At 44.9% G+C, this 144,179-nt stretch overlaps 3 protein-coding genes, 2 long non-coding RNA genes and 2 pseudogenes across 8 annotated transcripts; 3 read left to right on the forward strand and 4 right to left on the reverse strand.

Annotated features, from left to right (window-relative positions):
* Positions 1–15,666: 15,666 nt before the first annotated feature.
* LOC117082254 lies at positions 15,667–17,736 on the reverse strand (annotated as a pseudogene).
* A 5,072-nt stretch (positions 17,737–22,808) lies between these two features.
* LOC117082412 (annexin A8) lies at positions 22,809–39,544 on the reverse strand. The gene is made up of 12 exons (XM_033209099.1): positions 39,228–39,544; positions 34,576–34,666; positions 33,372–33,466; positions 31,961–32,074; positions 31,111–31,201; positions 30,373–30,452; positions 29,827–29,886; positions 29,185–29,278; positions 28,848–28,943; positions 26,935–26,993; positions 26,074–26,196; positions 22,809–23,723 (listed from the first exon to the last, which is right to left on the reverse strand). Exons 1-12 carry the CDS (start codon positions 39,246–39,248, stop codon positions 23,664–23,666), a joined length of 984 nt encoding a protein of 327 aa, XP_033064990.1. The 5' UTR covers positions 39,249–39,544; the 3' UTR covers positions 22,809–23,663.
* On the forward strand, positions 24,341–26,067 carry LOC117082419. Its single transcript, XR_004436604.1, has 3 exons — positions 24,341–24,403; positions 24,494–24,544; positions 25,207–26,067. It is a non-coding gene; the product is annotated as an uncharacterized LOC117082419 (long non-coding RNA).
* Positions 39,545–42,857: 3,313 nt separating the features above from the next.
* On the reverse strand, positions 42,858–47,169 carry LOC117082416 (protein FAM25A). The gene is made up of 3 exons (XM_033209105.1): positions 47,015–47,169; positions 44,985–45,047; positions 42,858–43,115 (listed from the first exon to the last, which is right to left on the reverse strand). Exons 1-3 carry the CDS (start codon positions 47,085–47,087, stop codon positions 42,982–42,984), a joined length of 270 nt encoding a protein of 89 aa, XP_033064996.1. The 5' UTR covers positions 47,088–47,169; the 3' UTR covers positions 42,858–42,981.
* Positions 47,170–51,771: 4,602 nt separating this feature from the next.
* On the reverse strand, positions 51,772–73,436 carry AGAP9 (ArfGAP with GTPase domain, ankyrin repeat and PH domain 9). 4 transcript variants are annotated; one of them, XM_033209104.1, is made up of 9 exons: positions 73,318–73,436; positions 71,410–71,597; positions 70,966–71,034; positions 68,625–68,693; positions 66,020–66,054; positions 58,296–58,396; positions 55,598–55,633; positions 52,560–52,611; positions 51,772–52,324 (listed from the first exon to the last, which is right to left on the reverse strand). In XM_033209104.1, exons 2-9 carry the CDS (start codon positions 71,513–71,515, stop codon positions 52,196–52,198), a joined length of 597 nt encoding a protein of 198 aa, XP_033064995.1. In that variant the 5' UTR covers positions 71,516–71,597; positions 73,318–73,436; the 3' UTR covers positions 51,772–52,195. The 4 variants fall into 4 exon arrangements, with proteins under 4 accessions (XP_033064995.1, XP_033064994.1, XP_033064992.1 ...); XM_033209103.1 differs by lacking the exon at positions 73,318–73,436 and adding an exon at positions 72,094–73,233; XM_033209101.1 differs by lacking the exon at positions 73,318–73,436 and having other exon boundaries at positions 71,410–71,993.
* Positions 73,437–78,891: 5,455 nt separating this feature from the next.
* Positions 78,892–99,922, forward strand: LOC117082420. The gene is made up of 3 exons (XR_004436605.1): positions 78,892–80,102; positions 92,308–92,310; positions 99,880–99,922. It is a non-coding gene; the product is annotated as an uncharacterized LOC117082420 (long non-coding RNA).
* A 34,558-nt stretch (positions 99,923–134,480) lies between these two features.
* Positions 134,481–135,758, forward strand: LOC117082421 (annotated as a pseudogene).
* Positions 135,759–144,179: the final 8,421 nt, after the last annotated feature.

Raw genomic sequence — 144,179 nt, forward strand, 5'->3', positions numbered from 1 at the left:
ATTTGAAGAGTCACCGCCCCTACACTCTTTTATATTTTGGAGCCTCCACCCCCGCCACTTCAAACAACAAAACACACACATCTAAGTCAGTAAGTGCACTTCGTGTATATCTATATAAGTGATGTGCAATTACTATATAACGGTTCACTAGCTGACCTGACATTACTCACATATCGTAGACATGTGACTAACTGTAGGCGTGTAATCAAGTGTTCACATCTTATTACACATTTAATTCCTAAGGCATTTCTACAATTTTATTTGAGAATTTTAGAACTGCCAATTTTTTTTTCATGTTTCAAACCTTTTTATAGGTGCTGAAAAATCCCAAAGGCCCTATATTCTGGGACCATAACGGACAAAATAGCCCTGGGAAGTATGCTTGGGAGGATGGTGACGGCTGGGCTTGCTGAGGGAGGTGCCAGCTAAGGTGCTGGGCACACCAGAGGCAGGGGATCTGGACCACAACTGTTAGTTTGATGAATACACTAACAGTGGAATGACCCCACCGGGAGTGGCCAGCAAGCAGGGTCCAACAGGAAAGACATCTGGGAGGCCAGCAGGTGGAATCCTGGCTCTGCCACCTTCGTGCTGTGTGATATCAGCCAAGTTACTTGTCCTCTCTGATTCTCAAATGCTTGGAGGCCCTTTGACCTCTAGAGTCTATGGGACCAGAGTGACCACGAGGCTCTGGTTTGTTGGTGGCTGCCTCTTTATTTAACTCCTTTTCTCAAATATGGTCTATGGACTTTGCTTAAAGTAAAGTGTCCTGTGCACACTCTTCTCCCTGACCTTGAGGCCATGAAGAAGCCTGCCCTGCAGAAGGACTGAGGAAACTAGTGCTGGAATCTCCTTTCTTGTATCAGTGAAAGGAAGGGGAGAGGGGAGATAAAGTGCTCAGGTTACAGAATGTGAGAATCATGCCCCTTTTCTCCAACCGAAGACATTCCTAGGCGCTTTATCTCCCCTGTTGCAATTCCCAAATCACAAAAGCCTTATGCATCCAGTTTGGCTGACATCCACCCCAATGGGAGTGAGTGAGATTGAACCACTCCTCAGGTGAATGGAAAATTAAGGCCAACCGAGGCCTACCCAGTGCCCCACTGTGGGGCCTAAAAGGAGCAGCCACTGGCCAGAAAGCTCTTTGGGGACCCAGCAGAAATAGCAGAGGTGGGGATGCGAGCTTCCACCTGCATTTGTTCCAGGGTGGTCCAGTGAGGATTTGGGAGGAATGGTGTGGAAGGACCCTACCCAAGAAGGTTGGATGCTGGCTGGGAAATGCCCAGGCTGCCAGTTCCCTACCCTGGGGAAAGGCCAGGCTGGCACAAGCCAGAGCCAGAGTCCAAAGTCACAGAGAGGCCACACCTGGGCACCGCTCCCAGCAAGGGAGGGTCCAAGCTGGGAATTACTTCTCTTTGGAAAGCGAGGTCCCAGTATGGGGTCATGATGGGGGTGGTACAGAAATATTGCTATTGTTGCTGTTGTCCTGTCACTTCTGGCATTAGAAATGGTGTTAAGCTTCTATGTGATGGGCATTGGAGGTCAAACCTGAAACAGATGAGGTCCATCCCTTTACGAGGCTCACATTCTAGGTAGGGAGACAGGTACCTTCTCCACCTAAGAAACAACAAGAGATACAGAATGCAATAACTGTCCTGAAGAGAAAAACCAGGGGATGGAGAGAGAATAATGGTGGTCAGGACGGGTCAGACTTTATGATGGTAAATAAGGAGTGGTCTCTGAGAAGGGGCGAGGCAGAGGAATTGAGGTGCAGGGAAGTGAAGCACTTGCGCAAGGCTGCTTGCTGGTCATGGCAAAGCCAGCAAGTTCATTCCCTCTTCATTATGTCAACCTTTTGGGACGAGGGTCTGGGCAGGGCAGAAACTACTGCACCAGGGGTGTGTGGCTCCAGCAGAGAAAGCCAAGGTGCCCCATGCAATCCAGAACCTGAGCCTTCTGGGCTCAATCTTCAAAGCAATGACACTCAGAGTTGTGTCCCCTGCCTTTTCTCCACCTTCCTGAGTTTTTCCCACCTCCACTCTGGTGGGTTTGGGGACCCGACCTGCCCTCTGCAAAATGATGACCGAGAGTAAGTTGGATTTTCAAGGAGACCTTGGAGAACACCACCTGCTTACTGTGCAAAGCAGGAAACAGGTCTGGAGAGGGTGCACCATTTTTTCAGCATCATACACCTGACCTAGAGCAGAGTTTCCTAAACGCTCCCTCGGTGCTTTTTCCATTGCTGTGGCCAGATGCCTCCACAGGAACTCACAGGAACCCAAAGGAACGAGTCACTCATGGCAGACTCACTAATGTGATGGAGGATGGGAGTGAGAGACGGCATCATGTCAATTCTGGCACATGCCTGGCACGTGGGAAACTGTCCATGAGTGGTTGCTTCCCACCACTGCCACTACCTGGTTTGGGACATGTCTAAGCTCCACTGCTGAGCCCAGGGTCTAGCATGTCATGGGAGCTCAGAAGTTTGCTAACTGACTGCATGAATGCTGAGGTGTGGGATGTGTTCCTTCTTGCTTTCTCATTCTCAAAGAACACTCTTATACACCTGTTTGGGGGGATGGTATATAGGCAATCGACTTTTGCCTATCCACTTCCATTATATGAGCATGCATGCAGCGCGCGCACGCGCACACACACACACACACACACCCCTGCCTTCTCAAACTTGTGGAACCAGAAAGGATGCTGCAAGGCCTAAGATAATAATTGCTGGTCTCTTTTTTCTTATGCTTTAGCAGGAAAAACACATTCCTCCAAGCACACAGCTGCAGAGGTCTTTCAGAGCAGCATGCAGTCTTTAATCACGTTGTGGAGGACAGGATGATCTGTGCCTTAGGAATCTGCTTAGTTGATAACTCAATTCCACGGCTGGGCCCCATTTGTAAGCAGTCATGGCACATCCCACAGAAACCTATAATCTAATTATGGCTGCTGCATCAGTCCTCATCCTTCATGCTGTCATCCACAGCTCCTCACTACCCATTTTACTTGGATGAAGGCTCTCTGAGGTATGAAGGGCAAACATCTGATCTTCCCACTGGAGGCCTGGGCTGCTTTCCTTATTCCCACAGCAGGCACAAGTATTGGGATCATAGCTTGAAAGGCTCTTCTTGGTCCCTGGGACTGGGTCAGGACAATTTCAGGCCTTTATGAATGGAGGCATTTCATTACTTCAGATCTCACCTAGTCTTGGAGGTCCTGGGCATTTTTAGAACTCACCCAGCCAGATAGCCACTCAGGGTGAGGCCTGGATTGTTTATTGGCAGAGAATGTTGAATCAGAGACTGTTAGAAAACCAGAAATGAAGATTTTAACAATACACGTAGCGGAACCTAAAGAGGTTTAATCAGTAGGATTGGTACCAGTTCTTTGTACGTCTGATAGAATTTAGCTGTGAATCCATCTAGTCCAGGGCTTTTTTTTGTTGTCGTTGGTAGGTTTTTTATTATTGGTTTAATTTCAGAGCTTGATATTGGTCTATTCAGGGCATTAGTCTCTTCCTGATTCAATCTTGGGAGATTGTATGTTCCCAGGAATTTATCCATTTCCTCTAGATTTTCTAATTTGTGTGCATAGAATTACAATATTTTCTGAGGATCTTTTGTATTTCTGCATGTATCAGCATGCCATACTGTTTAAGCACATGGATTTTGCAGTTGGACATTCCTGAGTACAAACTCTGCTTCTGACAGAGCATTTAGGTGACTTAGTCTGCTGACTAAGCTGCGGTATCTTCATCTGCAAATGAAGATAATACCCACGTCACAGGGTAGCTGAGGTCATTAAATGATATCAGATTTCAAAGCATTAGATGCTCACCTTGTAGTAATGATTACTATTGTAATTACTATTAGTGTGGAAACACACACAGGCCTCTAAACTGTCCTGGGTACAGAGAAGGCTCTACAGACAGGTCCTGTTTTAAATTGCAAGAGATACTCAGGCAGTCTTCAGTAGACAAAGGCAGAGGCCATTCAGTGCAGAGGAGGACATTCTGTCCCCTGGTTAGGAAACCTGAACTATGAAGGAGAAAAAATATTGAGTTAATATTCAGAACAACTTTCCTGAAGTAAATAAATAAATAAAGACTTGAATTTTCAGACTGAAGGGTAAACTGATTTAGAGAAGTCAATGCTGAGATGACAGATCCTAAAAAAATGAATGTTTGACTTTAAGGAAAAGAATCATAGGTGTATCCAGTAGAAAACCATCTCTCCAAAAACCAATCAAGACAACAACAAAAATAAAAACAACTACCCCCACGCAATCACATGAAAACTCAAACCAAGAGAAACACTTGCAGAATGTCAGAATAAGGACTTCTGAAAATCCTTCCTTAACAACGAGTGCACTAGCAAAAATGTCAAAATCAACCTTTTCAGAGTTCTGGAAATTAACCAAATTGCTTTCAGCAATCCAAGTTAGATTCATTCAAGAAACATAGCTGAATCTCAGTAAGAATAGCAAATTTTGTGGTGTTTTAATTTGCCTTATTCATAGTCTTCTTTTCTAAGCTCTATGATAGACTTGAAAATAAATGTTCTCAGCTAGGCATGGTGGCTCACACCTGTAATCCTAGCACTTTGGGAGGCTGAGATGGGAGGGCTGCTTAAGTCCATGAGTTTGAGACCAGTCTGGACAACACAGAGACAACCTCTGTCTCTACACACACACACACACACACACACACGCAATTAACACTCTCACAACTATGGCAGCTGTGAAAACCAGCAGCCTGGTAGCCACTGGGGAGGACAGAATAGTTTTGGAGCCCTCCAAAAAATTCCATCCTCAGAAGGTTGTCACTATTTGATCCGTCTGACAGCTTCTTGGAAAAGGCACATTCTTAAGGATTGTCTTTTTTTTTTTTTTTTGAGACGGAGTCTCACTCTGTCGCTCAGGCTGGAGTGCAGTGATGGATCTTGGCTCACTGCAAGTTCCATCTCCCAGGTTCACCCCATTCTCCTGCCTCAGCCTCCCGAGTAGCTGGGACTACAGGCACCCACCACCACACACAGCTAAATTTGTTTTTGTATTTTTAGTAAAGATGGGGTTTCACTGTGTTAGCTAGGATGATCTCGATCCCCTGACCTTGTGATCCGCCTGCCTCGGCCTCCCAAAGTGCTGGGATTACAGGCATGAGCCACCGCACCTGGCCCTTGGGATTGTCTTTGCTTAACATGGTTCGGAGCTTAGTCTGTGTGAACAGCCCTATCCTGAGGGAATCTGTCAAAAACAATCAGCAAAAATTGTTTAACATTGCAACTGCCTGAAATGGCAGTACCAGTTGGGGCTAATGAGAGGCTGACCAAAACACTTAAAGGGGAAAACTGGGGAATGAGGTAATCATAGTGGCTTTGGAAAAGCTCTGACATATCCTTAAGAACCTAGAAGGCCATGTGCATGTGCAGGGTTGTACACATGTCCAAGACAGATCTAACTAGAGCTCAACTTTTGTTTAGCTTTGAGGCTCTGTGCAAGCAGGAAGTAAACTCTGAGGCAGAGTTGTCAGCTGCTTGCTGAAGCATTGAAGGCATGACCCAACATGCACAAAGCTTCTCAGGAAAGGTAGGGAGATTTAGTGGTGCATGGAATTTAAAGAAATCTCTGTCCAAAAATTAACGGACAACTAAACTGAGGAAAGACTTCAGTGGCTACACATGGCAAAGAGTATACATTAAAACTTAGTCCAGGTAATTCACTAAACAGAGAGAAACAGCAGCATCAGCAACAACAAACAGAAGCAACAACAAATTGTGAAGAGGGATGAGGTCTGATTTCTAGTGATGCCACGTTATTTATTTAAAACATTCAGTTTTTAAGAAAAAATTATGAGAAATGCAAATAAACAAAATGTGTGGCCTGTTCACAGGGAAAAAGCAGCCATTAGAAACTTTTTCTTGAGGAAGCCCAGACTTACGATCAAAGACTTTAGAACAAGTCTTAAAAACATGTTTAAACAACTAAACAAAAACATGTTTAAAGAATTTTAAAAAGCATGACAATGATGTCTTACCAAATACAGCATATCAATAAAGAGATAGAAAGTTATATAAAAAAGGGAACAAAATAAAATTCTGGGTTGAAAGTGCAACTGAAATAAAAAATTATTAACCAGAGGGGCTTAACAGCCAATTTGAGCAGGCAGAAAAAAGATTCAGTAAGTTGAATATGGGTCAATTGAGATTATACAATCCAGGGAACAGAAAGTCAAAAGAACGAAGAAAAATGAACACAGCCTCAGAGAGAATACCAATATGTATATAATGAGAATCCCAGAAGAAGAGGAGATAAAGGGACAGAAAGAATATTTGAAGAAATAATTGCCATAAACTTCCCAAATTTGATGAAGAACATTAATTTACATGCTCAAGAAGTTCAGTGAACTTCAGGTGGTATAAAAACAAAGAAATCTATACCTAGGTACATCAGAGTCAAACTATCAAAAGCCAATGACAAAAAGAGAATCTTGAAAGCTGCAAGAGAAAAATAACTCAGCATATACACTCTAGTTTCAAACACTTCAATAAGATTAACAGCTGACTTCTTATCAAAACCATTCAGGTAAGAAGGCAATGGGATAACATATTAAAAGTATTGTAAGAAAATGACTGTCAACCAAGAATTCTACATTTAGCAAGGGTATCTTTGAAAAAAGAATGAAGAAATGCCTAGATAAATGAAAAATGAGAGAATCCACCATGAGTAGATCTTACCTACAAGAAATACTAAAAGGAGTACCTCAGGCTGAAATGAAAGGACACTAGATGGTAACTTCATCCACACAAAGAAATAAAGAGCACTGCAAGGTAATTACATAATTAAAAAGACAGTGTAATGTATTTTTATTTGTAATTCTTATCTGATTTAAAAATAGCTACATAGATGAGTAATTATAAAACTGCATTGTTGGGCTTATAATGTATAAAGATGTAATTTGTATGATAATATTTACACAAAGGAAGGGGGCATTGAAGCAATCTTTTAATATATTGTTGAATCTTTAATATATTGAAGCAATCTTTTAATATATTGTTGAAATTAAGTTGGATTGATACGGATTAGATTGTTTTAAGGTAAAATGTTATAATCCCCAGGGCAAGAATAAGAAAATAACTAAAAATATATGGGAAAACAAATAAAAGAATTAAGATGATATGCTAGAAAATATCAATTGAATTCAAAAGACGGCAGTAATAAAGGAATAGAAGAACAAAAAAGATGTAGGACATATAAAAATAGCAAAATGGAAGGTGTAGAGTCTATCTTTTCAGTAAATCATATTAAATGTAAATAGAGTAAACATACTAATCAAAATGCAGAGGTTGTCAAAATTGATTTTTAAAAACTGAATCAACTATGTGTTATCTATAAGAGACATATTTTACACTCAAAGATACAAATAGGTTGAAAGTAATAGGATGGAAAAAGATAAACCATGAAAGTAGTAACCAAAGGGGAGCTAGAGTGTCTGGTTATACTAACAGTAGACCAAATAGACTCTAAGGCAAAAATTATTACAAAAGACAAGGAAAAACATTTTATAATTGTAAAGGTTTCAATCTATTAAGAATACATGGCAATTAAGAATATATATGCACTTAATAGCAGAGATCCAAATACATGAGGCAAAAACTGAAGTGAGAAACAGAAAATTCGACAACTGTAGTTGGAGACATTATTACTGCACTTTCAACAATGGATAGAACAACTAGGCAGAAGATCAACAAGGACATAGAAGATATGAAAAAAACAGTAAACCAACTAGAGCTAGTAGTTACCCATAGAACACTCCACCACCACCAACAGAATAGACATTCTTTATATGTGTATATGGAATGTTCTCAAGAATAAATCTTGTCATGAGAAGAATAGTGGCCCCCAAAGATATCCATGCCCTAATCCCTGGAATCACATTATATTACAGGACAAAAGGGGCTTTGCAGATATGATTAAGGGTATAAACCTTGAGATGCAGAGATTACTCTGGATTGTCTGGGTGGGCCCAATCAAAATACATGATTTCTTAAAGGTGGAGACACTTTCCTGGTCATGGTAGGGAGATGAAATGGAAGAAGGAGGAGACAATTGAGGTGTGAGAAAGGTTTAAGTGACTACTAAACTGATGGACTTGATCCACCATTGCTGCCTTTGAAGATGGAGGAAGGGGACTATTAATAAGGGAATGTGGGTAGCTTCAAGAAGCTGGGAACAGTTCAGCTGACAACCAGCAAGGAAGTGGGAATCTCAGTCCTACAACTTGCAGGAACTGAATTCTACCAACAACTTGAAAGAACAAGAGAACTCTCCAAGAATTTCCACAAGGGAATATAACCACACAGATTCCTATTTTTAGCCCAGTAAGACATGTCAGACTTCTGATCTTCAAAACCACAATATAATAAATTTGTGTTAGGTACAAATTTGTGGTAATTTGTTATGGCAGCAATAGAAAACACGTGTATATTCAGTCATCAAACAAAACTCAGTAAATTTAAAATAATTGAAATCATATAGAATATGTTCTCTAACAACAGTGGACTGAAATTCAAAACCAAAAACAGAAAGAAATTTCGGACATCCACAAATATGTAGACATTAAATGACACACTCCAGAATAATCAATGGGTCAAAGAAGAAATCACAATGAAAATTAGAAAATTATTTGAAATGAATGAAAATAAAATAACAACATATCAAAGTATATGGGATGCAGCCAAAGCAATACTTAGGGAGACTTTTATAGTTGTAAATGCCTACATTAAAAAGAAGAAAGATCTCGATAACCCAAACTTCCACATTAAGAAAGTAGAAAAGGAAGCTCAAACTAAGCCCAAAGCAAGCAGAAAGAAGAAAATAATAAAGGTTGTAGTGGAAATAAATAAAATAGGGAATAGAAAAAACACTAAGGGAAAAAACAAGAGTAATTGCTTCACTGAAAAGAACAATAAAAGTAGTAAATCTTTAGCTTGACTGACAGGAAAAAAGTTATGTGTCCTATTTCATTCCCTATACATTAAATCATTAAATTATTAATGTATAGGGAATTAAATTATTAAATTATTAATGTTTAGAGAATGAAATATGGCACACCACTACCACCTCACAGAAATAAAAGGATTATAAAGGAATACTATAAACAATTGTAAGACATCAAAATTTTAACTTAGGTGAAATGGAAAAATTCCTAGAAAGACAGGAACTACCAAAACTGACTCAAGAACAAATAGAAAATTTGAATAATAAGTAAGTCCCTTAGTAAGTAAAGGGATTAAATTAGTAATTAAGAATCTCACCATGCACAAAAAACTCAGTACCAAATGGTTTCGCTGATTAGCTTTCCCAAACATTTAAAAAAGATTATTGTCAATTCTTCACAATCTTTTCCAAAAATAGAAGAAACAAACTTCAACTGATTCTATGATGTCCTTATTATTATCATGATACCAAAACAAAAGACATTCTAAGAGAACAGAGCAATATCTTTCACGAATATTAATACAAAAATTATCAACAAAATACTAGCACGCTAAACCCAGAAACATATAAAATGATTACGTATCACAATCAAGCGAAATTTATTTCAGGAATGCAAAGTTGGTTTAACATAATAAAACAAATCTAATTAATATACCACATTAATAAAATGAAGGACAAAATTCACCTAATCTCAATAGATGCAGAAAAAGCATTTGACAAAATCAATATCCTTTCATGATAAAACACTCATAAAACTAGAAATAGAGAATTTATGAAATCTAATAAAGAGCATCTATGAAAAACCACAACTGACATCGTCCCAAAGGGTGAAAGAGTGGATACTTTCCTTCTAAGACCAGGAAGAAGGAAAGGAAGTCCATGCTCACCACTTCTATTCACCATTTTATTAGAGCTCTGAGCTAGGGCAATTATGCAAATAAGTAAGTACATAAATTTTAAAAATAGCATCCAAATTGAAAAGAAAGATGTAAACTATATTTACAGATGATATAATCTAAGAAATTAGGCCGGGCGCGGTGGCTCAAGCCTGTAATCCCAGCACTTTGGGAGGCCGAGACGGGCGGATCACGAGGTCAGGAGATCGAGACCATCCTGGCTAACACGGTGAAACCCCGTCTCTACTAAAAATACAAAAACTAGCCGGGCGAGGTGGCGGGCGCCTGTAGTCCCAGCTACTCGGGAGGCTGAGACAGGAGAATGGCGTAAACCCAGGAGGCGGAGCTTGCAGTGAGCTGAGATCCGGCCACTGCACTCCAGTCCGGGCGACAGAGCGAGACTCCGCCTCAAAAAAAAAAAAAAAAAGAAATTCACAAAATAACTATTACAACTAATAAATGAGTTCAACAAGATTGCAGATACAAGAGCAATATGAAAAACAATTATATTTCTACACACTAGCAACGAATAATCTGAATATAAGATTAAGAACACAATTCCATTTACAATGGCATCAGACAAAATAAAAGACTTCTGAATAAATTTAAGAAATAAGCCTAAGACTTGTACGTACTGAAAACAATAAAACACCACTGAAGGAAATTAAGGAAGATCTAAATAAATGAAAAAACATCCTATGTTCACGGATTGGGAAGACTTAATATTGTTAAGATGTCAATGTTTCCCAAATTGGTCTACAGATTCAATGCAATCTTTTTTTTTTTTTTTTTTTTTTTTTGAGACGGAGTCTTGCTCTGCCACCCAGGCTGGAGTGCAGTGGCCGGCTCTCAGCTCACTGCAAGCTCCGCCTCCCGGGTTCACGCCATTCTCCTGTCTCAGCCTCCCGAGTAGCTGGGACTACAGGCGCCCGCCTCGTCGCCCGGCTAGTTTTTTGTATTTTTTAGTAGAGACGGGGTTTCACCGTATTAGCCAGGATGGTCTCAATCTCCTGACCTCGTGATCCGCCCGTCTCGGCCTCCCAAAGTGCTGGGATTACAGGCTTGAGCCACCGCGCCCGGCCTCAATGCAATCTTGATTGAAAGATTGTGTGCCTTTTTCTCAGAAATTCATATGGAGATGCAAGAGACCCAGAATAGCCAACATGATCTTAAAAGAGAGAGGACTACACTTCCTGATTTAAAAACTTACGACAGGTTGGGTGCAGTGGCTCACACCTGTAATCCCAGCACTTTGGGAGGCTGAGTTGGGAGGACTGCTTGAACCCGGGAGTTTGAGATCAACCTGGGCAACATAATGAGGCCCATCTCTAAAAAAAATAAAAAAAGATTAGCTGGGTATGGTGGTGTGTGCCTGCAGTCCCAGCAACTTGGGAGGCCAAGGTGGGAGAATCACTTAAGCCCAAGAGGTCCATGATGCAGTGACCTGTGATCAAGCCACTGCACTCCAGCCTGGGCAACAGAACAAGACCCTATCTCAAAAACAAAATGAAACAAAACAAACCCCCCAAACCCCAAAGAAAACCAAACTCACTACCAATGTCTAGTAATCAAGATAGCCCAATACTAGAAATGTAATAGAATAGAAAATCCAATATTAAACCTTCACATTTATGGTTAACTGATTTTTGACAAAGGTGCCAAGACAATTCAAGAGGATTAAAAAAAAGGCATTAACAAATGATGCTAGGACAACTGGATTTCCACATGTAAAGGAATGAAACTGGACACTTACCTTACATCATGTACAAAACTTGACTCAAAATGGATCAAAGTTCTAAATGTAAGAGCTAACAATATAAAACCATAGAGGTAAATGTTTATGACCTTGGATTGGTGAAAGGATTCTTAGATATAACACCAAAAGCAGAAGTGACCAAACAAAAAAAAATAAGCGGACATTATCAAAATTGACAGCTTTTGTGCCTCAAAGGACACCATCAAGAAAGTCAAAAAGCAATCCACAAAATGGGAGGGAATATTTGCAAATCATATATATATGATAATCACATATATGATGTGATATATATGATGTGATATATGTGATATATATGATGTGATATATGTGATATATATGATGTGATATAATTTGATAAGCGACTTGTATCCAGAATATATGAAGAACTCTAACAACTCAGCAATAAAAGACAATAAACTAATTAAAACATGGGCAAATAATTTGAATAAATATTTCTCCAAAGAAGATATACTCATGATCAAAAAGCACATGCAACGATGCTTGACATTATTAGTCATTAGGAAAGTGCAAATAGAACCACAATAAGATACAACTACACACCCATTAGTATGGCTTTCATAGAAAAAGACAGGAAATAAGAAGTGTTGGTGAAGACGCAGGGAAATTGAAAACCCCATTCATTGCTGGTGTGAACATAAAATGGTGCTGTCACTTTGGAAAACAGTGTGGTAGTTTCTCAAAAAGTTGGGTGTAGTATTATCATATGACCAAGGAATTCCACTCCTAGATACATACCCAAGAGAACTGAAAACATATATCCACAAAATATCTTGTACAAGTATATTCAAAGCAGCATTATTCATAATACCCTAAAAGCAGAAACAATCCAAATGTCTGTCAACTAATGAATGGATAAACAATTGTGGTATTCCTTTCCAGTGGTAGGAGAGAGAATTGATTAGGGAAACGTGGCAGATTCACTAAACTCCACTAAATGACGGACGCGAGCCAACAGTTCACAGGAAAACAACACAAAAGGCCTTTAAATATATAAAAAGCATCATTTTAAAAACTTGACTTGTCATCACAGGAAGTCAAACTGAAACACTGAATTACTATACTTTGTCCACCAGATGAGTGAGGATCAAATTTTGAAGATGTACTGTCTTAGTAAGAGGTTTAGGAAATTGGTATTTTCCTTCCGTACTGATGAGAATGCTATTTTTGGGACATCTTGACAAAAATCTATCTTAAGTACAATTCCACATACTCTTTGATCTAAACACAATATTTTAGGAGTCTATCGTATGGTGATACAAAGTAATATAAGAATGTTTATTGTAATAATTTCCAATAACAAGTTACTAAAACCAGCCTAAACAACCAAAAACAGACTAAATGAGTAGAGATTGGTTAAATAAATTATGGTACATTCACAGTGAAATTTTACACTGCTATTAAAAAGTATTAATTTTTCCCAAAGATATATTAAATACATATAATTTCAAATCGAAAGAAGACCAGCATTAGACAAAAGCTAGAGAAGGAGGGAAAGTACATATATTTTTGCATATATCTAGAGAATTTCTAGAAGCATATACAGGAAACTTAATAACTGTGAGAGAGTTTGGAGAGGACTTTGGCTGGGGGTTCTGGAGTGGTGCAGAGATTTATTTTCACCATTTACTCTTTTGTACTTACTGATTTTCTAGAAGCACGTGCAAGAGGAATTTCTAGAAGCATATACAAGAAACTTAATAACTGTGAGAGCGTTTGGAGAGGACTTTGGCTGGGGTCTCTAGAGTGGTGCAGAGATTTATTTTCACCATTTACTCTTTTGTAGTACTTGATTTTTATCAAGTGCATGCATTACTTTTTTGCCTTTTAGGTTTTTATTTTAGGTATGTTTAGACTTTTAAATTTTCAAATAATTGTAGATTGACAAGAATTTGTGAAGGGGTCCCAATATCCTTCACCCAGTTTCCCCAATGTTTTACGTTCTATAGAACAATATTAAAACAAGGAAACTGACATTAGCACCATGTGCATTCTTCTATTACATTGTATCACATGTGTAGATTCCCGTAACCACGAAGACACAAAACCATCCCATCACCCCAAGATCTCTCCTGCTACCTCTTTGTAGTCACACTTCCCCACCACCCCCTCTAATGCCTGCCAACCACTTATCTATTTTCCATGTTTATAATTTTGCCCCTGGAAGAATGTTATACAAGTGAAATCGTATAGTATGTGACTTTTTGAGATTGCTTTTTTTTTCACTTGGCCTAATGCTCTTGAGATTCATCCATTTAGTTATTTGCATCAATAATTTGTTTCTTTTTATTGCTGAATATTGGCATAGATGTGTCACTTAGTCTAAGCATTCACTTAGTGAGGGACATTTTGGTTCTTTTCTAGTTTCTGGCTATGATAGGAAGACACAGGAGAAAATCATCCGGACCTAGGAGATGAGGATACACAGGCATGGCACCCAAGTACGATTCATTAAAGAAAGAATTGATAAATTGGACTTCATCAAAGTTAAAAACTTTGCCTCTGCAAAATATTCTGTTAAGATGATGAAAGGACAAGCTACAGAGGGGAGAAAATATTTGCAAATCGCGTATCTGACAAAGGACTCACATTTACAATGCATAATGAGCTCTCAAAACTCAACAGTAAAAAAATAATCTAATAAGAAATTGGGCAATAGACATGAAGAGACATTTCATCGCTGAGGAAAGTAAGCATGTGGAAATATATTTAACATCATTAGCTTTTGGGGAAATGCAAATTGAGATCATGAGAAATCACTACACACTTATTTGAGCGGCTGAAATAAAAACATAGTGATAAAACCAAATGCTATCAAGGATGCAGAGAAACCAAATTTCTCACCCCTTGCTTGTGGGAATATAACATGATACACACAGCCACTCCCAAAAATAGATTGGCAGTTTCTCAAAAAACATGTACTTATCATATTAGTCAACAATCACATTCCTGGGCATTTATCAGAGAAATTATAATTTAAGTTTGCACAAAAATCTACACACAAATGTTCATAACTGCTCTATTCATAGTGTTTTTATTGGCAGGTAATTTACATACAATGAAATGTAAAAATCTTAAATTTTACAATTCAATGTGTGTTGTCAAATGCCTGCATTCCTGTCCCTCCCCCACTGTAAGATTTAAAACATTCTAGCACCCCCAAAAAGTTCTTTCATGCCCCCTTCAGCTAACCTCTGCCATGCCACTCCATCCACAAACCCCAACGCAACTATTTTTATTTAAAAAAAAAATGGCAAAAATCGCAATTACTTTTGCATCAACTTAATAGTAGTCTGATTTTTAAACCACAGATTTGTTTTCATATAAATGGAATCATACAATGTATATTCTTTCATACCTGACATCTTTCATTCAGGAACCTGATTCAGCTTCTGCCGTGTAGTAGGTGGCATCAATAGTTCATTTTCTTTTTATTGTCTGCTAACATTCCATTGTATGGATTCAATCTAGTCTGTTTATTCGTTCTCCTGTGAATGAATATTTGGGTTATTTCTAGTTTTTGTCTTTTATGAATAAAGCTTCTATTTTCATTGTTTTATAAATCGATTTGTTAGATATGAGTTTCACTTCTTTATCCTTGGATAAAAACCTAAGGATGGACTCGCTGGATTATATAATATGGTATTTGTTTAAATTTACAAGAAACAACCAAACCATTTTCAAAAGTGTTTGCATTCTTTTCCTTACTCGCCAGAAATACATGAGGTGGGCTTGTTTGAAGTTTGTGGATGTGTATGCGTTTCTCATGTGTGTACTGGCATTTGTCTACGTTCCTTTGTGAATAGTTTACCCAGCCTTTTTTAAAAAGAATGAACATTTTGTTGAGTTATAGGAATTATTAAATACTTCAGAATCAGGAATCAAGTCACTTGTTATGTTTTATGCATATTTTCTCCTAGTCTTTGACTTGCCTATTGATTTGTTTCTTACTGAAGTTTTTTTTTCTCACGGATTAAGTCCAAGGTGTGTCTTTTTCGTCCAGCCAGGTGGCCCCGGCGGGTCGCTACTCAGGGACCCACGTGGGCCAGGGCGGTGCAACAGTGACCCACAGGGGCCAGTGCAGTGAAGTGGCTTTGAAATCTGATTGGAGAAACAGACTGCTCAGCTGTAAGAACACACAGCGCTCCAGAAAACTGGTGTTCAACAGAACGCGTCACTCCGTCTTCCGCTGCTGCGGCGGAGAGTCAGGTTCTCGCGCAAGGCCCCGCACGTCCGCCCCCGCGCGCCCGCTTCTCTGTCCGGAGAAAGCCTTCCTGCGGGCGGAAGCCGCTACGAGAGGGCGCTGCGGCAGCGGGTTTCCAGGCACGCCTGGCGCCACTAGGCGGCTCTGAGGCGGCGCTGCGCCCTGACTGCCGGTTGGAGGCGACACGGGCTCTGGGGCAGGGACCGCTTTTAAGAGTTCGCTGGTCACGAGGGGAGGCATGGGGGCGCGACCTTGTCCAAGATCTGTCTGCAAGGGACCCTTCCCAGCCTATGTGAACACAGCCCGGGGAAAGGGGCCGTCCGGGGAGTAAAGGCAGCAAAGGCAGCCCGGGAAGAGGAGGGGGGCTGAAACCAAAGGCATCCTGCGTACCCAGTTGTTCCCAGGGGACAAGTCCCCCGGTTAGCTGGGCACAGGGAGGCATGGGGAACGGCAGCGACTGCGTTGGGATGGGGCGGCTGCCCCAGGTTGGGGCGGTGACCCGTGTTCCACCAGGCCAGGCACAGGGCTGAGGTGGCTGACTCCTGTTTCACAAGTGAAGACCTGGTCGCCCCAGCGGCAAGGCATTCCGGAGTGGGAGAATTCCTGAGTCCTGGGAAGGAAGCTTTGGTTACAGGGCTGTGGCCCTGAGCAGGAGCTGGCTGGCCCAGCAGGGTGGGCCGAGCACTTAAGTCAAGGCTGAGCGCCAGGCACCAGGGACTCCGGTCTGAGAGACCTAATGTACATCCTGCTGCAGAGCAGATCACAGAGATGCGCCCGCATGAATCCCCAGGCTGAGCCCAGAATTCCCTGGAAGATGCCCAGGAACACAGGTAGTCACCACGCTAGGACATCACACAGGGCCCACCTTGGCCAAATACCACGAGGGATCTTGGACACCTGCATGGGGCCATGGAAGTGCCTGCAAACTCACACTCAGGCCTAGTGCTCACCGAGGTATTGCAGATATTTGTGGTCTCAGAGTAGGAGCTTGGGGAATCAGTGTCTGCTCTTCACTGCAGGAACAGAGATGCAGTGATCTAGGACACATCACAAATATTTAAAACGACGTCCTTGGTCAAAGACAGAGGTAGCCAAGGCCAGCTTTCTCCCAGGAAAGTACCCCAGGACCCCAAAGCGCAGGGCTGTTAGGTGGGAGGGAATTGGTCTGTGTGTCTCCCTAGAGTGTTGCAACACTTTGGCGCTGGGCTGCCTGTCGCAGACTCACCTTCCATACTTAAGCCAGAGGCTTATGAAAGCCAGGCTAAGATCCTCCCCTGCGTATCCCTGTAAAGCCTCCCCACGGTCCCTGGAAATCCTTTGAGCTTCTTAGCCCCACAGCATGAGCCTGCTCTGACTCAGGCCCTGACCTGCTCTTTCTCTTCTGTCTCTCCCTCCTCTGTTGATATGGACACACGATTCCTTTGGCATGTCCGGTACAGACCAGAGCCCCTGCTGTTGTTAGCATTCCTCCCTCTCCCTGGAATGTTCTTTCCTATCTGTCTACCTGATAAGCAGTTAGTCGTCCTGCAAAACTCTGCACAGCTTTCACCTTCCCTGTGGAGCCTCCCCTGGCCAGCCCCACCCTGTTGCAGGCAGAATGCTTGGCGGTGTAACAATGTGGGTTGCTGACCACAAATCCATTCCCTCTTTATTCCTTGCCAAGGGAATGCTGATTTTGAGGTCTGTTTTCACTTATTGGAATAGTCCTGAATAAAATCTGGTTTTACTACTTTATCGTCTAGCTCTGGTTTTTCTTTGCCGTAGGTATTCCCTGCTTGTAGCCTTGCCATAGGTCTATCATTGCTGCTGATGATAGTTGTCAACCCTCGGGAAGGTGACCCTAAACAAGCCAAGTCCAACATGCTAGCTCTACCCCCTGAGAGCATGAGACCAACACGGGTGGGCATGTGCCCGGTTCTGACCTTGCCCTCATGGACTGTGGGTCAGGGGTGGGAAGCTCTTACAGAGCAGCTCTAGCGGCCATAGGGGCCATCCTGCTGGCCATGCCATGGCAGTGGCAGAACCCCAAACAACACCTGGGGTGAAGGAGCTGCCGAAAGAGTGGAGCGACCCCACTTTGTCCTGTTAGATCTGTCTGGGAAGTATTTTTATTAGGGTTGGCTGGGTAAGCTTTCTTCCACAGGGAGCCTAAGGGGGCCCAGAGAGTCTTCTTAGAACTGGAGGCCATCAAAGATTGGCTCAGGCTCACTGACTAGTAGGCTCTCCTGTTCCCAAAGTCCATACTCTTGTTGTTATTCAAAAATATTTGTTGAATGCCTGCTATCTACTAGGCCCTGAATGTTTAAAAACAAATAAAGTTCCTGCCTTCAAGGGGCTTACAGTTTTTCTGAGAGGACACGTAAAGAGATAAAATGTCGTTAGGGTGTAGTTCTGTGTAATTGAGAGTGTTCTTAGGTGCTAACAAGAGCATCTACTCTGTAGTTTAAGCAGAAAATAAATGTATGAAAGGCTATTGGAGAGCTCACATAATTCTGTGCGGCACGAACACTATGTCTCAAATCATGCTGCAGGGCAAACTTGGGGCTCAGTATGCTGGACCATGTTGTGCCTTCTCTCCCAGCCAGTGCTGCAATGGAAGAAAAGGAATTCAGCTCCTAGGAAATGCAAAACATTGATCTGTGGATAGAGAAGGAGTATATGTAGATATCATCTCTTGGAGGGAATTAAAAAGCAACGATGATAGAGCTATGGCAAGGCTACAAGCAGAGAATACCTTACGGCAAAGAAAAACCAGAGCTAGACGATAAAGTAGCAAAACCAGATTTTATTCAGGACTATTGCAATAAGCGAAAACAGACCTCAGTATACAGTCAGGCTCATTCTAAAAACAGCATGAGAAGTTGAGAGTTGGAGCCATGGAGCAGGTAGGAGTTGAAAGATGGAAAATTACCAAGAGGAAACGTCAGGGGTGAGGGTGATGCTGGCTAAACTGACCTAACAGGATACCTGCTGAAGAAAGGCCAGGGTGACCAGATATCACCTGGGAAGGTGGAGGATGAGGACCCTGATCAGATATTGGGAGTGGTCAGATAGGAACAAGGGGGGTTCTTGCTGAATTGACTTTGTGGGGTTGTTGCTCAAACTGGATTTTATAAGAAAGTACACAGATGAGCCTAGCAGATTCAGGAGCCTGACTCTAGTTTGCTCAAGCAAAGAATCTTTGTCACTACTCCCTTATTTTTCCCCTATGCTGAAATTAAACTAGGCAGACTCCAAATTATCTTGAAAAACATAGGTGTGTTTTTAAAACATTCCAAAGAGCAATTGCAAAAGCACCTGTGGAATGTGTCTGCTTTACCAGAAGTGCCCGAAAGGTTACTCCAGCAAAAATGATTAGCAGGTGCTGTGGATGCTGCTGGTGTCCTGGCCAGGTCCCCTTTGCTTCCTTCCCCAGGTGCCATGGGGGTCACCTGGTGGGAGTCAGCACAGGGGGCCGTGACCCCCTACACCCATGCCACTCCAGCTTTGACATCAGGCAGAGAGAGCTTCCCCCCTAATCTGAGGAGACCTCCTGCTTCCAGGCCTGTCCCAGCTTTCTCTGCTGGCAGGGAGGCAGTGGGGGTGATGTCCATTCTGCCCCATCAGGGGAGATGAATCAACTTTATGGCTCTGCTTAAGCAGATCCTCTTGCTGGGTACGTACTTGGATGTGACCAAATTTCCTTGGCTGCAGCTCTTCTCAAGGCTCCTGTTTGGCCACGTGAGGCCTGTTTTGGGGTGGGCTGCAAAAGAAGCCATCGAACCAGTGGTCAGGAGGGCTTGCAGGGCAGAGAGATCCTCTAAGTCTGTTCCTTCCTTTTCTCTCTTTCTCTCTTTCTCCCTTTCTTTCTTTCTTTCTTTCTTTCTTTCTTTCTTTCTTTCTTTCTTTCTTTCTTTCTTTCTTCCTTCCTTTCTTTTTTTCTTTCTCTCTCTCTCTTTCTTTCTCTGTCTCTCCTTTCCTTTCCTGTCCTTTTCCTTTCCTCTCCTGTCCTTCCCCCCTTCCCTCCTTCCCTCCTTCCCTCCCTCCCTCCCTCCCTTCCTTCCTTCCTCTCTCTCTCTCCCTCTCTTTCTTTCTCTCTCTCTTTCTTTTTCTTTTTTTGACAGAGTCTCACTCTGTCACCCAGGCTGGAGTGCAGTGGTGCGATCTCCGCTCACTGCAAGCTCTGCCTCCTGGGTTCACGCCATTCTCCTGCGTCAGCCTCCCCAGTAGCTAGGAGTACAGGCGCTGCCACCATGCCTGGCTATTTTTTTTTTTTTTGTATTTTTTAGCAGAGAGGGGGTTTCACTGTGTTAACCAGGATGGTCTCAATCTCCTGACCACGAGGTCATCTGCCCGCCTCGGCCTCCCAAAGTGCTGGGATTACAGACTGAGCCACCGTGCCTGGCCCCTCTAAATCCTTTCTAAAGGGCTTTGGCAGAAAGCAGCTGGGCAGTGGCTCAGCACTGAAAGCAAGTTGGCACACAAAGCAGGACTTGAACTGAAAGAAAAGGAAAAAGAATCCTCACCCAGGGCTGGGATCCAAGAGACACACACTGATACAGCTACTAAAAGGTTGTTAAACTCCCAAAGGGCCCCTGCCTTGCTGTGTTGTGGTCTGATTGTGTGTTGTTGAAGCCTTTACCCCCAGTTTGATGGTGTTTGGACATGAGCCTTTGGAAGGTAATTAGGGTTAGATGAGGTGAGGAGGGTGGAGCCCTCATGATGGTGTAGTGGTCTTATGAAAAGAGCAAGAGAGAGAGAACTCTTCCCCCCGTGACCATGTGTAAGCACAGAGGAAAGGTCCTGGAAGGACGTGTCAAAAAGGCAGCCTTCTGCAAGCCAGGAAGAGACCCTCCCCGGGAACTAAATTGATCTTAGACTTTCCAGTCTGCAGAACTGTGCACAATAAGTGTCTGTTTTTAAGCCACCTATTTATGGTATTTTGTATGTCAGTCTGAAAAGACTAAGACATGTTGGTGAATAGCTGCTGCACCCCAAACACCCAGGAGCCTCCCCTGGGGCCCCACAGACTCCCTGCCATCCAGCACTAAGAAGGGTTGAGGCCTGGCCCTGCAGGGGCCACTATTCAAGCTCTGCTCCACCCCTGCAGACAACAGCCATTCAGGTGAGTGGGTTGTGCCGCAGCAGTTGTTAAATATTCTGAGCACCACTTGTGGTGGATTTAAAAACAGTCCCAGATTCATTGAAACTCTTCTCATTGACAGATGGGGTCTGTGTCCCCTTTCCTTGAAGCCGGGGTGGCTTGTGATGTCTTCAGCTGACAGGGCACCGGGGAAGTGATGCCATGTGACTCCTGACACTAACTCACAGAAGGCAATGTGGTGTCCTCCTTGTCCACTGGGAGACCGTGGAGCCCCACCCCTTGCTACCCTGAGGCCGCCATGCTGGAGAAGCTACGTGTAGGAGCTCAGGGGACAGTCCCAGTTGAGCGTGGCCTTTCAGCCATCTCACCAGGGGCCCAACATGTGAGTGAAGAGGCATCCAGATGATTGCAACCCTCTGCCTTAGAGTCACCCCAAACTTCAGGTCTTCCCAACTGAGACTGAGTCCCCTTACTTGTTGGGGCAGAGACAAGCACCTTGCTGTGCCCACCAGAATTCCTGACCCACAGAGTCTGTGAACATTATACATGAGGATTTTACACCACTGGCTCTGGGGTGGTGTGAAAGGTGGCAGTTGTAACTGGGAGGCCACCCTGTATAGAAAGGTGAGGAAACAGGCTGAGAGAGTAAGTGACTCAGTCACTGATAAAGTTTGGATATGCCCTCCAAATGTCATGTTGAAATGTGATCCCCAATGTTGGAGGTGGGGCCTGGTGGGAGGAGGTCAGGGGGCGGATCCCTCATGGCCTGGTGCTGTCCTCACCGTCTTGAGCTCTGACAGGATCTGGTTGTTTAAAAGTGTGTGGCACCTCCCCCCACCTCTCTTGCTCCCACTCTCACTGCATGATGTTGGCTCACCCTTCACCTTCCGTCATGACTGTAAGGTCCCTTCAGAGGCCTCCTCAGAAGCTGAGCAGATGCTGGCACCATGCTTCCTATAGAGCCTGTAGGACTGTGAGTCAGTAAATTACCCAGACTCAGGTATTGCTTTATGGCAACACAAGAATAGCCTAACACAGTCAAAGTCATGGAGCTGGCACAGGGCAGAGCCAGAATCTGCCTCCCATCCAAGTGAATTCAAAGCCCACGCTGTTCCCATCTCCCTGATCAGGGAGGTTCCCGGGCACACGATTACCCCTCAGGGCCACTTGAGGGGAAGTTCAGAAGCTGGAGCATGCTCAGGGGTGATGGCCCCAAACCAGGCTCCAGGAGGGACCACTGAAGGGATTGGGGACACCGGGCTTTGACAGAAGTAATCGCAGAATTTGTGGGGCTTCTTCAGATATCCAAAATGTTGTTACTGGGAATGAATAAGTGTTGTGGCCCCAGATGGCAGAGGTGTGGGCTTGATGCGGCTGATTTTAGTTCAGGTGAAGCAAGAACTTTGCCGGTCAATCCACTGGAAAAAGACTGGGCTGTCAAAGGATGCAGTGAGTCCCCATCTTTGGAGGCAGCCAAGTGCACCCGGAGTACTTAACTGCACCCTGAGTACCCCCAGTATACCCTGAGTACCCAAGTGTACCCCAAGCACACCAAGGACCACCCCCGGGTGGATGCCAAGGGGATAGTCAGGCTGCAGGTTGGAACAGGACCAGCTGACTTTAAATCCCTCTCTAACCCTGAGATACAAAGATGTAGCCTACACATCAAGAGGTGAATAGAATCTACCCTCATTTGCAAGGGTTGTCCCCAGGGCAGCGGTGGGTGCAGCCCATCCAGTGTTCCCACTGGGGGATGCCCACTGGGTGCTCAGGCTTTGTGGCTCCCCAAAGCTCTGTTTCTGACAGATTAAATTGGTCCTACTCTGGTGCCTGCTAAACATCCAAAGACACTTTGAGTTGAATACAAATCTTTATTATTTTGAAAACCACAGCAAAGGCACTTCAGAATCTCCGGGTACCCGGTCTCAGTTGCTGTTCGGTGGGGACAAGAGTGGTGCTGAGGGCATGGTCACGCCCTTCTGTGCTGCATGCAGAGGAGTGCGAGGCCAGGGCACTGACCTGGTCAGCCACCAGGGGAGCCCACACCGCTTACTTAGAACACAGTGTCCTTAGGTATTTGTAGTTTGTTTTGTTATTAAGGTGGTAAGAGAATTTTTCATCCATTTAGAGCCTAACATTTTTAGATGAATGTTAATGGCTTCTTGGTTAGGATGGATACGTGTTCGTTTCTCAGCTGCTGAAGGATGTGTGTTCTAAAACAAAAGGGCTCCCAGCCAGCTCTCCGGCTGCCTGATAGAGAAGCGTATCAGTAAGACACTTGTTAAAAACCCATATTCCCTGGCCCCTCTTGTGGAGACCCTGTCTCAGTAGATGGGAATGGGGCCGAGGTCTGTATAACCTGTGCCCAGGAGACTCTGTGACCAGCTTGGGAAGCTCCTGCAGGGAGGAAGGAATGACCCACAAGCCCCCAGGCCCTTCATGCCGAGGCATCTGTCTGGCTGGAGAAACGCTAAGGTTGGCGTTGTGCTCACACTAGGAAATGACCTGGAGGAAGTTGGGAAGAGGAGCCCAGGCCGGTTCTACCCTCTGGGTCAGAAACCCAGCTGGAAAGCACTGGAAATAGGGAAATAGAAGACTAAAAGGCTGGGACTCCCCCTCCCCCACACCCAACCTGCGTCCATGGCTGAGGTTGAGTGAGGAGGCCTGGAGACTCTGGCTTCATGGCCTTTGCTCTTGTTCTGTGCCTCAGGGGTCGCTGCCCACCAGGCTCAGCAGGGCGTTCTTGTAGTCACCACTGGTGTCTTCCTGTGGGCAGGAGATGCATGAGCATGAGAAGGGGCTTGTTTGTGGCTGGCTTGGCAATGGCGGTGTGTTGTTATGACTAATAGCTGTGCCCCTGGCCTGCACCTGGCCCTGCCCTCCAGGGTTCCTAGCCGCAGGGGTTGTGCCATCACCCCTCTTTCCTTGTTTTTAATTTCATGCCATTCCTTTGCATGTCCTTTTGATTCTCTTAGCAATTACATGCAGGAGTGATGTGGAAAATGAATCAGAGACAGTTCAACTTCTAAACAAGGAAGATGTCAGCTGTCCTAGGGTTCTTCTATTCGGGAGCCAGGGGTGCCCAGCCATTCATTTACACAACACGATGCATCATTATTCAACACCTGCTGTGGCAGCTTGGGAACCAAGGCTGAGAGTGAGGCACCAGCACACACCTGGGGGCAGGGCCGGGGGTGGAAGGAGCCTGGACCATCGCGCCCTGATAGTGTGGCTGAGGCACGCCCCTTCACCTCTGTGGGACTCATCTGTGAAATGAGATTGATGCTGCACTGCAGTGCATCCTGCTGAGACGTGGTGAGGGCAGAGCAGGAGAAAGGCAAGCTGGTCTACCCTGCAGCTGACTCACATCGGGTCCACAGTGTTTGTCTCCTGATGAGACTGACCTTGTGGTCTGATGGCTGAGGAGCCCTGTTTCTTAGATACTGGTAGGTCCTGATGGGACTGGCTAGTCCAGGGTCTGCACACAGAGCTGGGAAATGGGCCAGGTCAGATCATCCAGATTCTTCTTCATGCAGTTGAGGACAATGGGGCCAAGAGAGGGGAGTGGATTCATCCACAGCAGCATGGTGAGTAAGGGGTAGGCTGGGGCTAGACTTTCCACACTCTGAAGCAGTTTAGGTCTCATGGTTATTGTCTGTTTTCACCGCTTAGTAAAATTTGCCTGTTTTGAATCTGAAATCTTGTCACAGGTTTCAAACTACAATTAATTTTTTTTTAAACTTTTTTCTTTCTAGACACAGTCTCACTCTGTCACCCAGGCTGGAGTGCAATGATGCAGTTCTAGCTCACTGCAGCCTTGAACTCCTGGGCTCAAGCGATCCTCCCGCCTTGGCCTACCAAAGCACTGGGATTACAGGTGTGGGCCACCGCGCCTGGTGATTTTTATTATTTTGAAGACAATTTTTGTAATAGTTGTTAGAAAGAGAAGCATTAATTTTGTTTACTTTTTCAAATACATGAGTGATACTTGGAGTGTTTATATGTTTGCCTCTTAATTTCGATGCAAGAGTTTTTAACTCATATTAGTATTGAAAACCATTTTTGCTTTAATGACATCTGTGGTCTACACTAAAAAGAAAATGTTTTGTCAAGGTATTTGTGATTCTAACTCAATTTTCTTAAGTTACAACATTAGATAAAATGTGAAGAGGGTGGCTTTATCTATCTCTAGAAATCTCTCTGATGCCATAAGTTACCATGTGTGGTTAAAAGGGTTAATGACAATCAGCTCAGACCGTCTGCAGGTGACAGCAGCAGTCCAGGCTGGTGTGGACCTTGCCCTCCTGTCTCCCAACAAGATTGGCTGGGGAGCCTAAAGTGAAACCAAGAATAATTCCAACCGTCCCTTCCCCCTGCCCACCTGCTGCCCCATCTTGAAAGATCTGGAAACATAAATGTCTTTTCCATCTATTGCCAGCTATGTGTTTCTTGAAAAGTGCACTTGACAACGACATTTGCGGAAGAGCTAGAGACTTGACTTAGTAGCCAAAGACGACTTGGGGATATATTTGTCCTAATGTGACTTCTGCTAATGAAATCATCAAGACCTCAATTTGCAGACACCCCCAGATGAGCTGTTTCTCCTGATTATCACAGTGTGATAATCACTCTGTGTTTTGAAGGCTCCAGAACTCTTGCTAATTGGAATCTGGTTAGACAGATCAATTAGACAGTCTATTGACGCTCATCTGACTTAGAAGTTGGCTGCCAGGACTACTTAAATCTGGATTTGAGCAGTGGGCCCGATTCCTACCGGACTAGTGCATCTCATTGACTATTCAGAGGTGGCTTCTTCTGCAAGGATTTGGTGTCTTTTCCAAGGAGCAACCATAACTCAAATGTGAAACCAACTTTCTGAGTGGGACACAAGGGAGCCTCTGTGCCCTGGTCTCTGCATCCCCCCTCTGCCCCCAAATCCCCTTGGGATCCAGCCACACTGACCTCTGCTATTCCCTGCACACACCACATGGTCAGGAATACAAGCTCATGGTGCCCACTGGGAAGGGAGGGGCTCATGTGGCGTTGGCCACAGCCTCCAGGTCTCCCCGAATGTCTAGGTTTCAGGCTGGCCTCAACATTGGGAATGGCTGCTTACCATGATCATGCTGCTGAGGGTCTTGCCGTACATCTTCTTGAAGTGACACTTGATAAGATTTAAGTCAATCTCGCTCCTTGAAACGATGTTTCTTATCAGGGTCCCATCGCGCGTCCCTGCTCCCTGGGCAAGACAGCAGCCATCAAAATCCTGCCTCACCTTTCCTGTCCATCTCTGAGTGATGGATGGATCTGTGTGGTCGGGTTCTGGGGCTTTTAGAGGGAGGGAAGGAGCCTGTGCTTCAGTCAAGGAAGCATTAGGAGGGATGCTTTGGTGGCTTAGGGTGTCCACTCCCTCAATCCCTTCTCACCCACTGCCCGGAACTCTTCCTTTATGATGCCAAGTGCTCCAAACTGCATTATGTTTGGTTTACCATATCATATTCTAGACATGAAATACTCACTGCTCCAGGAACAAGACTTCCTACTAGAGCAACAGCAGCAGTCAGCTCAGCCAGGAATTTCACAGGCAGGGCCTTCCTGCTCACCTTCATCCCTGACCAGTCTCATGTCAGCTAGGGCCACATGGCCAAGGGAATCACATGCCCTCTCTCATTTCCTGGGCAGAAGTGGCCAGAGGGCTTGGGTTTCGGGTGTGGAACTAACTTCAGGGGATATCAGCAACCATCAATCAGAGAAAACAGGCATTAGTTTTAGTTTCAGGGAATTATTCACCTCTGGAGAGGCAGCGTCCCTTTCCCAGACTCAGTTTCACCTCTGAGAACTAAAACCTTTCTGATCCACAACAGGTTGGGGTAAGAGAACTCCCCAGTGTGGAGGATGGTGGTGGCTTTGAGCTCCTTGACTTTGCACTTGGTGCTATGTAGGGTGACTGTCAGGAAGCAGAAGACAGGACAATTACCTTCATGGCATAGTAGAGTCTCTCTGCAAAGTAGCTGTGGAGGTTTCGGGTGCATTTCACTGGCAAACAAGAAAGCTATGTTAATGTCTGGAGCTGGTAGGTGGCACTGCCTACAACTTTATGTCTTCCCTTGGGTCTTAAGAGTCAGTGTTGTGCAAGGCTGGGCATATTTCTTTGTGCCCTGCCTTTCCCAAAGTGAGAGGCTTTGTGTCAGGTGGTGTGGGACAGGGAAGGAAGCCTGGGGCACTGGGCACAGCTCCAAAGGCCCAAGCAGGCAGGCAAAGGGTAAGATGTGAAATGCACCGGACTGTGGGGCTCATCTGAAGACACTAGCTCAAGCCCATCCGAGGGCAGCTCAGACTCAGGACAGGCCCTGGGCTCTCAACTGAAAATCCAGTCACTCAGCTCCACAGAGGCACTGTGGTATGGTGGCTGCTGGCCTCAGAGTGCCCTCTCTCTGTCACTTATCAGCAGGAACGCTGCATTTTGAATTCCCATGTGACAAGTGGAGTTTGGCCCCAGAGGACTAAGGCACCTGGGGGCGTCTGGTCCAGAGAGTGGGCCCATGCTTGCTCCCATGGGTGCTGCTCAGAGACTTGGCATCTGAGTGGGGAAGGTTGGCGTTTTCACCCAGGGCTGTAGAAGGAGCGTGGGCTTTGAGTGAGGTAGGCGTGTATTCACTTCCTGTCTTGATGGTGCAGTATGGTTTCATGACTTGACCTCCCTGACTCATCTGGGAAGTGAGACTGATGCAAGGCTTCAAGGGTAAGTAAATAGGAAGGCCCAGCATGACAGGGCACTGCATGGCTTCACTGTTCCCTGCTAGCAGACTTCATTCATGGCGGGTTCAGGCCAGATCCAGGGGTGGACTTTGGAAGCTCAGATTGGAGCAGGGGTGTGATTAGATGTCCTGACATAGACGGGATTGTGTCACAGCATCCAAGGCCAGCTGGGGTGTCTCAGATGGCCCTGTCCACCCAGAGAGGCAAGGACACAGCAGGGAGCCTGCTGGCTGCTGGCCTCTGCACGGAGGCAGCCTGGTGTGGAGCTGAGACCTGCAGACCAGGAGTCCGAACCTGGGCTCTGTGTGTAAGTGAGAGAAGAGACGTCCCTCTGTCCTGGGCCTCAGCTGTCTACTCTGCAGGGACTCTTCCCATTGTGATCTCAGCCCTGGACCCCATGAGAGCTCTGGAGTGGGTCCTCCTGAGTAGCCTGACTTCCTGCTGTGGGGAAGATCCCCAGTGTTTCTCAGCACCAGACCATCCGTCACTCAGTTTGGACTCAAGCCACACATCACTGTTTCTTCAACTGGCAATGAAGGCAGGGGCCAGGCCCCCGGCTCATGTCCAGAAAGGTGACTTTGTGCTGGCCAGGGCTTCATAACCAGAGCCAGAGCGCTCCCTGCATGGCTGCCATGAGTACACAAAGGGTTGGGGCTGGCATAATCACTGGCATATGTATTCGTGTGTGCACACACACACACTGTCTCTCTCACACACACTCACATCACACTGTCTCACACACATCCCACCCACACACACCCTCAGGCACACTCTCATGCAAACACGTTCTCACGCACACACACTCTCATGCACACACACTCTCATGCACACTCATGCACACACACACGCAGACACACTCTCATGCACACACACCCTCATGCACATACACCCACACAGCACTGGGCACCACGTGGGCATCACAGAGATCAATCCTTGGCAGCACACACTGGGACTCTAGAGGTGGAGCAGTCCCTGGGTGAAGGGGACAGGCAGAGTGTGCATTGAGGGGACATCCCGTGAAGGTGACATGGATTATTTCTCTTGCGGTCACATCTCTAGGCCCTTTGTTCTTTTGGTGCTGCCCCACGGTGAGCCCTGTGGCCTGAAAAATGTGCATGTCTGAGCTCTTACCCACAGTGAGCATGGCCTCTTCCAGCGAGCCGTGGGTCTCACTCTTGATGCTGTCCTCAATGCTCTTGTTGGCAATTTTCTCATACTCTTCAAACACTGTGGAGAGGGCTCTGCTCAGGGGATGGTCAGACCTCCTTGTGATGCCCCTCAGTGTCTCGGATCAGAGACTGCACATCAGTGTGCTGCCCTGACCTCCCACTTGGTGGCCAGGGAAAGAGTCCTGGCCTCCGTGGCTCTCTCCCTAACTCTAGACTTGGCAAGGCAGAAGCATGAGGGAGAGACTCATGACCAGGATACGCCCTGTGACCCTGGCCCCAGCCCCCTCCCTCCCTGGTACCTCTCAGCAGGTGAGTGGCACTGCGCGTGCACAGGATGGTGATGAATTTCATCTCATCAGTCCCACGGATCTTCTCGCCTGCCGCATACAGATCCTAGCATTGGAACACCCACAATAAGCTGGTGAGGGAGACCAGGGAGGTGAGGGACTGAGCCCCAGAGTCCCAGAGCTTTGCAGCCATGGCTGGGCCCTGTCCACTCTACCAGGCCAGCATGCTTCTCTGCTTGGTCATCTCTGACAGGGAGCTCCCCTTTCTCTAGCAGCTCTGGCTTAGAATCTTTTCTCCATCCTGGGCTACAATCTGCTCTAGGAACTGCCCAGTTCCCAGGCTTCCCTCTGCCAGCAGGCAGACCTACAAAACTTGGACACATTGTGTCCAGCCCTGGGGCTCAGCATCCCCAGGTTCATGGGCTGTTGCTGCTAGGACAGAGCTTTAGTGCTCCCCCACCCCCAAGTCACGCTCCTTCCTCCCGAGTCTCCCAACACCCTCACTCTCCTCCCCAGACACCAGAGGGCAAAGGCCTATAGGGAGCTGAGCTGGGTGGGTCCCAGCTTAGTGTCAGAGAAAGCCCCCACAGGCAGAGGAGCTGGAGTTCAGATGGCAGGGGGTGGGGCCACATGGCCAGCTGGGCGCAGCCTCACCTGTGCATCTTGGAGGGCCAGTCCCGGGTCCACAAAGCTGCTCACATCATCCCTGCTGCCCTAGGAACAGAGGAGGTGGATCTGTAAGGCAGGCCAGCTGACGAGAGCATTAAGGGCAGAGGTGGGATCCTAGGCTTGGAGGGTAGGCATGGCTCTGCTGCTTTTTGGCTGTGGAAACTTCAGCAAGCCAGTTATTCTCTTCAGCCCTCGGTTTCCTCATTTGTACAATGGGGGTGGTAAGGACTGTCTCAAGGCTTGGGGGATTCAGTGAGCTAAGGTAAGCAAAGTGCCTGGCATGAGGCCTGCACGAAGGCCCTGCTCTCCTCGGCCTACCAGGACGCTCTCACATGGCTGAGTAAGGACAGGTGTGGGGGCTCTGCAGTCAGGACCCTCTAACCATGCTGAGACACATCCAATGAGCCCTGGCTGCTGGGCTATCCCATGCCCCTGCCTTGATTCTTGTGGCTCTATTCAAGGGCTACTCCCTGGAGTGGAGCTCTTGGGACCCCCAAACCACGGCATTCCCAAGAGCCTAGGCTGTGATACCTGCAGGAGGCACACCAGGATCCTCTCCAGGTAGCCACTTGTGTCTGCTTGGATGTCCTCCTCCAGGCTGGACCCATAGTCTGCAGGGAAACAGGACAATGAGGCACAAGCAGAGGTCCACAGCCTACCCAGGGCCTGACTTCTTCCTTCCAGCCCTGTTCCCCATACTTCTCCTGATTAAAGCCTTCTAGGAATGAAAGTCCTTGGCACAGGCCATGGATGCAATGCTTGGATGTCCACGTGGCTGCCACCTGGGTGGTGGTTCACCACTAGAAGCAACATGCATACACAACCAAGCGCAAAGCACAAGATGGACCAGATCAGAGAGCCAGGCCAGGGGCTGCCAACCAAGCTCCATTTCATCTCAAGGCTTGGCAAAGCCAAAGCCTCCAGCAAAACTCCCCACTGGCTACACAATGTGGAGGACTGACTGGCCTGTGCTAGCCTGGGGTCCACACCCCCCACTAACACAGTCCTCAGGGCAGAGATTTTAGTTGGTCATGTGCCTCTCTCCCCTGTAAGAGGGGCTGATGAGCTTACAGATCAAGTCTAAGTCGTGTTCAATGTCACCATCAGGCACAGATCTTGGCACACGGTTGGTGCTCAGCACCTGTGGGTAAAAAAGTCCCCAAAGGGTCCTTTCTAGTGTGGTCCAGGTTACTTCTTGATCCTTGTTCCCCGCCAGGCTGCCAAAGCTTGTGGCCACTCCTGAGCCCCTCCATCTGTGCCACCCCTTACCTTCTTCATACGCCTTCAATATCTCCTGCAGCTGGTTCTTGGTCCGAGAGGCCAGGATCTCAATGATGACACCCTCCTTGGTTCCTAAGCCCTGTGGACAGAAACCTCTGCCTGCTGGAGTGCTCTACCATGACCTTCTGCTCTGTCCACACCTTCTTTTCTCAAGATGCCTAAGCCTCAGGGAGGACCTCACTGCCCTGTCCCACTTGGAGTGGGAGGATGTGATGAGAAAATCACATGCTTGTCTTCAGTGATGGACATGGAGGGCAAGTGGTGTGATGGGGAAGCCCTGTCTCAGCTCTCCCTCCTTAGGTGGGTGGTGTCAGACAGGCAGCTCCATGTCCCGCAGCCTAAGCATCCCGATCCATAAACAGGAATAAGCCTCCCCTGCCCCAAAGGTAGATTAGGGGACACGGGTGTAAAATGCCTGGCAGTGCCCACGCAGCAGTGTCTTTTAAAGCAAAATGACTATAGTTACTGGGTCCCCATCCCTATTAATCTGCAAAAGCAAAGAGTAGTGAGAGGTAAAGGGAAACCCAGGGGGCTATGCCTGGGACTGTAGAGGCAGGTTTCCAATACCACTGTACACCTGAACTTGTGAGGTTCTGAGAAGTACCGATTTTGGCTTCATCATGGCCACTCAACATGTCAGTCAGGAACCAGTGACTCTAGGTGTTGGGTGCAGTCTGAGCAGCTGACTGCCTGCTCACTGGGCCCAGCTGTGGTCCATGTGGCCATTCCAAGCAGTGGCTCAAGGGGAGCTCTGGGCTGCCAGTGCCTGGTCCCCGTATTGCCCCTACCCAGTCATGTGAGCACCCCTGCCACTTCCCTGCCCTGTTAGCCTGGTTACCTTAATGGCATCATGCAGCTCCTTGGCTTCGTATCTGTATGGCAGGTACATAAGGGCCACAATGAGCCTCTCGAACTTGCCACTCAGCTCCGACTTCAAGGTCTCAGTGAGGTCCTAAGGCAGGAACAGGGAAAGGTGATATTTGTCGTAAGCCAGGCCCACCTGAATGCAGGCAGCGGCGTGGTGGCTGGGCCCAGGGGCTTGGGCTGGATTCCGCGTGGGCCCTGCCATGTGCTGGCTGGGTTTCTTGGGCCAGCTCCTTAGCTTCTCTGAGCATCAGTATCTTTACCAGTTACATGGAGATAAACATGCTCCTGCTTCATCCCATTGCTTTGGGTATTGATAGAGAGATGTGTGTGACTCAACTCAGCATTCAGTGCAGTGCTGGGCACATCATAAGCTCTCAGTAAAATGAAATTGGCATTGCTAATTGGACTGCAAGCTCTGAGTGTGGCATTGCCATAAAATACGTGTGCCTCCTTTGAAGGGCACATGTTGCTACAAGGAGCCACCAGGCTACATCAGCTGATCTGCAGAGCAGCAGAGAGATCAACGGCTTTGTCAGACCTGGATTTTAATCCCCCACCTTGTTGATTACAGGCTCTGGGACCTTGGGCAACTTACAACCTCTCTGAGCACCAGTTTCTCCAAATATTTGAATGCAAAGAATAATGTATAGCTGTGAGGACTAAGAGAAGGAAACTGTAAAAATGTGCACTGGGTTCTCCAAGAGAATATCTGAGCTGATCTTCCCTTGTTAAACCTCCAAACTAATGATTTGAGTCACTAGAGGCTTCAGGCAACCATGGCTATGCACATATTTAATCCTGTGTTTACTGTGTACCCCCAAATGTCAGGCTTTGCCCTAGGGGTGGAGGGCAGGTGGGAGGAGAAACAAAGGGTCTGGCATACTTGTTCCAGGCTCTTAGAATTCCCAGGTGGCAGAAGGGACGAGGTGTGGGTACAAGCAGCTCGACTGAGGAAAATGTGCCCACACCCCAGAACAGAGCGAAGCCAGGCCTGCATGCCCGGGGCATGGGAAAGAGAAGGTGGTCTGGGCTCAGGGGGCAGGGCAAGATAGCCTGGGGGCAGGGAGAGAGACCTCCAGTGGGGCCTGTGGGGTGCATGAGAAGGAATGCTGTGAGAGAGGAGGCAGGAAAGGAAGCAGGGAAGGCCAGCCCCTGGCCCGGGCACTGACACCTAAAAGTAGGTCTGCCAGATGAAACACAGGGTGGCCAGTTACATGTGAATTTCGATAAAGAACAATTGTTTTCGTGCACACAGGTTCCATGTGCCCATGCTGCCAGTGGGCTGGCTCTAGGGGAAAGTCGTCCAGAATGGAGCTGCCTCCCAGGCTATACCCCCAACCCCAAGGCTCACCTATCCCCACCCCCACCAGCCTTCCCCTTGCCTTGCCAAACTGAGCCTTGAAGGACTTGGCGATCTGCTGCCGCTGTGCGTTGCTTCTCTTGGTGAGCACATCGATGATAGCCTGCTCGTTGGTCCCTGCAGGGATACAGCGTGAGTGACCCTCTACCCCAGGGTGACCCACTGGTGAGGGTGGAGGAGGGGAAGGTGAAGGCAGCTGCTTGGTGGCTGAGCAGCTGGGAGCCGACACCTGGATAGTTCCAAAACCCCGGACCATTTCCCACCCCACACCCCCACAATGCTGGGGTGTGCCCAGGGCCAGCCTCACAAGATGGAATCTGAGGTCTGGGTGGCTCTGGACATCAGCCCGGGCCTTTGGAGCTTGGCCGAGTGAGATCTCCGGCTCCGCCCTCCTTTGTGTTGGTCACAGTAGGGGAAGGTCAAGACTAAGAGTCCAACCCCTGGATCTGAGGCCTGGCCCAGCAACTGCGTGGCATTGGGCAGCCAGCCTCATTTCCCTGGGCCTCCGTTTTCTCATTTGGGAAGTGGAGATAACTTTCTGCTTCACAGAAAGCAGAGGGCATGGGAATGTTTTCTGGGCTTGTCAGGAGCGGCAGTTCTCGTTGATGCCCCTGATCCTCAGGCAGAGCCGGCTAAGGGGTCAGTCCCAGCTGGGGTGAGGTCGGGGTGCATGCTCTGCTCTCAGGTCAGAAGGGCTTTCTGGGCAAGCTGTTTAAATCTGGCCTCAGGTCAGCCCTTGCCCACTCGTGGTAGTGCTGAGGGCGGCACTGGGCAAGTGCTGGAGATGGGAAGGGAGCCGGCTCCGTGGCCATCGACATGCGGCAAGGGGGCCTTCAGTCAGCCCCACAAACTCCCCACACCTCTGTTCCTGGCGTTGTACAGCACCATCCCCTTCATACTTCACGTGACACACGAGGCCAAGAATTATTGGGGCCACTTTACAAGTGAGAAAGCTGAGACTGATGGGAAGTCACTCACAGGGACACATAGCTGACCTCCCCACCCCTATTACCCAGGGAAGAGCAGCACCCTCCTGTCCAGTCTTGCAGGGTGGGTGCTGACCTCACTGCAGAAACAGAAGGCTATGTGACTCTCTGGGTAGTGGAGTCAGTCTCAGAGTATCACGGGACACCCCAGCTCCCCAGATGTCCCCTGGCACCTGCTTGCCAGGGCTGTGAGCAGAGAGGTCTTGAGCAGAGATGGCAAGGCTGCCAACAACTACTCACCGATCCCCTTCATGGCTTTGTAGAGGGTCTCTGCATCAGGGTCTGGGTTGAAGTGGGAGCTGCTCTTCACTGTGACACCCTCCTGTTCAATCTGCAAGAGAACCAGGCCTGCTCAAAGCAGGCAGGGACAGGGAGGGCAGAGCAGGCTCCCAGCCCATCTTGTATCCTGCCCTGACAGGGTAAGCCCCTCCCCTGTGCACGGAGATCTGCTCAGCCCTTGCAGGCCAGTACTCAGTCCTTCAGCCCCTTGGCCAATAGGGTGGAGTAGCCAGAGCCAGAGTTTGTGGGGAGAAGCCACGAAACCTTTCCTGTCCCTACCTGTGCCATCTGAGGGCAGATAGCAGCCCCAGTCACACCTAGCTCCTTCCAGCATCACCCACCAGCAGCAGGAAGGGACAAACTCACCCAAAGTTAGGGGAGAAAGAACACTTAAGCAAAGGCTTCCTGGAGCTGCATGCGCTGCCTTCAGAGCGTGCAGATGAGGCTGGAAGGCTGGGCATAGTTCTGCCTTTCTGAGGAATGGTTTGAGCTCAGTCTGCCCTCTTCCTGGGGAGTTAGGACTTACAGGAACTTAGAGGGCGGGGGCTCAGCTGAGCATCCTGATAGTTTAGGGTGTTTGCAAGTCCACAGGCCCATGGGGCTCAGAGCGTCAGGTTTAGAAAAACCCGCAGGATGCTCTGCAGATTGTGAAATAAACCAGATAACCAGGTGCCTGAGCCCTTGACTTCCAAGCCTCCAGTTCAGGGCTTGCCTGGGGGCTCTTTAAACTGCAGAATTTCTCAGATGATTAAGACAGATGACTCCTCATAAGCATGTTTCGGGTGGAGGAATGGTAGAGAGTGGAGGGATATTGGAGATAGGTATTGAATTAGAGGGAGACTCAGAGATACTCCAGGATGAAAAAGAGTTTAGTCCCATCCAGTCTTGTCTTCCATTCACCTGTTCACTTATTCCTTCCATCACCTCCATCATTTGCCCTTCTACTTTCCCACCTACCCACTTATCCATTTGACTACCACATCCATCCATCCATCCATCCATCCATCCATCCATCCAGGACCTGGGCTAGATTCTGAAAATACAGAGATTCCCATGGATGGTATATCTGTAAGTATCTTTCCTTTGAGTAAGAGGTAAGGCATCTTTCTGAACCCTTTGCTTTAATTTCAAATGTCTGGTGACAGATCTTCCTGAGTCATTTCTTAGCACCATGTTGCACAGCAGAAATTTTTAGAAATAATTCCTATGGAAATTCCATCCAGAGACAGCCAATGTGGTCCCAGATATTGCTCATCAGTGTACACACACACGATATCCCTTGCTTGTAGAGTAACGCTCTGCTATTACTCCTTTTAGCACTTTAAGCCCCTTGTGTGTGCCAGACCTGGGCCAGGTGTTTTAGATGCAATGCTTATGTCACAGCTTCCTCAACAGTTGTGCTAGGTAAGTACTGATCCCTCACTTTACAGAAAGGGAGCTGGACTCCCTTACACAGACAGTAAGCAGTGCTGCTGGGACTCCCCAGCCTGACTCAGAAGCTGAGTTCTATCTACCTCCCCTGCCCTACTGATGACTCAACCTTTCCCAGGCAATGAATGTTCCTGGAATGTTCCACTGAAGGAAGCTTCACCCACAGGAATGCAGGTCGTCTGGGAAGGTGCGGGGCATCTCAGCTCTCAGTGCCTGCCGGCTTCCCTCTGTCCCGGCTCTCTCGGGTGCTGTGGTGCACCAGCTAGTGGCCAGGTTGTGTGACTGCATCCCTCAGGAGCATGTAGTCCAGCAGGGGTGCGGTAGGGCTCAGGTGAAGCATTTGTAAGCAGCTCCCAGGCTGGTTCTTATTTTGCTGCATTAAGAAGCCTCTGTCTCACTTCCCACTCTAAGGTTTTAGAGAATAAGTGTTCTAGGAATTGGAGCCCTGGCTATCAGTGTGGAGTCCTGGAGCTCCAGAACCCCTGCTGAGAAGGAAGGGCCAGCCTCAGGCTCCTGCAGGGTCTTGCCCAGGGCCGTGCTAGTACAGACAGGCATATTTGCATTGAAAAGGTGACTCAGACCAGACTGTGACTACATCTATTAATATAACTTGTTCTGTGACAGGCACGGGGGAGCTGCCACACCTTGGCCTTCCCCTGCTATGTGGCTGCCCAGAGGCCTGGGAGATGGGTTTGTCTCTATGAGACACAGAGGAAAAGACAACACCAAAAAGAGAGGTGCAAAGGGGTTCTGCCTGCAAACAGAGTCTCTCCAGTGGTTCCCTCATCCCCTCCCATCCTGTTCCTGGTCCAGCTTTGTGCCCAGAGGACACTGGGTCCTCGCTGGAAGCTCAGCTCTTGCAGGTGCAGGTGGGGTCTACCTGTGAACTTGCTGCCCCGAGCCAGCTGTCGCATAGGACATGGACGGCCAGGGTACAGTTCTGGCCCTGGAGTCAGGCTGTTCAGATTCTCACCCAGACTCTGACACTTACTAGTGAGTTCGGGCACCTGCCTAGCCTACTTGTGCCTCAGTTTCCTCATCTGTGGATAAGGATACTGGTATCTACTTCATAGACTTCTTTTTTTTTTAATTTTTTTTTTGTTTTTTTGAGACGGAGTCTCGCTCTGTCGCCCGGGCTGGAGTGCAGTGGCCGGATCTCAGCTCACTGCAAGCTCCGCCTCCCGGGTTCACGCCATTCTCCTGCCTCAGCCTCCCGAGCAGCTGGGACTACAGGCGCCCGCCACCTCGCCCGGCTAGCTTTTTGTATTTTTTAGTAGAGACGGGGTTTCACCATATTAGCCAGGATGGTCTCAATCTCCTGACCTCGTGATCCGCCCGTCTCGGCCTCCCAAAGTGCTGGGATTACAGGCTTGAGCCACCGCGCCCGGCCTTAAATTTTTTTGAGTCGGAGTTTCGCTCTTGTTGCCCAGGCTGGAGTGCAATGGTGCTATCTCGGCTCACCGCAACCTCCGCCTCCCAGGTTCAAGCGATTCTCCTGCCTCAGCCTCCCTAGTAACTGGGATTACAGGCATGTGCCCACCACACCTGGCTAATTTTGTATTTTTAGTAGAGAAGAGTTTCTCTATATTGGTCAGGCTGGGCTCGAACTCCCGACCTCAGGTGATCCGCCCGCCCCGGCCTTCCAAAGTGCTGGGATTACAGGCATAAGCCACCATGCCCGGCCTTCATAGACTTCTTGTGAGGTTCAAGGGAGATACTGAATGTGAGGTGCTTAGAGGAGGGCCCGGCACACAGTAGGGACTCAGTGAGTGCCACAGTGATCCTGTCAATTTGTCAGGTCCCTACATGGAGTGTCCTGCTGCACTGGGTGCAAGGCCCAGTGTCAGACCACCTTGGCCAGCAAGTGACTTTGGAAACCACCCAGCACTGGGATCTCCCTGCCATGTCCACCTCCTCAAAGGCAGGTTCCCAGCAGCCTGGTTGAAGCTGGAGGCTGCCATGGCCCCTTGTCCTGGAAGATGGCTGCTTCCCTGGGGGCCAGGGGAGCTGCCCCACCTCACCCTGGCTTCCTGTGTGTCCCACCTGTCCAGAACCTAGCATGTCTGGCCCTGAGGACCCTTGCCTGGGTTATGATATCTACGATCCAGAGATTCCCTGAAGCTGGACAAGCCTGGTTCCCACAAAAGCTCACAGAGAGCCTGGGGCTGGGCAGAGAGACCCAAGTGCTCTCTGACTGGAGCCTGCTGGCCATTGGACCCTAGCAAGTCACTCAGTGTCTCTGAGCTTCCATTTCCTCATCTGCAAAACAGAAAGTGCAGCCCTGACATGCCTGGGAGGAAAGGAAAAGGGCGTGCAGAGCCGGCAGCCAGGAGATGTCACCTCTGTCCCCTCCTGGATATTCAACTCCTTAGCACAGCGATGGCCTCAGGCTCAAGCATAGATGGAAAGCTCCTGAGAACCCATCAGTTCTGCTGGGGATGGGCTGCCCTGAGCGCCGGGTTCCTCAGGGCTCTAGTAGGCCAGGTCTTCCTGCTTCCCCTCTTCCCTCTCCAGTCTTGACAAATGAACATGATTGATCTCGGAGGTGAAGGCACTGATGGGTCCCCAACAGCATATTCAGGTTACTCAAAGCCCTTCAATGCCTTCCCACTGCTCTTAAGGTAAAGTCTGAACTCCTCAGCCTGCCAGGCAAGGCCTTTCAGGACCTGATCCTGCCTTCTTCCCCAGGTCCATCTCCTCCGGAACCAGGTCCCTCGAGCTGTGCTGAGCAGCTTCCCTCAAAGCCAAGCTCCCCGCCCTCTGACCCTCTGACACAGTTCCCTCTGCCGGGAGCAGTATGCCTGATTCTCCCCAGATGCACACGTGTGTGCACCCCATACACATTTACACACAAGGCTCAACCATGACACACCCTCCTTTGAGTGGTCTCACCCCTTCAAGGGTCTCCCCCGCACTCCTCTCAAACCTCAGCTTCCTCCTTGCATTTCTAGATTTCTTCATTGGCCTGTCTTCCGGCTCAGGTCCCATCCCTGCCATGGGCACTCTAGGCCTGGGACTATTTCATCTCGGCCCCTCCCCACCCTCCATGCTTGGCCCAGGAGGCAGCCAAATGTAGAATGAGCCACTTCCAGCCAAGGGCGACTTTACATTTCTCAGGCCTCCCTGGTGACCAGCACCCAACACCATGCAGGAGCCCAACTCTCTTGCCAGCTCCCACTTACCCAGGCTTTCCACCAGGCCATCTTGTTCACCTCGGGGGCACCTTTCCCAGGGAGATGAAGAGACACAGGTCGGCCTCCACACGTCTGGCTCCTGCAGCAGAGGAATGAGCAGGCTGCTGCCTTGGGTGTGGGGGTGCAAGCCCACCCTGGGCCGCACCCAGTGCCACACCTGCCTGCCGCCCCCTCGCCCCCGGGCTCTGCCTGGCTTTGGGCGTCTGTCTTCTGTGGCTCCCAGGCCCCACCCAGACACTGTCCAGGCCTGCTCTCGGGAATTATGCAACTCACTGTCAGATAATTGGGCTGTGGTTGTTATGCATACTGGAAATTCTTAGCTCCAGCCTGCAAAATCTCCACTCAGTAAACACAGCTCCATGTTGATCAGGCTGGTCTCACACTCCCGACCTCAGGTGATCTGCCCACCTCGGCCTACCAAAGTGCTGGGATTACAGGAGTGAGCCACCGCACCCAGCCCATTTTCATCATTCCTAACAGCTATGGAGCATTCCATTTAATCAACTGTATATGCAATATTTTATTTTTCCCGGGGGCAAGGGGCTCATATTCACCACAGTTGGGAGGCCAGTTGGTGAGAAGGTGGCAGGCGGCACAGCCACCTTATACAGCATGCCATACTGGTCCACTGTCAGACAGGTGATGGCCTCAGCTCCACCACCCCCCCGGCTGACTCCGGCTCCTGCCTGGCTCTGCCTGGCAACCACAACCCCTCGGGAGCATTCAGAGGCATCACTGGAGGGTGTGTTGGTTAGTGGAGCAGCTGGTAGTTCTCTGCATATCCTCGCTGCTCACGGGGAGGTCTCGTTTCTTTGGTAGAAGCCATTCCTGACTCCTCTCATGAACAGGTTTCATATTGCTTTGTGGTGTTCCTGGAGCCTGGAAGAAGTCAGCTTGCTCCCTGGGGTATCAGGAGGGGCTTCTCTGTAGCTTCTCTGTACCCCTCTCTGCTTCTGGCTGGGGCGCCCACATCTGAGCTTCCAGTGGTGCTTCTGAGCAGCTGTAGTAAGTGTCCTCCCATCCTCCCGGCTGTCAGGCCTCTGAGCCCAAGCCAAGCCATATCATCCCCTGTGACTTGCACAGATATGCCCAGATGGCCTGAAGTAACTGAAGAATCACAAAAAAGTGAAAAGGCCCTGCCCTGCCTTAACTGATGACATTCCACCACAAAAGAAGTGAAAATGGCCGGTCCTTGCCTTAAGCGATGACATTATCTTGTGAAATTCCTTTTCCTGGCTCATCCTGGCTCAAAAAACTCCCCTACTGAGCACCTTGTAACCCCCACTCCTGCGTGCCAGAGAACAACCCCCCTTTGACTGTAATTTTCCTTTACGTACCTAAATCCTCAGCCCACCTGTACCCAGGTGATTAAAAAGCTTTATTGCTCACACAAAGCCTGTTTGGTGGTCTCTTCACACAGACGCGCATGACACTGGCTGGCTGGGAAGCCAGCCTATTTCACAGCACTTCCCAGGATCCATCCGCTTGTCCTGGAGCCCTGGCAACGAAGGCTGCCGCCATCCCCCGCCCCGGAGCCACCCCACACCCCTGTATATGCAATATTTGTTTTCCAGTCCCTTTTGGTGTCCATCTAGGTACAGGTCTCACTTTTCGAGCTAAAGTATTTAGAATACACTGGAAGTAACAGATGTCACCTCCATATTGCACGCCAAACCTAATAAGCAGAGCAAAACTTTTCATCCAAGTGATTTGGTTAGCATTTTAGGATGTTTCTAATCTCTCAGTAATACAAATATGTCACAATAGATCTGTGTGTTTATCCTTCGGGCACCTGTGTGTACCTGTGCACACCTGGAGAATAAAGTCCTGTGAGAGGAACTGCCATCCAAAGAGGGTGTTTCAGTCTATAATACTGCCACCAACAATACGCTCTTGTTTCTGAGTTTGCGTTTGGATCAGGAGAATTTGAAAGTCATCAGGAACCAAACCAGGCTATAAGGTTCAGCTGTAGCTGGAAAGTGGCAAATGTTCCAGAGCTAAGACATTGGCTATTCCTGGGCTGCTCACAAACTGTGAGGCCAATTCTAGATGAGATCCAGAAATACGGTGAGCAACTCACTTATTTTTTAAGCAAAACACCTTTTCTTCTAATTTATGCTAAGAACAAATAGCTTCCAGCAGAGAAATAGGGGATGCAATATTTTTATAAATTACTTCTTTTTTATTAAAAAAAATTTAAGTTAAATGCTACTTAAAGATATGTTTAACCTCTGTGATACTGAACTGCTCATGAGAAGAAAGAGAGAGGGCCAGGCATCTTGCCCACTACTACCCACTATCAACATGTAGGCCTGACATCAGTCGCTAAATATTCTGGGCCGGGCATGGTGGCTAACGCCTGTAATCCCAGCACTTTGGGAGGCCAAGGCAGGCAGATGATAAGGTCAGGAGATCGGGACCATCCTGGCTAACATGGTGAAACCCCGTCTCTACTAAAAATACAAAAAATTAGCTGGGACTGGTGGCGGGCGCCTGTAGTCCCAGCTACTCGGGAGGCTGAGGCAGGAGAATTGTTTGAATCCAGGAGGCAGAGGTTGCAGTGAGCCAAGACCATGCCACTGCACTCCTGCCTAGGCAACAGAGTGAAACTCCGTCTTAAAAAAAAAAAAAATCAACAGTGGCTTCTAGGATGACTAAGCAGTGACTCAGTCTCTCCTTGACCAGATTCTGTAACTGTCCAGCAGAAATGCTTATCTGAGCTCTGCGAGAACAAGAAGCAGCTCAGTGGGGGCCTTCCTTGCTGAATTCTTTATCAAGCTGGTCTGTTATCTGCCCTGAGTCATGCATGAACATCTCAAGAAAAATCCCCCAAAACATGTGAGACAAATGAGGGTCCTCCCTTAGCGTGTTCTTGAAGCACTGAGGTGCCTGAAAGTTTGTATAGTTTCTGGGGAAACAGTTTTGTAGGAAACGTAGCACAGACACTAACTATTCTTCCAGAAGAGCCCCTTCCTGACATGAAAGGTCTTAGCGTGAGAGAGAAGCATCTGATTCATCATGGGGACCTATCCAGCCAGCAGCAGGGGCCCCAGTGCCAGTGTCCGCCTCAGCAGAGGAGACACGGGGGACATGCAAAGTGTTTCTGTTGAAAAATACTTCACCTAGGGGGACTATAGTTAGCAGGAATGTATTGTATGTTTCAATGTAGCTAGAAGGCTAGGCACGGTATCCCATGCCTATAACCCTAGCATTTTAGGAGGTCCAGGCAGGCAGATCACTTGAGGTCAGGAGTTCGAGACCAGCCTGGCTAACATGGTGAAACCCCATCTCTACTAAAAATACAAAAAAAAAAAAATTAGCCGGGCATGGTGGCCTGCGCTTGTAGTCCAAGCTACTCGGGAGACTGAGGCAGGAGATTGCTTGAACCTGGGAGGCAGAGGTTGCAGTGAGCCAAGATCACACCATTGCCCTCCAGCCTGGGCGACAGAGCAAGACTCTGTCTCAAAACAAAAAACAAACAAAAAAAAGTAGCTAACAGAGGGGACTTGAAATGTACCCAACACATAGTAATACCAAATATTCAAGGTGATGGACACCCCAAACACTGATTGATCACCACACATTCTGCGCATGTAATAAACACTCAAATGTACTCCATAAATACGTAAAATATTTTATATCAACAAGAAAATACTTTGCCTAGTGTTTCCATCCAAATAATGTACTCATTTCACGGCTTTTTATTGAGACTCGGAAAGGGTGGGCCTGGTAGCAGGTGCACTCACTGTCCAAGTTTGTCCAGACTCTCTGCTGCATGGGTGATGGCATTTGTGACTGTGTTGGTCACTGTCTCAGTGACTTCCTTCATCTTTTTGTCCGCTGACTCTTGGGCTTTCTTTACGGCTTCGGCAATGGCTGTTGGAAAGAAAGAGGAAGAATGTCCTAGTGATCCACCCGCTGAACTTGTGTCCCCTTGATTGGCCTGTGGGATGTGGCCATCTTAATGGATTAGTCCCTGGAGTGGCCCAATGGGACCAAGGGCAACAGGACTCCTGGCAGAATGAATTTGAATTTGGTTTTAATTTCCCCAACAACTTATATTTCTTCAACTGTGAGTGAGACTGAGCATCTCATGGGTACATTGCCTGCTTATCCTTTTCTCTAGAAAATGCCTGCTCATGTCTTTTGACCATTTTTATATTGGGTTGTTATATTGGATTATCATTTTTATTACAAATATTTTTAATGAGTTTTTCTTTTGCCTTAGTTTATAATTTTTTTTTTTTTTTTTTGGCTATAGAAAATTTCGAAGTTTTGGATTGTCAAATTTACTTAGTATTTCCTTTATGGCTGCTGTTTTTTTTTTTTTTTTTTTTTTTGTCATGGTTCTAAAGATTCTCCCCTCTCCAAGATTAGGCCAAACTCTCTTATGTTATTACAATGTCTAAATGTTTATGATATCTTCCCTCTCAAAACGCATATGTTGAAATCCTCAGCCTTAATGTAATGATATTAAGAAGTGCGGCCTTCGGGAGGTTGAAATTAGCACCCACGTAAAAGAGACCACAGAGAGCTAGCTCCTTCCACCATGTGAGGACACAGCAAGGCCCATCCACGAACCAGGAAGATGCCCTCACCAGATGCCAAATCTGCCAGTGCCTTGACCTTGGACTTCCCATCCTCCAGGAGTGTGAGAAATAAATTTCTATTGTTTCTAAGTCATTTCTAAGTCACCCAGTTTATGGTTTGTTTTTGTTTTTGAGACAGTCTTGCTCTGTCACCCAGGCTGGAGCGCAGTGGTATAATCTCAGCTCACTGCAACCTCTGCCTCCCCAGTTCAAGGGCGTCTCCTGCGTAGCTGGGATTACAGGCATGTGCCACCATGCACAGCTAATTTTTGTATTTTTAGTAGTGATGGGGTTTCACCATATTGGTCAGGCTGGTCTCGAACTCCTGACCCCAGGTGGCCCATCTGCCTTGGCCTCCCGAAGGGCTAGGATTACAGGTGTGAGCCACTGCACCTGTCCTTTGGTATTTTATAATAGCAGCCTGAGCTAAGATGGTTATCTCCTAGTAAGTTAATAAATTCATGTATGTAAATTTAAGTCCTTCATCTACCCGGAATCTATTTTGTTGAAACGGAATGAGATATACACATGCTTTGTGCATAGTTTTACTCACAGCTCACACACATCAATTTAACATTTAACATACAATTTTACAAGTTTTTTTTTTTTTTTTTTTTTTTTTTTTTTTTTTGAGACGGAGTCTCACTGTCACCCAGGCTGGAGTGCAGTGGCGCCATCTCGGCTCACTGCAAGCTCCGCCTTTCGGGTTCATGCCATTCTCCTACCTCAGCCTCCCAAGTAGCTGGGACTACAGGCGCCCGCCACTGCGCCCAGCTAATTTTTTGTATTTTTAGTAGAGACAGGATTTCACCACGGACCTCGTGATCCACCCGCCTCGCCCTCCCAAAGTGCTGGGATTACAGGCGTGAGCCGCTGCACCTGGCCGTGTTAAATGTTTTGTCCCAGTGTGCTGTCACATAGTCTTTTGTGACTTTGTCTTCTTATCATTCCACAGAGAGAACCATCTAGACAGTGCCCTAACGCAGTACGCTCTGTGGCCTCCGATGAGCATAGATAACTGCCCCAGCCGAGAGGCTCTGAAAGGCTGCGACATCAGGGGCAGTGTTTGACCTGGTCAGTCAAAGAACAGACTGGCCCAGCACCTGGCTTCCCTTCCTCCCTCCCTGCTTCCCTGCCCGACCTCAGCCGGCTGTACCTTTCTCTCCAGTCTCCTTGGCATGTCCCACGACCTCCTTCACCACTTCCTCCACGGCATGAACTGAACAGAGGAGACAAGTCCAGGGTGAGGGCTCAGAGCAGGCCCACTGTCCTCCCAGTCCAGGGAGAGGTCTCAAAGAAGGCCCACTGCTCCCCAAGTCCAGGGTGAGGGCTCAGAGCAGGCCCACTGCCCCCTGAGTCCAGGGTGAGGGCTCAGTGCTGGCCCACTTATCCTCACAACAGACCTATACATCCCTGGACATCCAAGGTGGGGCTCTGGGATGCCACCCCCAGCCAGGACAGACTGGCTTATGAGAAGGAACTTCCCCCACAGCTGGCTTCATTCGGAGATGTCTGGGCCCTGGCTGCCTGAAGATGAGCTCAGTGAGTCCCATGAGGGCACAGGTTCCCCAAGCCCCTTGGCCCTGCCCGGCCTGGAATGGCAATGAGCAGGCCATCTTGCCAGCTGAGACATGAAGCCCAGGCTGGGCCTGTGTGCCAGGTCACACCCCTCTTAGGATGTGCTGGTGCCTGCCTCAGGTTGGTTTCCAACGCCTCATCCAGTAAAACCACATCTCTCAAAGCAATTCCTCCAACAAGAGGGAATTCTCTGCCTACGTCAGGGTTTTTAAAGTGTGGGTGGTAGCGTGCTAGAACTGAAAAATTTTGGAGTCAGAAGAAATGGTTCTTACTCTAACTCTACCTTCCACCTCTGGGTTCCCTCATCTTTAGAATGGGAATTTGTTGGGATGATGAGACCCAACACCAGGTCGTGGGGGCGACAAGGTCCCACGGAGACAATGAAATGAGAAAAAGTTTGAGAGAGAAAATAGGACCAAGGGGTCATCGTGAGTGTGGAGGTTGCAAAGGCCCCGAGCTCTGGGAGCCCACGCTATTTATTGGTGATCTAGCAAGGAAACAGGTGGTGAGGATGTGGGGGTTGAAAGGAAAAGGTATATCAAGTGAATGAGAAATGTATGGCTACTTGAGATAATGGGCGTTCTGGAAGCCAGGAGCCAACAAGTCTAGCAGACATGCAAGCACTGCCTCAGCTTCTCTCCCAACACTCAGCTTTTCTCCCAACAGGAATCATAGAAAACTCAGAGGCTAGTGAAAGGTTAAAGTAGGTGGTCCACACCAGCTGCAGAGTCAAAAACAAAATATGCATCTACTGCCATTTAGAAAGAGGACACAAACTCAGGCAAGACTGTTTTTCACATGATGATCCACGGGTGGGGTCTGGCTGGATCTCCCCACACACAGCTGCTGACCTCTGCATACAAAATACACTTCAGGACCGGGCGCAGTGGCTCATGCCTGTAATCCCAGCACTTTGGGAGGCCAAGAGGAACGGATCACTTGAGGTCAGGTGTTTGAGACTAGCCTGGCCAACAGGGAGAAACCCCATCTCTGCTAAAAATACAAAAATTAGCCAGGCATGGTGGTGGGTGCCTGTAATCCCAGCTACTCAGGAGGCTGAGGCAGGAGAATCACTGGAACCCAGGAGGCAGAGTTTACAGTGAACCGAGATCGCACCGCTACACTCCAGCCTGGCAGTCAGAGCAAGACTGCATCTCAAATACAAATAAAAATAAGAATAAACATGCTGTAGGGGACTTGGATGACATTGAAAATGTCCTTTTTAACTTTGAACAATCAGACTTGGTGACTTGTTAAGAAATCTCTGAAGCTTTAAAGTTATGGTAAAAATAAAAATCTATCTTCCTTTTCCTGCATAGGTTATTCAGAATAGGCTGTTTTGACAAGAAAGGTTCCCCAGATTTCCAGAGGGAAGAGTCCAAGCTACCAGTGTTCACCCAGCACCCAGACTCATGCCCTGCCCCCAGGAGACCTCCCCAGCTCTGCACCCCTTAACTCCATGCTGTCCTGGTTGGGCTGCAGACCAGGGTTATTGAGGGGCCAAGGCCTCCCCCCAGGTCCTCACCTGCCTACTAAGATCTGCCTCCAACAGACCCAGTCTGCCCCAGATCCCCCCAGCCCAGGTAGAAAGGAGCCCCAGGTCCTCACTGGCTCCCTCAGTGGCCTTCTCGGTGCGGTGGGCCAGGCCCTCAGCAGCCAGCTTCCCCAGGCCTCCCAGCATCGTGTGGCAGCAGACGGTGGCCAACTAGGATGCTGAGGACTGGCCCAATGTGCTTTTATAGCTGCCTCTGGTGCCTGTCTATGCTCTGGCCCCAGCCCAGTAGCAGGTTGGACAGGTGAGTCAGAGAGGGCGGCAGCAGGAAGGGGCTGGGCAGAGCCGCCCCGGCACTGGGGTGGCAGCATCCCCTGACAGCATGAGACTTCTGTGACCCTGTCCTAGGGACCCCATGAAGGATAGGGGCAGGGAGCAGGGCTGAGGCTGGACAGGAGAGATCGGGACATGCCTCTTCCTTGAGGCAGGGGGCGTGAGTGCCAGCCCCCCGAGACCAAAGCTTCCCAAGCCTGTGGGCACTGATATGTACCTGGAGACAAGGCCTAGGATTCCAAGCTTGCTGCTCAATGTCTCCAGTATGGCCCAGTGGGGGGTTTGGGGGTTCTATGGGCCTGGAGACCTGGGCAGTGCTTTGGGTCACAAACACAAGTGGAGTGAGGGTGACTGCCTTCCCCATTCCTGGAGACCCTGGCTCTGCAGAGCAGTTTGCAGCCTCCATGGGATAGGTGGGGCGTTCAGGGTGGTGCCTTGCCCAAGGCAGAGGGGGGCACAGCACTGAGCAGAAGCGTAGTCACCTGGCACCACTCAGCTGATGCTCACTCACCCTAGAGGCTGTGTCACGTCAGCGGTGCCCTCCTATCCCCTGGCTGTCCTGGAGGAGTAGGCAGAGGCCTCCACCACCACTCAGGGAGATGCTTCTGGCCCTAGCTAGAATCTCCTAGAAAGCAGCTTCCCTGGCTCCTGGCACATCGCATGAGGAGTGGCAGGGCTGCTCCCTTGTTACCCATGATGGACAGACATGCCTCAAGATATGCCACATGCTGCTTCCCTTAGTCACCAGCCCAACCTGAGCCTCTGTTTCCTCATCTGTAAAATGGGGATAGCGTGCCTTCCTGGCTGTGTCACTAATCATCCCTGAGACAAAACATGCTAGCTCCTGGTAAACACTTCTTCCCTCCACTCGTCACGAGGTGCCCTTCGGCAGTGAGCTCTGACCAACGGGTGGGGTGGGCCAAGGAGTGACTAGGACATGAGGCTGCCTGGAGCCAGAGGGCTGGGGAATGTGACTTCCGCTGGCCAGGAGCCAAGGAGAGGTGTTCCTATGCTCCTACTTCTGGGGTGCAGGCCTGGGGCAGGGGACTGAGGCTCTCTCCCCAGTGCAGGCTCCTGGAGCTGCTCTCCTGAGTGTGTTGGGGCCTGATTAGTTTACTGGACTGTGGGCCCTCCCAGTCTGGGACCCAGGAACTGAGACCCTCTTGAATTCCTGCATGGTGTTCAAGGGCTATGGCCAGTCCCCTTAGGGTGGGCAGTGGGTATCGTGGGCAGCAGGACCTCTGGGTCTCAAGGCCACGGCCCCACACATGCCATTGCTGTCTCCTTTGGGCAGAGGTGAATTGGGGCTTAAACAATTTAGAGGGGCCCTCTTTATGAAAGGGAATTCAATCATATGATTCTTGCACATTTTTCATTTATATACGTATGAACTTCTGGACCCAGACAGGGCTATGACAGTGGGGGTCCTGGAGCTCAGGCAGGTCCAGATGACCCTGTCCTCCTTTGTAACAGCCAGAGTCCAGGATGTTTTGCCCAGGGCATTGGGCTGGCACTGCAGAGGGTTGGGGGGTGGGGAGACCCTGGGGACACGGCTGGTAGGAATTGTGCTAGGAAACCTCAGGGATGCTCCCTGGACCTGTCAAAGCCCCTTCCCTGCTCCTTCTGAGGCTGTGTCCCCCACCCCCACAGGGGTCCTTTCTATGCCTGTTCCCCTGACAAGTGTCATCTGCCTGCTCTAGAATGGTTTCCAGACCCCACAGACCCCCTCCTCATGAGCTCCCACCCTAGGGTACTCTGCACCAGTCCCCTCTCTCAGGAGCTCACCAGCCCCAGACAGCCTGTTGTCAGAGCTCAGCCACACAGCAGGACCCTGGCCCACTGCCCAGCCCAGAGCCAGGCCCATCACAGCCTCTGGGGACAACTGCCCTTCCCCCCCACCCCCTCCACATGGTCCCCTATCCATGAGACCCTGCCCTGCAAATTTAATGCACTGCCTTGGTGTGAGCACTGCCATTCTAATGACAGCACACCATGGCCCTAGACCTCCTGGGCAAGGCTGGGTCCAGACACAGATGCCCAAGGGGGAGAAGACAAGAGGCCTGGGGAGGCCCAGGACCAGACATGGGCCCCAGGCCCTGGTGCCCTCCCACTTGGCCTTCCAGCTGCTGCTGCTGTGACCAGATCCCTGTCCACCTAGCCCAGCCCATGGGCCCCAGCAGGACCTCTGTGCCCCACTTCTGGGGCAGACCCATAAGAGCGGGACCCCTTTCTAGCCAAAGAACCTGAGATAGCCCCAAATCCTCCTAACCATGATGGATCCTGGTCTGAGGGGCTGGGCTCAGGTGACTCCTGCAGGGAACTTCACCTGCCTGGATGAGGTCAAGGGTGAATTAGGTGGGGCCTGCCCCCCTACGCCATCATGAAAGAGGTCCAGTCCACAGTGGCCCAAGGGGGCTGCCCTTGGACCCAGGGATCCAAGTCAGCACATCCTGAGTCAGAAAGTCAAATCCAGCCTCCCCTCAGGCAGGGAGAATCTGGCTTTGACAGGAGCAGATAAATTCTCAAGGTGGGATTTGGTCAACAAACTAGCTTGGCAAGGGACTAGCTGGCTGAATCACTGAGTCAAGGAGAGCCAGTGTTTCAAATAGCAATTTGCCAACTTAGCAATGACCAATTCTGAAAAACAATTTATTTGAAGTACTTAAATACTTAGGCTGTCTCATGTCTGAAGCCTGATGATGCCTTGTGTGATTTAAAGGACAGACGTCACGCAGTCCATCCTGCTGGTGTCTTCTCCCACTTTTGTTCTGTGGATTTGAGCTCACAGCTTGTGCTGTGCCCACCGCCTGCCCCCCCAACGAGACTCCTGGAGACTTGGCTGGCCAGTCACCAGAGGAAGAGGGGCCCGGCAACACGCCAGCATCCACCCACCTGTGGGTATCAGTCAGGCTCCTGGGGGAAGCCAGAGGACGTATTCGAATGGGTACTTGAGGAAAGGGGCTGTTCACAGAAGTGTGGACAGAGTTAAGGGAACCAGTGAGAGATGAGGAATGCCCTGGAGCAGCAAGAGGGGGAGCTGTTCTCTCCCTGGGTCTAGAGGGACAGGAAAAGTGTCCACAGACCCCAAAGACAGCCGTGGGTGTAGAGGAGGATCATCAGGAGCTGCAGTCATCAGTAGAAAGATGTGGCCACTGCCAAACCAGCAAGGAAGAATCTGAGCAAATAACCACCTCTCCTCTCTCTTCCACCTCCTGTGACATCCCCCACTGTCTGAATTCCACTAGGGCCAGAGAGCGAGGCGTGCTGGTGATACAGTCCAAGAGGGAGCGGGCAGAGAGGAGCCAGTGGGTATGGAGGCGAAACAGAGAATTCCAGCTCACTCTGCGGGATGTCTGGGTCTGATAGAAACATGGCAGCAGCTTTATTATTATTATTATTACTACTATTATTTTGAGATGGAGTTTCACTCTTGTTGCCCAGGGTGAAGTGCAGTAGTGTGATCTCGGCTCACTGCAACTTCTGCCTCCCAGGTTCAACAGATCCTCCTGCCTCAGCCTACTGAGTAGCTGGGATTACAGGCACACACCACCATGCCTTGGCTAATTTTTGTATTTTTGGTAGAGATTGGGTTTCACCATGTTGGCCAGCCTGGTATCGAACTCCTGACCTCAGGTGCTCCACCTGCCTCGGCCTCCCAAAGGGCTGGGATTACAGGCGTGAGCCACTGTGCCTGGCCTGCAGCAGCTTAACTTTACAGTATCCCTTTTCTCCTTCTGGAAACTATATGGAGCAACAACAAGACTGAGGAGGAGGAGGAGGAGGAGGAAGAAAAAGCCCATCATCAACACACACAGCAAACAACTTCAGAGAAATTGGGAAGCTGGGAAGCCACGTAAACCCAAAAGCAGGTGACACCAGCAGAACCAACACAGGAAGCCAGGGAAGTGCAGAAGAACAGGGCATGGGGGGTGACCCTGGGGGGGATCTTCATTGCTGCCAGCAACACACACTCCCAGGAGGAGAGGACCCTCAGAGTGAGAACAGAGAGCTGCGGAAGTGAAGAATGAAGGAGCAGGTGCTGCCCGGGGAAGTCCAGGGGTGTGGAATCTGAGAGCATCCCTTCCCAAGAGAGGCAGGAACACTTGGGAAGGCAGGGCTGAGTCCCTGGAGGCTGTATCCAGGAAAGGAGGCTGGCAGTAGAATCTGCCTGAAGCCGAGTGGGTTCTGAGAGGCAGAGGGGCAGCGCTACAGAGGTGAGGCTGACGCTTCTGTGCAGGAAGGGCAGGCTCCTGAGGAAGGGAGCCCCAAATGCTCTCCACTAGATTCCCAGGGAGCCCCACTCCCTCCACAGGGACCTCGAACTGACATCTGGGAAATGCCATTCATATTGGAACCTCCGACACACTGCCGTGAATGTGAGGGTTTCGTGACTGATGGGGTAGGTTTCTCTTCCAACTCAATAGTATAATTTCCATTTATTCCTCCCTCAGCCTCCCTCAACGTTCACCTCTTAGATAACCACAGTACGGTGATCAGAACCAGGAAATCCACATTCTCATATTTAACTAGATTAAAATTATTTCATAAAATAAACAATTTTATTAATTTAAATACATTTAAATAATGTTTAAATATATTTAAATTATTTAATTTAAAATGAACATATTAGCTAAAGTCCTTATTGGAGTTTCACCACTTTTTCCACTAATGTCCTTTTTCTGTTCCCAAATTCCACCCAGGATCACGGGGTATTTAGTTATTTCTTAGTCTCTTGCCATTTTGTAGGACTGCAGTGAAAGTTCCTCAGTCTTTCCTTATCTTTCCTAACCGTGACACTTTGAACCAGTACTGATCAGTATTTGTCAAATGTTCCTCGACTTGGGTTTGTCTGATGTATTTCCATGACTGGACTGAAGTTATGCACTTTTGGCCATTACAGTACAAAAATGATGTGGAATCCTTCCCCGTGCATTCCATCAGAGTTATGGCACCGATAGTTCTTCTTACTGATGATGTTGAACTTGTTCATTTGGTTCAGGTTTCTGCTTGAACAGGGACCTGGGAGGCAGAGCCTGCAGGGAGCCGAGATCACATGATTGCACTGCAGCCTGGGCTACAGAGAGAGACTCCACCTCAAAAAAAAAAGATACATTCTCTGTTATTTGGATAATATATTTACTCATACTAGCTCACTAACTAAACAGAGTTGCAGATCCGTTCTTATTCCAGCACATTCTTTTTACAACACTTAAGATGACTAAATATAACATGAAATGGGGAAGATTTTTAAAAAGATGCCTTTGACTTCAGCATGAAACAGATACAAGTGTATGATGAAAATACAACCTCAATAAAAGCGCCACTTACCGTAAATGAGTATAACTGCTCATCAAATATGCTCAAAGATCCATCTGCATCTCTATAAAATAAGAGTGTGCATTACTTCAAAAACTATTAATATCTTACTATAGTATCTGTTTAGTAAAATAATGCCTCCTGTGTGCTTTAGTGTTTACCAAAGCAGTTTTTATGAATTCTTCTGGATGCTGACTTGCAGAGGGTTTCCTGACTTCTTTCTCAGCACATCATGTCCTGTACTGTGAAGTCTTTTTTACAATAACCAGTCAGAAATGCCCATAAGTATTGACTCTCCCTAACAGGCAATGGCAATAAACCGAATATATTTTCAGTCTTCTAACCACACATTGAAACACAAGAATGTTTTACAAAGCAGTAGTGATGAACTTTAATAAATGTAAACGTGATTCCGATTTCCTAGCTTCCTTTCTCTTTAGTTCTCTGTAGTATACTCTCGTGACATATTTATGTGTTTTCTGTTGTTTGAATTAAAAACTCATTTGCCTTTTTAAGAGGCCAGTCTTTGATGAACTTTAAACTTTGTAAAGCTAATGCATTGTGCCTGTGTAATAAACCAGTCGTTCTCCAAATGTGCTCTGTGGACCTCTTGGGATCCCCAACACCCTTTCCAGAAGGCCTAAGAGGCCAACTGTTCTCTCTTTTTTTTTTTGAGACCGAGTTTCACTCTTGTTGCCCAGGCTGGAGTACAATGGCACAATCTTCGTTCACGGCAATCTTTGTCTCCCAGTTTCAAGTGATTCTCCCACCTCAACCTCCCAAGTAGCTGGGATTACAGGCGCCCACCACCACACCTGGCTAATTTTTGTATTTTTAGTAGAGATGTGGTTTCACCATGTTGGCCAGGCTGGTATTGAACTCCTGACCTCAGGTGATCTGCTCACCTCGGACCCCCAAAGTGCTGGGACTACAGGCCTGAGCCACTGTGCCTGGCCAACACTGTTCTGAATCATACTAATTAAACCTGAGAAAGCTGATTAAAAAATTTAAAAATTTGTAAAAGTAATACAAAGTCATTGCCTGCTTTTTCGTTGACATTTGTCGTGACTGTATAAAAGTGGGTAAAACTGCTGGTTTCTCAGCATAAATCAAGGCAGTGGTACCAATTACATTAGTCACTCTATTCTTTACTATCCCCTACAGTTAAAAAAGGTAGCCTGAATTACTTAAGAATGTCTTTGATGAAGCAATAAAAATTAATGTTATTAAATCTTGACATGTCTCTTTAATATTCTGATAAGTGGAAAGTTAACAAGAAGTGCTTCTGCTGACTGCAGTACAGTCATTGTTGTTGTTTTTTTTTAAAAAGAATTCGTGATTTAATTGTGAACTGAACAACCAATTTTTTCACAGAGCATTGTTTTTATTTAAAAGTACAACTGGGCCAGCGCTGTGGCTCATGCCTGTAAAATCCCAGCACTTTGGGAGGCCAAAGCAGGCAGATGGCTTGAGCTCCTTCAGGAGTTCGAGACCAGCCTAGGCAACATAACAAAAACCTGCCTCTACCAACAATACAAGAAAATTAGCCTGGCGTGGTGCCACACATCTGTGGTCCCAGCTACAGGGGAGCCTGAGGTGAGAGGATTGCTTGAGCTGAGATCATACCTATGCACTCCAGCCAAGTGACAGAGTGAGACTCAGTCTAAAAAAAGAAGTACAACTATGATTCTCAAAAATAAATGAAGTGAGAGGTTGTCCCTTCAAGGAAACTGAGTATTTGTTCCCAATGATGAAATTTAAGCTTTCCTGAGGACTTTGAAAAACTTGTTCCTTCTACTGTAGGCTTGACAGCTTTTCAATACTTAAAGGCGTTTTAAAGTAAGATTGATGATTAAACTAAAAGTGATTTTTGACATAATAAAACATAAACCAATATATTCCAAGTAACTACTGCATAATATTATAAATGCAAGTATGGGGGGAAGATCCATTTACTGTGCAAGAAAGATCAATGAGTACTGATGGAATAAATTTATTAATATGGAAAATGCCACTGTAACTAATTTAAGAAACTAGCACTTGTGAAGTTTTGATTTAGTATTAAAGAATACCCACAACTGTCTGAAAAGTTTAAAATACACCTTTTACCAGCTACCTATTTGCATGAGGTTGGGTCATCTTATTGCTTCTTTTTTTCTTTTCTTGAGATGGAGTCTCCCTCTGTCACTCAGGCTGGGGTGCAATGGCAAGATCTCGGCTCACTGCAACCTCTGCTTCCCAGGTTCAAGTGATTCTCCGGTCTCAGCCTCCCAAGTAGCTGGACTACAGGCATGCACCACCATGTCCAGCCATTTTTTGTACTTTCAGCAGAGACGGGTTTCACCATGTTAGTCAGGATGGTCTCGATCTCCTGACCTTGTGGTCCACCCACGTTGGCCTCCCAAAGTGCTGGGGTTACAGGCGTGAGCCACCGTGCTCAGCCTCTTACTGCTTTTTTAAAGCAAATTGCAAAGAAATACCTAGAGAATCCAGTTGTCTCCTATTAAGCTCAACATGAGATTTTAAATAATACAAATACATGACACACTTTTTACTCAACTTTTGATTGTAGAAAAGTTATTTTTTCAATGAAAAATTTCTGTTAATAACATTGTTCTCAAGGAATATTTTCTGTTGTTACAACCTGGGTTATGGGTTACTACTGACATCTAGTTGGTAGAGGCCATGAATGTTACTAAACTCTCTGCAATGCACAGGACAGTCCTCACAACAAAGCATTATGTAGCTCATAATATCAACAGTGGTAAGGCTGTGAAATCTAAACTAAAAATATATTTTGAAAAAAAACTCAATGTTATATTTCAACCACAGTAAATATCAGTATAATCAATATAAACACATACTCTTTGAGATTCTCAATCATTTAAGAATTAAGAGTCTTAAGGAACAAAGAAAACACAAATAATTTGCTTCGATATTTTAGCAGGCACATTACAGCTTATGATGTCTAGAGCTGTGACCTAACACTGAGCTTGACATCTTGCAAAGTAATTAGCTAGAATAACAAGACAGGTTTCTAAAAAGCTCACCTTTGCATGATATCATGATGTATCTCCAAGGTCACTCTGTGGAACGAAAAACAATTCATAACAATAGACGTTATCATTTGTTAGGCCTTAAGACATTTTTTAAAAGGGGGCAGAGGAAACTCTCCTAGCGGCCCTGAAATCCAAATCTTCTAGTTCGGAACAGTACCATAAGGGCACTTCGTTTTCATTTCTTGGTTTTTCACGAAAATACGAGAACCAAAACGTGAGGCAATACGCTGTTAAAAAGACGTGTTTCTGTTGATGATTATAATATATAAATAATAACAGATTTCCCTGTTATATGCTCTTCTACTCACAAAACCTTTCATCCCATGCGATTTATTTTATGTGTTTGTTTTTTGACCCAGAGTCTCGCTCTGTTGTTCAGACTGGAGTGCAGTGGTGGGATCTTGGCTCACCACAACCTCCACCTCCCAGGTTCAAGCGATTCTCACTGCCTCAGCCTCCCAAGTAGCTGGGGCTCACTGCAACCTCTGTCTCCCAGGTTCAAGCGATTCACCGGTCTCAGCCTCAGCACAGTTTTGTGCCACTATGCCCAGGTAATTTTGTGTGTGTGTGTTGTTTTGGGGATAGAGATTCACTCTTGTTGCCCAGGCTTGAGTGCAATGGTACGATCTTGGCTCACCACAACTTCTGCCTCCCGGGTTCAAGCCATTCCCCTGCCTCAACATCCTGAGTAGCTGGGATTACAGGCATGCACCACCACGCCCAGCTAATTTTGTAGAGTGAGGCTGAAAACAACTGAGGGAAGGCAAATCTCAGTTTTATTAATAGGTCCACACAATATTAGCAGTTTTTAAAAAGCCTGAAACATTAGCATGTAAGATGGGTATGTCTATAGTGCTTCAAGTAGTTTTCATCTCTGAAATAATTTTAAGATCATGGAATTTAAAGTTACATGCTGGAAAGGACCAATGACCTTACATGACATTTAATTCAACACTCATTTTACAGATCAGGGAAACAAACCTTAAAACTGACTTGCCCAAGGTCCCACCAAATAGGAGCAGTTTCTCGTCCTAAACTCTAAACCGTGGCTCTCAAATTTTGCTGCACATTAAAATCACCTGAGATGCTTTAATAACTGACTCATCTTCAACACGAGACATTTTAATGTAATGAGTGTTGGGTATGACTTCGGGCATCAAGGTTGTTGGTAAAAGTTTCCCAGGTGATTTCAATGTGCAGCAAAGTTTGGAATGATTGAGCTGGGGTGAAAATCAGAGTCTTCTGGGATGCTTTCCTTCACATAAAGATGCCTCACATCCATCCCTATTTTCCTAAAAGGCTTCTCAGTGCCTAGAGATAGAGGGAAGGTGAAGATGGGAAGATGCATGTGTTTGCAGACCTGTATTTTGAAAAAAAACCTTGCATAAGTGATCTCAGTGAGTTCCACCTATCCCACTGACAACACTGCACTACTGACTCATCATAAACATTTTTCAAAATCTTTTCTTGAAGCCAATTTGCCCTATTAATTTACTCAATAAACCTTTATTTCACCAATAGGGAATATACCAAAGGATTATTTCTCAAACTTGCTGATGGCAAATTAAAACTTACTTTACTTTCAAAAGTAGACTTCTAAAAAGTAGAATGAGGAAAAAAACATCAAATATGTTTGAGCAAGATTAATCTTCAAAGCTATTTTTAAATTATATGCTAACATATCAAAATCTTTTGAACTCAAAAGAAGCCAGGGACTGTAGTCAAGGTAGTTTTGGTGTATGTGTGCTCAAAGATTTAAGAGACTTGGCTGACTACAGACATTTAGTGATTACTCAATAGGTCCCAAAGCTCAGGACTTGAGACAGAGTTTGAGTCCAATTTTTGCTGAAACACAATTTCATCACAACTATTGTTAAAAGGGAAGGAGAAAAATGACATTATTATGAGTGTAAGGTAAACTTGCCACTTTTATTGAAGTAAAAGTTACTGACAATTGAATTCGCTAAAAAGGCTAGTGCATTTGAAACAAAATTGTTTATAAGCTAGTTATGTTTATAGAATGAAAAGTAAAATTAAACATAAAAACATTAATATTCTAAATTACTACTTTCCAAACTGTGTTCTAATAAATTAGCACTTTCCAAACTGTGTTCTAAAAATCAACACTCATGACCCGAGGAGATGATGGTAATGTGCACTGGACAGCCCCTATGCAGCTGGTGCTGGTGGTGGTTGTTCCTTTTAGAATAAACTTCATCTCAGGGTGCTCTCAAAGCGCATCTTTGTGGCCCACGAGGTGCTCGTGCACAATGGGAGAAATTCAAATGCAGATACACTGTGGTGCCAGAAGAGGAAAAGCTGTTCCTTCTTCCGAGTCGAATGTCGAAAGTAGTACACACTGATTTAGGCCCATAATGCATGGAACAACTAAGTTTTCACAAAGAAACATTCAATAAAGGGAACCTTCCTTCTCACTGAGTTCAACAGTGTCTCAAGGCATAAAGGCATTAAAAAAAATACGCTTTTTCTGGGATTGTTTCTTTGCTGATTTTTCCTTCCACCAAGACATCTAAGATTAAAAGAGAAATTGATACTTAATATTTAGAATCTGGATATCAATATATAGTTGACTCCAATTTCTTAAACTGATTGCTGAAGAGGAAAAACAAATGGCTGAAATAATTTTAGAATAAATGAATCTGTCCCTCGGCAGTATAGTTGTACTCACGATATTATTGTCATTGTAAGATAAGGCTGGCTGGCTGTGCTGTCATCAAGGAATATTGTTGAACATGAGCTGTATTGTCGACTGAAACGCACAGTAGATACCTGAAGGGGAAGGGAAGCGTAAGTTAAACTTATCAAAGTGTATTTTTTCTTGGTTAAAATGTCAAATGACAAAGCACTAAGATATTTCTTACACTCCATGAACTGCCTGAGTGCGGTATCATGTGCACTCTACAGAAAACCCATTGGAGGCTCTTAACTTCCAGAGATGATGTTTAAGATACGGGTCATAAAATGCTGTCCTTAATATGGTACCTGTCATCAAACCTAACAAGGATTTTATGAATTCCCTTTAAAAATCATGAGAAAAGTTTAAAATAAGATTTCACTGTTTTTTTTTTCTACAGCAATATAAAGCAGCCAAGAATTTCTATTTCTTTTTTTTTTTAATTTTTAATTTTTAATTTTTTAAATTTATTATACTTTAAGTTCTAGGGTACATGTGCATAACGTGCAGGTTTGTTACATATGTATACTTGTGCCATGTTGGTGTGCTGCACCCATCAACTCGTCAGCACCCATCAATTCATCATTTATATCAGGTATAACTCCCAATGCAATCCCTCCCCCCTCCCCCCTCCCCATGATAGGCCCCAGTGTGTGATGTTCCCCTTCCTGAGTCCAAGTGATCTCACTGAGAACTGAACAATAAGAATTTCTATTTCTATGATTTATTTATTACAATAAAATGTAATGTATTAAATAATACTGGTACAAGAGCATTTTACTGCAGTGACTACAAGACTAATGCATTTATTAAATTACTCATCCTAAATGTATTATTTCAGGCGATATTGTGACAAAACAAGTGTTTCAGATTCAGAGGCTCTGTGTGCCAGGGCTGCTAGGCCACCACCAAGTGAGGAAGCCATAGGTTTCTCTAGTCCTGTTTTCTTATGTGGAGGATAAAAAGAGTATCACTTAAATATTCTCTCACACCCTGAAAACAGATGACAACTTAAAAAATCTAACTTTCACTTCATGTTTAAATAAGACTGCCATGACATGACTCAAATGAGACTCTCAGAGAATACTTTCCATTCATTTCAAAACTTGATCAATTTCATTCTATAAATCATCTGACCTGCACCTAGCCATTTTCCTGCTCTACTCCTGCTCTCTGCCTAGAATACTCCTTTTCTCTTTCCTTGCTTCAGCAAGCTTGACTCCATCTACCCTCTTGGATCTCTTTGTCGGCAGCCACACCAAAAAATGTTTTTTCTACACTAATTAGTAGAATTCACAAGATACGAATTTTTGCAGAGTATTCCCCTCATGAGAAAGTATGCCTCTCCGTAAGAGTAAGGGGGGGCCCTTACTCTTCCTACCTCCAGCTGCTGAGCATAGAATTTTGAGTAAATCCAAAACTTTGACAAGTGTTTGACAATTCAGTTATCATTTGGAAGATAAGTCTTACTACATTTAATTACAGCAAAAATATTACTAACAGTTTACTGTTTATAGGTATTATTTAAGGTAGTCACAAAATAGAAACAATCTAACGTCAGTCAGCATAAATCAGAGTTTGAAATGTTAGGATCTTTAACAAGAAATGGAAGGGGTTACTTAGTAGTTTTAAGGTTTAATAACAAAAACTAGAAAATAATTGTACCTAGTAATTTAGTAAGTCAAAACCAAAGCCTTACCATCAAAGGTCCAGGACCCATTGGATGCCAATGCCCACCCACTGACTTCTTCCGCTGTACCTGCTGCCTCTCATTTTAACCCATTAAAAATACTAAAGTTGTTTTCCTTGTAGAGGTCTTCATCTCCTTGGTTAAGTCTATTCCTAAGTATTTTATTTTATGTTATGTTATGTTATTTTATTTTATTTTATTTTTGCAGCTATCAAAAAAGGGGTTGAGTTCTTGGTTTGATTCTAAGGTTGGGTGCTGTTGGGGTATAACAGAGCTACTGATTTGTGTACATTAATTTTGTCTCCTGAAACTTTCCTGAATTCATTTATCAGTTTAGGGTTTCCTAGGTATATGATCATATCACCAGCAAACAGCAACAGTTTGACTTCCTCTTTACTGATCTGGATGCCTTTTTTGGCTTTCTCTTGTGTGATTGCTCTGGCCAGGCCTTCCAGTACTATGTTGAATAGAAGTGGTGAGAGTGGGCATCCTTGTCTTGTTGCGGTTCTCAGGGGGCATGCTTTCAATTTTTCCCCGTTCAGTATTATGTTGGCTGTGGGTTTGTCATAGATGGCTTTTATTACATTGAGGTATGACCCTTGTATGCCAATTTTGCTGAGGGTTTTAATCATAAAAGGATGCTGCATTCGGTCAAATGCTTTTTCTGTGTCTATTGAGATGATCATGTGATTTTTTGTTTTTAATTCTGTTTATGTGGTGTATCACATTTATTCACTTGTATATGTTAATCCATCCCTGCATCCCTGGTATGAAACCCATGTGATCATGGTGGATTATCTTTTTTTTTTGAGATGGAGTCTTGCTCTGTCACCCAGGCTGGAGTGCAGTGGGGTGATCTTGGTTCACTGCAACCTCTGTCTCCCAGGTTCAAGTGATTCTCCTGCCTCAACCTCCTGAGCAGCTGGGATTACAGGCACGCACCATCACACTCGGCTAATTTCTATATTTTTAGTAGAGACAGGGTTTCACCATGTTGGCCAGGCTGGTCTCAAACTCCTGACCTCGTGATCCACCCGCTTTGGCCTCCCAAAGTGCTGGGATTACAGGTGTGAGCCACCGTGCCCAGCTGGATTATCTTTTTGATATGCCATTGGGAACTACAGAACATTGCTGAATGAAATCATGGACACAAACAAATGGAAAGACATCCCATGCTCATGAATGGGTAGAATGAATATTGTGAAAATGACCATACTGCCAAAAGCAATCTAAAAATTCAACCTAATTCCCATAAAAATACCACCATCCTTCTTCACAGAACTAAACCACCCTAAAATTCATATGGGACCAAACAAGAACCCACATAGCCAAAACAAAACTAAGCAAAAACCACAAATCTGGAGGCATCACATTACTTATTTCAAACTATACTAGAAAGTGACTGGAACAGAAGCGAGCCTGTTTGTCTTGTAGAACTAATGGCAGGTTGTGAACTTACAGGGAAATAGCACTTTGGAAAGTAGGGTAAAATGTAAAACAGTAGGCCATAGTCACCAAAATAACATGGTAGTGGTACAAAAATAGGCACATACACCAATAGAACAGAATAGAGAACCCAGAAATAAACTCAAATACCTATAGCCAACTGCTTTTCAACAAAGACAACTAAAACACAAGGTGAAGAAAGTAAACCCTATTCAACAAGTGGTGCTGGGATAATTGGCAAGCCACATGAGGAGAATGAAACTGGATCCTCAACTCTCACCTTACACAAAAATCAACTCAAGATGGATCAAGCACATAAATCTATGACTTGAAACCGTAAAAATTCTAGAAGATAACACTGGAAAAACCCATCTAGACACTGGCTTAGGCAAAGATTTCATGACCAAGAACACAAAAGCAAATGCAACAAAAACAAACAGGTGAGACTTAACTAAATAGCTTCTGCACAGGAAAAGGAGTAAACAGACAACCCACAGAGTGGGAGGTAATCTTCACAGTCTATATATCTGACAAAGGGCTATTATCCAGAATCTACGAGGAACTCAAACAAATTACGACTACAAAAATATGGAACCAGCTCAAATGCCCATCAGTCAATGAGTGGATAAAGAAAATGTGATCTACATACACACACTTATATATATATAAGGAATACCACTCAGCCATAATAAGTAATAAATTAATGGCATTCCCAGCAACCTGGATGGAAGTAAAGACTATTATTCTAAGTGAAGTATCTCAGGCATGGAAAACCAAACATTATATGTTCTCATTCATACATGGGAGCTAAGCTATGAGGATGCAAAGCCATAAGAATGATACAATGGACTTTGGGGACTCGGGGAAAAAGCTGGGAGAAGGGCGAGGGATAAAAGACTACAAACTGGGTTCAGTGGATACTGCTCAGGTGATGGGTGCACCAAAATCTCACAAATCATCACTAAAGAACTTAGTCATGTAACCAAATACCACCTGTTCCCCCAAAAACCTATAGAATAATAAATAAATAAATAAATAAATAAAATACAGCATTTTTCTCAGCAAACATAAATAAAATAAAAGACTAAAGTTCACATCTTTTGCTCTCCTTTTGGGCAGGACAAATTTTAGATATATTTTTAAAGAACTAATAACTTTTTCCCTTTTTTGAGACAGGGTCTCCCTTTGTTGCCCAGGCTGGAGTGCAGTGGTGCAATTACAGTTACCTGCAGCCTCAAACTCCTGAGCTCAAGCGATCCTCTGCCTCAGCCTCCTGAGTAGGTAAAACGAAAGGCACATGCCACCAGGCCTGGCTAATCTGTTATTTAACGTTTTTGTAGACATGAGGTCTTGTTATGTTGACCAGGCTAAAAATGAACAAATCTTAATTAACTTAAATATTTCTAACACTTTGGGCATTCATGAAAACAGCTCCATCTCTGTTGTGAAGTAATGGGAAGTATATGGCAGTGGACAAAGTTTGAAAATATTAGACAAGGCCTTAGGAGAAAAGTGTGTATGCTTATTATAGATATATTAGTTTTAAAAATTCTCTGGGTTAATATCATTAATTATACTCAAATTAGACTTTGATTTAAACACAGGTCCTAAATTTGGATAAAATATAATAGATTGACCACAATCCAGAAGTCTCATTAGTCATAAAATAAAGGTTACACCCATGACCAGGAGAGAAGGTTGACAGAGATAATTTTTAATAAATGCCGAGACATAAAAAGTAGATAAAGGACTGATAAATAACACGGAAGCGCAACTTTGGTCCCTACAGAAAGTGACTGGAACAGAAGTGAGCCAGTTTGTCTTGCAGAACTAAAGGCAGGTTGTGAACTTACAGGCAAATGGCACTTTGGAAAGTAGGGTAAAGTATAAAACAAAAGCCAGCAAGGTCAGATGAAAATCTCTAACCAGAGTCCCAAGTCCACCTGTCCTTCCATCTGACAAGAAACTTAGATGTGTGTTCTCTGGATATATCAAACCCAAGAATTTCTGGCTCAGAGATACCCATGGCTTAAACCTGAGATATAAAGAAAACTGTATACCAAAAATGGAACTCCAACTTCCTTCGCTAACTCTGCTTTTGGAAAGCCATGCTTTTACTTCCCAGGCAGAAAATTGGGAGATCCTTCTCAGAAGAAACTGAAATGTCTCCAATAAAGATCCCCAGATAATACACTGAGGTCCCCCAGATGAAAAGCTAGTTTGGCTTCCAAACCTCACGCTGAGTGCTCTCAGTTAACAGAAGTCCTGCTTCCAAATACAGCAGGCCAGGGACCACCACACATTGGAGGGAAGCCTCCAACAACAGAAATCAAAGCAACAGAAAAAAGGAATTCATGGGAGCAGTCAAAACCAGGAGCAAAACTTAACCAAAAAAATCTTAAAACACTCTCAAAAATATAAAATTCAATAGAAATAGTAGAGGATAAAGTCACAGAATATCCCAGAACTAGAATAAAAAGACAAACTGAAAAAAACAGAAGGGGAAAAATTAAAAACCAATGCAGGTGCACTGGTCTAAGCAGCCTAGCGTCTGAATAACAAGACTATCAGTAAAAGAAACAGAGAAAATAAAGAAATTCTCAAGAAGAGATAGTCTCAGGTTTAGTAGCCTCAATAGAAAAATAAAAAATAGGCCGGGCGCGGTGGCTCAAGCCTGTAATCCCAGCACTTTGGGAGGCCGAGACGGGCGGATCACAAGGTCAGGAGATCGAGACCATCCTGGCTAACACGGTGAAACCCCGTCTCTACTAAAAGATACAAAAAACTAGCCGGGCGAGGTGGCGGGCGCCTGTAGTCCCAGCTACACGGGAGACTGAGGCAGGAGAATGGCGTAAACCCGGGAGGCGGAGCTTGCAGTGAGCTGACATCCGGCCACTGCACTCCAGCCTGGGAGACAGAGCCAGACTCCGTCTCAAAAAATAAAAAATAAAAAAATAAAAAAATAAAAAATATATTAAAAATAAAATATAACAGCCCAACATGCTGTTACAAAATTTCAGAACCTCAGAGAGAGAGAAGATCCTAAAAAGCTTCCACAGATACCTAAAACCTGGGTATAAATAGTGTATCACACACTGGCAATAGATTCAAGAACAACATTGTAATGACAGCACAACTGCGAATGTCTTCAGAACCATAAAATTTAGATTCAACCTAAAGGTGTCCTCTCTATCAAAGAGGAGGGATTTTAAGACTGGCCAGCTCTCTAAACATCTCCACCCAGGAAAGTGTGTTCAAGTACAACTAGAGAGGATCACAGGACAGAAGGAAACACAGAATCTAGGACTCAGGTGATCCCACACAAGACAGCAGTTATGTGAGATCCCAAAAGACTTTAAGGAGATAGCACAGAAAAGCAGACATCGAGCATATCTAGGGAAAGCCACTCCATACTGAACTAGGATGACAAAAGGCCAAAGAAAGTTGCCCCCCCAACACACACATAAAAGGAACAGATGTGTTTTCGCAGATGGAAAATATCTTTGAAAGGCATGTGATAAATGCTACAACACTTGGGGAAAAACAGCTGTTAGAAAATAAGCAAACGAATATAGTCAGAAAATTAGCTTCATGCTAAAAAATAATGGATGTGAAAGCAAACAGACCACCCAGAGGCTCCTTACTATGTTTGGATGGATAAAGTAACATCGACTAGGAAAAAAGAGAAGACCCAGGAGAACTGCAGAAGTGCTCAGATTTCAGAACTGTTTCAGAGACAGGATGAAGGACATGTAATGCAGAGGCACAGTGGAAACACCACATGACTTAGCAGTGAATAATATTTGCAGAGTCATAATCATGTAAATATTACTGATTTAATGAAAAAGTGTGCTACTATTGGAAGAAAAGGAGGGAGAAAAATAAGATCATGGTGTAGTGAGGAAGGTATGCTTTCACCTGCTGTGATAGAAAGTCAGTAGACTGTGCTGGCAATTAACTTAGCTATTCTATTTTTGTTATTTCATTAAAAATAAGATTAAATATTTAAGGCAGAACTTTTTTTATTTTTATTTTTATTTTTTTTTGAAACAGAGTTTCACTCTCTCACCCAGGCTGGAGTGCAATGGCATGATCTCGGCTCACTGCAACCTCTGCTTCCTGTGTTCAAGTAATTCTCCTGCCTCAGCCTCCTGAGTAGCTGAGATTACAGGCATGCACCACCGTGCCTGGCTAATTTTGTATTTTTAGTAGAGAGACAGAGTTTCACCATGTTGGTCAGGGTTGTCTTGAACTCCTGACCTCAGATGATCCGCCCACCTTGGCCTCCTAAAGTGCTGGGATTACAGGCGTGAGCCACCATGCCCAGCCTTAAAGCAGATCTTTTTACCACAACCAGACTATTGAAATTTAACTTAAATATCAGAAATTCTTAAAAGGACACACTAAGCTAAAGACTTTTCTGGATAAATTTAATACTTAGGAAAATAGAAGAGATTTAGGAAATCCACAAAAAGGGGTCCATGCTATCGCCACTGGGTCCACATTGTAATTTAAAGAAATCAAGAGAGAGATACTTTTATGTCAAACTATCTATTTGTTAACTATTTGACCGTTTACTTACATGGTTTGTACAGTTGCTGCTTCTTATTTCTACAACTAAGAATAAAAAAAAAACAAAACTGGTCACTTCTGATACAAATACCATAAAATAAAAGTAGTTATTAACATCTTACTGATTACTCCTATGTAAAATGAGACAAAATTCCATTTAAAAAATTATTTTCAATAATTTATAATTTAAATTATCTGGCACGATTAATTTCATAAAGTTTCTATTATGTACAAATGAAAGTTTCTATTTCATAAAGTTTATATTACATAAAAATGAAAGAATCCTCATGTACAAAAGAAAAGGGCAAAAAAATTAGGCCAGATGAAAATCTTAGCTAATAAAAAGGTTTAACGGTTGTATATATGAGCCACGATCCATCAGTATTCTCTCATTCTGCATTTACACATAGCTTACTTTAATTATCAGAAGCTAAGAGCTAACAGCTCTGAGAACTACTTCCTGACCAAATACCTATCTCTAGATGCAACAGAATCCCTGTAAGCATCTTGAACCACACTTAGTGGTTATCTACTAATATGTCACTAAAAACAAAACAAAACAAAAAAGGGTCTTTGTACAACTGGAAAGTAATCTATCTTAAATTTTATTTATCTTTTTTTGAGATGGAGTCTCACTCTGTCACCTAGGCTGCAGTGCAGTGGCGGGATCTCAGCTCACTGCAACCTCTGCTTCCCAGGCTCAAGTGATTCTCCAGCCTTAGCCTCCTGACTAGCTGGGACTACAGGCACATGCGACCATGCCTAATTTTTTTTTTTTTTATTTTTAGTGGAGATGAGGTTACACTGCATTAGCCAAGATGGTCTTGATCGCCTAACCTCGTGATCCACCCACCTTGGCCTCTCAAAGGGCTGGGATTACAGGCGTAAGCCACGGAGCCTGGCCTAAATTTTAATTTTAAAATGAGTATACAAACCTAATTGGACATGGTGTCTGCAGCACAAAAAATCATTTTTTTTTTTTTTTATAAATAAGGCCAGAATAATAAAAGCCCCAAGAGGGACTTGGGCCATGCTTTGTTTCCTATACTGCCTCTGCCTTTGATGCTGGAAGGGCCTTGTAGGCAAAAGTTCCTACCACTGAAGAGTGAGGGACATGGAATAGCTTTTCTCTAGGTGTGAGAAGCCCATGGCTCTGGAAGGAACTGGGAAATACAATTCTGATATGTGTTGGATATATCCCCTCCAAATCTCACGTTAACATGTGACCGTTAATGCTGGAGACAGGGCCTAGTGGGAGGTGTTTGGGTAATGGCGGGGGATTCCTTATGAATGGCTTGGTCCCATCCCCATGGTAATAAGCAAATTCTGATTATGGTAGTTTAAAAGACTGTAGTACCGGCCGGGTGTGGTGGCTCAAGCCTGTAATTCTAGCACTTTGGGAGGCTGAAGCAGGCGGATCACCTGAGGCCAGGAGTTTGAGACCAGCCTGGTCCACATGGTGAAAACCTGTCTCTACCAAATATACAAAAATTAGCCAGGTGTTGTGGTGCCTGCCTATAGTCCCAGCTACTCAGGAGGTTAAGGCAGGAGGATTGCTTGAACTTGGGAGGAGGAGGTTGTAGTGAGCTGAGATCACACCATTGCACTCCAGCCTGGGCAACAGAGCAAGACTCCATTTCAAAAAAAAAAAAAGAGTGTGGCACCTTCCCCCTTCCCCTCTCTCTTCCCTCTTTCACTGTGTGGAACCACCTCCTTCCCCTTTGCCTTCTATCATGATTGTAAGCTTGCTGAGGCCCTCACCAGAAGCAGATGTTGAAGCCATGTTTTACAGCCTGAAGATCTATGAGCCAATTAAACCTCTTTTTGTTATAAATTACCCAGCCTTAGGTATCTGTTTACAGTAATGTAAAAAATGAACACAAATTCTAACCAGAAATAAGTGACTCAAAGTCTACTCAAACTACAAAAACAAAGGTTAGAAACTCCCATATTTTACTGTGCTGCATTACTTCACATATTATTATAGAAACCTGGAAAGTTTCTGGAAGTCAACTGGAAAACTTGGCTGTGTATGGCTTTTTAGCATATAAATGAGGATTTAACACAACATTAAGGAAAATAAGCAAGAGTAGGGCACGTTTAAATTAACATTACATCAAATGAAAAGGTTAATAACTTAAAAGTTTTGAGTAGCATAAACTTGGATGTGGTAAATGAATGTGGTCAAAGAACTGTGTGAGAGAAGGCCCAAATCACAGATTCAATCCCCGATGATAAACAGCTACGTTTTTAGTTTGTTTAAAAGAAAACCAAGCTGAAATCTAAGTTCTATCATTCATCTTTAAAAGGTACTCTTTGGAGCAAGGGAAAAGGGACCAAGAATTATGAATAAGAGAAATCCATGACTCCTCCATCACATGACAAATTGTGTTGATAAAAAGATGGCAAAATGTATAAACAAAAAGTTTACATATTTTCACTAAAACGGTAACAACTAAAGGAAAGTATATCACACATTAAAATAAGACAAGTGAATATGTGAAAAGTTGAAAAATTTAAACCAATATGAGTTTTTCTAAATACTTCCTATAATACACCTGATCAAACAAGAGTTTTCACTGTTTCTCTTGGTGGAAAAAAAAACGCTGTCTCACCACCTGTTTGAGAGTTCCTGTGGAATATTGTGCTTGCTTCTGGATTGGCAGAAGGGTTAAACTCCAAAGCTATATGCATAGAGGGAGAAAGGAAAAAAAGAGGTAATCATTTATAAAAATTTATCAATTCATTTATTCAACTACTGCATTTAGGCTATTTCACTACCTCTCCTTTTATTCTTATCCATTGAAATGAATGTATACATATAAGAGACAGCCAGGCAAGATGGCACATGCTTGTAGTCCCAGCTACTCAGGAGGCTGAGATGAGAAAATCACTTGAACCCAGGTCAGGAATTTGAGGCCAGCATGTGTAACATAGTGACACCCTCCTTTATTTAAAAAAAAAAAAATTGAAGAGGTAAATGTCGGCTTTGAGTTGTATAAAATCGACTTTGCATAAAATAAATTGAGATGGCAGTAAGTTTTAAAAGACAGGTCTATTTTATATGCAAAATATAAGATGTATTCTAGAGTTTAAAAAATTTTTTTAAAGTAAATTCAGCATATCTGTCACTTTCCATATCATTCTGAGGACATAGAATGTTAGTTCTGTTGAGTAGCTGTCTTCCACAGACATGCGATATCTCTAAGTCTTCATTTCTTCATTAGCAATACATAGGAAGAATATACACAGACCTTATTTGTATTGGAAAGGGACAAGTGAAACATACATAAACTGTGTTGTAATCCTAAAGAATGACAATAAACAGCCATTTTTGGGCTCTCATCCAATACTACCCATCTACTAACTGGTATGTAACATCAATCAGGTTTTCCTTATATCACCAAACAGACTATAAGTTTACACAAGTACTTACATGCTTTGTAAGTACTTTAATTCACATATTTGTTTATCATAAAGCAATCCTTCAATATCTTGAAAAGTGAGGATAGTACTTACAAGTTACAAAGTCATACTCATCATGAGTCTTAATTATTCTACCTCTTAAAAAATTAAGAGCCCAACCAAAGTTTAAATAGAAGAGCTATAAGATATCTCCTCTAGAACAATGAAATCTCTGGCATTTAAATGAAACCAATAAGCTGACTGGATTTAATATCTTTATGATGCAATGTTTTCTATTTTGAAAATTTTAGTTTTTATTCAAGAATCATGTTATTACCCAGAATTACTTTTACCTAGAGTCATCTCTTTGCAAAATTTCAGAGGCAAACCAACTATTTTCTCTTTTCTACTGGTTCCCATCACCCGCCTCTCCCAGCAGTGTAGAGACTTAAAAATCTCCAACTTTCTTCCTTTTCTTCTTTTTTTCTTGTGAGACGGGGTCTCGCTCTGTCACCCAGGCTGGAGTGCATTGGCATGATCTCTGCTCACTGCAACCTCCGCCTCCCAGGTTCAAGCAATTCTCCAGCCTCAGCCTCTCGAGTAGCTAGAACTACAGGCATGCGCCACCACGCCCAGCTAATTTTTGTATTTTTTTTTAGTAGAGACGGGGTTTCACCATGTTGGCCAGGCTGGTCTCGAACTCCTGACCTCAGGTGATCCACCTGCCTCGGCCTCCCAAAGTGCTGGGATTACAGGCGTGAGCCACCGTGCCCAGCCAAAACTCTGACTTTCCTATCTTTGAACAAGATGCTATTGTCAGGAGGGGAAAGGACAAAGGGAGAGCCATGGCAACAAACACTCTTACAGGGAAGGTCGGAGATTTTAACCTGCAATCTTTACATTACACATTAAAAGTCTACATTGACGTTTCATGTCTTTTGAAAGTTTTGACCATGAACCAATCCCCACCTCTCTTTTAGAATAAGGAGGTAAATAAAGTCTGTTAAGTCACCAGAATAAATCTGGAGACACATTTTGTGTTAAAGTAAGAATTTTAAAGTCATCAGAGGCTCATGGGTAAACTCCTTTGACAAACCACCCCCCTACAACACACAACAATTTTTCTGCAGTCCTGGCGGTGACGTTTCACATCTTTCACAATTATTTTAAGCACCCTCCTTTTTTTTTTCTTCTCTGTTCAAATTACAGTTAGAAGAAACTAAGCAGCCTCTATCAAGGTGACTTACAGCAGCCCATTAAGAATGCCATACAGCCTCTCCCATGGCAACCTCCATTCTGATTTTAAATAAGAAATCCCCAAATATTTGAATATGAACTGTGCTGAGATTTAGCTACTTTCACAAAGGAAACAATTAGGCACTTACCTGGTTCCTTCACTTAGGTACCATCTGGACAGGTACAAAGAAAAAATAAGGTGGGTGATGGAAAGTTGGGATATTTGAGTTTTTATTGAGAAAAGGAAGAGAATATTCCAAAGAAGCCTCAACAAAGTCCCACAGGATAATACACAGAGCTACAATGTTGTCTCACCATCTGTTTGACAGTTCCCGTGGAATATTGTGCTTGCCTCTGGATTGGCAGAAGGGTTAAACTCCAAAGCTATATGTATAGAAGGAGAAAAGAAAAAAAAAGATGTAATCATTCATAAAAATTTATCAACTTGTTTATTCGACTGCTGCTTATTCGACAAGAATAGCCAGAAATAAATGGTTCCATGCCAGCCTGGGAGAATGAGATGAGAGAGCAAGAACTGGGCGATTGGGAGGGGAGGTGGAAAAGAAACTGACTGGACTCGGTGGGGAAATACTAAGGAGTGGGAATGCAAGGCAGAGCTAGCTTTTGTTCCTGGCCAGCCCTGGGAAAGCTGACCACAGGCAGAAAGGAGCTCGAAGTGGGCAATGCCTCCCAGGGGACCTTGGGGACAGCAGCAGCCAGAAGCAAGCAGAAGGCAGATGGCACCCGTCACCTCCTTACTTTCAGGCATCTCCCGGTCATGGATGTGGTGCATGTGGATATCGTCACCAACTTCAACAGTCACTGCAGCAGGCTGTACAGCAGCAGCCATGGGCGCTCCTGCCATCCTGTCCCCAGCTCCAGCCTCATAGATCTCGGACTCCGAGGGGCACACTGACCCCTGTTGCTGGTCAAACTCAGGGCTGTCCCTGGGGCACACACAACAGGTCAGTATGTTCCCCATGGGGCGTCTCTACTGTCTGCCACCACCTGTGCCTCTGCTCACAACTTTGGCCACGCACTCCTGCTGCCCTAGGCTGATGCTATGCTGCACTTGCAGAGATGGTCTTGCCCGCTGCTCCCCTGACTACCTCACAGCCCGGCCCGGGCCCCAGATGGGGATGCAGGCCAAGGCCTGTGCCCTGCCGCCTCCGGAGTTGACTTGTCTGGGAGGGTGAAGACCAGCTGGCTTATTTAATAGGTTGTGAACCCAACAAGCGCTGAGAGACACAACTGTCTGACGAGAGAACAGAGGGAGCTCCTCCTCCTTCTGTAGTCACCTACAGACTGAAGCCCACTGGCCCAGGTGGGAGACTAGGCATATAGCACACAATGCCCCACCCCACACTTCACAATGCCCTCCCTGACAGCTCACAGTGCCCCACCCTGGTTGCCACCCCTTCCCAACAGCTCAGAATGCCCCACCCTGTGGCTTATGAGGCTGCTGCTCTCCTGGCCCCTCGTGCAGTGCCAGTGGGACTAAGGTTTTCATCCATCACCAGCTTCCTGAATTTTTTAGTCCTAAGAAAAGCACAGGGTAGTTCGTTACTTGAAGCCATCTTCCTCTATGAGTTCTACACAAAGTCTCAGTAGAGTGGGTCCCATTAGCAACCAAGTTGAACAATTTTTATTTGCTGACTGAATATAGATAATTTTTATTTTATTTGCTGACTGAATTACTGACTGCTTTTGTAACTAAACACTCCTCTCCTGTCTTTCAATGAGTGGTCATTTTTGTCTGCAACTTGACCACAGCAATCCCTGGGGTCCTAGCTCTATTCTCAATAAAGAGTTACAGCTGTGTGTCTTGAATGACACCTTAGGTGTCATCCTGCCTCCACCTCCTTCTCCATAAAATAGAAACCTAACTTGTCCCTCCAAGCTCTGAAATGCTGAAACTTACCAACTCCCTTTTCTCCCTGCTATTTCTTCCTTCCACAGCAGGGACTTTCAGATTTTCTTTCTTTTACTAACAAAGCACTAAGCATGATTTTGTCATACAAAATCGAGAGCCATAAAGTGGGTTACCACAGTCCTAATTCAATAAAGATGAATACTCGACATCTGACAAGTAGTGTGTGCCTGACAGTGTCCCCACTGTGCTACGCTCATTTAACCCTCAGAAACAATCTCATTTTACAGATTTTACAGAATAAGTTGAGAGGGAGAAGGTAAGTAACCTCCCAAAGGTCACATGACTGCTAAGGGTGGGGCCACAATTTGATCCCAGGTAGTCTGAATTCCCCCAATTCCTCAGGCATGATTATCAGAAAGTATATCAGTCTGTTTTCACACTGATATAAATACCTGACGTTGGGTAATTATAAAGGAAAGGGGTTTAATTGACTCACAGTTTCACATGGCGGGGGAGGCCTCAAGAAACATACAATCATGGCAGAAGGGGAGCCAGGTCTGACTTACATGGTGGCCACACATAGAGTGTGAACATGTAAAGGAGCAACTGTCAAACATGTATAAAACCATCAGATCTCAGCTGGGAACAGTGGCTCACACCTGTAACCCTAGCACTTTGGGAGGCCAAGGCAGGTGGATCAACTGAGGTCAGGAGTTCGAGACCAGCCTAGCTAATGTAGTGAAATCCCATCTCTATTAAAAATACAAAATTTAGCTGGGTGTGGTGGTGCATACCTGTAATACCAGCTACTCAGGAGGCTGAGTCAGGAAAATCGCTGGAACCCAGGAGGCAGAGGCTGCAGTGAGCCAAGATCATGCCATGGCACTCCAGCCTGGGCAACAGGGCAAGACTCCATCCCCAAAAACAAATGAAATGAAATCCTATAAGATCGCATGAGAGATCACTGAATATCACAAGAACAGCATGAGGAAAAGTGCCCCCATGATCCAATCACCTCCCCCCAGACCCCTCCCTCGACACATAAGGATTATGGGGATTACAATTCATGATGAGATTTGGGTGGGGACATGGCAAAACCATATTAGAAAGTAAAGGCAGAAGTCAAGCTTGGACGGGAAGTGGCACTGTAGATTATTATTATCTTTTGAGATGAAGTTTTGCTCTTGTTGCCCAATGAAATTGTTTCTCTAATTTCTAATCTAAGATGTATAGAAATACAATTGATAAATGATTCTGGCTATTAACCTTTTACGCTTCTGAGAGGTGACAATGTGCTAGCAGCCCTCGCTTTCTGCACCTCCTCGGCCTCGGCATCCACTCTGGCAGTGCTTGAGGAGCCCTTCAGCCCGCCATGGCATGGTGGGAGCCCCACTCTGGGCTGGCCAAGGCTACACAAGCTGCTCCCAGGCCAGCACGAGTTTCGGGTGGGTGTGGGCTTGGCAGGCCCTGCACTCAAGAGTGGCTGGCTGGCACTGCCGGCCCTGGGCAGTGAGGGGCTTAGCACCTGGGCCAGCAGCTGCAGAGGGTGTGCTGGGTACCCCAGCAGTGCCGGCTCGCCAGGACTCAGCTGCCTCCCCACCGGGCAGGGCTCGGGACCTGCAGCCCACCATGCCCGAGCCTTCCCCTTTACCCCTGCCCCCCAGTGGGCTCTTGCTCAGCCCAAGCCTCCCCGATGACTGCCCAAGGGCTGAGGAGTGCGGGCGCACTGAGTGGCACCAGTGGGCAGGTCCACCTGCAGCCCCTGTGTGGGATCCACTAGGTGAAGTCAGCTGGGCTCCTGAATCTAGTGGGGACTTGGAGAACCTTTATGTCTAGCTAAGGGACTGTAAATGCACCAATCAGCACTCTGTGTCTGGCTCAGGGTTTGTAAATACACCAATCAGTACTCTGTGTCTAGCTCAAGGTTTGTAAATACACCAATTGGTACTCTGTATCTAGCTAACCTAGTGGGGACTTGGAAAACTTTTATGTCCAGCTAGAGGATTGTAAATTCACCAATCAGCACTCTGTGTCTAGCTCAGGGATTGTAAACGCACCAGTCAGCACCCTGTCAAAATGGTCCAATCAGCTCTCTGTAAAATGGGCCAATCAGCTCTCTGTAAAATGGACCAAGCAGCACGATGTGGGTGGGCCAGATAAGGGAATAAAGGCAGGCTGCCCCAGCTAGCCAGTAGCCACTCTTCTGGGTTTGCGTCCCCTTCAACACTGTGGAAGCTTTGTTCTTTTCCTCTTCACAATAAATCTTGCTGCTGCTCACTCTTTGGGTCCATGCTGCCTTTATGAGCTGTAACATTCACCCCAAAGGTCTGCAGCTTCATTCTTGAAGTCAGTGAGACCAAGAACCCACCAATTCCGGACACACTTCAACCTTGCTGAACACATTTTTTTTTTTTGGAGATGGAGTTTCACGCTTGTTGCCCAGGCTGGAGTGCAATGGCGCAATCTTGGATCACCGCAGCCTCCACCACCCAGGCTCAAGTGATTCTCCTGCCTCAGCCTCCCAAGTAACTGGGATTACAGGCATGTCCCACCATGCCCGGCTAATTTTGTATTTTTAGTAGAGATGGGGTTTCTCCATGTTGGCCAGGCTGGTCTCGAACTCCCAAACTCAGGAGATCCACTCGCCTCAGACTCCCAAAGTGCTGGGACTACAAGCATGAGCCACCACGCCCAGACTGATTAATACGTTTTTAAAACAACTTTTTTTTTTTTTTTTTTTGGAGACAGAGTCTCACTCTGTTGCCCAGGCAGTGACACAATTCTGGCTCACTGCAATTTCCACCTCCTGGGTTCAAGTGATTCTCATTCAAGTGCCTAAGCCTCTCAAGTAGCTGGGATTGCAGGAGCCCACCACCATGCTCGGCTAATGTTTGTATTTTTAGTAGAGATGGGGTTTCACCATGTTGGTCAGGCTGATCTGGAACTCCTGACCTCAGGTGATCCACCTGCCTTGGCCTCCCAAAGTGCTGGGATTACAGGTGTGAGCCACCACTCCTGGACAAAAAAAAACATCTTTTTGATGTGGATTTTAAAATGCCTCCCCTTCTTTCAACATTAAGTCCCTTCTACATGTCAGGGACGGTATGTGTGAAATAGTCCCAATGCTCAATGAGTGCAGGCAGACACACAAAGGCTTAAGGAGTTCCGTTTTCTGAGACCACACTGCTGGACAGTATATGAACCTGGGATACAAACCCACCTCTATTCGACCTCAAATTTGATGCTGGGGTGGTTTTAATTTTATTCTGGGAATTTCAGTCATTGAACCATAAAAAGGTGAGAAGTCTCTGTCATATGTGTGTGTAGTGGTCTGTATAATAAGAAAGAACTGAAGGAAGCTACCAGAGCAATTAAGAGACTTAATTACTCTGCTGAAGGCAGAGTAATGCTAAGGGCAGTGGCAGTGACAAAAGTGGAGGAAAAAATCTGTGATCATTTGGGGGAGAGAATAGGAAGTGCGGTCAGGCGCGGTGGCTCAAGCCTGTAATCCCAGCACTTTGGGAGGCCGAGGCGGGTGGATCACGAGGTCAGGAGATCGAGACCATCCTGGCTAACACGGTGAAACCCCGTCTCTACCAAAAAATACAAAAATCTAGCCGGGCGAGGTGGCGGGCGCCTGTAGTCCCAGCTACTCGGAGGCTGAGGCAGGAGAATGGCGGGAACCCGGGAGGCGGAGCTTGTAGTGAGCTGAGATCCGGTCACTGCACTCCAGCCCGGGGGACAGAGCGAGACTCCGTCTGAAAAAAAAAAAAAAAAAGAGAGAGAATAGGAAGTGCTTGGTCATGAGATGTGAAAGAAGAGGGGAAGCAGAGGAAAAACAGACCTGCTCAGATTCTGCTGGCGAAGACTGGGTACATAGCCGTGCCTTCCTCCTGGCAGAGAATGTAGAAGGAGAAATGGGTAAGGAAGAAAACATGGTTTTTTTACTCTCAGTGTCACATTAAAATGGAACTCTCTGATCAAAAGTTGAATATAGGCCGGGTGCAGTGGCTCACACCTGTAATCCCAGCACTTTGGGAGGCCAAGGCCAGCGGATCACGAGGTCAGGAGATTGAGACCATCCTGGCTAACATGGTGAAACCCCATCTCTACTAAAAATACAAAAAAATTAACCAGGCGTGGTGGTGGGCGCCTGTAGTCCCAGCTACTTGGGAGGCTGAGGCAGGAGAATGGCGAGAACCCAGAAGGTGGAGCTTGCAGTGAGCTGAGATGCGCCACTGCACTCCAGCCTGGGGAACAGAACGAGACTCCGTCTCAAAAAAACAAAACAAAACAAAACTACTGTGGGAAAAAGAATATTATGTATAGAAAAGTCTACACTTCTTGATACAACTAACTAAAAAAAAGCCTGACACACTAAACAAAACCCAAAAAATGCCTTCCCTAAAAGTGGGTAACTTGAAAAGTAATTTGAGCAAAAATCAAGGAGCTGAATTATAAATAAATGTATCAACAAAGTGAAAGATGGATTTAATTTTTCCCACAAAAAATTAAAAGAAATAACGGCAACTTTAGAGGAAGAGGAAAAAATAAGAAAATTATATGCAATTGCAAAATGTGTGAATATTTACAAACTCTAATATATAACTACAAAACAGACCAGAAGAATCATTACTAATGGAAACAAAGGGTCGTTTCAAAAATCAGAGGAGGGATGATTCATATTCAATTTGATTCTGTGGAAAATATTTAATGTTTGAGGACAAAACTCGGTGATATGTTGAAATGCAGGAAACCACAGTGGAAGGAAAAATAATTCAAGAAAGCTCAGTTTCAGTAACCAATATCTAGTAAAATCTTTAAGACCTAGAGGCTCCAGTATGTGTTAATTGTCTGAAGACCTAGAAATGTCATTAGATACCATTTTGGATAATTCTTGTAGACTTGAGATAATATCTATTTAAAGTAACAAAATAGTGCCTATTCATTACAGAAAACAAATGGATATGGAAAGGAAACTAGCATGCTATGCCACAATCTCTAAAGAAAGATTAGGGAAGTTTCAGCTTAAAGGAAAAATAATCACAACAAAGTTTTACAACCCTTTGCAAACATATATGAAAAACATACAAAAAGTTTGTAATGATCTTTTCCTAAGCTAAGAGAACAGAAAAAATGAGAAAAATTAAATTATAAAATGAACCTTTGGTTTAGAGGTAAGAAACATTTTATGACAGTCAGGAGATCAGGGTTGCACAGTGTATTATGTGAATGTTGTGACTCATTGGTTTCATTTTGGATATCATAACTTGACATTTTGTAAAAGTGATTTTGCATGGGAATTTTTCAGGTGCCCTATAAAGTCCTTTCTCACAAGAAGCGAATCAGAATCTTTCATATTCTTGAGATATCTTAATGGCATCTTTTACAGTCTTCCATTGTTTAGTTTAGGTAAACCTGGGAATCATGTTTGGGTATCGTCTCATCCAACTTCTTTACCCATCCCCATCATAAGTCAGGAAGGTCTTGGATATTTTCTGCTCTAGCAATTAATTCATCATTAATCCTGGAGCTATTTGCTATTCCAGTCATTTGTCCTACTTCACTTCCTGTAAGCATGATGAATTTACCACCATTAACTCCTAAACCATATTAAATTTGTACATCTGATTTGACTTTGTGACCAAAGGTTCTATGTATATCCTGTAATTCTTGCCTAGTATGAAACTTACTTTCAGTAGAGATTGTATTTCTGCACTCATGCACCTATGCCACTTGTACTGTTACTGCTGGTCGGGCTTTCCAGGGGTCATGATAACCTCCTGGGTTCTCTGGAAGAGGGACATATTCTTCAGGATGATGTTGTAATATTTTGTTAGCTAAAATCGTCTATCTAAATGGATAGTTCCTAATGTCTTGAGTAATAAATCTGGTACTTTTTATTTTTCTTCGCTCTTCGAGTTGATGTGGCTAATTCCTGAGGTTGGATAATCAGGCCAGTATCAGACTGGTCTTTGCCAGAACTTTTTGCCTAATACATTTCCCTACTGCTTTCTACAGGTCACTGGATGTTAATATGGGTTCTGGAATGCAATTTTTAAAAATGTTTTGTGAATGACTTGCAACATGGTCATTTAATTTTCAAATATAATTTGCAAGTGAAATGTGTAGGACTCCAATAAGGCACAATGACCTAGATCCTGGGTATGATCCCCTCGAAAGAGGCAAATAGTGAATTGAGCAAGCTCACTCATGTCTGCTTACACGAGTCACTTCTGAACTGCTCAATGGCAGGCAGGGGGAATGATCTCTGGTTGGCAGATGTCCACTCACTGTGATCCTGGATTGGACATATAGTTACCTTGAGTCAGGCCAGTCCTGTGTTGTTGGACTATTCCTTGGAGATACACTCATTAGTGACTGTTAAGGTACCTGAGTTATTAGGTGCCTGTAGACTATGCCCAGTGATATGTGCATTAGGTACAAACTCCCTAGCTGCGTTGACACTGACTGAAGCTGTGAGGTTTCACAGTGACACATCAGCCAAATACAGATGTTCAGATTTACCATTTATCAAGAGGTCTTCACACTATTAATTATGCAATTATCATTCTACACACAGGCAGTGATAAAGGGAGTAAAAAGCCACAGCCATGGCTTGGGAGACCAGTGTGCCTCCAGAAGAGTCCAGTGGGTCCAGAAGCCCTTTGGATGCTGGTCAGAGGCTCCTTTTGGGCAGAGATCACAGCAGCAGCCACCAGGTCTGGAGAGGTCCTTAGAGTTCTCATGGACAGAGCTTCTGAAGGCATCTTACACAAGACCTTGTCTTTGCTGGTTTTATGATCCTCTGCAGATGGGTCTATTCTCATTATCTCAGCCACCTTTCACTTCCTATCAGTTCATTTCAGGTCTCTCATGATCCCAGGCAGCAGTAGTTGTTATCTTATCACTTCAGTTCATTCATATATGTTTATCTCTTTGGGGATGAGGGGACAACTTCACTGTGGACTTAATTCCACCGGAGATGTGTGACCCCATTTTAAGACAACAGGATCACAAATTAATATTACCTATCGCCAGGGCAGACAATAGCTACCACCTGGGGCTGAAAGCAGGTAACTCCATTTATTCTGCAAACATTCTGTCTTGATTATGGTGCCAGTTGCTGCGAGGGACTTCCTTTCCACCACCTGTTTTTCACAAGGTTTGAGTCTGAACTGCTAACAGCCTACTGATTTCTGGGTGAAGGGACTGACTGCACCATCCTAGCCTGTCAGAGCACTTGCCCCAGTACTTCCACTTTAAGAGTTTTCCACGTTGTGCAGAACTACAGTCCATTAATCCACTCATTTTCTCTCTTAAGAGAATAAACAGGCCGGGCACAGTGGCTCATGCCTGTAATCCCACCACTTTGGGGGGGCCGGGGTGGGCAGATCATTTGAGGTCAGGAGTTCGAGACCAGCTTCACCTACATACTGAAACCTCGTCTCTACTGAAAAAAAAACAAACAAAAATTAGCCGGGCGTGGTAGTGGGCGTCTGTAATTCCAGCTACTTGGGAGGCTGAGGCAGGAGAATTGCTTGAATCTGGGAGGCGGAGGTTGCAGTGAGCCAAGATTGTGCCACTGCACTCCAGCCTGGACGACAGAGCGAGATTCCCTCTCAAAAAATAAAAAATAAAAAATAAATTACCTTCATTCTGAGAAGGTATAATCATCAACATATTATTGAGCACAACTATGCACACATGCACTTCTGCATTCACAAGCCATGCTGCGTGCACACACTGATGCTCCTAGATTCCTTTTTTGAAGAGATGGTGTCTTGGTTGTCACCCAGGCTGGAGAGCAGTGTTAGGATCATACATAGCTCACTGTAGCCTCAAACTCCTGGGTTCACGTGATCCTCCTACCTCAGGCTCCTGAGTAGCCTGAACTACAGGAATGAGGCACCATGCCCAGCCAATGTTTTCATGATTTTGTAGAGATGAAATCTTGCTATGTTGCCCAGGCTGGTCTTGAACTCCTGGCCTCAAGGAATCCTCCTGCCTTGCCCTCCCAATGTGCTGAGATTACAGATATGAACCACTGTGCCCAGTCACTAGATTCTTTATTAACAACAAAATTTGTTTGCTGACACTTAGGCAATGAATTGCTAAATAGTAGTTCATAAATTGCTAATTTACAAGTCAATATAAATGAGTTGAGTAAACACAAAAATAACAGCATAAATTAATAAACAGTTTACGACTTCAAGTTTCTTTTTTTCCTTTAAAATGTAGTTCTGACAGAGACTACTACTTGTTCATTCCATGGAAAAGTCACAGGTGGCTGAAATGTCAGAGGTACACTTATTAACACCTTGCTGCCTTTTGTGTAGCTTCTTCTCAGTACTTCACCAGTTGGGACAGACTCACCTCTCCAGCTGGGTTCAGGAGCCAGACAGGAGCACGCAGAACTGGAAATCCAAAGTCATCTCTGACACTAAAAGCAATGAAAACATAAATAACCAAATATAGTACCAAGGAATGAACAAGAGATCGATATTCAGTACAGTAGGAAGAAAGCATTTAATCGACCAGGCTTTCATTCTGACAAAATAATTTACCACACGCATGTCTCTATCTGACATGTGTGAATAGAAAAAGAAGAGGTGACAACAGAGCAGAGGATTCCTCTTCCAATTGTCCTGATCTATTCAACCTTTGTTACAGGTCAGAGAGTTCCCCAATTTATTAATAAACAACGGAGATAATGTGGCACCCAAGACACAGAGACATACTGAGAGTACTGCTCAGCTCTCTGCCTAGGCCTGATTCTGCTGATTCCCGACAATGAGCGCTGTGAAATTTCGAGGCAGATCAATACACACACGCACAAACACACAAAAGAGATACTTCATGGGCAAAAAGCACCAAAGATATAAAACAAAATGTCTGAAAGACCATAAAACAACTTCTGATGAAATGCTGTTTGCATTTTGCAGAAGCAAAATATTCACCACCAAACCTACAATTAGCTTAAAAATTACAATAAGTATAGTACTTTTGGATCCCATCTCCAATTCATACCTTATCAACATGTAATAATCGCACTGCATCTAACACAAAGCTGGATAGACTTTATATGCTGAATACAACTTGTACAGTAAGAAGGAAAGTTTTTGAAATACTGAGAATACAACATTTGTATGCCATGCTTGACTTCACCAGTTAAAAGAAAATACAATCATTTCTATTCTTAAAATGTATTGAAATAAAATGTAGAAAAGAGTATTCTAATACCAATTAACATTAAGAGAACATATCTCTAAACCAAAGATCTTGGATCTTCTAGAAAGACAAAATCAACCTGTATATATCTGGGTAAGAAAAAAAAATCAAGGGATCAAGAGAGGAGAGAGGATGTTAGCACAGAATCATCTCCCAAAATGGCTGTCCGACACATTCAACCAGTTTTCAAGTCCATTTGTTTTTCCTCCTTTGGCATCAACAGCCTGTATTACCAAGGAAATGCAAAATAATTCAATTTGTACATTAATCAGCTAATCTAGAAATGGCAATATAGTCAATGAAAATACAAAGAAACAGAAAATGTCAAGGAATTGTTTAAGATGTTTAAGATGACAGAGCATAGGGAAAAAATGATCTGATAGACACTAGAAGAGTTAATAAGCAAACTCAGGCATGGTTCCCTAACACCACACTTCAAAAGAACTTATAGAGAGAATAAAGGAATAACCCTTTTAAAAAAATCTAATTTTAGAAAAAAATTGCTCAACAGGGAAGTTAGTGTTTTGTAGATCTTTTGGAAAGCTGATTAATTTCTAAGCTAAAAATACATGATCCTTAAGAGAAATGGCTGAGTCCAGGCCCAAGACAGAAAGAGGGCAAAATGAGCCTGGATCCTCTTGTTCTGTCAGAAAGGAAGAAATGCTCAAAGACTAACAGAGACAGTTGAAAGGACACAGGAGACAGGCTGAATGCTCCTGCGGCCGAATCTGGGACAGCACAGGCATCAGAAAGAACAATGACAGTGATGGAAAATAACCCATGGAATAAAACACAAGTGCATTAGTCAGCAGTGATACCAAAATAAAGGGAAGAAGTGAAAGCTCTTTGCTAAAAATTCCAGCTAACAAATGTAGGAGGAATGACAGAGGAAGAATATTCATTTAAAGTCACCAGTGCCATAACTGATAGAGAAGATCATAAGGAGGCTAAAATCACTGGATGAAAGAAAACTATACAAAGCACAATAGATAAAAATATGAAAACATAAATTAGAAAAAACTAAAAATCGTACCATAAGAGATGGATAAGTTAGAATACAGGAATAATAGGCCAGGCACAGTGGCTCACATCTGTAATCCCAGGATTGTGGGAGGCCAAGGCGGGAGGATTGCTTGAGCCCAGGAGTTCGAGACCAGCCTAGGCAACATAATGAGAACTCGTCCCTAGAACAAAACAAAAAAAATTAGCTTGGAGTGGTGGTGTACTCTTGTAATCCTAGGTACTTGTGGGGCTGAAGCAGGAGGATCACTTGAGCCTGGGAGTTCAAGGCTGCAGTGAGCCAAGATCACGCCACTGCACTCCAGCCTGGGAGACAAAGTGAGAACTTATCTCAAAACAAAAACAAAGAAACCACAATAACAAAAAAAAAAAAAAACAAAGAAACCACAATAACAAAAAAACACCGGTAACAACAAAAGGATGACTACATAAAGACTGTATAGAAAAAAAATGCTCAGAATATAGAAATAAAATTATGTATTTTACCTGTAACTGTATTAGAAGATAGTATTCTTGTATACAATTAGAAGGATATGCAAAAATGAAAATAGCTAATAACACTCGTTATCTCAGGCACTGTGGTAGGTAGTTTATGCACATTGTAAGAAATTACATACTCGATTATCTCAAAATTTTCAGATAAATTTTACTGGGAGTCACAAATCAATACAACAAAACCAATGTTTTGCAAACATCCACTAATTATAAAGGTATACAAATGCTTAACCCAGGCTGAAAAATAATTCACGTAAGCCATACATGAGTGGAAACTTACCCATGGGAGATAATACAACATAATCTAAATAAAACTTTCAGAGACAAGGCATGTGGCTTCTGGACAGCCACAAACTCCCTGACTCCTCTAGTGTTTTGGCCACCAAAAGAAAGCCAAGTGGCTTCAGGTCTCTTAAAAAACAAAAAAGCAACCTATGGAAGATGGCGTGGTCTTTGAGGAACATTTGGGGTCTGTTGAAAAATGCATCCTGTATTTTATTTCTAGAAAAGACTCCCTCATAATGTCAGGTAAGTGAAGAGCCCTCAGAGACACATGCACACACAAAGAAAAACAAAACAACATAGAATGAATCCCACCAAAATGTGTTATGATGGCAGAATTACAGGTGATATGATCTTCTGTAGTATGTCTTTTCATTAAAAATAGAAAAAAAGCAGACTTCCCCTTGATTATCTATAGCCTCTGACCCAAGTGGCTTGGAATCAGAAAACAGCATCACCCGACTTGAAGCCATCTTGGCATCAGTGGTGGAGTGAGTGGAGATGAGACTCTGGACCAGCTCATGGGTGGGCCCCACCTCGTCCTGTAAAGACCACCAAGAAAGGGCACGTGAGGAAAGCACAGAGATCATGGAGAGACACTGGTTTCACTCAGTTTTCAAAATTATCTTAGACACATTTCCTGAGAACCTTTCTTAAGGCCTCAAAAACCAGAGAAGAAAATCCTTACAACAAAGCTTGAAATGGATCTCCATATCCACTAAACTTTTCCAAAGCTCAGTGAGTATATAACCTGATAACCTAAACACCTAGCTAGAAAAATCTCAGTTCCAGTGCTACAACAATGCTAGCTTTTCTAACATTTTAAAATAACCCTGATTTTAACCCAATAAAATTCCACTTGAGAACTAAGAAATAAACATTGGAAATCCGCTTTAAAATAAAGAATGAGGAGACCATTGTGAATGAGAAAAAGAAAAAGACCAACGAGAGCTGGCAAGCACACTGGTTTTGTAGAAACGGAGATAAGCCGTGCAGGTGCCACACAGGCAGCAGGGCCCGCACTGGGGCCACAGATCAAGGAGGCATGGAGGCATGGAGGACAGGACTCTTCTGTTTGGTACAATGAAAAAAAGGTATTCTTTTTATTCTACATATTTACAATATGCATTTGGGCCTTTATTATAAGTACAAGAGAAAAATCTTCAATAAATAAAAGCTGAGTACATTACTTTTTTTGATTAAAAAATAGACTCGGCTGCTGTATTCAGGAGACCCATCTCACATGCAGAGACATACATAGGCTCAAAATAAAGGGATGGAGGAAGATCTACCAAGCAAATGGAGAACAAAAAAAAGCAGGGGTTGCAATCCTAGTCTCTGATAAAACAGACTTTAAACCATCAAAGATCAAAAGAGACAAAGAAGGCCATTACATAATGGTAAAGGGATCAATTCAACAGGAAGAGCTAACTCTCCTAAATATCTATGCACCCAATATAGGAGCACCCAGATTCATAAAGCAAGTCCTTAGAGACCTACAAAGAGACTTAGACTCCCATACAATAATAATGGGAGACTTCAACACTCCACTGTCAACATTAGACAGATCAACGAGACAGAAAGTTAACAAGGATATCCAGGAATTGAACTCATCTCTGCACCAAGCGGACCTAATAGACATCTATAGAACTCTCCACCCCAAATCAACAGAATATACATTCTTCTCAGCACCACATCGCACTTATTCCAAAATTGACCACATAATTGGAAGTAAAGCACTCCTCAGCAAATGTACAAGAACTGAAATTATAACAAACTGTCTCTCAGACCACAGTGCAATCAAACTAGAACTCAGGACTAAGAAACTCAATCAAAACCGCTCAACTACATGGAAACTGAACAACCTGCTCCTGAATGACTACTGGGTACATAACGAAATGAAAGCAGAAATAAAGATGTTCTTTGAAACCAATGAGAACAAAGATACAACATACCAGAATCTCTGGGACACATTTAAAGCAGTGTGTAGAGGGAAATTTATAGCACTAAATGCCCACAAGAGAAAGCAGGAGAGATCTAAAATTGACACTCTAACATCACAATTAAAAGAACTAGAGAGGCAAGAGCAAACACATTCAAAAGCTAGCAGAAGGCAAGAAATAACTAAGATCAGAGCAGAACTGAAGGAGATAGAGACACAAAAAACCCTCCAAAAAATCAATGAATCCAGGAGTTGGTTTTTTGAAAAGATCAACAAAATTGACAGACCGCTAGCTAGACTAATAAAGAAGAAAAGAGAGAAGAATCAAATAGACGCAATAAAAAATGATAAAGGGGATATCACCACCGACCCCACAGAAATACAAACAACCATCAGAGAATACTATAAATGCCTCTACGCAAATCAACTAGAAAATCTAGAAGAAATGGATAATTTCCTGGACACTTACACTCTCCCAAGACTAAACCAGGAAGAAGTTGAATCCCTGAATAGACCAATAGCAGGCTCTGAAATTGAGGCAACAATTAATAGCCTACCCACCAAAAAAAGTCCAGGACCAGATGGATTCACAGCTGAATTCTACCAGAGGTACAAGGAGGAGCTGGTACCATTCCTTCTGAAACTATTTCAATCAATAGAAAAAGAGGGAATCCTCCCTAACTCTTTTTATGAGGCCAACATCATCCTGATACCAAAGCCTGGCAGAGACACAACAAAAAAAGAGAATTTTAGACCAATATCCCTGATGAACATCGATGCAAAAATCCTCAATAAAATACTGGCAAACCGGATTCAGCAGCACATCAAAAAGCTTATCCACCATGATCAAGTGGGCTTCATCCCTGGGATGCAAGGCTGGTTCAACATTCGCAAATCAATAAACGTAATCCAGCATATAAACAGAACCAAAGACAAGAACCACATAATTATCTCAATAGATGCAGAAAAGGCTTTTGACAAAATTCAACAGCCCTTTATGCTAAAAACGCTCAATAAATTTGGTATTGATGGAACGTACCTCAAAATAATAAGAGCTATTTATGACAAACCCACAGCTAATATCATACTGAATGGGCAAAAACTGGAAAAATTCCCTTTGAAAACTGGCACAAGACAGGGATGCCCTCTCTCACCACTCCTATTCAACATAGTGTTGGAAGTTCTGGCTAGGGCAATCAGGCAAGAGAAAGAAATCAAGGGTATCCAGTTAGGAAAAGAAGAAGTCAAATTGTCCCTGTTTGCAGATGACATGATTGTATATTTAGAAAACCCCATCGTCTCAGCCCAAAATCTCCTTAAGCTGATAAGCAACTTCAGCAAAGTCTCAGGATACAAAATTAATGTGCAAAAATCACAAGCATTCTTATACACCAGTAACAGACAAGCAGAGAGCCAAGTCAGGAATGAACTTCCATTCACAATTGCTTCAAAGAGAATAAAATACCTAGGAATCCAGCTTACAAGGGATGTAAAGGACCTCTTCAAGGAGAACTACAAACCACTGCTCAGTGAAATCAAAGAGGACACAAACAAATGGAAGAACATACCATGCTCATGGATAGGAAGAATCAATATCGTGAAAATGGCCATACTGCCCAAGGTGATTTATAGATTCAATGCCATCCCCATCAAGCTACCAATGAGTTTCTTCACAGAATTGGAAAAAACTGCTTTAAAGTTCATATGGAACCAAAAAAGAGCCCGCATTGCCAAGACAATCCTAAGTCAAAAGGACAAAGCTGGAGGCGTCACGCTACCTGACTTCAAACTATACTACAAGGCTACAGTAACCAAAACAGCATGGTACTGGTACCACAACAGAGATATAGACCAATGGAACAGAACAGAGTCCTCAGAAATAATACCACACATCTACAGCCATCTGATCTTTGACAAACCTGAGAGAAACAAGAAATGGGGAAAGGATTCCCTATTTAATAAATGGTGCTGGGAAAATTGGCTAGCCATAAGTAGAAAGCTGAAACTGGATCCTTTCCTTACCCCTTATATGAAAATTAATTCAAGATGGATTAGAGACTTAAATGTTAGACCTAATACCATAAAAACCCTAGAAGAAAATCTAGGTAGTACCATTCAGGACATAGGCATGGGCAAGGACTTCATGTCTAAAACACCAAAAGCAACGGCAGCAAAAGCAAAAATTGACACATGGGATCTAATTAAACTAAAGAGCTTTTGCACCGCTAAAGAAACTACCATCAGAGTGAACAGGCAACCTACAGAATGGGAAAAAATTTTTGCAACCTACTCATCTGACAAAGGGCTAATATCCAGAATCTACAAAGAACTCAAACAAATATACAAGAAAAAAACAAACAACCCCATCAAAAAGTGGGGAAAGGATATGAACAGACATTTCTCAAAAGAAGACATCCATACAGCCAACAGACACATGAAAAAATGCTCATCATCACTCGCCATCAGAGAAATGCAAATCAAAACTACAATGAGATACCATCTCACACCAGTTAGAATGGCAATCATTAAGAAGTCAGGAAACAACAGGTGTTGGAGAGGATGTGGAGAAATAGGAACACTTTTACACTGTTGGTGGGATTGTAAACTAGTTCAACCATTATGGAAAACAGTATGGCGATTCCTCAAGGATCTAGAACTAGATGTACCATATGACCCAGCCATCCCACTACTGGGTATATACCCAAAGGATTATAAATTACTCTACTACAAAGACACATGCACACGTATGTTTATTGCGGCACTATTCACAATAGCAAAGACTTGGAATCAACCCAAATGTCCATCTGTGACAGACTGGATTAAGAAAATGTGGCACATATACACCATGGAATACTATGCAGCCATAAAAAAGGATGAGTTTGCATCCTTTGTAGGGACATGGATGCAGCTGGAAACCATCATTCTTAGCAAACTATCACAAGAAGAGAAAACCAAACACCGCATGTTCTCACTCATAGGTGGGAACTGAACAATGAGATCACTTGGACTCGGGAAGGGGAACATCACACACTGGGGCCTATCATGGGGAGGGGGGAGGAGGGAGGGATTGCATTGGGGAGTTATACATGATATAAACGTCATGCACATGTACCCTAGAACTTAAAGTATAATTAAAAAAAAAAAAAAATAGACTCGGAAACAATGAGAGTTCAGAGCAATGACCCCCATCTCACCGATGCCTGAAAACCATGGCTGCCACCAAGGTCAACATAGACAGCATCTTTGTCATACAGCACTCGCCCAACTCCAGAAAGAGGCGCATAAACCAGCTTCTCCTTCTCATTTAAACAGCGCTTCTTTCATTGTTCAGGAAGAGCGCAAGGGTCTGGGAGGAAACTGATGTCATGCATGGCAAAATCTTCTATTCCTGGAAGACAGGACCCAAAAAGCAAGCTTCAGCTGACAGGAAGTAAGTATCTACTGTTGACTTGGGGGTTAACAACGATCCACAGTCCAAGGGCTTAACCCATGACCCTAAAGAAGGGCATCGTGCCACACGGGAATAGTGTCCCTCTAGCTACAAGACAAGAGGTCAGAGAAGAGGGGATTCGATAACACTCTGCAGGCCTACACATAGTTGGCTTATTAAAACCTCCAGCAAGGCCATCTTCCCTTATATGGTCATTTTTCAGTTTTCCTGAGAAATGAAGCCACCCCAAGAATCCTATGTGTAATTTTAGTATGTTCTACAACAAGAGAAGACCTGCCATGTGAATTTGGCTTTTATTTTTCAAGTGTGCTCCTCTTACATAACCATAAAGTGACACCTGCCGGTCACATGTGATGTTTGTTTGGATATCCTCTGGGTTTGTCAAATCTTCCATCCCAGAAAAATAAACACAATCATACAGCAGAAATCAACGCCAAAAGTTCCTATACCTCCTTTCATGTGTCAGTGACTCATCACACTCTTGTCCACCAAGCATGTCATTTAGAAAACTAGAAAATGCAGAAATAAGGAAGCACCGTTCACCATCCAGCAGTGGAAAAGGGGCAGGCACACAACTGTGTCTCTAGGCTGAAAGTGACATTTATTCGGGAAGACACCAGACAGGGAGATGACGTCCACCTGGGGTCAGGGAGGAGTGAAGAACATATTCAGAAAATCCCTTTTTGGAAGAGGGTGAGCCTGTGCTCTGGGATTTTTACTGTGGCTTGGATTCTGGCAGGTGGAGAAAGGGTATTCCAGGCTGAGAAAACAACAGCACAAAGAAGAGCACAAAGGAAGGAAACTGAAGGCACACATGAAGGACTCAAGCACCTGGGCACGAAGGCAGCATCACTGAAAACTGAGGATGAACATAGGATGGGGCCACATCCTGTAGCCTTAAATGCTTCCAAGTCCTCCCATTGTCCTAAACTTCTCATAGTTAATTTACTCCTAAAGGCACAGCATCTTTGAGCAATGATATAAGTAGACATTTTCCATCAACTACACTTCTACCCCTGACTATTCAAACAGGCACAAAATAAATCCTATCACTGTTCTTTTTCTAGCCTTTTTAGCTTTGAAATATGTGGCCCAGGAAGAAAAAGTTTACAATCACTTTTTACCTGTCTGCCAGGATATAAGGGTGAGAAGTTTGCCATGTGAAAGGCCTAAACTTCATAACTGTAATAAAACGGCCCAGATTGTGGATTTCTTGGTTTTGATATTCTCCATGCACCGTTCCAGAAAGGTAAAACAGCTTGGTACCCTAAACATTAAAGGAAAATTAAAAATTAAATTCCAATTAAATTCTCATCACTACTGCAACAAAATAAAAGCTCTAAACAAGAAGCAATCCTAAGAAGGGGGACTTCCAGCAAAACCACTGTCCTGAGGTTTCCAGAGCCTTGCTGGCTTCTTTCAGGACTTATTAGAACCCCAAAGAGGCAGACTGCTCTGCAGCTGAGCAGGGGCATCCATCTAAGTATGGTGAGGAGAGGGAGGTGAAGCCTCTGAGCACAGAAACAGTTCTGTGGCCGATGGACCAGAGCAGTATGGAAAGGAAGGGGCAGTGCCTGGTCCTGTAACTGGCAGAAACTTCTGATGTACTCTATTAAGTTCCCACCCTCAAACACCCAGACACTGCCTGGTGCAGCAGGTACAGAGACAAATGAAATACATTAAGAGGCCCAGAATAAGCGCTCTCTTGAGGGAAACCTTCTAGAGACGGGGAACACATACACAAAGGGAATGCAGGAGGCAAATTCTAGAGATGTTTAGCAACGTCTCTTCAGTCTTTTTGTTTGTTTGTTTGAGACGGAGTCTCACTCTGTCACCCAGGCTGGAGTGCAGTGGCACAATCTCAGCTCACTGCACCCTTTGACTTCCAGCTTCAAGCAATTCTCACGTCTCAGCCTCCTGAGTAGCTGGGATTACAGGCGCGCACCACCACACCCGACTAATTTTTGCATTTTCAGTAGAGACGGGGTTTGGCCATATTGCCCTGAGCTCGAAACTCCTGGCCTCAAGTGATCCACCAGAGTCTGCCTCCCAAAGTGCTGGGATTACAGGCATGAGCCACTGTGCCTGGCCTCTTCAGTCTATTTTAAAAGGATTATACTGTTGGTATCTAACAATTATTTCTCTTCCTACCGGGTAAACTTCTGTCCAGAATCTGTGTTTTAATCGCTTCTTTGTCTTCTTTCGTTTCTTATTATGCTTGAAGGAGTTGAGGTGGGTGAGAACTCCCATAATTTTAGGAAAGCCATGTACTTGACAGATGTTTAGAAACTCAAAGGTTTCCATTTCAAACCCAAAGCTGGCATCTATAAGCATCAGTACCTACAAGCAGATCACATCATTTCTCAAAGAAACTACCAAAGCAGACCACCTACACTAGGGGTTGGCAACTGGCCACGGGCCAAATCCACCCATCACCTGTGTTTGTAACTAAAATTTTATTGGAACACAACCACATTAATTCATTTACATATTGTCTATGGCTGCCTGTGCACTACAACTGCAGAGCAAAGTAGCTGCAAAAGATACGATCCACAAAGCTGAAAATATTTACTATCTGGCCCTCGACAGAAAAGTCCCACTGCAGACTAAATCAAATGACTACACAGGCATCACCCAGAGAAACCACCACCCTCTGACTTGCTCTTAAAACAACCATAAAACAATGCCCACTAGGATATAAACTTGCATTTTAAGAATTCTAATCATGAGAAGTAACTCAGAAAAGGCTGGGTCTAACCTGGCCTTACCTAAGAAATCCTAATTTAAAGAAATGAAGTTTTCTATAATATATTTTTACATCAAATAACAGGTCTCTGATACCCAAAGAGTGGGAAGAAAGTGATAATCAATGAAATATATTAAATAGGTACAGAAAATCAACCTCTTATTTCAAGCTCCTCACACACACACACACACACACACACATACACACACATCTGTTTTTGCTGGGAAGTATGCAGTGTACACCTCTATCTTGTATGTTAATTTGTATAACTCAATTGCTCAGAAATTTTTTAAACAGCTACCAGTTTAGAATTAAGTCAAAAAACGGTAAGATTATGATGAATGGTAGTCTATAAGAAAATATAAGCAGATAAGACCAATTTTTAAAATTTAAGACACTTCAAAGATGCAAAATAATTTCAGAATTGATTCCTGGAAACTTCTAGTTTTAATATTAAAGATAGTTCTGTTCTTATCTTTCCATGGATAACTGAAAATAACACAAAATGGAAATAGAAATGCCCACCTTTGATTAAACTAGGAAACATTCAAAACCCGAAACCACAGAATATATGAAGTTGGGCTTGTAGGCAAGCACAACTGCCACGGCAGACCGAGGCAGTAAGCAGAGCTCTCCAGCAACACTGGACCAGCTAGAAGAACAGGTGGAAAATCCTCACACCACATCTGATGCCACAGAGTGCCAAGGGGCAAGCAGCTGGTTGTAGGGTCAGGAAGAACAGGGAGCAAACAGGCCCTCAGCTGCCAATCTTTGTCATCGAAGCCAGTGTTACTCCCCTAATCCACACACACACGTACACACCCAAATCCACGTACTGTGTGCCTTTGCCGTAGTCAGGAGGCTCTGACAACCCAGAGCAGAGCAATCAACATAAGCTAGGCTAAATAAATTATGGTGCATCCATAGAATGGAATATTATATTAAAAAGAAGGAGGCAGAGCTATAGTACTTACTGATTATATACCTCCAAGATACATTACAGGAAAAAAGCAAAGCATAGAAGAGTGTGTAAAATAAGCTACCATTTGTGTTTTTAAAGGGTGGCATGTGTGTTTACATCCATCTGGAAGGATACTGCTCTGCAGGGACCTGAGAGACCAGCGGTTAGAGCAAGAAAAGAGAAAACGCGCATTGTGTGTACCCTGCATTAGTTAGAGTGCTTTACCAAATGTGTGTGCTCTTTTTGAAAATCTTAAAAAGATTTACATAAGCATCTCTCTCAATGATGGTTAAGAGGCTGGGAAGGGGAGCAGGGAGGGAGGGACAAAGAGGCAAAGGTTAACAGGTACAAAAATACAGTTACATAGAATAAATTCTAGTGTCCAACAGTACAATAGGGTGACTATAATTTATTATATAATTCAGAATAACTAAAAGAATGAAATTAAAATGTTCCCAACACAAAGAAATTATAAATGTTTGAAGTGACGGATATCTGAATTACCCTGATTTGATCATCACACATTATATGCTTCTATCAAAATACTACATGTCCCCTATAAATATGCACAACTATTATGTATCCATAATAACTAAAAATAAAAAAGTAAAGGCATCTCTTAATATGTATGTCTTTAAAATTAGAAACTTGCTACATTTTAAATAAAAGAGAAACAAATGACTTCTATGAACTGTTTCAATCTTTTCAAGTATACAAGGTTTAGTAATCTTTACACAACTTTACATTAATTACACTTATTTTTACTAATAGTAGCATTACATATTCAAAATTTGAATGTTATTTAGTTTTCTGACATTAAATGGCACAACTTTAAAATCTGTATTACTTTTTCCTTGATATTTTAGGAGTCTTCCTGGGCCAAAGTATAAAATCTGTAGCTCTAGAAAGAACTAAATAAAAATGAAAAAACCAAGGTATCTGTCACCCCACACTTCCTAACCAATATGGCTTATCTTTTTGCTTTTTTTTTTTGGGAGACAGAATTTCGCTCTTGTTGCCCAGGCTGGAGTGCAATGGTGTGATCTCGGCTCACCACAACCTCCGCCTCCCAGGTTGAAGCGATTCTCCTGCTAATCCTAAGTAACTGGGATTAGAGGCATGCACCACCTCACCTGGCTAATTTTGTATTTTTAGTAGCGACAGGGTTTCTGCATGTTGGTCAGGCTGGTCTCGAACTCCCGACCTCAGGTGATCTGCCCACTTCGGTCTCCCAAAGTGCTGGGATTACAGGTGTGACCCACTGTGTCTGGCTTTTTTTTTTTTTTCTGCTAATTTGTATTTTATTTTTGCTAATTCAAAAGAGAGTTAATAGAATATCAGGAATAGTGAACATTATCATTTCCATAAATGCAAGAGCGTGTACATTTTCCACACACTGAGTACTATCTAAATTTTCTATTGATAAACTCTGACCTCTTCTTCAGGCAATTCATGTACTTACTTTAGCATTATCATTAAGGATGAAAGTTCTAGAACCATCAGGAACAAGGGTCCCATCTTTACACTAATTACTTAACTGCTAGGAAGCTCTATTTCATCTTATGTAAACTACAGATAATACCTACTCACCTGAAGGGTGTATCAAGGGTTTATGTAAGCTAAATTTGTAGAAAGCAGTTAGCACAGTGCCAGGAAGGGTCCAAGAAGAAATGGTACTTACTATGATATATTTGTACATTATATGTATGCATGTTAATGAGCTCTTATTAGCTGTGATCACTAAAGGTTTTCTCCATGCTGTCATTTGCTTTTAGATTTTGGAATACATTTCATTGTGCACATTCCATCTGTATTATTAATATAACAACATTTATTACTATTATTGTCATCATCAATTCAGTCACATCCACTGTATCCCTGATATTGACCATGATTCCTTTAATAATCATAAAACTCTCTTCCCTTCATCACGGGGTAAATAACCTATTACAATGCTGTAAGTCTCTATCAGCACCCCAGGCTGCCCCTGCTGACTAACCAGATCTGCTGCTTTAGCCAGATCAATCATCATATTAATGTCACACCTGCATTCAATAATGGCGAGTCTGCGCTTTTTACCTATAAGTGAAAAGATGAAAATTTTACTTTAAAAAGACCCTGAAAAAATTCTAACCATGAACTCTTAATTTTCATTTTATAATTGCATCCAGTGAAACACCACATACATTTACAGGAGTGTACCAGAAGTTCATTTTTATAGGCAAAAACTGGTAAAATAAAATAAATTCCATCTTGTTTTTTTTCCTATGTTCTAAATTTAGATAATATCAAAAGTCTACCCAGATGAATAAAAGTGCTCAAACAGGGAAAATTCTGACTGGACTGGCTCCATGATAACCATGATCCTGCTGTTCAGCTGCAGGCCAATGTCTTCATCTCTATCAAAATTTCCTGTATTCCCACTATAGCTACAAACATCCTCAAACACAATGCAACAGAATATTTATAACAATAATTATTTGTAAATTAAGGTAGTAAGAAAATGGTCAAGAAAATATGGGCTGGGCACAGTGGCTCATGCCTGTAGTCCCAGCACCTTGAGAGACCAGGACAGGTGGATCCCTTGAGCCCAGTTTTAACACCAGCCTGGACCACATGGGGAAACCCCATCTCTACAAAAACGTAAAAATAAAAAAAAAGAAAAATTAGTGAGGCATGGTGGCATATACTACTCAGGAGGCTAAGGTAGGAGGATAGCTTGAGCCTCAGAGGTTGAGGCTGCAGTGAGCTGTAATCACACCACTGCATTCCAGCCTGTGCCACAGAGTAAGACTCTGTCTCAAAAAAAGGAAAAGAAAATGCAGATGCTCCAAAGATAAAGAAAAGCCCCAATCCAACTATATTACTGTAATAACAAGAGATTTCAGAGTGTGCATTGCCATTCTACCACTGGAAGTTTGTTTCATCTTTCCTCAAACTTGGAAAGGTCACCATCTTCCAAACCTGACAAATTCTCATAGGAAAAAGAGAAAACATGCACTTCCACCAGTATGTGGCTTCATAAGGGCAAGCGTGTGCACCTGGCACATAGGCGGTACGTGCTATGTGTTAAATGATGTGTTCACGGTGACCAGGCCTGCTAGGCCCCTCCAAGGAATATGCTTGGCAAAGCCATAGAGCTGTCAGGATAAGATACGTATCACATCCTTATCTCTGGGAACTTACCCTTTTCTGAAGTTATAGCTAACTTAGTAAAAGTATAAAAGAGGTAGGGCCGGGCGCGGTGGCTCAAGCCTGTAATCCCAGCACTCTGGGAGGCCGAGACAGGCGGATCACGAGGTCAGGAGATCGAGACCATCCTGGCTAACATGGTGAAACCTCGTCTCTACTAAAAAATACAAAAAACTAACCAGGTGAGGTGGCGGGTGCCTGTAGTCCCAGCTACTCGGGAGGCTGAGGCAGGAGAATGGTGTAAACCCGGGGGGCGGAGCTTGCAGTGAGCCGAGATCAGGCCACTGCACTCCAGCCTGGGCCACAGAGCGAGACTCCGTCTCAAAAAAAAAAAAAAAAAAAAGAGAGGTAACATGATATGAAAATATTTAACATGTTCCACTCAAGTAAACAACAAACACATGCATGTCCCTCAGATGACAACAGTCACGCCAACTCTGTGTCTGCAGCAGCATCTCCTACCTGACACGACCATCACAGGGTCTGTGATCTCGGTCAACTTCTGCCGGGTGAAGTTCCGAATGAGGCATTGTATCAAAGTGCTCTTTCCAACTTTGGAGGCCCCGTCACCATGGCCACTATTGATGGGGGCTCTAGTGGAGTTCGATCAACCACTGGAATATGATGCTTTTTTGTCTTCAAATCCTGAGTCCTATTTATTTAAAAAAAAAAAAGTAAACTCATTTTCAAAATAGAGTAAAAGGTACCAACCTTATAAGTAAACTTTTTAAAGTATACTTACAGATATGAGTACTTTAGTATACTTTATAGAGAATACAACAGACAATATACAAATATAAGTAACTTGTCAATTATTAACTTCTGACCCCCATCCAAATCAACTGCTGTTCAATAAAGATATAACAAGATGACTTCAATAGTATAGAGTTGAAAATTAAATACTTCTTAAATCTGACTATTTTATGAGTGATTTAATAGTTTTTTAAAAACCAAAAGGTAAATACTGAGGTAGTACATCATAACAGATAAGAGCAGAGGCTCTGGAGTTAAATTTGGCTCTCCTACTTACTGGTTATATGATTGGAGGTAACTTGTTTTCTTGACCTCAGTTTTCTTGTCTATAAAATGAGGGCAGGAATGATCCTACTCTGGTGAGGCTGCTGGAAGGATTTAGTTGAATAACGTTTAAAGTACACTGCTAAGAATATCACAAGGACTCACTAAATAAAGCTATGTTAGTATTACATACTGTAATTTTTGCATTTTATATTACAACTTTATAAAACATATCCGGAGGGAAAAAGCACACTTATCACCATAGAAACAGTTTAAAGTTTAGGAAGAAACAAATTCTCTAAATTCTTGTATCTTGGGCAAGAAACACCAACCAGTGTACAGATGCTGGAGGCAAGGCAGCTTCTATGGCAAAGCTTCTCACATTTTAGTGAAAGCCACACAACATGCATCTGCATGTCCTTTGGAGCGGGACTAAACTCGTGAATCCAAATGTCACCTGTGAGAGGCTCCTACTATTTAAAAAGAATCAATGGAAGAACCATCAGACTGTAGCTAAACATACCTGTGATCGAGCCATCCAACAGCAGACTGAACTGCAAAAGCTTTGGGATTTCTCTTCCGGGAATCTTTGTCTCCTAGCTGGAGATCCTGCAGATGCTGCTTCTTTTTCTTTGCAGCTTTGGTCCACTGTTTTTCTTTCTGTGTTTCTTCTGGTCCTTAGTCTCCATAGTGGCTACTTACCAATAACAAGTAACCAACCTACAAGGAAGAAGGTTGGGGTAAGGAGGTGGGAGAAGCATTTTACAATCCAGGCAATACCCAGGCAAAAACATTGAATTTCATTTATTTCTTTATGAAGAGATGATGTATTTGTTCACTGAACAAGGGTAGAAACTGCTTAACCATCCCCAATTTAATTTCTCTCTGTTATGCTGTAAATTAGATGAGTTACCTCTACTAAGGTTACATTTTATGGTTAAGTTACTTTTTATTCATCTTAAGTGTCAACATCAGCACTATCTATTTCTGCAAGGATGGAAATATTCTATATCTGTACTTTTCAGCTATTTAGGCATTAGCCACATGTGGTTACTTAAAATGTACTTAAAGAAACTGAAAAAAATGAATTTTTAATTAATTTCATTCTAACTCTAAATAGTCACATGTGGCTACTTACTTGACAGCTCAGATCTAGATATCAACTGGACTAATGAAGTGGTTTCCTAACTTAAACTGAAACTTAGATTTTAATAAAATATTTAAAACGTTTTTATGAACTTCCAATGTGATCGCAGTATTACTTTTAGTACCTGTTGACTCTGTAAAACTCCTAAATTACAGCTCATCTACACACATTTGAAAAATAGCAATATCTGTATGTGCCGGATATGAATGGTTCGAGATGATGCCTGGAGACCCCATGGACTTACAGAGACCCTTCCAGTGATTTCTGAGGTACCTAGGAAGCTGTGGCCAATAAATTGGTAATCACTGAATTAGTGAGTTTTTTTTTAGGATATCGGGCTGCATAAAATCTGACAGTTTGATTGAAAAAAAGCGGAGCAGGGTGCCATTTCATTCAATTAAGGTCTTATATTCATTCCGTTTAATAAATATTTGTGTCTGTCTACGATGCGCTAGCCACTGTGCCAGTAAATGGATATAGCTATGATCTGACTGGCAGAGGAAATCCAAACTAGTATCTTCCCTGCCATGCAACAAGGGCTACATTGCAAGGCTGCACAGGGTACTGGAGCACAGAGGTTAGTCAGAGGCTTCCCACAGACGCACACACGAGCGGAAACAGAAAGTCTTTATATATCACCATAATGTCAAGGAACACTAGACGGGAGTTAGGAGAGCTGGGCACTAGGAACGCTTTGAAACTGAATAGCTGTGTGATTTCAGAGGTTATGTTGCTTCTCTACTATGTTTTAGTGCCGAACTTGTACTGTTTCTCCCCCTTCTCTTCTTGGTGGGAAAAGCACAATTTGGGCTCAACAGATTCGGCTCAGGTCTAAGTCGCCTGCCGGGGGCCACGTCGCCAGGAAACGACGTCTCCCCGACACCTTCCCTCCCAGTCCGGGCTCTCTGCAGGGATTCATCCCGTCACTCTCCCAACGACCCCTGGGCACACCTCCGGCAGATGCTAAATATGCTGCTCCTCGGGAGCAAAGATGACCCGGAGGACCAGGGGAGGACCTTCTCACGCGCACGACTCGCGATCTTCCCAGTGCCCCAGAGCCAGGGACCCCACCGCCACCTACCCCAGCCCGCGGCACCGAACCTGCTCACAACTACGACTCCTTAGGTCCGCTTGGACACCGCCGGAAACGGAAATTCACCCTCGTGCCGACTTGCCGGAGGGAAACAAAAAGGCAGAGAAAAAGAGACCGCCGCCTGGACCACTTTCAGGGGAAAGCTGGAAGAAAGACTAGTCAACAGCTGAGTGCGGGCGCCGGCGCCATCTGCGCAGTGCGTTCTACCGGCTCCCTCCGGATTCAGCCCCACCCCGCTCTCGGAATCCGCCGCCTCAACTCCCGCGGTGGGACTCCCTAGCAGCGTGCACTGCGCTCGCCCCAGTCCTCCCCGAAGGCCAGGGCAGCTGTGCGTACTGGCGCGGGTTACTTGATGCGGTGCAAAAGCCGGAAGGAGACACATTTGGTTCTGGCCGCCCCGGAGTCACCGTACCCGGGGCGAATGGACTATGGCTGGTTGGGAGTCCACTTCCTCCTCTATAAAGATGACAGACGAAGGAGATCTCGCGTTCTGGGGGTGCCCCATAGCCCTCTTTTGACCGGAAGCGGTGGCTCACACCTGTAATCCCAGCCCTTTGGGAGGCCGAGGCAGGAGGATCGCTTGAGCCCAGTTCAAGACCAACCTGGGCAACATAGGGAGGCTGCCTCTCAAAAAAAAAAGAAAGAAAAGAAAACAAAAAAATAAAAAGCCAAAGTCGTGGCGGGCGCCTGTGGTCCCTGTGGTCCCACATACTCTGGAGGCTGCGGCGGGACGATCGCTTGAGCTTGGGAGGCGGAGGTTGCAGTGAGCTGAGATCGAGCCACTGCACTCCAGCCTGGGCGACAGAGCAAGACACTCTCTCAGAGAAAAATAAATAAATAATAAATAAATAAAATAAGGCCCTCTTTTTCCAGCACCAACAGACTCTGAGGGCAGGGACAAACTGACCCAGCCTAAACTGCCTCGCCTTCCCTGCTCCTGGGAAAGGGGCTTTCCCTGAGGGAAGGTAGCATCTTGCCATTTTCTTCCTGCACAGCTTTGCCTTCCCAGGGATCCACCCATTGCCACCTGAGGAAATGCTTTGGAGCCCATCTAACCCCCAGCCCAGCTCCTTGGGACGCCTACAGAGTGTACATTGTCAGAGGATGCACCTTCCTCCATTCTTGGAGGGGTTCCTTGCAATATGATCCCACCAGTGCACTCAAGGCTCAATTCTACACCAAAAAACTAGGCCCACTCCTGTCACCGAGACCCCCAGGCTTCAGGTCCTGTCACAGGGACCTTGTTTTCGCCCCCAGCAGCCCCCAGGTATTCACTCTGCATAGGCTATATACTGGGTGCTAGACTAGGGAGGCTACCCACGTGGCACATGCTTCCCTTATCCCTGAAGAGCTTAGGATCTAACTTCTTCACACTAGGCCTCTTCTTGGAGATGTCAGTATCCGGGTAGATAATCCTTCTAACATCCTTCTGATCTCATGAAGCCTACTCTTGTCCTCTGCCCTACCTCAGCTTCCCCCTCCCTCCATGATCAGACCTTAGACCTTGTCAGGTCCAACGACTGCAACCCTCACAGTATCCCACTCTGACCACCACCTCCTGTCTAGAGCAATGGAGAGACTTTGTAGGTGAAAGCCGTCTTTGTTACTGGTTCTCCTATGCTCCCTCACCTGGCTCCTGCAGGTGGTTGACTTCTCCAGGGACACAGTGACCAGTGCCCAGCAGGTCCCACTCCTCCCACCAGCTCCAGGCAGTTTTGTTATAGAATAACCCTTCTGAGACACCGCTCCTTTCCCCAGCACCTAAGGAAGTATTTCTAGTACGTTCCAGTGGTATAGCACCAGTGACTCTCCTGACATGGAGAGGGCCATGGCTGGGTTCCTCTGATGAGGGGCAAGGCACTAAGAGGGGAGGACTCTCCTGAGTTCTCTACCTCAGCCCTAGACTAGTGGCTACTCCTACTATACTTCCTACTAGTCTGTGCTGGGTTACACCACTTCCCTGTTGCAATTAACAATTCCTTATGTACACTTTTCCTGTTCAAATGACTGTGTGACTTCTCTTTCCTAATTGGACTCTGACCAATGCGCTATCATTTGCCAACAACTCCCAAAGTTTTATCAGTGACTCAGACCTCTAACCTGAACTCCAGCTGCCTCCATGACATATCCATTTGGATGTTTAATAGACATTTCCAAAGTGGTATGCCCAACAGAACTCAGGATCTTCCCTCTCAAACCAACTGCTCAGCAGTCTTATGATCTCAGTTGATGGCAACTCAGAACTGAATTGCAGGACACTCAGGTTGTATCTGCAGAGAACTGGAGAACTGCTTAGTGTGGAAAACCTACACATTTGGTGCCAGAAGTGTGTGAGTAGAAACAGTTTTCCTTTTATGTCTGTTGGATGGATAATGATGAACCTAGCAGGGCACAGAAAGCTAGGCAGCAGTGAAACTGAGAATGAAGTTATAGTTAATAGCAGAGAATGAAAAAGAAAAGACAGATAAAACATTTTGAAGAAAGGACAATAATGTATTCCGAACAGGTAGGATTTACGGGATGAAGGAGAGAAGAGGCAAAGATAACTACAAAATTTCTAGCCTGAGAGACTGGTAGAGAAAAATGGTGGTATCAGGGACAGACAGGGTTATTAAGAAAAAGGATTAGATTTTTAAAATAAAGAAGATCTGGTGTAAAATTATCCTCAGGAAAATTGGAAATCCAGGCACGTACTTCTCTCCATGCCCTTGCATAGTGCAGTCCCTCTGCGTGTCCATGCCTCGCCTCCCCCTCCCTAGGATTCCTCTTCCTCTCTTAAGACTCATCTCAAATATCACCTAGACTTGTAAGTAATTTACATGAAACTGGATAGCTGAGGTTTCAAGCCTTTATCCCTTTTAAACTTTTTTATAACAAGTTACTGTTATCTTTTACTAAATCCAACTTTATGTTCACCATTTTAGCTAGCATCATTTCTGATTCCAAGACCTGTTTAGTGTAAAAGTGCAGATAAGTTTACAGTCAATCAAGATCAAAATAAAAGAATCTACCAAAAAAATTAACAAGATCTCCTTTTAATGAATAATCCTCCATCCATCAGGCTGCAAATTAAATACCTAACATAAAACAAAGCTGTATGTTTTATGGATATATACCTATATAACTGCAGGGAACATGATTTGGAAGGATATACACTTAGAGAAGACTGGGGTCATATGTGGTACTCAAGGGAGTCTTCAGCTTTCTTTTTGTATTTAAATTTTGATAGAAATATATATATATATATGTATTATAATTTTAAATTTTTTTTTTCTTTTTGAGACGGAGTCTTGCTCTGTCCCCCAGGCTAGAGTGCAGTGGCCAGATATCAGCTCACTGCAAGCTCTGCCTCCCGGGTTTATGCCATTCTCCTGCCTCAGCCTCCTGAGTAGCTGGGACTACAGGCATCCACCACCTCGCCCGGCTAGTTTTTTGTATTTTTTAGTAGAGACGGGGTTTCACCATGTTAGCCAGGATGGTCTCGATCTCTTGACCTCGTGATCCACCTGTCTCGGCCTCCCAAAGTGCTGGGATTACAGGCTTGAGCCACCGTGCCCGGCCTAATTTTAAATTTTTAATGAAAAAAGTATTTTTCCTTTTTTTTCCCTTGATCTGTCAGCAGGTTATATTTTTCCAATATCAGCTGAACATTTGCTTCCCAGAAAGCTTAGTTATCTTTTCAAAATTTATTCAGGTTAAAATAAAAGATTTAGACAATGAATTAAAACTCTAAGATGATGTTTGCTTACTTTATACAGAACAGTACATTGATGCTGCTAAAGCAATTAAAGTATAATTTTTCTTTTCTTTTTTTTTTTTGAGATGGAGTCTCAAAGCTCCAGTGCTGGTGAACCATGCATGAAATGCAAAGAGCACCCCCGGGGCAGTCCCCAGGGCCACACACCAGCTGGCACACTCCTTCCACACTGCATATTCCCTGAGGCCCCTGGCAACATCCCACATGGCTTTGCCAGCATGTGTGTGCACGGGCAGGTTTTGCTTATCTTGTCTTGAGTGTATGTGTACACCCTGCCCTGCAACTGCTGCAGCGGGAGTGTAGTCTGCTCCACTCTCCCCTCTGACCACCGATAGTCAGAGCCTTGGCAGGCACAGAGCCAGCTAGCCCCAACCCCGCCCCTGCCAGTGCCCCACCTGTTTGCCAGCACTGCCACAAGTGAAACTAGACATAGAGAACAGCAGATTCTTCCCTACCCTGAGCGCTCTCGAGCACCCTGCTCTCATGCCAGTACCACTACTGGTGCAACCACATACACAGTCACCAGCAGGGGCCCCCACCCTGCCAGCTTTGTTCCCTTTGCCACTGTGGTAAATGCTGGCACAGAGGCAGGCATGCCAGAACCCACTATTACCCTACTGCAGCCATGCTACTGCTGCCACTACTGCTGTCACATGCAAACAAGGATGGATTCCACTGTCTCTGCACTACTAAATGCTTTGGCTGACACCGCCCATTAGAGTTTAGTGACCAGCAGTCTGAGAGTATCTTGGCTCACTGAGTGCAGTGGATTCTTAACCTCGAGGAGACAGAACAAAGTTGGGGCTTGACACAAGTCCTCCAGAGTTAGAGCATGCAGTCTAGGAGCTGGGAGCTTGAGTGTTGGCTCTCTAAAATCTTCCAGAAATGAAACCAGTTGACTGAATCCACCTTATATCACAGTGAAACCCTCAAAGTCATCAAATAGGATAAAAGGAAAAAAATCCATCCAAAGGTCAGCAACTTCAAAGATTGAAGGAACATAACCCTGCAAAGATAAAAAAGAACCAGTGCAAGAACTCTCACAACCCAAAAAGAACCAGAGTGCCTTCTTTCCTCCAAACAGCTGCACCACTTCTCCAGCAAGGGCTCTGAACTAGGCTGAGATGGCTGAAATGACAGAAATAGAATTCAGAATATGGATAGGAATGAAGATCATCAAGATCAAGGAGTATGTTGAAAGCCAATCTAAGGAAGCTAAGAATCATGATAAAACAATGCAAGAACCAACAGACAAAATAGAGGGTATAGAAAAGAATGTAACCAACTTGATAGAGCTAAAAAACACACTACAAGAATTTCATTAATAGCAGAATAGACCAAGTGGAAGAAAGTATCTCAGGGGTTGAAGACTGGCTTTCTGAAAGAAGACAGGCAGACAAGAATGAAGAAAATAAAATACAAAGGAAGGAACAAAACCTCTGAGAAATATGGGATTATGTAAAGAGACCAGATCTATGACTCATTGGTGTCCCTGAAAGAGATGGAGAGAGTATAAGCAACTTGGGAGATATATTCCAGGATATCATTTATGAGAACTTCCCTGACCTAGCTAGAGAGACTGACATTCAAATTCAGGAAATGTGGAGAACCCTAGTAAGATACTTCACAAGAAGATCATCCCCAAGACACAAACTCATTCGATTCTCCAAGGTAAAAATGAAAAAAAAAAAAAAAAGTTAAAGGCAGCTAGAGAGAAAGGTCAGGTCACCTACAAAAGGAACCCTGTCAGGCTAACAGTGGACCTCTCAGTAGAACCCCTACAAGTCAGGAGAGATTGGCAGCCTATCTTCAACATTATTAATAAAAAGAAATTCCAACCAAGAATTTCATATCCAGCCAAATTAAGGTTCATACGTGAAGGAAGAATAAGATCCTTTCAGACAAGCAAATGCTGAGAGAATTTGTTATGACAAGACCTGCCTTACAAAAGCTCCTGAAGAAAGCACTAAATGTGAAAGGGAAAGATCATACCAGCCACTGTAAAAACATACTGAAGTATTAGACCAGTGATAGTATAAAGCAACCACACAAACAAGACTGCATAATAACCCGCTAACATCATGATGATAAGAAAAAGATCCACACATACCAATACTAACCTTGAATGTAAATGGGTTAAATGCCCCAATTAAAAGGCACACCATGGCAATCTGGATAAAGAATTAAGACTTATTGGTATGCTGTCTTCAAGAGACTCATCTCACATGCAATGACACTCATAGGATCAAAATAAAGGGATGGAGAAAAATCTACCGAGCAAATGGAAAACAAAAAAAATCAGGGGTTGCAATCCTAACTTCAGACAAAGCAAACTTTACCAACCAACAAAGATAAAAAAAAAAAAAAAACAACACAAAGAAGGCCATTACATAATGGTAAAGTGTTCAATTGAACAAGAAAACTTAACTATTCTAAATATTAATATTTACGCATCCAAAACAAGAGCACCTAGATTCATAAAGCAAGTTCTAAGAGACCTTTAAAGAGACTTAGACTCCCACACAATAGTAGTGGGAGATTTTCACATCTCACTGACAGTATTAGATAGATCACTGGGGCAGAAAATTAACAATGATATTCAGGACTTGAACTCAGCACTGGATCAAATGGGCTTGATAGACATCTACAGAACTCTCCTCACAGAAATAACAGAATATACATCCTCATCACCACATGGCACATACTCCAAAATCTGTCACAGAATCATACACAAAACAGCCCTCAGCAAATGCAAAAGAACTGAAATCATAACAACCAACCTCTCAGCCCATAGTGCAATCAAATTAGAAATCAACACTAAGAAATTCACTTAAAATCATACGATTACATGGAAATTGAATAACCTGCTCCTAAATGACATTTGGGTCAATAATGTACTTAAGGCCAAAATTAAGAAGTTCTTTGAAACTAATGAGAAAAAAGATACAACATACCAGAATCTCTGGGACACAACCAAGGCAGTATTAAGATGGAAATTTACAGCACTAAATACCCACATCAAAAAGTTAGAAATATCTCAATTTAGTAACCTAACATCACAATTAAAATAACAAAAGAACCAAGAGAAAACCAGCCCCAAAGCCAGCAGAAGACAATAAATAACCAAAATCAGAGCTGAACTGAAGGAGATTGAAACAGAAAAGTATTTGAAAGATCAATGAATCCAGGAATTGGTTTTTTGATAAAAATCAATAAAATAGAAAAACTGCTAGCTAGACTAATAAGAGAGAAAATCCATATAAACACAATCAGAAATGATGGAGGAGATATTACCACTGACTCCAAAGAAATACAAATAACCATCAGAGAATGTTATGAATACCTCTATGCACACACAAGAAAATCTAGAATGTGTAAATTCCTGGACACATACATCCTCCCAAGACTGAGCCAGGAAAAAATTAAATCCCTGAATGACCAATAATGAATGAGCTCTGAAACGGAATCAGTAATAAATAGCCTACCAAAGGAAAAAAAAAGCCCAAGACTGGACAGATTCACAGCTGAATTTTACCAGATGTACAAAGAAGAGCTGGTACCATTCCTGCTGAAACTGTTCCAAAAAATTGATGAGGTGGGACTCCTTCTCCTTCATAACTCATTCTGTGATGGCAGCATCATCCTAATACCAAAACCTGGCAGAGACACAACAAAAAAAGGAAACTTCAGGCAAATATCCTTGGTGAACATTGATGCAAAAATTCTCAACGAAACGCAGCAAACTGAATCCAGCAGCACATCAAAAAGCTTATCCATCACAGTTAAGTAGGCTTTGTCCCTGGGATGCAAGGTTGGTTCAACATACACAAATCAATAAATGTGATTTGTCACATAAAGAGAACTAAAGACAAAAACCACATGATTATCTCAATAGACGCAGGAAAGGCTTTTGAAAAAAATCAACATCCATTCACGTTAAAAATTCTCAGTAAACTAGGTATTGAAGGAACATACCTCAAAATAATAAAAGCCATGTATGACAAACCCACAGCCAACATCATACTGAATGGGCAAAAGCTGGAAGCATTCCTGTTGAAAACTGGCACAGTCAAGCATGCCCTCTCTCACCAATTCTATTCAACAAAATAGTGGAAGTGTTGGCCAGAGAAATCAAGTAAGAGAAAGAAAGAAAGGGCATAGAAATCGAACAAGAGGAAGTCAAACTATTCCTGTTGGCAGATCATCCTATATCTGCAAAACCCCATAGTCTTGGCCCAAAAGCTCTTTAAGCTGATATGTTCAGCAGGCTCAGGATACAAAATCAATATACAAAAATCACTAACATTCCTATACACCAACAACAGTGAAGCCAAGAGCCAAATCAGGAATGCAATTCCATTCACAATTGCCACAAAAGAATAAAATACCTAGGAATACGGTTAATGAGGGAAGTGAAAGATCTCTATAATGAGAGCTACCAAACACTGTTCTAAGAAATCAGAGATGACACAACAAATGGAAAAAAGTCCATGCTCAAGGATAGGAAGAATCAATATTGTTAAAATGGTCATACTGCCCAAAGTAATTATAACTTTGATGCTATTCCTATTAAACTACCCATGACATTCTTCACATAACTAGAAAAAAATTATCTTAAAATTCACATGGAACAAAAAAAGAGCTTGAATAGACAAAGTAATCCTAAGCAAAAACAACAAAGCTGGAGGTATTATGCTACCCTACTTCAAACTATACTACAAGACTCCAGTACCTAAAACAGTATGGTACTGGTACAAAAACAGACACCAGTGAAACAGAATAGAGAGCCCAGAAATAAGGCCACATACCTACAACTATCTGATCTTTGGCAAAGCTGACAAAGACAAGCAATGGAGAAAGAACTCCCTATTCGATAAATGGTGCTAGGATAACTGGCTAGCCATATGCAGGAGACTGAAGCTGAACCCTTTCTTCATACCATATACAAAAATTAACTCAAGATGTATTAAAGACTTGGCCTGATGTAGTGGCTCATGCCTGTAATCCCAGCACTTTGGGAGGCCCCAGCAGGCAGATCACCTGAAGTCAGGAGTTCAAGACCAGCCTGGGAAACATGGTGAAACCCCAGTCTCTACTAAAAATACAAAAATTAGCTAGGCATAGTGGTGCACATCTGTAGTCCCAGCTACTTGGGAGGCTGAGGCAGGAGAAACAGTTGAGCCTAAGAGTAAGAGGTGGCAGTGAGCTGAGATTGAGCCATTGCTCTCCAGCCTGGGTGACAGAGTGAGACTCCGTAAAAAAAAAAAAAAAAAAAGAGAGAGAGAGAGAGAGAAAGAAAAAAAGAAAAAGGGGTGGATTAAAGACTTAAATGTAAAAGCTCTGGAAGATGGCCGGGGATGGTGGCTTATGCCTATAATCCCAGCAATTTGGGAGGCCGAGGCAAGTGGATCACCTGAGGTCAGGATTTCAAGACCAGCCTGGCCAACATGGTGAAACTCCATCTCTACTAAAAATACAAAAAATTACCCAGGCGTGGTGGCGGGTGCCTGTAATCCCAGTTATTCAGGAGGCTGGGGCAGGAGAATCACTTGAACTCAGGAGGCAGAGGTTGCAGTGAGCCCAGGTTGCACCACTGCACTCCAGCCTGGGTGATGGAACAAAACTCTGTCTCAAAAAAAAAAAAAACAAAAACAAAAAACAAAAACAAAAAAAAACCTGTAAGACAACCTAGGCAATACCACTCTGGACATAGGAATGAACCAAGATTTTATGACAAAGACACCAAAAGCAATTGCAACAAAAGCAAAAATTGACAAATGATATCTAATTAAACTAAGAATTTCTGAACAGTGAAAAAAACTATCAACAGAATAAACAGACAACAACAGAACAGGAGAAAATTTTTGCAAACTATCCATCCAACAAAGATCTAATATCTAGCATCTATAAGGAATGCACACAAATTTACAAGAAAAAAAAATCCCATTAAAAAGTAAGCAAAGGACACGAACAGACACTTTTCAAAAGAAGATATAGGTGATGGTTAATATTCAGTGTCAACTTAATTGGATTGAAAGATGCAAAGTATTTTTCATGGGTGTATCTGTGAGGATGTTGCCAAAGGAGATCAACACTTGAGTCAGTGGACTGGAGGAGGCAGACCCACCCTCAATCTGGGTGGGCACCATCTAAATAGCTGCCAGCATGGCAAGAATAAAACAGGCAGAAGAACATGGAAGGATTTAACTTGCTGAGTCTTCCGGCCTTCATGTTTCTCCCATACTAGATGCTTCCTGCCCTCAAATCAGACTCCAAGTTCTTCAGCTTTTGGACTCTTGGACTTACATCAGTGTTATGCCAGTGTCTCTCAGGCCTTTGGCCACTGCAGACTGAAGGCTGCGCTGTGAGTTTCCCTACTTTTGAGGTTTTGGGACTCGGACTGATTCTCCACTGCCTTCCTTGCTCCTCAGCTTGCTGACAGCCTATCATGGGACTTCACCTTGTGATCATGTGAGTCAATTCTCCTAATAACCTCCCTTTCATATATACATATATCCTGTTAGTTCTGTCCCTCTAGAGTACCCTAATACAACATACATGTGGCCAACAAGTATGTAAGAAAAGGGTCAATATCATTGATCATTAGAGAAATGCAAATCAAAACCACAATGAGATACCATCTCATACCAATCAGAATGGCTATTACGAAAAATAACAGATGAAGAAAAAATAACAGATGCTGACGAGGTTGTGGAGAAAAACGAACACTTATGCACCAGGTTGTTTGTTTGTTTGTTTGTTTGTTTGTTTAAGACTCAGTCTTGTTCTGTCGCCCAGGTTGGGGTGTAGTGGCACAATCTCGGCTCACTGCCACCTCTGCCTCCCTTGCTTAAACAATTCTTTTGCCCCAGCCTACCTAGTAGCTGGGATTACAGGTGTCTGCCACCTTGTTTGTGTTTTTAATAGAGACTGGGTTTTACCACATTGGCCAGGCTGGTCTTGACCTTGGTGACTCCTGACCTCAGTGATCTGCCTGCCCTGGTCTTCCAAAGTGCTGGGATTACAGGTGTGAACCACTGCACCTGGCCAGGAAAACTTAAAACACTGTTGATAGGAGTGTAAATTAGTTCATCACAACTTTTTTGGCTCTAGGAACCAGTTTCATGGAAGATGATTTTTTCATGTACCAGGGGTGTAGGGGAGATGGTTTGGGGATGATTCAAGCACATTTTATTTATTTATTTATTTATTTATTTATATTATTATTTTTTGAGATGGAATCTCACTCTTGTCACCCAGGCTGCAGTGCAATGGCATGATCTAGGCTCACTGCAATCTCTGCCTCCCAGGTTCAAGTAATTCTCCTGCCTCAGCCTCCCAAGTAACTGGGATTACAGGCATCCGCCACCACACCTAGCTAAGTTTTGTATTTTTAGTAGAGATGGGGTTTCACCATGTTGGCCAGGCTGGTCTCAAACTCCTGACCTCAGGTGATCCACCTACCTCAGCCTCCCAAAGTGCTGGAATTATGAGCATGAGCAACTGTGCCCGGAACAGGCACATAACATTTATTGTGCCCTTTATTTCTATTATTATTACATTGTAATGTGTAATAATTATATGCCTCACCATAATGTAGAATCAGTGGGAGCCCTGAGCTTGTTTCTCTGCAACTAGAGGTCCCATCTGGGAATGATGGGAGATAGTGACAGATGCACACTGCAGGGGAAGTGCATTAGATCATCAGGCATCAGATTCTCATAAGGAGCATGCAACCTAGACCTCTCACATGTTCAGTTCATGATAAGGTTGGTGCTCCTATGAGAATCTAATGCCACCATTGATCTGACAGCAGGCAAAGCTCAGGCAGTAATGCGAGTGATGGGGAATAGCTGTAAATACAGATGAAGCTTCGCTTGCTTGCTCACTACTCCTACTGCTGTGTGGCCCAGTTCCTCACCAGGATCATGAACCTAGTCCATGGCCCACAGGGTTGGGGACCCTTGATCTAATGTGACAATTTTGGAAATCAGATTCTATATCCCCTATTTGTTGTTGCGGTTGTTTCTGCTGTCTGTTATTGTTGTTCAGTGTTTAATGAACCTTCTGAAATAATTTTGTAGTCTGGGGCTACTCTTCAACTCTCAGCCAGGCAGTTTACATCTCTCCTTAGCCTTCACTTCCTGCTTGCCCAGAGCTTCAAGGTCAGTCAGAGGTGAAAGCTTTGAGCATTCCCAGGTCTTTACTGAACATGTACACAGCCCTACATTTGGGAGTAGCCCTTTAACTGTTTTTGACAAATGCCCTCAGGGAAAAGGCTTTTGCATTAAGTGACCTCTTAGGACAAATAAAGACATCCTGGCAATGTGATGTTTCTGAAAACCAGCAGCCAAGTCAAATGACAGTTCTTTGGGAATGAGGCTTGGAAGGAAATCCAGCCCCATTCTGTCTTTCCAGTGGCTGCCAGGCTATTGGTCTTCACTGTAATTGTGGGCTGTTAATTTTCAAGGCTGCAGTGGAGCCAGTGAGGAGGGGATGAGAATAGAACAGGGCAAGTTAAAAATACCATACTGCTTGCTGTTTTTAATGAGATTTTTCATTTTGTTTGTTTCTGTGTGTATATATATACACACACATATATATACATATACATACACACACACACACATGCACACATATAGTAAATGGAAAATAAATCTTGGGGCCCCAAAAATCACTAAGCTAAAGGGAAAAGTCAAGCTGGAACCTGCTTAGGGCAAATCTGCCTCCCATTCTATTCAAAGTCATCCCTCTATTCACTGAGATAAATGCATATCTGATTGCTTCTTTTGGAAAGGCTAATCAGAAACTCAGAAGAATGCAACCATTTGTCTCTCACCTACCTGTGACCTGGAAGCCTTCTCACTGCTTGAGCTGTCCCATTTTTCTTGACAGAACCAATGTATATCTTACATATATTGATTGATGTCTCATGTCTCCCTAAAATGTGTAAAACCAAGCTGTGCCCTGATGACCCTGGGCACATGTCATCAGGACCTCCTGAGGCTGTATCACAGATGTGCATCCTCAACCTTGGCAAAATAAACTTTCCAAATTAACTGAGACTTTTCTCAGATATTCAAGGCTAACATTTTGGCAACCATGAAGAGATTCTGGGTGGAGGCCCCCCTGAACTTTGACAAATCTCCTATCGGTGCTCGGTACCAGCTTGAACTATCTTTATGGCTCAAACCAACAGGACAATTTGCTGAGGCCTGGAAGCACCCTTTCCAGAGAGTCAATGATCTTTCAAAATTTGATCAAGATCTAAAGTTTATTTTGATGTACAACTCCTTTTTTTGGAGTTTTACTAGCTTCCAACACAAGAAAGGCAAGTTTTTCCTGCTTTGATAATGATGAAATGCAGGTAACTCCTTTATGGAGTTTGAGCTTGCTTCCAATAGGGAAGACAAATTGAGTTTTTTCCTGCTTCTAGGATGGTAGAGAGCAGCCTTCAGCCTGAGACCCATCCCTTACCTAAGGATGGGTAATTGAATTGGGATTCGTCTTGGCTAAAGTTAAGATTAAAAACCAGTTGGTTTTGATTTGCATTTCTCTGATGGCGAGTGATGATGAGCATTTTTTCATGTCTGTTGGCTGTATGGATGTCTTCTTTTGAGAAATGTCTGTTCATATCCTTTGCCCACTTTTTGATGGGGTTGTTTGTTTTTTTCTTGTATATGTGTTTGAGTTCTTTGTAGATTCTGGATATTAGCCCTTTGTCAGATGAGTAGGTTGCAAAAATTTTCTCCCATTCTGTAGGTTGCCTGTTCACTCTGATGGTAGTTTCTTTTGCTGTGCAGAAGCTCTTTAGTTTAATGAGATCCCATTTGTCAATTTTGGCTTTTGCTGCCGTTGCTTTTGGTGTTTTAGACATGAAGTCCTTGCCCATGCCTATGTCCTGAATGGTACTACCTAGATTTTCTTCTAGGATTTTTATGGTATTAGGTCTAACATTTAAGTCTCTAATCCATCTTGAATTAATCTTCGTATAAGGGGTAAGGAAAGGATCCAGTTTCAGCTTTCTACTTATGGCTAGCCAATTTTCCCAGCACCATTTATTAAATAGGGAATCCTTTCCCCATTTCTTGTTTCTCTCAGGTTTATCAAAGATCAGATGGCTGTAGATGTGTGGTGTTATTTCTGAGGACTCTGTTCTGTTCCATTGGTCTATATCTCTGTTGTGGTAAATGCAAATCAAAACCACAATGAGATACCATCTCACACCAGTCAGAATGGCAATCATTAAGAAGTCAGGAAACAACAGGTGTTGGAGAGGATGTGGAGAAATAGGAACACTTTTACACTGTTGGTGGGATTGTAAACTAGTTCAACCATTATGGAAAACAGTATGGCGATTCCTCAAGGATCTAGAACTAGATGTACCATATGACCCAGCCATCCCACTACTGGGTATATACCCAAAGGATTATAAATTACTCTACTACAAAGACACATGCACACGTATGTTTATTGCGGCACTATTCACAATAGCAAAGACTTGGAATCAACCCAAATGTCCATCTGTGACAGACTGGATTAAGAAAATGTGGCATATATACACCATGGAATACTATGCAGCCATAAAAAAGGATGAGTTTGCGTCCTTTGTAGGGACATGGATGCAGCTGGAAACCATCATTCTTAGCAAACTATCACAAGAAGAGAAAACCAAACACCGCATGTTCTCACTCATAGGTGGGAACTGAACAATGAGATCACTTGGACTGGGGAAGGGGAACATCACACACTGGGGCCTATCATGGGGAGGGGGGAGGAGGGAGGGATTGCATTGGGGAGTTATACATGATATAAATGATGAATTGATGGGTGCTGACGAGTTGATGGGTGCAGCACACCAACATGGCATAAGTATACATATGTAACAAACCTGCACGTTATGCACATGTACCCTAGAACTTAAAGTATAATAAAAAATAAAAAAAAAAAAAAAATAAAAGTAAAGCAGTAAGTTTTCGAGGCACACAATAATGTTTTGGGTTCACATAATATAGAAATTTAACTGTAATAAATGCTGAATAAATGCCAGGATTGTTTCTGTGTGCAAATGCAAAAAAAAAATAAAATAAAAAAAAATAAAATAAAAAAAGCAAAACCTTAACTTCAAAAAAAAAAAAAAAAAAAGCCAGTTGGTTTTAATGTCTCTTTACCATGGGAGCATTCAGTAGTTGGAGAAGTTGTGCCATCTTTGTTTTGTTTAATTGTTTTTGTTGTTGTTGTTGTTGTTTTTGTTGTTGTTTTGTCTTTTTCCCATTGGGATTGATCAACTCTATCCAACTTGATCAAACTCAGCGGAACTTCCAAATTATGGGGAACAAGACCTCTGAAGTGGCTAAATTCCTACACTGTGGTGGGGGAGAAAAATGTCCAAAAAAAGGAAAAAAAAAAAAAGAAAAAAAAACCAGGAAAGATTCTTTATTTTGATTACTTAAGGCTTTATTTACATAACAAGGCCAGCTTTTTGCTCGCCAGGTCAAACTGAAAGAGCAATAGCTGTCACCCCACACTGCGGTTCCATAGATAAGGGCTCTGGCTTCTTTTTTTCCACCAGGACAGCTTGGTGTGGTTCCTAAACCAAGCCATTTCTGGTTTGATACTTGGTACTTCTGAAATAGCAGCAATTTGTTCTAGCTGAATTATGGTAATGAGATTTAAAAAGATTTTTTTAAAGGAGCTCAATGATGAAAAGTCAGCTTAACTAAAAGCTAACTCCAAGATGTGTGCGTGTGTGTGTGTTTGTGTGTGTGTGTGTGTATGCGTGTGTGTATTTGTATTGAAAAGGCCTTCATATATATTTTTTTTCTCCCAGGACCTTGTCTCACTCTCTCTCTTTTTTAGCTAAAGAATTTTTTTCCTCAGTTGACTGAATTCTGGTTTTTTTCCACTTACTTCTGCTGTCTCTAATGCACCCTCTGCTGCATTAGGGACCTAAAATATTATAGTTTATAATAACCTGGCTTTCCTTCAAGAAAGCAGAGAAGGCCTCAGACCCCCTTTTGGGGAGAAACTTGTTTTTCCTTATGAAACCCCAAGAGTATAAACAGACAAGTTCATCTCAGCTCTTAAACTGCTTGCTTTTTGATTGTGTTACCTGACTTATTGACTAAAAGAGTTATTGTACCAAAGCCTACCCTGGTTTTTAAGGAAGAGTGTAGTTTAGACACTAGAAGTGTCTTCGTTTAAAAAACTTTTTAAGTGCACTGTGAAAGCATCACATTGTCTAGCCTCAAAATAATTCTCCCTTTTTGGAGACCCAGGATTCAGTGTGGGCTCTGCCCAGAGCTCAGAGACCTAGTCAAAAGATAGGTAGTTCCTATATAAATAAAAATGGTCTCCTCATATAATCCTACAACAGATTTCTTTTTTGTTTTTTTTCTGAGACAGAGTTTTCGCTCTTGTTGCCCAGGCTGGGGTGCAGTGATGCAATCTTGGCTCACTGCAACCTCTGCCTCCCGGGTTCAAGTGATTCTTCTGCCTTAGTCTCTCGAGTAGCTGGGACAAAGGCGCCCACCACCATGCCCGGCTAATTTTTGTATTTTTAGTAGAGACAGGGTTTCACCATGGCTGGGCAGGATACTCTTGATCTCCTGTTACCACATGATCCACCTGCCTCAGCCTCCCAAAGTGCTGGGATTACAGGCGTAAGCCACCATGCCCAGATATCCTATGACAGACTTCTGTAATTTTTATGTTTGATTTGGCATCCCTCTTTTTTTTTTTTTTTTCTGAGATGCAAACTCTCTCTGTCACCCAGCCTCAAGTGCAGTGACACAGTCTCAGTTCACTGAAACCTCTGCCTCCCAGGTTCAAGCGATTCTCCCACCTCAGCTGTAGCAGGATGAGCCACAGACAAAACTCCTCAGACATCGAGTTAAAGGAGGAAGGGGTTTATTCAGCCGGGAGCATTGGCAAGCCTCCTGTCTCAAGAGCTGAGCTCCCCAAGTGAGCAATTCCTGTCCCTTTTAAGGACTTACAACTCTAAGGGAGTCCACATGAGAGGGTCATGATCAATTGAGCAAGCAGGGGGTACGTGATTGGGGGCTGTATGTTCCAGTAATCAGAATGAGACAGAACAGGACAGGAATTTTCACAGTGCTTTTCCATACAATGTCTGGAATCTATAGATAACATAACCGGATAGGTCAGGGGTTGATCTTTAACTACCAGGCCCAGGGTGCAGCACCAGGCTGTCTGCCTGTGGATTTCATTTCTGCCTTTTAGTTTTTACTTTCTTCCTTGGAGGCAGAAATTGGACATAAGACAATATGAGGCATGGTCTCCTCCCTTATTCCCCCCCTTTGAGACTCTCATTCATTTTATTAGTGGGAGTTCTCACTTTCATCTTCACTATCTATGTCTTCCTGCATGACAGATTGATAGTGATTTATGTAGTACACTTGTGCTGAAGCATTCTGGTGAACTAGACTAGCAATGAAACCTTTTACCATTTGAATGAGTACAGGTAGTAAATAACGCATCAGTAAGCAGGTTCCTATTACTATTACAATTTTTATTATAACTCTTTAAATCCTCCTAGCACTAGGAACCATTTTAAAACATGGCCTCAGGGTCAAATCCGTGCCACACTTGTACAGGAACATGTGCCAGTTTCATCATGTTTTTAACCATATCTTCAACTACTTGCCCCTGATCCTCTATGTGCAAGCAACAACTGGTAAGGTTAAATTTTCTACAGACTTCTCTTTTAGCTGCTAGCAAGTAGTCAAGAGGCAATCTATTTTGATAGCATTTCTCATCTGAATTTCTTGCCAGGCCAGAATAGTCAAGGCTCTGCTGGTCTTATTAGTGATTAATTTTAAGACAGCTTGTAACTGTATGATTCGGTTGATCATGTAAATGGGGGTCCAGTATCCTAATGAGCTGTCTTGTGCCTAAGTAGCAGGCCTATAATATTGTATGATTCTCTCAGGGGGTTATTTAATATCTTTCTTATTTTTTTTTTTTTATAGCTATTCTTCTCTTTTCACAGGAAGCACAGACAGGGAAGCCCAGGAGTTCGCCTGTCTTTATCGGCAGGAAGAGAGGTGGTTTAATAATGCCAATAACACAACTACCTGCCCACTGGTCAGGTAATTTGGTGTAAGGTCTATGTCTACATATCCAATATAATCCAGTGGCGGCTGTCCAGTCCTGGTGGGACTCTGGGTGGGTCTACACAGTTTGCAACTTTGGGAATTTACTAAATGGATTTTTCTTATTATGGTTAAAACTTCACTAGGTGGCTATTTTTGTAGTATTATTATACAGTTTTTGCCTAAGGCAGCTGAGTCTTCCTACAGGGAGGGTGAAGTCCTTCCCGGCTCTTGCTATGCAGTATTGTCTAATGATTGAGGCTTTTAGGACCTAGAAATTATCAGGGTGATTTTTTTTTATTTTTTTGAGCTGGGAATTCATCAGGAACTGGGTCTGAATTATCTCAGGTTTCCTATGGCCATTGATCTCTTATTGCAGTTCCTCCATATACGTAACATGAAGTGACATTGAGAGACTGGGTTATATGCTCCACTAATTGCAAAAACAAATTTCTTGATTTTCCTGGAATTTCTGGTACTGGCACATTCAGTTCATCATAGAAGGTTTGAAATACTAGCTCAAGAGAGCATTTATAAACTTTTCCTCAAACCATGATATTTACTTGAAGATCCAGTCCAGCTCCCTCAGTTTCTAGGGCTACACATTCTCCTTTTTTTAGTGAGGATTAAGGGGGTTTGTTATTACTAGTTCTAAGGGGTTACACTGACCACTGGTACAGGAAGGGCCACTTTTCCCTTGCCGAAGGTAGACAGGATTTTTTCATTTTTTATCCAAGTAGCCTAAATGACACAAGACCAGTATCCACATTTATTTTTGCACAGTCTTAATTTATGATAAATGTATGTATTTTCTGCCATATAGCCTCTTTCTTAATTAAGAGAACCACATCCTATTTCTAACTTATTATTATTAATGACAGCACAGGCATCAAATTTCAAGGTGACTTGTTTGGGCACCTCTTTTTTTTTTTTTTTTTTGGCTAACACTTTACTCATATTGTTTATGAATGCCCACCAGTCTTCAGTTCTTAATCTTATTTTAAAAAATGTGGTCATGGGAGGCTCAGATGGGTCATAACACACATCATGTTGGTCATTTCCTGGGCTACATACCTTGCATAGAATAACATTATACAAACAAGTTTTTCTTTTTTTTTTTTTTTGAGTTCCAGTACACTTATAATAACCATAAAATAATAGGACCATAGCAACCTTTTGTCCTACCTCAGTGACTTGATGTATACACTGGGAACAGCCCTCAGTCTGAGGAAGGTCAGTTGAAGTCCTTACTGTACAAGTCCAAATTTTAAGGAAAATGAGTCCCGCGATGAGTTTCCTCATGCTTTGGCCATGCACGGACCAGTCAGCTTTCAGGTGTGACTGCAGCAGGGCTTGTCATCTTCTTCAGAATCACTTTGCAGGGGTTGGCAAAGCTGCTCCCATCCATGTACAGTTCCTAGTCTACTGACGTTTAAGGATGGTCTTGGAGGTTGGGCCCACTAGAATAAACTGAGTCCAATAGTTTTACACAATTATGTAGAACTGGGCTCTCTGATACCAGGAGCAGGGTGGTGGGGTTTAGGGTGTTGTAAACTTCAATGGTTATGGGAGGATTTTCAGAGCAAGCTTTGGTATCTAGTTACTCTAACATTCATTAGCTAATGATGTCCTTTGTATTTATTAAAGTCACCACAGCATGGGGGGACTTTACATTTGGGTTTTGCCCAAGAGTTAGCTTATCTGCTTCTTGTGCTAACAGGGCTATTGCTGCCAGGGCCCTTAGATATGGGGTCAGCCTTTGGAAACCCCATCTAGTTGTTTTGAGAGATAGGCCACTGGCCTTGGCCAGGACCCTACAGTCTGGGTTAAAACCCCAACTGCCATTTTTTCTCTTTTTGATACATAGGTTGTAAAGGGTTTTGTCAGGTCAGGTAGCCCCAGGGCTGGGGCCGACATGAGTTTTGTTTGTTTGTTTGTTTGTTTGTTTTAACTCATGAAAAGCTTGTTGCCGTTGGTTTTAATAGATGTAGTTTATCTAATCTACATTTTTATTAACTGTCACCCACTAAAATATTGACTTAAATCCTGTAGCTATTTGATTTCAAGCTTTAAATTGATCTGGTATTCCTTTCAGGAGTCCAGTTGCATCTAAATAGATGTAAGAATTAAAAGACCCATAAGGTGCTTCTCTCACTTTACGATGTCTTATTTTTTTCTCCCTCTGGTTGATGAAATGCCAGGGTGAAAGGGATAGCCAAACAGACTAAAGCACAAGTGCCACTCTAGTTATTTGGCAGAGTGCCCAGTAAAGGTCCACCAAAATACCACCACGTATCCGCTCGGTGATGAACAAAGGCTGACTGATTGATAAGCTCTTAAAAATCCTTAACCTTATTGCATCCCTTCAGGTCTCCAAGGAATGCTAAGTTTCCTCCCTGTCATGAGAGACATGAAGTGAACTTAGTGTTGGGAGATGGAAACTGGATGGCCCTCGGGGGTTGACCTGCAGGGTGCTGGACCTTGGAATATAGCAGAGAGAGCTTGGCATGACTTATTACTCCAGGATGTAGAATCCTGGAAAAGAGTAACCATGCAGCCTATGCCTGGTCAACTGGAGGACCACCTTAGTGGAAAGGGGACAATCTGGGCCTCTGGTCTGCCATGTGCACAAGCATAACAATTGCTTTTATTTAACGTGCAGATGGAATATTTGATCCATTTTAACCAGGCATTTGCATCTTGGTACCCTGTCTTAATTGCTAAAATTTGTTTTAAGTCTTTAACTTCTATGATCCTCTAGTAAAATGAATGTATGATTTTAGGAAATTACAAAAACTGTTTGGGGCAATTTATCCTTGCTCTTTAGTGGTCCACAGAATGTTGGACCAACTACAGCATAAAAGCTCTACATTGGGGGCAAGACTCCTGGTTGGCACTGGGGTCTTTATTGAAATCTCCCCAGATTAAATGGTCCTAGTTTACTAATGCCCAGTCTGAGGAGAGTCAGGAGGGACAGAAGTACTTTTCTAAAGTAGAAAGCTGTCTTTGACTTGGCAAGTCTTCACAGGGTATAATAAGGCAAGCATTAAATGCAATAGTTTGAGGCAAAATTGACTTGGTTATGTTAATAACTAGATGGTCAGCAATAGAATGAGGAAAGAAGAAAGAGTAATAGAACAGATGAAAAGAGTTAAGTTTTTCTTAGCTTTAGTTTGGTAGGGTTTTCCCCTGGGACTATGGCCCACAACTCTGGAGGGGGTGGCACTTTCTTAACTCCGGTGTGATGAGTCCATGCTTTTTTGCTGTACAAACAGCAGTCTTGGTGGTTAGCAGCACAAGGTAGGGTCCTTCCCAGGCTGGCTCGAGTTTTTCTTCTTTCCACCCTTTGATGAGAATGTGATCTTCAGGCTGGTGCTGGTTTACTGGAAATTCTAGGGGTGGTACATATGCTAAAGGACTTGTAGTTTTTGAGGGAAAGGAAAGTGGAAGATAAACCAAGTATTTAATTGTTAAGAAATTGACCTTTTATTTTAAATGGGGGGACCTTGGCAGTGGACTTTATAGTCCTTAGTGTCTTTTTACTGAGAAATTTCCTTTAGCACTTATTTTTATTAGTTTTTAAACCAAAGAAAGCCAAATACCATTTTACATTTAACAATACTTTTTGTATGATTTTTATACCAGATAAGCTAAATTTTACCTTTATATTAGTGTGTTATTAATGTTAAACCAATTTTAATAAAACCTTGTAGACATATTTATCCAATTTTTAATGTTTGATCATAAGGTAAGATTTTATAGATTCTTTTTAACCTTTTATAATTTTTGCTGAAAAGCAGGTTGGTGCTTAAGAAAAACCTGCTATGCTTTTAATGTCCAGTTTACAGAAAAACTGGATGATACCTCTTTAACTTTAGCCAATGTTTACACACAGAATTTTCTTTCCAATTAACATTTTAAAACTTGATTAAACCTTTAAAACAAAATACTCATATTTTTAACCTTTTAATATAGGTAAACATTTGTATTCTTATGCTTCCTTATAATTCTTTTAGCAAAGTTATATTTTACTTTCCTTATAAACCTTGCACATAAACTGTTTTTTGGTTTTTGTTTTTTTTCATTTTACATTCAGGAGGCCTACTTACTTTTAAATTATACAACATTTCTTGCATAAATTCTTTTTTTATATATAACATTCTTCTCTTTCATGACTTTTGCAGGCAATTCTTCGACATGCTTCAACTTTCTGACATATTACAAATATTTCTTTCTTTAAATAACCAGTTAATTTATTTCAGGACAAGAATTTACCATATAATACTCCTTTTACATAAATTCCACCCCCCGTTTTTTCCTTTTTTTTTTTTTTTTTTTTTTTTGAAGATGATAACCATTCTTTTCCAAAGCAAACTTCTTTTATGTCTGTGGACCAGACTGTCTAAGGCCACAAGAATAGAAGTTAGTATAATACATGTTACACAGTTAACTTTTAGCAAACTTTACTTTTGTTGAAAACCTTGTAAGTTTGGGATTTTAATTATCCTTTGCTATTAATAAGACCTTGTTTTGTCCAAATTAACTTAGAATTGGTACAGATTTTCTTTTTTCTAACAGAATAGCCCCATACTTTAGGATTTTTGAGTTAGTAAGCTACTCTTTTGCTTTTTTGATTTAGGATAGTTCTGAACTGAACTAGTGAGGTGGGCTCACAATGACGTTTCATTTAAAAGCTTTTTTTTACTTTTTCTCTGTTAGCAAAGCAGTTGCCACTACAGATTGAATGCATGTGGGCCATCTGCAGGTTACTGGGTTAAGGATTTTTGATAGGGAGGCCTCAGTGCTTTCGGGATATGCCCTTGTTTACACTGACAACAAAGTGGTATTGGAGTGTTATAGGGTTATGAAGAATACCTTCAATTATCAATTACAGGATTTAAATTTACCTTGGCTTTTAAAGGAATCAGGTACACTTTGTTTTCTTAACTACTTGTATATATCTCTCTTTCTGTCTTTGACTTTCTCTCTCTCTCTCTCTTCTCTGTCTCTCTCTCTCTCCTCCCTGCCTCTCTCTCTGCCTCACTTATGCTGCAGTTCTCTCAACCACTGTGGAGAGATCTAAAACCAGCTGTAACCAAGCATCTATGTACGGGAACTGGTCTGGGTGCCCTGGGTTTACAGGTTACCTTGTGCCATACCTTTGAAACAAGGGACCTGTCCAGACTTCCTTCTGATGGCCAACCCACCTCGAATGCTGGCCAGTCCATTTTACAGAAAGTTTTAAGTTTTCCTGGTGTTACAGTACTCCATAGTCTCCCTTAAATCCTTTTTTAAAATTTTTCAATGTAGTTCCTAGTAGGGTGTGCTTATTTGTGCCTGACCCATGCTTCTTCGAGATAAAACACCATGCTCACACCACACGCACACCACAAAACAAAGAATAAGTAAAAAGGGCACAAACACACTTTTGCAATTTACACCAAACCAAAATCAAAACCAAAATCAGAGTATCCAGAAATCCAAGCCAGGTCAAAACCAAAACCAAAGTATCAAGCAATCCAAGTCAAGTCAAAAACAAAAACCAAAGTGCCGGTACAGGCACACCGTGGGTCATCAGGCCACACTTCCACTCAAAGGGAGTAGGCAAGTTCCCAAGACCAGTCCTGTCAAGCAATTCAAACCAAGTCAAAACCAAAACCAAAGTGCCAATAAAGGCACGCCGTGGGTGATCAGGCCACGCTTCCACTCAAATGGAGTAGGCAAGTTCCAAAGACTAGTCTTACCAAGTTTCAGATATTCAGACGCCAAGCACCAGTTCCTTCCTGGTGTTGAGCCACTGCGTTGATCCTCCACGGGGGCCTGCCACACACTGCTCTGCTGAGGCGTCCCACCAGGGCAAATGCCTACCCGGGAGTGCTCGGGCTGGTCATCCCCCACAGGGATGTTCCACAGGGCAGGCTTAAGCTGCCTAAGGAGCTGTCTCGACCATCTGCCAATCACCTCACTTCCCGGTTAGGGAACGAAGAAATGTAGCAGGATGAACTGCAGACAAAACTCCTCAGATACCAAGTTAAGAAGGAAGGGGTTTATTCGGCCAGGAGCATTGGCAAGCCTCTTGTCTCAAGAGCCAAGCTCCCTGAGTGAGCAATTCCTGTCCCTTTTAAGGGCTCACAACTCTAAGGGGATCCGCATGAGAGGGCTGTGATCATTTAGCAAGCTGGGGGTACGTGACTGGGGCCTGCGTGTTCCAGTAATCAGAATGAGACAGAACAGGACAGGAATTTTCACAGTGCTTTTCCATACTATGTCTGGAATCTATAGATAACATAACTGGTTAGGTCATGGGTCAATCTTTAACTACCAGGCCCAGGGCATGGTGCCGGGCTGTCTGCCTGTGGATTTCATTTCTGCCTTTTAGTTTTTACTTCTTCTTTCTTTGGAGGCAGAAATTGGGCATAAGACAATATAAGGGGTGGTCTCCTCCCTTATTCTGGAATTACAGGCATGTGCCACCACATCCAACTTTTTTGCATTTTTAGTAGAAATGGGTTTTTATCATGTTGGCCAGCCTGGTCTCTAACTCCTGACCTCAGGTGATCCGCCCACCTCGACCTCCCAAAGTGCTGGGATTACAGGTCTGAGCCACTGCACCTGGTGTGGTACGTGGTTTTACTGCATGTGACTAGTTTACATGCAACTAGTCTTGCAAATTCAGTAACCCAAGGCGGTCTATACCCTGTTCAACAAGAATCATCTACTGATGACACTTCTGGAAGTCTGGGCAATGTCAACTTGCTGTAAGAGTTCCCAAATGCTCTCAATTATCATGTGATACAATTTAAAAAATCAGTATTGGTTTTCTCTTAAATTCAAGCATCATGTAAATAAATATGTAATGTTGAAAATGAGGATTTCCCATATTCCCATAGAATCACAAAGATGATCACTGGTAATATGCATGCTACATATATTTTGCCAGGTTTTTTCTACTCTTTTTTTTTGAGACAGAGTCTCACTCTGTCACCCAGTCTAAAGTCCAGTGGCACGATCTTGGCTCACTGCATTCTCTGCCTCCCGGGTTCAAGCAATTCTCCCATCTCAGCCTCCCAAGTAGCTGGAATTACGGGGGCCTACCACCACGCCGACCCAGCTAATTTTTTTGTATTTTCAGTAGAGATGAGGTTTCACTAAGTTGACCAAGCTGGTTTCGAACTCCTGACCTCTGGTGATCTGCCCACCTTTGTTGATCCGCCCAAAATGCTGTGATTACAAGCATGAGCCACCATGCCTGGCCATTTTTTTGTACTCTTATACAATTATATGCCTGCTTTATGAAAATGAACTTATTTTACATATATATATGTTATTACATTATTAGGACATGTTCCTAAATGACGTATTACATTTTCATCATTCTTTTTTAAAACTTTTTTCCTGAGACAGCGTATTGCTGTGTTGCCCAGGCTGGAGGGCAGTGGCCTAATCACAGGTCACTACAGTCTCGAAATCCTGGGTTCAAGGGATCTTCCCATCTCGGCCTCCTGAGTAGCTCAGGTAAGTTTAATTTTCTTTTTTTTTTTTTTTTAGACTGGTGCAGTGGCTCACGTCTGTAATCTCAGAACTTTGGAAGGCCGAGGCAGGCCTTGGGGTCAGGAGTTCAAGACCATCCTGGCCAACATGGTGAAACCTCGTCTCTACTAAAATTACAAAAATTAGCTGAGCGTGGTGGCAGGTGCCTGTAATCCCAGTTACTCGAGAAGCTGAGGCAGGAGGATCGCTTGAGCCCAGGAGGTGGAGGGTGCATTGAGTCAAGATCGCGCCACTACACTCCAGCCTGGGTGACAGAGCAAGACCCTGTCTCAAAAATAAATAAATAAATAATATATATATATTTTATATATATATTTGGAGAGACAGGTTTCACTATGTTGCCCAGGTTGGGTTTGAACTCCTGGACTCAAGCAATCCTCCCATCTCTGGTTCCCAAAGTGCTGGGATTACAGGTGTGAGCCACCATGCACAGACATTTTCATCATTCTTTTTTTTTGAGACAAAGTTTTGCTTTTGTTGCCCAGGCTGAAGTGCAATGTCATGATCCCGGCTCACTGCAACATCTGCCTCCCAGGTTCAGGTGACTCTCCTGCCTCAGCCTCCTGAGCAGCTGGGATTACAGGCATGAGCCATCATGCCCAGCTAATTTTGTATTTTTAGAGGACATGGGGTTTCCACGGTTTTTACTAGACCTGATCACATCAAAAAGATTGTGTCTCTTCCATTTATTGTGTACACAGTTGACACAATGGGGAACTCAGCAAAGGACGCAGAGTGACAGCAACCTCCCTTCATTGGAATAGTCATGTCTAGACACGGCTTAATCACTCCTGAGAAGTAGGGATGGGTTCAGTGTATGAGAATAAGAAACGGAGGCTCCAGGGTTGAGACAATTTGCCCAAAACACACCTCTTGTGGGAAGCACAGTTGCGACCCCCCAGGTCTCTTGGGCTTGCGGGTTCCTGCTCTCCTGTGGGCCCCCAGGAGACGTTGGCTGCCAAGAGAAGGAGGAATCCTCCTGGGCAGAGGTTAACTTTTGCCACTCCAGGATTTGCCCACCCTGGGGTCCTGCCAGGAATGTTTCCCCAGCACCACCCTCCCCATGCCACCTCCTAACTGGCTGTCTCCTTCCCACCATTCAGCAAACACATCCTACCTCCAGGACCAGCCCCTTCATCTCAGGAAGGCTCCCATGGGACTCCCAGAACCCCCATGGCTCCTGGAGCCCTGAGGGAATAACGCCCTGGGTGGGCAGTGATTTGTTTTCCCATCCAGTGCAACCTTGGAGGTAATAGACAAGAATGTCCCGTGATGCGAAACACTGGTTGTCCTGACCCCTGGTCCAGTGCCCTTCGTTCTAAGCACATAGCATCCCCAGGCTGTTCCTGGAGGTGTGGGCTGGGGTTGGTAAGGATAAGCTGGACCAGCTGGCCCAGGGGAGGCAGCCGTGCCCGGGGCACATAGCCACTGCCCAGAGCTGCCCCCAGAGCTGGGAGCCGTCCTGCTCATGGCGCTGTGAGACGCCCTCCAGAGGGGAAGATGGAAGCTGTCTCCGTGCCCCGGGACTGATGAAGGGCCCATTCCAGGCCTTTGCACACCCAGGCTCGCTACCCTCCTGGGAGCCCTGTCTTGTGGGCCAGGACCTAGGCGCCCTCACTGATGGCATTCTCAGAAGCTCAGCCGCTCCCCACACATGTGCACATAGAGGCGTGCCCACATCAAGCCACGTGTGGGTGTCTGTGGACAATGAGTCTGGGGGAGGGGTTGGGTCCCTTCCAGAAAAGTCTAGCCAATGTCCAGTTATGAAGGTGAGCTGAGATGGGCTCCCTCAAAGGAGCCATAGTGTGGGGAGCCCCGGGCAGAGCCCAGAGAGAAATGCCAGCCCTGAGACTGAGACATGATCCAGGGAGTGCTGCCAAGAGCGGTAGACACAGCCGCTGAGGCCCACAGGGCACAGTGAGGCTGTGGGAGAGGGTGGCCCCTCTGTGGCCATTTCCCCACCTGTGCTCACATCCCCTCCTCAGGCCTGTTTTACCAGCTCTTATAGCCCATGACCCACATCCTTTCCAAATCTCCTTACTCTCCGGGCTACTGGGATCCCCAGTGCCCCTCACCATTCCTTCTGGTCTCCCCTCTGCCTCCCGGAACTGTTCCCCAGGACTCTCTCCTGGGCCAGCCCTTCCTTCCCCTCCACATCAGTGGTTCCAAACCCTGGATGCCTTTGGGATCAGCTGGGTGCCCTTTAAATCCTTCCAGCCCAGAGCCCTGAGCCCCAAGTCACCCCCGCCTGCTCCTGTGGTACCCCTTGGATCAGGCAACCATTTTATCATCATCCATCACATCCCCTGTCACCAAGGGCCTCTGTTATGTTCTGTTGTCCCCATACCCACCCTGGCACTCCTCACCCACCACCCTGTGCCCACGTCCTGCCTTGAGCCTGTTTCCCCTCCTGAGTGGTGTTTCCTCACTCCAGGTGGGCACTGGGGCAGCTGGCAGACCTGGCTGTGAGCTTCTGTTCCCTCCAGAGGGATCCTCCCTTCCAGATTACCTAGTCAAGCTTGACCCCCTGGTGTCACCGAGACAGGCCAGAAGAGGTTGATGAAGCCACCAGTGCCCCGAGCCCCACTGAGCTGCAGCAGCTTTGGAGCCAGAGATGGCCTGGGAGACTGAGCACTGAGTGCTGGGTCCCCATGGAGAAATCGTCATAACTTTCCTTTCATCCCACTCTTGAGGGCCCTGGGGGGACACAGGGCACAAGGAGGGTGGTGGAAGAGGTGTGTGCCTGGGTGCTTGGCACCTAGCTGGGGTTCATTTCTGTGGGTTCCCAAGATCCCCAACCACATGTAGCACTCCTGCCTCACGAAGTGACAGGTACTCCCTGTTCTGGACCCTGAGCTGAGTGTCAGATGCTGACCATGGAGACCCTGGCTAGGGGGAGCACAGACTATCAACACAGTCCTGTGAACACAGAGAGAAGAGTACAGGAGGATGCTGTTTGGAGCACAAAGGGTGTGGTGTAGTCTAGTTTGGGACCTGGGTGTTGGAGGAGGCTGCTGTGCAGAGGGAACCTTCCACTGGTTCCTGGATAATCACAAGCGTCGCAGGAGTTAGCCACGTGGAGGTTGGGGTGGGGGCATGGAGGTGGGCATGGCAGGAAGTGAAAGTGAGGTAAGGGAGAACTTGAGAGCACTTCTGCACTGACAGAGTGAGTGCACGGGACAGGGTGAGTGTGCACTGGAATGGAGCATGGGTGCAAGGGGCAAGGCATGTGTGCACAGGAGGGAGCATGTGTGCACGAGGGTGGAGTGTGTGCACAAGGATGCTGTGTGTGTACATGAGGATGGAGTATGTGCAGAAGGATGAAGCATGCGCACGCAGGGCCAGGGCATATGTGCATGGGGTGTGTGCCTGTTCCTCCTAAGTAGTGGACACCAGTTGATTCCTCAATGAATAAATGTCAGCCAGAAGGAGAAGGGATGCACCTACAGGCTCATAGCAGGAGAAGCATAGTGCATTGGTGAGCGTGTTTCCACAGGGGACAAGGAGGGTGGTGGAAGAGGTGTGTGGGTGGGGTGCTGGGTACCTAGCCAGGCTGTGTTCCGGTGAGTGAGCCCAAAGGGTCTGAGGTCAGCCTGAGCACGTTGAAGAGGTATCGATGGGTGTGCAGAGAAAGGCATGTAGGCCTTAGAATCCCACAGCTGTGCACAGCTGGTATGGACGTGGGAGACCAGGGGAAAAATGAGGAGAGGATGGGATCGGCTTCTGCTCGGCAACGGTGTGGATGGAGGAATGCTCTCCTCAGAAAAGGCCAGTGGGCCAGTGCTGGTATGCTGAGTCTTTTCTCTGTGCTGGTTGCTGGCAGCCCTCTGCCAGGGTCCCACCCTTCCTCCCCAGCGTCTGAGCTTTGCTCATAAAGGGCGGGCTCTGAGGAATGGACCTTTCTCTGAGGAATGCCCTGGAGATCCAGGAGCCCAGGCAGTGCCTGGAGACTACATCCCCCACTGCCCAGCTCAAAGACTGGAGAGCGCCGGCGTGGTCTCACTGCCCCTACCTCGGCTGAACAGATGCCGGGGCCTCACTGTGTGACTTCCTGTGCCCCACTGGCTCCCCGTCCTTCTTCCCTTGATCCTCTCTGGCCTCCTAAGAGCATTTCCCAAGGGGATGACAGCAGGCATCCTCATCTCTGCATCTGGACCACTGGACCTCAGACATCTCAGGGAGCTGTTAAGTAGGCAATTGGAGAGGAATTTCTGGAACTCAAGAAGAGGATGGGGGTGGAGCCATGGCCTCGGGCACCATCCCAGGGGTAATAGTGAAGCCACAGATGTGCCTGAGAGCTGCCCAGAGAGAAACCAAGGCCATCCAAGGCAGAGAGCAGACACTCAGAGAACGAGGGTAGTGCCCTGCTGGGAAAGGCAGGGCCAGGGGTTTGCAGATACAGTAGAGCGAAGGCTATGTCCGACCAGTGGCTGATAAGATTCATAGACTGGGGCCACTTTGGGCCACTTCAGTCCACTGCAGGATGTGGAGGGTGCTGGGGGTCAGCGGGTTGCCCTGGAGGATAGGAGGGAGGCAAACAGCTCCTGTGGGCAACAGGGCGGGGGTGGGGGGCAGGGGTGGTGGCTGTACTGGAAGGGATGAGGGCCAGGGGACAAGGAGGGAGCGCTCTGGGAGTCCTGGAGAGGAGAGTGTGAAGACACAGGAGAAAGAGGGAAAGGAGACCAGGCAGGAAAGAAATGGGGGGTGGGGGAGCGTGGGAGCCAGGGCCTGACTGGAGACTTGACTTCTGACTTCCGTTTGGAAGGGAAACAAAGGTGAAGGCTGTCTCTGTCAGGGTACTCAGAGGAAAGGTCAGGGAACCAGGACATGTGGGAGAAGAGTGGGCTTCCTCCCCCTGTTGCGGGGAGGGTGTCTGTTTAGCTGGAGGTGAGATTCTAGGTCGGGTGTGGGGGACGTGGTGAGGGTGGAGGCTGGGAGATTAGAATTAGTCATTGTGGTACAAAAGGGCAATTAACCTACAGAAGCTGTCCAGCGGGAGTATCAGCCAGAGGCTTTGAGCAACCCAGTGCTCCAGAGCAGGTAAAGTGAAGGCTTCCCTGGTCTCTGACATGAACTTGTTCTGACTCCCCCGTACAGGCCCAGGAATGCGTCCTGCCTTGTCCACAGGGGAAGGCCTCCACCCTGTTCAGCCTGCCTGGCAGAAATGTCCCGCAGCCCTCCTGGAGCCTCAGCCCCCTGAATAATGCCCCACAGCAGACAGCTATCAGATTCCTCCACTAGTGTTCGCTCTGTGGCCGAGCAAGTCAGCCAATTTAAACTGTATATGTGTGCATGTGTGTTTGCCTGTGTGTCAATGTGCATGTGTGTGCGTATTATGTATGTTTGTGTATCTGCCAGTGTGTGTGTGTTTGTGTTTGCGTGTGTTTGTATGTGTGTGTGTGTGAGCGTGCACGTGTCAGCTCTGCCATCCTTTCTTCAACCTCTGGCTGCTGTGGATGGTGGGGTGAGCTGAGGATGGTGGGGTGAGCTGAGGATGGTGGAGTGAGCTGAGGATGCTGGGGTGAGCTGAGGCTGGTGGAGTGAGCTGAGGACAGTGGAGTGAGCTGAGGCTGGTGGAGTGAGCTGAGGACAGTGGAGTGAGCTGAGGCTGGTGGAGTGAGCTGAGGATGCTGGAGTGAGCTGAGGATGCTGGTGTGAGCTGAGGATGGTGGAGTGAGCTGAGGATGGTGGGGTGAGCTGAGGATGGTGGGGTGAGCTGAGGATGGTGGGGTGAGCTGAGGATGCTGGAGTGAGCTGAGGATGGTGGGGTGAGCTGAGGATGGTGGGGTGAGCTGAGGATGGTGGAGTGAGCTGAGGATGATGGAGTGAGCTGCCCTGCTAGACACTTCTTATCTTCTCTCAGCACACAATGTCCTATTTCTGGTCTCCATCTCAGTCAGCAGTGCTGCAGGGCAGATGCTGCTCAGGTCTGTCTTGGGAGTTATTCCACTTTTTGTCTTAAACTTTCTGATTGTGTTTCATTTTTCATTAATCAATTTTAGAACTTCGGTCCTTTTAAAACTCTGCATTTGTCATAATTAGCTGTCCTGGTCGTATAGTTCTATTCCTTTATCTTTTTTGAACAGTTTATACACCCTTATTTCAATGTTCCTTTTAGATCACTCTATTCTCTTTACTCTCTGGGCCTTGAATCTCCTTGTTTCTTGTATTTGCTGCTTCTCTTTGGGGAGATACCTGGGAGTTTTTCCTCTGAGCTCCTCTTCAGTAGGAAATGATTTTCCACGAGAGTCCTGGTTCCCCTGGATGAGGACGGTGTCTCCCGGGGAGAGTTTCCTGTTTGGTTTTGCTGGAGCCTGGCAGGTTCCCTCAGGTGCAGATGGGTATAGTGTTAGCTCCTCAGCTCACAGTTTCTGCACCAGTCACTGCTGACCTGGGGCCCCGGTTTCCCACAGATGCCCAGGGCAGAGGCCTTCTTCTGTGCTAGGTGCTGCTCCGTGGTATTTGTTCCGTGACTCTGCAAACATTGTTTTAAAATCAGTTTGTAACATCAGCCTAGTAAGCAAATGTAACACATGTGTCTCCTGGAACAATGGACTGGCACACACCCCCTTCTCATCTTCATCCCAGTCCTCAGGGAGGCCCCTGGTCACTGAAGTCTGAGGCCACCAAGGCAGGAAGACCCTGGGGGGAGGGTCAATGAGAGATGCCTCTCAGCCCCTGTGCCTGCTGTCCCCTGGGCCGCAGGGTAGAGCTTCTGCAGACTTTGTTCCTTCCCGTTTCTGAGACAGCCTGAGCTTGGGCCGCCCTCCCCTTCATGGAGTCCCAGCTGTCAAACAAACACCTCCAGGGCCATCTGCTCTCTGAACAAGAGTTTTCCTCCTGGGATGCCCCCACCCACCCACAGAAGCAGGGATATAGGGAAGGAAGGACCCGGATTTCTGGTTGCAATGATTGTATCCGTGAGTTTGAGACTCCCAGGTTACCTCTGGACTCATGAGCTGAACTGCTGGGCATTCTGGCCTGGATGTCCCTGGAGCCCCAGAACCTCCACAGGGATCAAGAGCAGGGGGGGTCACTGCCCCAGAACAATGAGGACACCCACATGGTTTACCCTGGCTCCTCATTTATCAGAGGAAATGACGAGATTCCAAGGTCCCCTCCAGTGTCACAGGCTGGCCTGAACCATAGGGTCCTGACCCAGCATGGCATCAAATGCCTGGAGCTCATCCTGCAGGAGCAGCCACGGAGGAGCTCCCGGCTGTGCTGGGTAGGGGGGCTGTATGGAATCTCATTCACTCTGGACAGCTGTGGTCTCTGCAGAGGCCAGGGGGCCCGTGGCTCCCAAACTATCCATAACGATGCAGTCCAGCCAGAACTGGGGCCTTTTGGCTTCAAAACGTGTTGGGGTCTTTCCCCAGAGCCCCATTGTCTTTTAGAAATTACCACTTAGGAAGGGTAGTGCTGCTGATAAAGCCTGGCATGCACTGAATTGTGTCCTCCCCAAAATTTATATACTAAAGTCCTGACCGTGGTTCCTCAGGATGCAGCTGTACTGTGTTTGGAGAGGATTTGTAAAGGTTAAACAAGGTCATTAGAGTGCGCCCTAATCCAGTACGACTGGTGTCCTTACAGGAACAGTTTAGGAAACAGACATGCGCAGAGGGAACAGCATGGGAGGACGCAGGAGGAAGGCAGCCATCAGCAAACCCGGCTCCATGAGACTCAGAGGACACGACCCCCACACCTTGACCTTGGACTTGCAGCCTGCAGAATTCTCAGGAAAAGTGTCTGTTTTTTGCCACTCAGTGCATGGAACTTTGTTCTGGCCCCTAGTGGACAAATACAATGGCTTTGCTGTTAACAGCCTAGTGGACAAATACAAAGGCTTTGCTGTTAACAGCCCAGACCCACGTTTCCTGCACATAAGGCATGGGACTCCCTCATCCCCTCTGCCCAGGCCCAGCCCTTGTCTCCGAGCTGAGCTCACCGGGTAGGCTGCAGGCAGCAGGCGGGAGTGGGGCCTGATGGAAGGGGCGGTGCTGAGGCAGTGAGGGCGGCAGAGGGATGCTCGCTTGCTCATGTGGCTCGGCTTCGTGGAAGCATCGGGAGCAGGAGTGAAGGAAGCAAGGTGACAGGAGCCACTCATGGGGAGACAGATGGGCAGGCTCCTCCACATGCTGGAGACAACTTTGGGGGCACCTGCTCCACCCACTACCACACCCTCAAACTTCCCCATACCCCGTGCAGGGTCCACTAGCAGCCCTGATTGTATGGTATGACCTTGGTGGTCAGATCAGGCATGCACAGCTTGACCCAGACTATGGGATCAGAATCTCTCCCCAGCAATGTGGCCATGGGGTCTCTGAACAGAGGATGAGCAACCACAGACTGCAGGGCTACTAGCAGCAGCCAAGTACACAGAGAGGCAGAGGTGGGGAGAAGGGAGCAGGTGCAGAGGGAGGGGAGGGGCAGAACTGAGGCCGCATAGCCCCAGGAGCAGGGCAACCTGAAGGAGATCCCAAGCAGGGGTCCTGTGGGCTTTCCAATGTCTGGTCCTGCTGAGGCCTGGCTGCCCTTGTGATCATGAGCTGGCAACCTACAGTCACTACAGCCCTGTCCTTCTGGTCTCCTCTTGGGTCCTGCCTCTGCACAGCCTGTAGCCAGGCTCAAGCTGGGATCCATACAGACCCTAAGGCAGGCTTTCTTACACTTTCCACGGAAATTCTCCAGCTGATAGAAGTGAACTCCCCAAGCTGGGGCCACATTCTCAAGTGGTCTGTAAAATTTTTGCAAGGTTTGTGGTTCATCTAAAAGATTCATAATTTTGAAATGGAAATCTTGATATTTAGGGAGATTTTCACATACCCCCAAAGGGCTCCTCCTTCTCCAGGGTTGGGTCAAAGTCCTGTGTCCAGAAGCCCCCTGGTCAGCAGTCCTCTTGGCTTCCCCGACCACCCAGTGTCCAGCCTGCATGGGCCCTTCAGTCCTGGGGCCATGGTGAGGCTGGGTTCCTGGGCCTGGCACCATCTAGACACCCTTTGGGGGTCCAATGATGTGCAAGCTACATCTCTAACCCCCTGACCTCTGCCTTCTCTACCTCCCTGGCCACTCCCTCATTCAGAGACACTGAGCGTCACCTCTCAGGAGTTTCCATCTTAATACAAGTTGGAAGAGAGTTTCACTTCAGGCCACTGTTTCCCACTGTGTCTTAGTCCATTCGGGCTGCTCTAAAGAAACTACTACAAACTATATAATTTTTAAACAACAGGAATCTATTTTAAACAGTTCTGGAGGCTGGGAAGTCCATATCAAGGCAGATTAGGTTTCTGGTGAGGGTCAGCTCTCTGGTTCATCGTTAGCATCTTTTGGCCAACAATGTCTCCTCTGTCCTCCCATGGTGGAAGGAGGGAGGCAGCCCTCTGGGGCCTCTTCTATAAAGGCACTAATTCCATCCATGAGGCCCTGCCCTGGTGACCTAATCACTTCTCTATACCTCCACTTCCTCATACCATCTCTTGGGGTTTAGGATTTCAACATATGAATCTTCAGGGGACACTAACTTTCAGGTCATAGCATTTGGACTTACACCATTGCCCCACCCCCGCCCCTCTAATTCTTGGGCCTTCGAACTCAAACTGAGTCACACCACTGACATTCTTGTTTCTCTAGCTTGCAGATAGCAAACCATTGGACTTCTTGGTCTCCATAACCACCTGAGCCAATTCCTATAATAAATCTCCTCTTACATATACCTGTATATATCCTGTTGGGTCTATTTCTCTGGATAACTCTGGCTAATACACACTGCAAGTACCTGTGCAATACCAAGGGCCTGGCTATCTGCTTGAAATGTAAAATAGAAAACATACGCGTGCACGCACGCGCGCACACACACACACACACAGACCCTGCCCAGAGCCACCTGCCGAGTGCCTGGCCCCAAACCAAGGCCCAGTCCCCTTCGCCCGTCTCCATCACAAGCATCACCAGCCTGTCTGTCAAACTGCCCTACAAAGATATTGACATTGGCCCGGCCGCCTGGGGACACAAGGCCCTCAACATTGTGGAGAATGAGATGCCAGGCCTGATGCATATGCCGGAGCTGTGCTCAGCCTCCAAGCCACAAGGCTCCCAGGCTCCAAAGGCACCCGCATCGCCAGCTGCCTGCACACGACCATGGAAACGGTCATCCACATTGAGACCCTCATCACCCTGGGTGCCCCAGCAGCAACATCTTCCTCACCCAGGACCATGTGTTGACTGCCATTGCCAAGGCTGGCATTCCAGTGTACACCTGGAAGGGCAAAAGGACGAGGAGTACCCATGGTGCATCGAGCAGTCACTGTAATTCAAGGATGGGCCCTCAACATTATTCTGGAGGATGGGGGTGACTTCGCCAACCTCTTCCACACCAAGTACTCACAGCTCTTGCTGGGCATCTGAGGCACTTCCGAGGAGACCATGATGGGTCCACAAACCACACAGGATGCTGGTCAGTGGGATCCTGAAGGTGCCTGCCATCAATGACAATGACTCCATCACCAAGAGCAAGTTCAACAAGCTCTATGGCTGCTGGGAGTCCCTCATAGATGGCATCAAGTGGACCACAGAGGTGATGATTGCCGGCAAGGTAGCAGTGGTAGCAGGCTATGGCAACGTGGGCCAGGGCTGTCCCCAGGCCTGTGGGGTTTTGGGGCCCACATCATCATCACCAAGATCGACCCCATCAACGCACTGCAGGCTGCCATGGAGGGCTATGAGGCAACCACCACGGACGAAGCCTGTCAGGAGGGCAACATCTTTATCACCACCACAGGCTGTGTCAACATCGTCCTTGGCCAGTACCTTGAACAGGGGAAGGATGATGCCATCATGTGTAACACTGGACACTTTGATGTGGAGATCGATGTCAAGTGGCTCAGCGAGAACACTTGGAGAAGGTGACCATCAAGCCCCAGGTTACCAGGTACTCGCTGAAGAATGGATGCCGCACCATCCTGCTGGCTGAGGGTCGACTGGTCAACCTGGGTTGTCATGGGCCACCCTAGCTTTGTGACGAGTGACTCCTTCATCAACTAGGTGACTGCACAGATTGAGCTGTGAACCCACCCAGAGCAGTACCCCATTGGGGTTCATGTACTGCCCAAGAAGCTGGATGAGGCAGTGGCTGAAGCCCACCTGGGCAAGCTGAGCAAGAAACTGACCAAGCTGATTGAGAAGCAGGCCCAGTACCTGGGGCATCTCCCCTGATGGCCCCTTCAAGGCTGATCACTGATGCTACTGAGAGCCAGGCCTGCGTTTCACCTTCCAGCTGCCGTTCTTGCCCAGGCTCTGCCTCTCCTTCTTAAGAGCAAACAGCACCAACTTAGTGACTGGTCTGTCAGCGTCCCCCATCGACACCCCAGGGCTGATCACTCTGTTTTAGGCTTCTGCTGCACCCGTCATACTCTTCCAAGTGTGTCAGGGGAACTGAGAGGCCCCTCCTCAAGCCCTGGTCATGGCGGAGATACGAGAGAGACAGCCAGTGAACTGTGAGCTCAGTGGTCTTGGAACTGCTCACTAAGTCAGTCCTCCCTTAGCCTGGATGTCAGCAGTGGAGTCACAAAGCCCACGTACTTTACCATCTAGGCCTTCCCCTGGTCTGTGGACTTACACCGTGTGCTTGGTTTACAGGTTTAGTCATTCTTCAGCCCCTGACAGACGAGAAGGAGCTGTACTGAAGGGCAAGGAGGAACTGTTTCAATTTTCCTGAGAGCTTGGCTTACTGCTGGGCCTTCTCTTAAACCTCATGACAAAGAGGTTGGTACTTTCAGTCCTTGTTTTACAGGAATTAGAATACACTGTTAAGGAAAACTGAGAAAGAACAGAGAAGTGACAGCCAGAGGTTGAGAGGGGCCAGAAAAGCATAAAAAGCAGGCACAGATCGGCTACCACTTTGTAACAAGAGAGTTCCTATCACAACCCTGGGTCAAAAAGAGAATAATTTGGCTTATAATGTTTATAATGTTAAAATAAAGCAAGAAGGTAGGTTAATAAAAATCTCAATGCCATTAAAAAAAAAGAGAAAGAAACAGAGAGGGAGAACACAAAATGAAATGAATGTTTCAATAGATTACCCGACCAATTATGCAAATTACCCAGCACAGCACAGGCAGAAACACTAGGCAGTGCTTGAGACATAGAGTTCCCTTCTGCCCCCTGTCTCCCTCTACATGCTGGGCCTACTCAAGGAATTCTGGTGTTCACAAAAGGGGTCAGGGGAACTGCATGAAGACCACAGCTTTGTGTAGGCCCACAAGCTTCAACACAGGCTTATGGATGTGTGGATGTATATGTGTGCATGCAGAGGAGTCCTGCAGCCACGCCTGGTGGGAGTCTAGGGGAGGCTCCTGGCTTCAAAGAGTCCAAGCCACTAGCCCAGGCTTGGAGACCTGAGCTGAGTGATTGGAGGAAGCGGCTGAGCAGCAAGCTCAGGAATAGCCCAGGCCAGCCAGGAGGACAGTCCACCCAACCAGCGGTGGTGAGGGAGCCTTGCCCCAGCCCAGAGCTGGGTCCACTGGCCAGCCAGGTGGAGGGGTTCCTTCAGGCTCCAGTGATGACCTGGAAGGAGGCTGAGGACATGCTCTAGGCTGTGAGCCTCTGTGAGAGGGGGGTGGATACTTCCCCCATCTCCCCACTCCTGGTTGCAGGTTCTGCATTTGGGGACAGAAACCGAATGCCCAGTACAACTCTGCAGACAGCTGCTCTGCATTGACTCCTGGTTCTTCCACTTAAAAGTTGTGGGATGTTAAGCAAATTGCTTTACATTCTCAGACCTGTAGTTTCCTAATCTATCCAATGTGAAGAAAGCAAGTCAAGCTCACAAAATATTAGTGAGTCTAAAACAATTCACCCATGGCGATCAGCAGCACATCCCCAAGGAGGATAAAACAAAGTTGACAAAACTCCCCAGTGTTCTGATGTGACATCCCCACCTCCTAGGACCAAGGGTCTAGCACAGAGTAGACGCTTAGGATGTATCAAGGCCCCATTGAGCTCTGGGAGTTCTGGCTGTGCCCACTTTAATGATAAATGATCAGAGTGCTGCACTAAGGCAGCTTCACCATGAAGCAGCCATCTGGGAGGGCCTGGTGGTTCAGCTCCCGACTGCGGAAGGGGGCAACCTGGGGAAGTGCACAGGGCTCTGAGCTAGAGTCAGAAGACTCAGCTGCTAAAGCCCAGCCCAGCCCTCCTACACTTTCCAACACTTCGACCCACCTGATGCCTCCTCTCACAGAGGCTCGAGCCCCTGGTGGTGGGTGTGGGGTGGGGGATCTAAGGGCTCACCTTGTCGCTAGGCAGTCCCTGTCCCAATCACCTCCATGCCTCTTTGCTGGGGCTTATGTGTTGACAGTTGGAGTTTCAGGACCCCAGGAAAAGTGCCTTAAATAACACTTTCCTGCAAATGAATAGCCATTTATTTTCCCATTGATTGGAGATGTTCGCTGTAGCACATCCTATGTGGGTCTGGTTCCTGCCTTTATTTTCTCCCTCACCGTGGTGCTCCCCAGAGGACTCCCTAACAAAATAAACCTTCTACATGTACATTTTCCTCTCCAGTCTGTTTCTAAGCCTCTGCTCAGCTAATAAGGTGTGCAGACCAGGTGTGCACATTTGCCTCCAAAAGTCCCACCGGGGTCTTGCCATCAAGGGAGCCTTCCCTAGTACGTTGGGGAAACCAGTAGGAGAGCTAAAGCTCCAGGGTCCTTGCCCTCAGTGATTGGCACCATAGCAGGGACTGGGCACTGGTCACAAATCTACCCCCAACTCCTTGGACACACAGCTACTAAATTGTAGCCTCCCCTGCAACTTAGCAGGCTGTGTCTGAGCTCATGGCAGTGGCAGGTGCACATGCCTGTCACCCAGCCTAGCCCTGCTCCTTCTGTCTGGCTGACTAGAAGCTGATCTCAAAAGAATGCCCTTGCCTGGCAGAGCTTCCCCTGCATATTAAGGTCCCTGAATGACCAATATAGGCCTGCAGTGCCCCTGGAGGTCTGGACCTTCTCTGTGCCATCCCAGGGGTGAGAAGTGCCCTGGCTTCATGTGAGCTTGGTTGTTCCATGTGGGGCTACTCGTAACCTCACCTGCTCTGGCTCATTCCAGCTCTACAGGGGTGCTTTACGTGACATCCAGTGGACTCTCATAAATGTGTGTTCTTATCGTTCTGGTCTAAAATAAGGAATAAAAATTGCCCGCCGTGTTTCCTTTTGTGCACTTCTGTTTTGGGCAGCTCTGATGTGAGACTTGTTTTCTGAAAGTATGCTGCTCCTCCGGAGGAGGGGGTGGTGGAATAAAGACAGCCCAGGCTAGAAGCAGCTAGTAGGTGCCTCTCAGGCATCAAAATAGTGAGTAAATACTAACACTTCAAATAGATCCTCTAAGAGAGCACGCTGAAATTCACCAGAAACGTGATGAGAATCACAGACAGCAGAGGAGAGGGAAGCCTGCTGAGCTGGGACCCCCAAGGAGCCACAAAGGGCTCCATAACACAGGGAAGAGGTGAGCGAGTGAGAGAACCCTGAAATTTCACACCTCCAGCATGGACCTTTGCAATCCTAGCCACAGGGAGCCCCCTCATCGCCCCCAGGCCTCCAGATGAACACAGGGAGCCTGCTGGAGACGGTGCAGAGGCACTGCTCAAGCCTACATGGATCCCACAGGCTTTTCATCCCTGATCTGCCTGGTGCAGCCACTGCTGCCCGCCATGGAGGGGAACTGGGCACTTTCGTGTGCCCCAAAGACAGATACCACAGCTGTGGTAAGGAAGAGTGGGTAGACAATGCTCTGCATGGCTTCCCTCTGCTGCTCCTCTGCCAAAGGAGACTTGCCTGCTTTGGTGACAGGCTGCCAGTGCCACCACCCACCCCTGCCTGAGCATGACAGTGTTCCTCTGAGAGCCCAACCCCTAGAGGCTGCCCATTAACCCTTTCCACCACAGGCTTGCCTCTGCTGCCCCAGGCCAGGGAGGGAGCAGGAAGTTCAGGTACCTTCCTGAGCTCCTAACAGCAAAATCCAGCTTTGGGAGAGAAGTGTGAGTGGGCCATGAGCCCAACAACTGCCATCGCTCGTTGCCCCAGCTGAAGGGTCCTGCCCTCCTGAGTGAAAGGTGCACAGCACAGCCACCCTGCTATGCCTGAACATTGCAGCTGTGGCCTGGAGCCCTTTGGAATGCCCAGCCCCCACAGTCCTGTGATCTATTTTCAGGCTCCAGGGTACCAGCCCACCCCTCCCTATCACAGGCAGCACCTGAACTCTGGGCTGGCTGGATCCTGGTCCAGTCACATCAGGACTCCTACATGCCATCTAGTGGGTCATTGAGAAGTGTGGGGGTTGGGGAATTACCTAGCCCAGTCCAACATTGCTGACACCTGACTCCTCCCTGGGCCTGAGTTTGGGCCCACCCAAGCAGCCAACACCACCATGATGACTCCCACCCACATGGCTGATAGGCAGAGCCGTTCCCCAACTCCCCATGAGGCAGCGGCATTACCACATGGAGAACATCACCACACTGGCGAGCCATACAACTGCCTGCATTGGGCTGAGTGAAGACCTTCCACCCTGAAGCCACTCCTGCGGAGAGGCACACAGGACAGGCATTTTCCATGTCTCTCAGCCACACTGTGGCCTGGAGACAGACCACAGTGTGCATCTGAACTGAGAGACACCAGCCCCAGAACAGGGGTGTGATAGGGAAGCTGATTGCGTTCCTGCCTATCTAGGATATGGAGCCAGTGCAGCCCCCTCATCCCACCACAGAGATCTCTGTGCATTTCATCAGGAGCTCCCCCAGCCACCCCCATCAGGGCTGGTGCCTGTGCTTATCACTGGCGGGTATTTGTGGGAAAGCCAGGGTGTCCAGCTCTGTCCAGCTGCATCCTCTCTTCCACTCCCCCAACCCATTCTGAACAGGAAGCTCAGGGCACCTGGCATTCTGCTGTCCAGCCTGTCACCTGAAACTATAGAGAGTACCTCAGTGAACAAAGATCAAATACACACCCATGGACTTATGCCACAGCCAGCTCTTATTTCTAAGTACCACCTACTGACCTGCAGGTTGAACTGCACAGCCCAGTAAAAGAAGTGTACAAGGCTGCAGGAGAAAAGCCAAAACCTCTACCAACATACTCTACAGTGACACCCTCATGGGGAAGGGGGGTATAACATAGAAAACATCCCACATAAATGAAAATAAATTAAAAAATAAGAAGTGTCAGCTCCTCCAGATGAGAAGGAACCAGTGTAAAAATTCTGGCACCATGAAAGATCTGAATGTTGTGACAACGTTGAATAATCACACTAGGTCTCTAGCAAAGAGCCCCAACAAAAATGAAAACCCCAAAATTACAGATAAAGAATTAAAAGTACAGATTGCAGGGAAGGTCAATGAGAGCCTAGAGAAAGTTGAAAACTAACACAAAGAAACCATGAAAACCGGGAAATTAAGGAAGAGATAAATACCTTTAAAACAACAACAACAACAACAGAACTTCTGGAAATAAAAAATACACTTAAACAATTTCAAAATACAGTTAAAAGCTTTAATGATCCAAGCAGAAGAAAAAATTTTCAGATCTTGAAGACTGGTCTTTTGAATTAACACAGTCAGACAAAAATAAAGAATTTTTTAAAAAAGAAATACACAATTATGTAAAATCACCAAACCTATAATTTATAGACATTCCTGAGAGAGAAGAAGAAAAAGTAAGCAAACTGGAAAACATCTAGGGGAATAATTCAGGAAAATTTCCTTAATCTTGCTAGAGAGGTAGACTTCAAGATATAAGAAACTCAGAATACACCTACAAGATATTGTAGAAGATGAACATCATGAAGATATACAGTTATCAGACTATCCAAGGTCTGCAATAAGAAAAAAATCTTAAATGCAGCTAGAGAAAATGATCAAATTACCTATAAAAGAAAACCCATTAGACTAACAGCAGACTTCTCAGCAGAAACCCTACAAGCTGGAAGAGACTGGGGGCCTATTTTTAGCCTCCTCAAGGGAAAAACTGCAAGCCAATAATTTCATATCTCACCAAACTAAGTTTCACAAATGTAGGAGAAATAAAGTGTTTCCCAGACAAACAGGTGCTAAGAGAATTTGTCACCACTAGATTGGTCCTACCAAAAATGTTCAAAGGAATTCAAAACGTGGAAATTAAAGGGCACTACTTACCGTCATGGAAGGATACATAAGTACAAATCTCACAGATCCTATAAAGCAATTACAAATTTGAAACTCCAAAAGAACTAGCTGACAACATTATAATGTGAACAACACTTCACATATCAATATTAAGCTTGAATGTAAATGGCCTAAATCAGGGGTCCCCAATCCCTAGGCCATAGACTGATACCCGTCCTTGGCCTGTTAGGAATCCGGCCACACAGCAGGAGTTGAGCAGTGGGCAAGCAAGCATTATTGCCTGAGCTCTGCCTCCTGTCAGATCAATGGCAACATCAGATTCTCAAAGGAGTGTGAACTCTATTGTGAACTGCACATGCAAGGGATCTAGGTGGCATGCTCCTTATGAGAATCTAATGCCTGATGATCTGAGGTCAATCAGTTTCATCCTGAAACCATTCCCTGCCACCATCTGTGAAAAAATTGTCTGTCATGAAACTGGTCCCTGATGCCAAAAAGATTGGGGACTGCTGGCCTAAATGATCTACTTAAAAGATCAGAGAGGCAAATTGGATATAAAGACCCAACCACTGTCTGCATACAAAAGACCAATCTACTGGCTAAAGTCAATTTCAAATTCAAAGTAAAAAGGTGAAAAAGATATATCATGCAAATAGAAAACAAAAGTAAGCAGGAGTAGCCATTCTCATATTGGATAACACAGACTTTAAACCAACAATATTTTAAAAGACAAAAATACCATTATATAATGATAAAGCATTCAATACAACAATATTTTACTAAATATATATGCACCCAACAATGGAGCATTCAGATTCATAAAGCAAATAGTGCCAGACCTAAGAAAACAGATTGATAGCAATACGATGATAGTGGGGGACTTCAATATCCCAATGACATCACTAGACAGACCGGGGTAGAAAATAACAAAGAAACTCTGGACTTAAACTGGACTACAGACCAAATGGACCTAAAAACATTTATAGAGCATTCTACCAACAACCACAGAATATACATTCTTTTCACCTGTACATGACACATTCTCCAAAATTGAGCACATCCTTGGCCATAATGCAAAGCTCAATAAAATAAAATAAAAACAAATAATATCGAGTGTCTTCTCAAACCACTGTGGAATGAAATCAGAAATCAATACCAAGAGGAACACTCAAAACTGCACAAGTACATGGAAACTAAACAACTTCCTCCTGAATGACTCTTGGGTAAACAATGAAATGAAGTCAGAGGCTGGGCGCGGTGGCTCAAGCCTGTAATCCCAGCACTTTGGGAGGCCGAGACGGGTGGATTGCGAGGTCAGGAGATCGAGACCAACCGAGCTAACACGGCGAAACCCCGTCTCTACTAAAAAATACAAAAAACTAGCCGGGCGAGTTGGCAGGCGCCTGTAGTCCCAGCTACTTGGGAGGCTGAGGCAGGAGAATGGCGTGAACCCGGGAGGCGGAGCTTGCAGTGAGCTGAGATCCGGCCACTGCACTCCAGCCTGGGTGACAGAGCGAGACTCCGTCTCAAAAAAAAAAAAGAAATGAAGGCAGAAATTAAAAAAACTATTTGAAATGAATGAAAATAGAGACATAAAATACTGAGACGTCTGGGAAACAGCAAAAGCAGTATTAAGAGTAAAGCTTATAGCACTAAATCCCTACATCAAAAAGACAGAAATATCTCAAATTAACAACCTAACATCACAGTTGAAGGAACTAGAAAAAACAGAACAAACCAAACTCAAAACTAGGAGAAGAAAGGAAATAACGAAGAGCAGAACTAAATGGGATTGAGACCATTAAAAGATACAAAGGATCAATAAAACAAAATGTTGGTTCATTGAGGTGATAAACAAAATTGACAGACTGCTATCTAGATTAAACAAGAAAAAACAAGAGAAGATTCAAATAAGCACAATCAGAAATGACAAAGGTGACATTATAAATGATGCTGCAGAAATACTGTAAGTCATTAGAGACTACTATGAACACCTCCATGCACACAAACTAGAAAACCCAGAGGAAATTGATAAATTCCTGGAAACACAAACTCTCCCAAGATTGAACCAGGAAGAAATAGAGATCCTGAACTGACCAATGAGTAAGAAAATTGAATTAGTAATAAGAAACTTTCCAAAACACACACACACAAAATTTCCCAGGATCAGATAAATTCACAGCTTTGTACATCTACCAGATGTACAAAGAAGAGCTAGTATCAATCTTACTGAAATTATTCCAAAATATTGATGAGGATCCAGTATCATCCTGATGCCAAAATCAGGCAAGGACACAACAAAAAATAAAACCACAGGCCAATATCCTTTATGAATGTACATGCAAAAATCATCAAAAAAATACTAGTAAAACAAATCCAGCAGTGCATCGAAAAGATAATTCGTCACAGTCAAGTGGGCTTTATTCCAGGGACGCAAAGATGGTTAAAAACAGCAAATTAATAAACATCCTTCACCACATAAACAGAACTAAAACAGAAATCATA

Source organism: Trachypithecus francoisi, unplaced genomic scaffold (assembly GCF_009764315.1).
Source record: "Trachypithecus francoisi isolate TF-2019V2 unplaced genomic scaffold, Tfra_2.0 Lachesis_group9, whole genome shotgun sequence".
Lineage (NCBI taxonomy): Eukaryota > Metazoa > Chordata > Mammalia > Primates > Cercopithecidae > Trachypithecus > Trachypithecus francoisi.

Bases quoted from the DNA above. Each gene is read 5' to 3' on its own strand.
- LOC117082412 (XM_033209099.1), bottom strand. From the start codon at position 39,248: ATGGCCTGGTGGAAAGCCTGG. The intron at 29,887-30,372 runs GTATCACAGCCT...CTCTGTTCCTAG, and splicing joins TCCTGGTGTGCCTCCTGCAG to GGCAGCAGGGATGATGTGAG. The intron at 29,279-29,826 runs GTGAGGCTGCGC...TTCCAATGCTAG, and splicing joins TGGCCCTCCAAGATGCACAG to GATCTGTATGCGGCAGGCGA.
- AGAP9 (XM_033209101.1), bottom strand. From the start codon at position 71,632: ATGGGGAACATACTGACCTGTTGTGTGTGCCCCAGGGACAGCCCTGAG. The intron at 68,694-70,965 runs GTGAGACAACAT...CTATGCATATAG, and splicing joins CGGGAACTGTCAAACAGATG to CTTTGGAGTTTAACCCTTCT. The intron at 55,634-58,295 runs GTGAGTACAACT...TTCGTTCCACAG, and splicing joins CTTACAATGACAATAATATC to AGTGACCTTGGAGATACATC.
- LOC117082416 (XM_033209105.1), bottom strand. From the start codon at position 47,087: ATGCTGGGAGGCCTGGGGAAGCTGGCTGCTGAGGGCCTGGCCCACCGC. The intron at 45,048-47,014 runs GTGAGGACCTGG...TCCTCTGTTCAG, and splicing joins GAAGGCCACTGAGGGAGCCA to TTCATGCCGTGGAGGAAGTG. The intron at 43,116-44,984 runs GTACAGCCGGCT...TCTTTCCAACAG, and splicing joins CAAGGAGACTGGAGAGAAAG to CCATTGCCGAAGCCGTAAAG.